We start from the raw sequence: 144,179 nt of genomic DNA, 5'->3' as shown, positions 1-144,179 counted from the left end.
TGCAAATAGGGTTTTGCATATATCTATTTCAACTTTCCACATCTTCATGGACCTGTTCTTGGAGCCAGCCAAATCCTGTTAACTGTACTAAAAACTGAGAATCATTAATAAATCTTCCAATTTTTGTCGCAATTGCAGTCATTCTCGTCTTTCCTCTCTCCCAATGCAGCAACAGCTGGAGCCATAAACCATCGCCCCTGCTTCATTTGCAAGAAGCTTGCTTGGGTTCTCCTTGTGAGTTTGGAAGACTCTCTCATAACCCTGACCATGACCTCTTTTATTCCATTTTTAAGTATTCCAGGCCCCCCCATTTCTGACACTTCAGATAATATTTAGCTTTCGGTTCCTGCTCAAGTTTTCTATGATGTAAAAAGGTCTTCCAAGTTTATATTTTATTCATCTTCTTTCATCATACACAGATTGGATTGTGCTCCATGATTGGGAGGAAATAATAATAACAATTTAAAATAGCAACTTTAAGGGCTTAGTAATTTTTAACTGTGATTCAAGATCAAGAACGAGTGTAAATTAAGTATTCGGTATTCTTTCTGTAATTACTAATGAATATCAGTGCTGCTGATTCTCTGTAACAGCCTCAGCTATTCAGATGAAGAGCCAGACTTAAAAAAAAAAAAAAATTCAGCGCAGCATCCAAAGAGGCTGCGCTACATTGCCTAACAGGGAGGGAGCAGTAGAGAACCATATCTAAAGGGATATGGCTCTCTCCTCCCCTCTACCTAGCACCTGTGCTGATTTTAGCTGTAGTGCGCCAGGCACACACCTTAGTGCCATAGAGCTAGGGTGTGCGCCTGAGTCTAGCATAGGGTTGTATGGGAAGGGCCTTCCTATACAAAATACTATGCCTAGACAAGATTAAACACTTTTCCTACTTTGTATCTGAGCTGCACAGTGCACCACGCATTCAAAGTTGGAAAAGAAATTCGTAATAAAAACAATTCTCCTGTTAAGTGATTTTATCTTTTGGCGCTAAACCCTGTCTACAATTGTTTGTAGATAGGGTTTTGTGTCAAATGGCATGGGTTTTTGCAATGGAACACCCATGTGCCACCCATGTAATGGAACCATTGCGCTAAGTAATGCAAAACAATGCTTCACGCTGCCTTGCATTGCTTTTAGGGTTCTTTCCAATGCAAAACAAATTTTGCTCTGGAAAGTAAATTAGGAAAAAAAACATTTTGTGCTGTTTCGCGTCAATCAATCAATCAATCAATCACGACATTTGTAAAGCGCGCTACTCACCCGGAAGGGTCTCAAGGCGCTGGGGGAGAGGGGTACGTTACTGCTCGAACAGCCAGGTCTTGAGCTGCTTCCTGAAGGAGAGATGGTCTTGGGTCAGCCGAAGGTGGATGGGGAGGGAGTTCCAAGTCTTGGCTGCCAGGTAGGAGAAGGATCTTCCTACGGTGGTGGCTCTGCGGATGCGTGGTATGGTGGCGAGGGCATGGCTGGTCGATCATAGCTGGCGGGTGGGCGTGTTGAAGGTCAGGCGGTCGTTGAGGTACTTGGGTCCCAGGTCGTGGAGAGCCTTGTGTGCGTGGGTGAGGAGTCTGAACGTGATTCTCTTGCTGACGGGGAGCCAGTGCAGGTCTCTCAGGTGTCCGGTGATGTTGCTGTGTCGGGGGATGTCCAGGATGAGTCGTGCAGAGGCGTTCTGGATGCGTTGGAGTCTTTTTCGAAGTTTGGCTGTGGTTCCGGCGTAGAGGGTGTTCCCATAGTCCAGTCGGCTGGTGACGAGTGCCTGGGTAATGGTCTTCCTGGTTTCAGTGCGAATCCATCTGAAGATATTGCGGAGCATGCGCAGGGTGTTGAAGCATGATGAGGAGACGGCGTTGACTTGTCTGGTCATCAAGAGGGAGGAGTCCAGGATGAAGCCCAGGTTGCGTGCGTGGTCCGTTGGTTTGGGAGTGGTGCCCAGGGCAGGGGGCCACTAGGAATCGTCCCAGGCGGAGGGGAATGATCCCAGGATGAGGACTTCCGTCTTGTCTGAGTTCAGTTTCAGGCGGCTGTTCTTCATCCACTCGGCGACGTCTTTCATCCCTTCGTGTAGGCTGGCTCTGGCCGTGGCAGGGTCGTTGGTGAGGGAGAGGATCAGTTGGTGTCGTCGGCGTAGGAGATGATGTTGAGGTTGTGTTGGTGTGCGATGGCAACGAGTGGGCTCATGTAGACGTTGAACAGGGTTGGGCTGAGTGATGATCCTTGTGGTACGCGGCAGATGACTTCGGTGGCCTCGGATCTGAACGGGGGGAGGCGGACTCTCTGGGTTCTTCTGGCGAGGAACAAGATGATCCACTCCAGTGCCTTCTCTTGGATTCCGATGTTGCTGAGGCGCTGCACTAGGGTGCGGTGGCAGACAGTGTTGAACGCAGCAGAGAGGTCCAGGAGGGTGAGGGCCGCTGTTTCCTGGTTGTCGATCAGGGATCTGATGGCGTCGGTGGCTGCGATCAGGGCGGTCTCGGTGCTGTGGTTGGCCTGAAACCCGGACTGCGAGGGGTCGAGGGATCCATTCGTCTCGAGGAAGGCGGCGAGCTGTCTGTTGACGGTCTTCTCGATGACTTTGGCAGGAAAGGTTATACATTTATTGAATTTAATGTCAATTAGAATAGTAATGAAATTTTAATGTAAATTTTGAACTTTAAAAAGAATTTAAAATATGGAAAATATATTTAGTTTTTTTAACAATTATATAATATTACATTTGTTATAGAAAATAGTAAAATGTTTTGTCAACATTTTATTAAAAGTTCAATTAAAAATGTAAAAAGATATATAGATGTAATTTGTAAATTAAAATTTTAAGGTTATTTATTTGTCTGTGCAGTAATTAAAATGGTGGTATTATTTATTTATTGTGTATCGTTTCTATAATTTTGTTGTTATTGAAGTCTTATAATATGGTTTGGAATACAGCACTTTGTCAGAGATTTATTGTATTTGGAGTTAGAATAGTCAATTATTTTGGTTTACTATACAGAATTTTCCCAGATTTTTATTATATTTGGAGTTTGAATAGAAAATTATTGTGGTTTACTATCCAGCATTTTCCCAGAGTTTTATTGGATTTAGAGTTAGAATAGTAAATTATTATGATTTACTGTCCAGCATTTTCCCAGATTTTTATTGGATTTGGAGATAGAATAGTAAATTTGTATGGTTTAATATCCAGCATTTTCGCAGAGTTTTTTTGGATTTGGAGTTAGATTATTAAATTATTATGGTTTACTGTCCAGCATTTTCCCAGATTTTTATTGGATTTGGAGTTAGAATAGTAAATTAGTTTGGTTTACTATCCAGCATTTTCCCAGAGTTTTATTGGATTTGGAGTTAGAATAGTAAATTATTATGGTTTACTATCCAGCATTTTCCCAGATTTTTATTGGATTTGGAATTAGAATAGTAAATTAGTATGGTTTACTATCCAGCATTTTCCAGAGTTTTATTGGATTTGGAGTTAGATTATTAAATTATTATAGTTTACTGTCGAACATTTTCCCGGATTTTTATTGGATTTGGAGTTAGAATAGTAAATTAGTTTGGTTTACTATCCAGCATTTTCCCAGAGATTTATTGGATTTGGAGTTAGAATAGTAAATTATGATGGTTTATTATCCAGCATTTTCCCAGATTTTAATTGGATTTGAAGTTAGAATAGTAAATTATTATGGTTTACTATCCAGAATTTTCAAAGAGTTTTATTGAATTTGGATTTAGAATAGTAAATTATTATGGTTTACTATCCAGCATTTTCCCAGATTTTTATTGGATTTGGAGTTAGATTAGTAAAATATTTTAGTTTATTATCCAGCATTTTACCAGAGATTTATTGGATTTGGAGTTAGAATAGTACATTATTATTGTTTACTATCCAGCATTTTCCCAGACTTCTTCTGGATTTGGAGTTAGAATAGTAAATTATTATGGTTTACTATCCAGCATTTTCCCAGATTTTTATTGGATTTGGAGTTAGAATAGCAAATTATTTTTGGTTTACTATCCAGTATTTTCCCAGAGTTTTATTGGATTTGGAGTTAGAATAGTAAATTATTATGGTTTACTATCCAGCATTTTCCCGGATTTTTATTGAATTTGGAGTTACAATAGTTAATTATTGTGGTTTACTATCCAGCATTTTCCCAGGGTTTTATTGGATTTGAAGTTAGAATACAACATTATTATGGTTTACTATCCAGCATACTCCAGGAGTTTATTTGGATTTGGAGTTAGAATAGTAAATTATTTTGGTTTACTATCCAGCATTTTCCCAGAGTTTGGGGTCGATTATGATGGCGGACGAAAGGACGACCGCCGGCCTGGAGTATGCGGAAAATGCCTTTTACAGTCCGCCAGCCGCGGCTAGTCCGTCCGCCATATTAGGATGGTAAGCACTGTCAAATTTCCGTACGCCGCGGAAGAACATGCACCGCCGCATAAATACACCCGACCCCGCGGCAGACGTAACCAATCCAGAGACACCGCCGTACGGAATGACATCTCCGACCGTCCTCGAAATCACGATGGCGGAAATGACACAGCAAATCGCTGCAGAGAAACCAACCGCCTGAACACGGCGGATTCACCACAGCAGAGAGGCAAAACATTGCAGAGATACCCACCACAGGCAGACCGCCGTTATGGACCCAGCTCTACACGCATTTCCGCTACTCTCCGTGCTCCACCACCAGCAAGTCTTGGACCGTCGCCGCCGACGACGCAGGTACGCAAACACAACAACCGCTGTCGGAAGGGGAGTACCTGCCGTGGCTGTGATGTGGGGAGGGGGAGGGGCATGTTTGGGGTCAATAATGTATGGGAAACGGATGTATGCAGGTAAGTCAACATATAAACAAATCGAACGATTCTGACCCCACTCACAGAGAACACACACGCACCGCCATTAAACAGCCACACCACGGACAACGCAAAGGAGCCGAGCAGATGACCGAAACCATGCCCACAATCAACTAGGTAGGCAGGCAGGCAGGCAGGAATGGCTAGGCCACACAGCTCACAGGCCCACATACACACACCAACACACAAGGCATACCACACATAAGGAGATATGCTGGCCCACCCTCAGACCAATCCCACACCTACCCCACTAACAGACAGGGGCCCATACACCACAAAAAACAACACTGCTGCACACACATAAACAACCAACACACACACGATGAGCCCTGACATGTACACTGACAAAGTCGACACTGAACACCTACTGTGTACCCACAAATCATGAATGTGACACATGCACCAAATGAAAAACATCCATATAACCTGCATTGCATGGGAAGCTACTGTTGTCCCGAAATAAGCCTCAGAGTGCCTCCTCCACCCTTACACAGTCCACAGCCACATTGTAATGACTATCCCCCCAGCCAAACGAAAGGAAACAGTACTAGGCAATCGTAATGTGAAAGTGGCAGACACAGCATTTCCGATAGCACCAATATATCAACAATGCAGGGAGACAACCAGGAATGACAGAGAGAACCCACTACACAGGAGTAACTTGCTTTATTGCACATATTAGAGGTTGACTCCTAAAGTAGCCAGGAGCATGGCCACTGGAGAGAACAGAGCAGGTACAACTGAGGCAGCACATGAGAGGGGCTAAGTGCATCAACAGTCCATGACACAGAGCAGGTACATCTGAGGCAGCACATGAGAGGGGCAAAGTGCATCAACAGTCAATGGCACAGAGCAGGTACATCAGAGGTAGCACATGAGAGGGACTAAGTGCATCAACAGTCCATGGCACAGAACAGGTACATCTGAGCTAGCACATGAGTGGGGCAACGAGCATCAACAGTCCATGGCACATAGCAGGTACATCTGAGGCAGCACATGAGTGGGGCACGACTATCAACAGGCCATGGTACAGAACAGAGCAGATACATCTGAGGCAGCACATGAGAGGGGCAACGAGCATCAACAGTCCATGGCACAGAACAGGTGCATCTGAGGCAGCACATAAGAGGGGTTTAGTGCATCAACGGTCCATGGCACAGAGCAGGTACATCCGAGGCAGCACATGAGAGGGGCTAAGTGCATCATCAGTCCATGGCACAGATCAGGTACATCTGAGGCAGCACATGAGAGGGGCTAAGTGCATCAACAGGCCATGGTACAGAACAGGTACATCTGAAGCAGCACAAGGACGTTTGTGTCATGCGCACCGTCCCATGGATAATGATAATGCAAGGGTGGGTGCAATGGACATTCCTGACATCAATTACAATCACATTTCAGTGATGGGAACTGCACCTCACAGCACAGAATCAGGTGGACTGTGTGAGCTTGTAGCTTCGGACACAATCACAAGATCTGAAACAGGAATGGGAGATACAGGCTCAGTACTAGTGGCTGACACATGAGCCATAGACCCAGACACACGGGCAGCACCAGATACAGGAGTGTGAGACACAGCCACAGATCTAGTGAATGACACATGAGCCATAGACCCAGACACACTGCCAGGGCATGTCCCTGTACAGTGACCAACAAATACCATGCGAGCATCTGAGACATGAGAGTGGCGGACACACACAGTGGCAGTACCTGAAACAGGAGAGGGCACAACTGACACAGTGCCACTATCTCACACATGAAAGTGAACTGCATCTGACCCACTAGGACCACTGAAATGATGAGCCACAGGGCTGTATGGGCCAGGAGGCAGGGTGGCTCTGGGAGCTGGGGACAGCTGTACTGGAGCGACATTGGGGTGGTCAGGTGTCACTGGTGTGTGTTTCCGTTTCTTTGGGATATGTAAGGGCACCCTGGACAAGACTGGACTGGTAAGTGGTGAGGCCTCATCAGAAACATCACCCATCAAAGGTGGATCATGTGCTGGTGGGGGTCTGCTCTCTGGGGACGTGCTGGACCCTGCTTGACTTTTTGCTGTGGCCCTGTCTTCTGCCCTCTGCATCATGTGTTATGGGGGATGCAACAACAGTGTACTCCTTAGTCTGCTTCACCGGGGTGTGGATGGGAGTAGAGGTATGGGGGACTCCACCTCTGACACATGTGGTGTACGTTCCTTCAACAGCACCAACTTCAGGGGACGCAGGGGTGATGTATGCCCGTCCTTGGTGGATGTTGTGTCCATGGGAGAACCCTTGGCCCTGGGAGGTGCCTGCTCCCTGGGAGGTGCCTTGGACGTGGGAGACGCCTTGGCCTTAGGAGGTGTCCTGTCTTTGGAATGTGCCTTATACGTGGGCGATTCTCTATCCCTGGGAGTTGGCTTGTCCTTTGTAGTGTCCCTGTCCTTGGGAGTGTCCCTGTCCTTGGGAGGCACCCTGTCCTTTGTAGTGTCCCTGTCCTTGGGAGGTGCCCTGTCCTTCGTAGTGTCCCTATCCTTGGGAGGTGCCCTGTCCTTTGTAGTGTCCCTGTCCTTGGGAGTACTTTTTGAGGGGGATGCCTGTGTGCCATGTGAATCCCTGTCCCCCAACACCCCTTGAGGATCCTGTGTGTCAACTCCAGGGTAGCTGGTGTCGTGTTCTGTGAAAGATTTCCCTGTCCCAGGGGATGGTGTCTGTGGCCTCCCTGCCCTGCCTTGCTGCCTGTGCCTGCTTCTAGTGCAATACCCCAAAAATGAGGCCTGTTCTGAAATGTCACTCTCCCCTGAGACATTAAGTGGTGTGGATGGTGGAACTGAAGTAGAACCTAGTCTATGCGCCTGTTGAATGGCTGCAGACACTGTGTTGGATATTGACTGTACTGTTCTGTGGAGACCAGCAACATCCCCATGCATCCTGTCCATGAATGCTACCACCTGACCCAACTTCCTATTGTGGTCCAGGAATGCATTAATCATGTTTGTCTGCCCTACACACAGCTGTCACAGCAGATCAACCGCCTCAGCACTAAGGGCAGTTTGTATCACAGGGGCAGGAGCAGCGGTGCCTGCACCGAAGGCCACTCTGCTCCCCCTACTCTGGCGAGCACGAGCAGTACTTGTTGCAGTTGGTGGCAGTATGGGCCCAGTGTGCTGTGTACCAACTGAAGGTGTAGATTGTACACTCCCTGTCTCCACCAAAAGTGCAGACTCACCACCACTGTCTGAAGATGAGGACGATGGGCTCTCCAGATGTGTTTCCTCAGGGACAGTTTTGTCGCTCTTTCTGGGGCTGCTCTCTTCAGTCTCAGTCTGCGTGAGTGTGATCTCTGATCCGGATGCATTGGCACCACTAAGCTCCGTCGTTTGTGGGTCAGTGCCCTCGTCCAAAGCTGAAAAAGAGAGAAAAGAGGGATACCTAAGAGCCACACTCACGTACTGCAAATTACAAAATCCAAACTTCGTTGACTGCTGACCAACATGTAGCACCCATCCTGCACACGAACCACCCCTTTCAGACATCCTCATGTGAAAGAACCGGGGGTGCCTGTGAAACATGTACATCAAACAAACAGGGCAAGTGCATGCAGACCACCACCCATGTGATGCCATGGGGCCACAGACCTCAATGGCATGTCCTGGGAACCTGCACTACAATGCAACTGGGATGTCCACCTGGCTGACATGGATGCCAACGCCCCCTCCGCTAATGGCACCAACATGCAATTGCAGCACAACATATACACCACGGATGTCACTACTGTGTCTGAGCAGCAATACATGCATGCACTCACAAGTCACAAACCCATTCAGTATTATCTCTGCCACATTCTTGCTGAGCCTGGAGATGTCGTCCCACCGCTTGTGGCAGGCAGTGTTTGTGTCGCCTATTGCACACCCCCACTGCCCGTACATCACGTGCTATGGTCCTCCACACAGCCTTGCGAAGGTGCAGCTTGACCTACCATGATGGAAGACAAGAGGGGGCAAGTCAGTGAACAGTTGTCCATTCACACAGATAGGAGGTACAGGTATCGTTCAGCAGCCATGCAGAGTACAACATATGTGAAGGTCCCACAGCACACCGCCAAGATTGCAGAGGCCAGGAGTCAGTGACCACCTCATGCACACCAACATGTCCCCACTGCACTTACCACCTGCCCTGGGGCACCGTAGAGCCTTTCATAGTGGCGGAGTACACCGTCCACAAGGACCTCCAGCTCCGTTGTGGTGAAGGGAATAGACCGGATTTCTCAAACTTTTGGCATGGCAAGGTCCAGGACTTTGGTACAACAGCAGCAGTTGGTGGAGTGCTCAGCAGCAGCAGGTAGAGGTGATGTGTGCCAGCAGTAGCTGGAAGCAGTGGATGTGTGCTGCTCAAATTCCCACATTTATAGGGCCCTGATCTGATATCAGTGGCACACGTGTGCAGCAATTGGTGTTCCCGGGCTGCCTCATTCCAAATGAACCAATGACAGGCCCTGCTGTGGCGGTGCACGGCTTCGGCTATTTTTGAAATCGCTTACGCGTCCCGTGTTACCTGTTTCCATTAGCTACATGTGCAAGGACCATCACGGTCACACACCACCAACCGCATGTGCGTGCTACCGCAATGGTGCATCATTTGAAATTCATCACTCACTGGCATCGCAATGGCGGAGCGCGCATTCCGCAGGGGCGGGGCAGGCTAACACATACATTTGAATGTGCAAGTGGAAATGGCAGTTGGAACCCCCCTTTCAGTCACATTGCAGCACCCACCGCAGACCGGCGGGTGCAGTCGGTCAGCCACCGCCTGGTGCGGCCGGTCACCCACCACTGGGTGCTGGCGGTGGGTGACCGCCCTGTGTATTGATATTACCCTGGCATGGATGGCCATGGCCGGTCACCCAGGAAGGCACTGGCAGGAGTCGTGGTGGTGGTGGTGGTGATAGCTGCACAGGTCACAATGGCAGTAGTTGTTGTTGTTCCACTGTCCAAGGTGATGGAGGCAGGTATGTCCTGGTAGCCTGATGGACCTGGGAGTGTAGTTGGACCGGCACCATCCTCCCCACCCGAGGTGTCCAGTGGATCATCACCGGAGAGTCCAGGCTGTGGGGGGGCAACTGGTGCTGGTGGTTGCTGGTTTCTCCTGTCAAGTCTCGGTCACCTGAGGGATAGAATTTAAGAATCAATGCTGTGGACATGACAGGTTTGTTGTTGTTACATTTAAATTTTCTAGGGAATCAGGACAAGGTTGTTGGTGACATCAAATTGGTGTGGTACACAGTACTGGGCATTATGGTGGTGTGCAGGTGGGGAGACAATACTTGGATATGTGTGGTCCTGTCCTGCTATTGGATGGTGCCCCTGTGAAGATGGCTACCTACATGTAAGTTTGAAGAGGGAGATGCATTGGTCAGCACATGGTAGGCGGACTCCATCTTGCTCTGGGATGGGAAATGGGTGCCTGTTGGGAGCTGTAGTTCTGGACCCACCCCCACCCTCCCTGTAGACATGGGGGCCTGTTGGGAGTTGTAGTGCTGAACCCACCCCCACCCCCACCCTCCTTGTAGCCATGGGGGCCTGTTGAGAGTTGTAGTGCTGGACCCACCCCCACACCCACCCTCCCTGTAGCCATGGGGGCATGTTGGGAGATGTAGTGCTGGACCCACCCCCACCCTCCCTGTAGACATGGGGGCCTGTTGGGAGTTGTAGTGCTGGACCCACACCCACCCTCCCTGTAGCCATGGGGGCCTGTTGGGAGTTGAAGTGCTGGACCCACCCCCACCCCCACCCTCCCTGGAGCCATGGGGGCCTGTTGGGAGTTGTAGTGCTGGACCCACCCCCACACCCACCCTCCCTGTAGCCATGGGGGCCTGTTGGGAGTTGTAGTTCTGGAACCACCCCCACACCCACCCTCCCTGTAACCATGGGGGCCGGTTGGGAGTTGTAGTGATGGACCCACCCCCACCCTCATCCTCCCTGTAGCCATGGGGGCCTGTTGTGAGTTGTAGCGGCGGTGGCTTTGCGAATTCGTGGGATGGTGGCGAGGGCGAGGATGGCGGATTGGAGCTGGCGGGTTGGTGTGTAGAATGTGAGGCGGCTGTTGAGGTATTTGAGTCCCATGTTGTGGAGAGCCTTGTGTGCGTGGATGAGGAGTCTGAACCTGATCCTCTTGCTGACAGGGAGCCAGTGCAGGTCTTTCAGATAGGCGGAGATGTGGCTGTGACAGGGAATGTCCAGGATGAGTCTTGCCGAGGCGTTCTGTATGCGCTGGAGTCTTTTCTGGAGTTTGGCTGTGGTTCCAGCATAGAGGGTGTTCCCGTAATCCAGATGGCTGGTGAAGAGGGCCTGGGTGACTGTCTTCCTGGTTTCGGTGGGGATCCACCGGAAGATCTTTCGGAGCATTCGCAGGGTGTTGAAGCAGGAAGACGAGACGGCATTGACTTGCTTGGTCATCGTGAGGGAGGAGTCCAGGATGAAGCCCAGGTTGCGTGCATGGTCCATTGGCTTGGGTGCAGTGCCCAGGGCAGGGGGCCACCAGGAGTCATCACAGGCAGAAGGGGATGGTCCCAGGATGCGGACTTCCGTCTTGTCTGAGTTCAGTTTCAGACGGCTAAGCTTCATCCATTCCGCGATGTCTTTCATTCCTTCCTGAAGGCTGGCTCTGGCGGTGGCGGGATCGTTGGTGAGGGAGAGGATCAGCTGGGTGTCATCGGCGTAGGTGATGATGTTAAGGTTGTGTTGGCATGCGATGGCTGCAAGGCTGCTCATGTAGATGTTGAAGAGGGTGGGGCTGAGCGAGGGTCCTTGCGGGATGCCGCAAATGATTTCGGTGGCCGCGGACCTTAACGGTGGGAGGCGGACTCTCTGGGTTCTTCCGGCGAGAAACGAGATAATCCACTCCAAGGCCGTTCCTTGGATTTCAGTGTTGCTGAGGCGCTGTATCAGGGTGCGGTGGCATACGGTGTCGAAGGCTGCTGAGAGGTCCAGGAGGATGAGGGCACCTGTTTCCCCGTTGTCGAGCAGGGACCTGATGTCGTCGGTTGCTGCGATGAGGGCGGTCTCGGTGCTGTGGTTTGCTCGGAAACCGGACTGCGAGGGGTCGAGGGAACCGTTAGTCTCGAGGAAGGCGGAGAGTTGTTTGTTGACGGTCTTCTCGATGACTTTGGCAGAAAAAGGGAGGAGCGAGATGGGGCGGAGGTTCTTGAGGTCCGTGGGGGTCTGCAGTGGGTTTCTTCAGTAGGGCGCTCAGCTCGGCATGTTTCCAGCTCTCCGGGAAGGTGGCGGATGCGAAGGAGCTGTTGATGATGTCCCGGAGTTGGGGTGCGATGATGGAGTTGGCTTTGTTAAAGATGTGGAGTGGGCATGGGTCGGTAGGGTAGCCGGAGTGGATGGTGTTCATCGTGCGGGTGGTGTCTTCGGTGCTGACCGAGGTCCAGGCGCAGAGGGTGGTGGTTGGGTGCGCTGGTTCGGCGGTTGGGAGCATGGTCTGTGCGCTGAAGCTGTTGTGTATGTCGGCGATCTTGCGGTAAAAGAACCAGGCGAGTGAGTCGCAGAGGTCTTGTGAGGGTGTGATGTTGTTGTTGCAGGCGCTGGGGTTGGTGAGTTCTTTGACGATGCTGAAGAGTTCCTTGCTGTTATGGGTGTTGTTGTCTAGTTGTTTTTTGAATGTTGTCCTTTTGGTATTGCGGATCAGCTGGTGGTGTTTGTGGGTGGCGTTCTTGAGGGCTATCATGTTTTCTGTAGTTTGGTCGTGGCGCCAGACTTTCTTGAGGGTGCGGCAGGTTTTCTTGGAGTTTTTGAGGTCGTTGGTAAACCATGAGGCTTTCTTGCTGCCGGGTCTGCTGGGTGGGTTCTTCAGTGGTGCGAGGTCGTCGGCACAGATGGTGAGCCACTGTGTGAGGTTGCAGGCTGCTTCGTTGGGGTCGGTCGTGTTGGGAATTATAGTGCTGGACCCACCCCCACCCGCCCTGTAGACATGGAGACCTGTTGGGAGTTGTAGTGCTGGACCCACCCCCACACCCATCCTCCCTGTAGACATGGGGGTCTGTTGGGAGTTGTGGTGTTCGCTGCTTGACCACATGCAAGCCTGGGAACGTAGGAGGCTACATTTGCAGGTGATCATGGTAGTTGCATTTGAGCCCTGGCCTTTTACATTTGAGTGACTGTGTGGTCCATATGCATGGATTTGAGCCTGGGAGATGTGTCTTAGCACTTGTGCAAGGCAGAACATGACAGTGTGATAGTGGTCATTGGTTTGTACTTACCAGCCTCAACTCCCTCTTCTATTCCTTCCAGACTCTCACGGTGCAGTATGCCTAGCACCTTCTCCTCCAATTCGGCGTATGGTATTTGCTCTGCTGGACCGCAACCGCCAGTGTTGTGTGCCCGCAGGTGGTTCTTGGACCTGATGCCTTTCACCCTTGCCTTGAGGTCGTGCCACCGCCTCTGGATGTCGTGTTTGGTGCGTGGCACGGTCCCTGAAGCATTGACTCTGGTCACTATCCTGTCCCACATAGTGGTTTTAGTTGCCAAGGTGGTCTGCTGCACTAGGGTACCGAAGAGATGTGGTTCGACACGGATGATTTCATCCACCATGACCTTCAACTCACTTTCTGTGACCTTGGGGTTTTTCTTGGGGGCCATGGTGTGTGATGTGCAAGGTGTTGGTGGTGTGGGGTGTGCAGGTGTGTGGTATGTAGGGAAGGTGTTGTGGGGGTTTGTGTGGTGGGTTTGCTGGTGTGCAGGTTGCATGTGTGTTTGTGTGTGTCTGTTGTGTGTGATGTGCTGCCTCTTTCTTCCAGCTGTGCTGTGATGCAAAGGATTGTGGTAATGGGAAGGATTCCTTTTATACTCTATGTGGTGGTGGTGTCCCAATGGTTTTTAGCAGTCAGGTGTTCTGTGGTTGTGGAGACTTGGGTGTTCTTGTTTGTGCTGGAGGGGTGTCATTGGGGCGTGTAGTTGTTGGGGGTGGGTGTTCCAGGTGGGTGTGTGTCCTGTTCTTTGGGTTTTCCATTTACTTCCGTCCACCATTTTCGTTTCGGTTTGACGGCAGGGGTGATGTTTGTTCGGTCCTTCTGGAGCCATGCTCCGTTTGTCGATGCTTTTTTTCCGCGGCGGTCGAGGACTGTGGTGAGTTCCGTTGGGATGGAATGCAGAAAGCTGGAAAAACAATGGTGAAAGAATCACTCTCTTGCCAGTAAGGAACTCTATCTGCAGGCAATATCCACTTACTATAAAAACATTAAAAAGGCAAGAAAAACCTGCTTGTTATCTCAGCTTGATGAAGCTGGCAACTCAACTAGAGAATTATACAAAATCCTCAAAACTTTTACCAATCCCTCGGCCTGCGAAAGCCCCGACACTTTCTCTCAAGAGTTGTGTAATAACATTTCTCAATTTTTCGAGGATAAGATCGACACTATCTACAATAAAATCCTGGCCAAACACCCCAATAACTCGGAAGAACATAGTATCTCATGTCAAAAAACCCCCATAGAGGGGGAGGAGCTACGCGGGCATCCAAGATGGTCTCGTGAGCAGAGAGCTCCCGAGACCCGCGCCGTCCTTCTTTATCCATCCTTCACCTATCCTGGTCATTTTGACGGGCTTTTGCAGCGCTATCATCACTGATGCTAATGATCCTTTTCTGGTCGAAATCGGACACTGGGGACCATTTTTCTGACATTTGCAACTTTCTGGCCTGCCCACGGGCGCGACCGGGGACTCGGCTGCCCATTGTGGCCGACCTGTAATTGAACAACAACGGCTGCCTGGCATCGGGCCCGCCGGAGGTGTATTGCTTTCACTTTTGGTTTCCTTCCCTTTGTTCCTGTCTCCTCCTACTCTGCCTTCGCCTGCTGCCCTCCCAGCCTACACTCTCCTCCGTTGGACTGGCAAGGAGGCCGCGACACCTTTGTCTCATTGGCACGTCGGAGTTTCGAGACTTTTCTGCCTTCTCGTCACTTCCCCTGGCTATCCGGCCGACACTGAATGCGAGATGGCAACGAAAACGGAGGCCGAAAAACGCCGTAAGGCTGCGACCCGGGGGGGCTCGATCCAGTCTAATATGATCGAACGCTACACCCAGCCGAGAGGCTCCCCCGGGGCCGTATGCGTGGGTGCTGAAGGACTTCAAACAGACACACCGTCTGCTTCGGAAGTGTCGCTCCAGGATCTTTTGGCTGCCATCACTGGACTCAAGGCCGACATGAGTCAGCAATTCGAAGCCGTAGTGTCCAAAATAGACACGGTGGCGGTGGACGTGACTCTTATACGGGCCGATCTGGCCAAAACAAATGAGCGGGTGAAGGCACTGGATCTTAAAGCGTCGAGTTTGGTGACGGACATGGCTGAGGCGCAATCTGAAATTGGTAATCTGCGTGCATCGCACGACTTGCTGCTCAAGCGGATGGAGGACTATGACAACAGGGCCAGGCGGAACAACATACGCCTGGTCGGAGTGCCGGAATGTGATGGTGCTGTATCGACCGACCTTTTGGTCGAGGAACTTATAGTCGCCCAACTAGCTCCGGCAGGACTCAGTAAGTTCTTTGCCGTGGAGCGCGCCTATCGTTTTCCAGGAGGACAAGTGAAGCCGGGAAACCCGCCGAGGCCTATCATTGCGAGGCTCTTCCACTACCGGGACAGGGATGCTATCCTCCAGGCCGCCCGTAAGCATGGTCCCATGAAATATGACAATAACTCTGTCTCCATATATCCCGATTTCACTCCCCAAGTGCAGCGACAAAGATCAAGTTTCCTTGGAGTGAAGCGTCGCCTGAGAGATCGGGGACTGAAATATGCCATGCTGTTCCCGGCCCGGCTCCGGATCGAATATCGAGAGCGTGCCTATTTCTTTGATCAACCTGAACGTGCAGCCGACTGGTTGGACTCGTTGCCGGCAGATGACTTTGGGAGCGGTGGCCCTGGTGGTGCTGAAGGTGGTGCAGTGGCCCAGGAGTAATTGGGGCCCCGGAGGTTCCGATTGAGACTATGCAACGTACTGTGTAAATTGACTTAGTTCCTTATGACACTGCCCGTGGCGGTGCGGTAACGGGTGATTTCTCCCTTCCTCCTCGGGGGGTTCTTTGTGTAGATAATATGGGGCGACAGGCACACTGCAGTTGGGGGTGGCTTCTTAGTCAGCAGGGGTGCAGGGAGGGGGGTGTTGTAACGGGTTTTGGTTTTGGGGTTGGTTTCCGGGGACTAGGTTGTGTTTCGTTTAATTTGTTCTGTTTTGGTTTTCATGGTATTTCATATCTTGCAATGACTTTGAATCGTGGGTCCTGCTGGGGGGTGGGGGTGGAATGTCTTTGTCGCAATGGGGGGGGGTGAAATGCGGATTCTTTCTTGGAACGTAAATGGTTTGGGTGACAGGATTAAGCGGGGCATTGTACTGCAATTCCTGAGGCGCCACGCCCCTGATGTTGTGTTTCTTCAGGAGACCCACTTGATTGGAAATGCTTGCAGGGCCTTAGACCGCCGGGGGTATCGCCTGGTTGCACATGCTGGTTTCACCTCGGGTTCCCGGGGGGTGGGTATTATGGTAAAGTCTTCCCTTGCTCTTGCTATTGACGATGTTATCCTCGATGATCGTGGGCGGTATGCTGCTGTTTCGGGGAGGTGGGAGGGTAAGCAGGTTGTGTTTGTTGTTGTCTATATCCCCCCGGGACTGCAAGCTACCACTTATGCTGATCTGGGCAGGACTCTCCTTGGGCTTCCGGACGGCTTGCTGGTCCTGGGTGGGGACTTTAATTCTGTCATGGCCGGCGACTGTGACCGACTTCCCCCTAGGGTACTGCCGCAGTCCCAGATGTGGCTCAGTGAAATGGCTGAAACTTTTGGCTTAGTGGATGTCTGGCGCTCACTACACCCCACACTCCAACAATACACTTTTCACTCTGGTGCGCACGGCAGCCTCTCCCGTATAGATTATTTTCTCATGCTAGCCTCCACTCTGTCCACTGTTCGTGAGATTCGGCATCTTCCCCGGGGTATTTCGGACCACTCCCCCTTGTTGATTACGATTTCTGTGGGCGGTCTACCTGGTAACAGAGTTCCCCCGATCCCCCCCTGGCATTTCCGAAACCCCCGGCTCCGCTCAGATTTGATTAAGGCCATAGATTGCTACTTTTCTGAGAATGCGGGCTCGGTCACTTCCCCCACTGTTCTCTGGGAGGCCTTCAAGACGGTTATTAGAGGTTCCGCCCTGTCACTCATTGCCACTGAGCGTAGGGTCAAGAGGGAGGCTGTTGTGGCTCTTGAAACCGAAATCACTGCGCTTGAAAGTGAGTTGGGTGGGAATGACACGCCTGCATTGTTACACGAATTGGAATTGAAGCAAGCAGACTATAAAGCCTGTGTCACGGATGCTGCTAAATTGATGCGGTCTAATCAACTGGGTCGACTGTATGATGTGGGTGACAAGGCCAGCAAGCTCCTTGCATGGCTGGATAAGACTGAACGTGCGAGTCGTGTAGTTCCCTCCATTGTTCGTGAATCTGGTGAGAGTGTTTCTGATCCTGGTGAGATTGTTGATTGTTTTGTTGACCACTTCCGGACGGTATACACGCCTGTTAGCGATCGAGATGAAGCCGACTCCAGGCTACTGTTGCGTGACATTGCCCTGCCCGCTGTGTCCGATGAGGACTGCCTCGCCCTGGAGGCCCCCTTTACTGTCGATGAGATTGCCCTCGCAATCCGATCCCTTCGCTCTGGAAAGGCAATGGGCCCCAGTGGACTCCCCATTGAACTCTACAAACTTTGTCCCGACAAGATGGCCGCCCACCTGCGTCACATGTTTCTCGAGGCGGTTGAGGCTGGATGCCTCCCCCTTGAGCAGCGCCTCGCTACCATAGTGGTCATTTATAAGGACGGCAAACCTCGTGACCGCTGTGCCTCGTACCGCCCCATTTCCCTCCTTAACGCGGGACCCAAAATCCTCGCTAAGGTGCTGGCCAATCGGTTACTTACGGTGATTTGTGACCTCATCCACCCGGATCAATCCGGTTTCATCCCCCACAGAAACACGGCCCTTAATTTGCGTAGGCTCCACAGCGTTCTCGCGAGAGCTCCACTTCTCGCCGAGCCAGCAGTGGTCGCTTCCCTGGACGCCACAATGGCGTTTGACACTATTGAATGGCCTTACTTGTGGGCAGCCCTCGCTAAATTTGGCTTTGGCCCCAAATTCATCGCATGGGTCAAGCTTCTTTACGAACAGCCACTAGCTCAGGTCACGGTGAATGGTAGATGTTCAGACCCCTTCCCCTTGGGCCGTGGCACACGTCAGGGCTGTCCACTTTCCCCGCTCCTATTCGCGTTGGCACTCGAACCCCTTGCTGCGTGGCTCCGGTGGGAACCCTCGATCAAAGGGATCCGGTGGTCCCCTGACCTCGAGGATCGTGTCTCCTTGTATGCGGATGATATCCTTCTTTATCTCACTTCCCCTCAGAAGTCGCTCAACGTTCTCTTTGACGTTCTTACGTCCTTCGGTAAGAACTCGGGACTTGTCATAAACTGGACCAAATCCTGTGTCTACGCCATAGCCGGTACTCTGCCGCCTCTTCCCCGCAGGTTCCCCATCCTGGTTGCGGCCGACGGCTTTAAGTATTTGGGGGTCTATGTATCCACGATCTCCTCGGTCCGCTACGAGCGGAATTTGTATGCTCCGCTCCGCAGACTGAAACAAGACGTTCGGCGTTGGCGCGATCTGCCTCTATCTCCATTGGGCCGGGCGGCGCTCTTTAAAATAATGTCGCTCCCCCGATTCCTCTATGCCCTGCAAAATTTCTTCGATCCCGTTCCAGCTCGCTATTTCCGCGAAGTCGAGAGTTTACAACGACAACTTATCTGGGATGGTCATGCCCGCATTGCCTTATCCAAGCTCACGCTCTCCTGGTACGACGGGGGTATTGCGTTGCAGGATATTAGACGTTACTATTGGGCCTCACATCTGAGCGCCATCAACCATGCGACATACTCTCCGGAGCCCGCTCCCGCCTTTGCCTTGGATAAACTATTGCTGCCTGGTGGCAACTTTAATAGGGCACTGTATTCCAAAGCCCCCTACCGCCTCCTCACGGGCCCGACGAAATGCGCAGTGCGGGCATGGCGGGATGCTACTGTGGCCACGGGCTGGGGTGGTAGACTGACACGTAAGACGCCGCTGTATGATTCGGAACGCCTGGGCAACCTGTGGAAGACGAAAGGGTTTGAGAAATGGGACATGATTGGGATCAGCACCGTGGAGGACCTGTGGGCACGGGGCGCGGTTAAGTCCTTTGAGTTATTGAAGCTTGAATACCGACTCGACGATAGGGAGCACTTCCGGTACATGCAGGTGAGACACGCCTTGGCTTCTGTCTTTCCCCCTGGTACAGACATTCCGCAATCCTCCCCCTTGGAGGATCGAGTTCTGGACGGCCACGTCCCGGATAGTACCATCTCCTTAATCTACAAGAAACTTATTAACAACAGAGCTGACCAGCTTGAGAAGCTCCGGGCCGCCTGGACGGCTGACGGACTTGAATTGGACGACGAGGACTGGCAGTCAGCTGTGTCCTCTCCTAAGGAGGTGGCTATTCCGGCGCGACTTCGCTTTGTCCAATTGAAGATCCTCCACCGTGTTTACCTTACTGGAGTGCGTCTGGTGCAAATGGGTTTGGTTTCGGATGGACGATGCAAGCGTGGGTGTGGGATGGATGGTACCTTTCTTCACGTTCTGTGGGAATGTCCGATGATTGCAGCGTACTGGTCCAGGGTGCATGATGTTATGAGTCGTGTCACGGGGATCCCATTACTTCCTGAGGCACGTCGTTGCCTGTTGAATGTGTGGGAACCGTCTGATTGCAATGCTGCCCAGACACTTTGGGTTACTCTAGGCAACATGGTTGCTAAAAGGGATATCGCGCAGCTCTGGGGCTCCCCTAGATTACCATTGCTAAGTGCATGGAAAGAGAACATGGACTGGTCCATGTTCCGAGAAAAGACGGTATATGAGGCTCGGGGGCGCCCAGGGAAGTGGTCCAGAGTTTGGGCTCCCTGGAATACTTATCGTGGAGACATTTGTTCTCCTCCGCTTGATTATGAGGTCCCTCTCCCCTCCTTTCCGTGATTTACGTTCCTCTCCTAATCCTACCACATGTTTTGTTCTCTCGCGCGCGCCACCCCCCCTCGACATTGTCGTTTCTCCTACATTATTTCCCCCCCCACCTCCAGCAACCCTTGCCACTATGATACCATGTGTTTGTTTGTTTGTGTTCTTTTCGACAAAAACATAAAATTAAACCTTTCTTATCCTACTTGTATGATGCGATGCTCTTGCGGACAATGTGGACGTGATAGATTGCTCCAGCAACGTACTGCCTCGGATTATACTTTTCACTCAGCCTGTTTATGTCATAGCGGCCGGCCCTGCAGGGTTGTAGGCAGACGCTGTGTATTGTGCATTCGTAAATAAAGGTTTTCAAAAAAAAAAAAAAAAAAAAAAAACCCCATAGAAATCTTCAATGACATTCCAGAAGTCACGGAGAGTGATATTTTATCACTACTGAGCAACATGAAATCTGGCTCCCCTCATGATCTTCTCCCTGCCAGACTGACAAACAACCTGAGCAGAACATTATGCCCAATCATTCAAAAAATCCTCAACCTTTCCTTTAAAGAAGGTAAACTTCCACAGCAGTGGAAAGAGGCAGTAGTGAATCCGATACGCAAAAATACCACCTCTCCTTGGACGGAACTCTCCAACCTTCGCCCCATCTCTCTTCTGCCCCTCCTGGGCAAGTTGGCAGAGAAATTTGTTAACATCCAGATTTCCAGTATCATAGAGGCGACAGGGGGCCTGGACCAATCTCAATCTGGGTTCAGGGCCAACTACAGCACCGAATCAGCACTCCTCTCCGTGACCGATAACATCAAAATGTCACAGGATAGAGGAGGCTTAATGATTCTGGTGCTGTTAGACCTGTCGGCCGCTTTTGATACTGTGTCCCATAAAATCCTGCTGAGCCGACTGCAAGGAGTGGGTATTGGAGGTCAAGCCCTTGTATGGTTGGAAAGTTTCCTCTCCGGACACTCACAATCTGTCAGCCTGGGCCCCTACCATTCCATCTCCAGGGCGCTCACGAAGGGGGTGCCACAGGGCTCATGCCTAAGCCCCACATTATTTAATGTGTATGTGGCCCCCCCTTGCTGAGATTGTGAGGAAGTACGGATTCACACCAGTGTCTTACGCCGACGACACTCAACTCCTCTACCCCTTCCATGCCCTTAACTCTAATGTTAGGGAAAACTTTGCGGAAGGTATGAGAGCTGTTTCAAATTGGATGGCTTCCAACTACCTCCAATGTAATGTCGGGAAGACAGAGGTGATGCTCTTTGGAAAAGCTAGCATACTCTGGTCCCCCGACTGGTGGCCTCTGGACTTAGGACCTGTACCCTCCCCAAAATTGATAGTCAAAAATCTGGGTGTGAAACTGGATCAAAACCTAACCCTAAAAGAACATGCAAACGTGATCGCAGGAGCTTGTTTCCGCACTATTGGCCTGCTCAGACGAGTTTTCCCTCTCTTACCGGACACCTATAGAAAGACCCTTGTGCAGACCCTGGTCATAAGTCGATTAGACTATTGTAACGGGCTCCTGATACAAGCTAACGAGGATGCCATCAATCGACTACAGGTGGTTCAGAACACAGCGGCCAGATTGATTCTGAATGCTCCCTCAAGAACATCTTCCAGACCCCTGTTGAGAGAACTTCACTGGCTCCCTATACGCCAACGTGCCAAATTTAAGATCTGCTGTACTGTCCATAAGTGCCTGTTTGGAAACGGCCCCAACTACTTAACCCAAAAACTACAGCTGTACAAACCGGACCGAGATCTGCGGTCAAGCAATCAACTTCTGCTAAAACCCCCTCTTATCAAAAAGACCAGACAAGGCGGCCCAGCCTTCTCCTTAGTGGGACCGACCTTGTAGAACAATTTGCCCCTTAGCCTCAGACAGACTACTAATCATTTATCATTTAGAAAAAGGCTTAAAACCAACTTGTTCGCAGAGGAATAATATACTGTAGTTCAACCATTATAACCTTAGCTCATCTGCAATGTCCCTGTTTTTCACCATCTTAGCGAGCAAAGCACGGAGATACCCCGACCGGGGTCGATTCTTGCGCTATACGAGAAATTAAAATAAATAAATAAATAAAATAAAAAAATGGTGGGGTTATCTTCATCGTGCGCCCGGACCCTCCACAGGTCTGGCGGCGGTTGGGCCTGTTTCCGCGGTCATTGCATCATCGGCGGACGGTGTTTCTATGGTTCCGTCCACTTGTGGCGGTCTTTGATGTGATCCGTCCGCCGCTGTCGGTGTGTGATGACAGAAATATCCTAATTGCACCCCCGGCTTTTCCGCAGTGCGGTCGGGAGTATATTTGCCGTGACCATGGCGGTCGGACCAGTTTCCGTCCGCCATCGTAATCAACGTCTTTATTTGGATTTGGAGTTAGAATAGTAAATTGTTATGGTTTAGTATCCAGAATTTGACCTGAGTTTATTTTTATTTGGAGTTAGGATAGTTAAATATGATATTTATTTTATAGTTATAAATTATTATAATCTTGTAAGAAAGTACACATTGTTTTTTTATTAATATTTTATTACAATATTGTAACATGTTGTTTCATAAAGGTTCTGCAAATGAATAGTTTTATAGAATGATGTATAAATGTATTTGATAATTATACATTTAAATTATTTTGATAAAAATATGGTAAAGTAAAATTATATAATTTTTACAATAATATACAGAATCACTTGATTTGTTGTATATTAATTTTATTTACACATCAACATATTTTTTATTAACTTATTTTCACAAATTTGTATTACAATTTAGAATACTTGAGACAGTGGTATAAAATTAAACATTGTAAATTGTTTTACATAATGCTATTATTATTAGGCATATTATATTTTATTTTTATAAAATAAAATGTAATATGTTCAATAATTTACAAATGTACAATTTATATTGACACAAGTACATATATATATGTTTGGTTCATTTGTACATTATCTGGTAATTACAAGTCAATCTAATAAACATATATTTTAATATACATTAATAATTACATGAAAATTGTTTTTCTGTAATTATTAATATATAATATACAATTTGTAATATGGGTATATTAATTATTACAAAATATAAATATTCATTTTTAATACCTTGCGTTTTTTTATTTAGCATATTAAAATGCAATTTTATAAAATACATTTGAATATGTTAAATAATTTACAAGCTTGCTAAATAATATTTAGAAAAGTAAATATGTTTTTTAGAACATTTGTGTTATATTTTCAAATTATAAGTATATGGAAAAACATGTTTTTAATATACATACATTTTTATATTATAATTTTTTATAATATAAAATGTATTGTATATTTACCATTTTTTATGTTTACATAAAACATAAACATTAAAAAAATATGTACATTTTTACATTTATATAATCAATTTTAGTGTTTTGTTTAGATATTTTCCATTCATTCTTAAAGGGAGTTAGTCCTATTTTAGTTTTAATTAGGCAGCCATTTTCTTTTCTATTACTCACTTTTTTACCTATTTCCTTCATTGTTTGGGTCATTTACGAAGACGGAACCTCACGGTTGGGAGCTGCTTCATTTGCTTTCCTGTAAGTTATCTTTTATTTAATTTTACGTTTGTTTAAAGGTATTTTTAACGTATTAGTCGTGTTAAATCAGTTGTAAAAATAATATTTACAGATTTTTAGGATAGTTACGAGTTATTTACATAAAGGAGCCGATTCCGATTCGGGTTGGAAATCGGCCCGACCGACTCGGTCAACATCAGTCTCTGTCTGTGACAACTGAAGACAATGCAGTGCTCAGTAATGGATCCTGACGTCACGTTGCAAATGTCATGTATATAAAACATTGTTACAAAGCTCGAGGAGGGGTGAATGGTCTACTCCTCTTGTGCAACCTGGTTCATAACTGATTGTGTTGCCTCCATTGAAAGCCACTCATATGTACACATGCGTAGTGTGTGACATCATGTTTTTCTGCATCAGTGTACTGTAGCAGCATCATCATTGGCTCCCTCTTGTTGCCAATATGCTGTGCCTCCAGCTGGAGGTAACTTGGCTGGTTCCACAGTAGTGCCCAGAGGAGAAAACTCAGAGTGTGTGTTTGTGCACAAGTGCAGTTAGTCAAAAACACACACAACACACAAAGGCAAATTCAAATTTTTGAACATTGTGATATATGAAGTTACAAATAAAGGTGTTGTGTGTGGATCTAGCTACTCATCCACCACACCAGGGTTGGTCCCTGTTGGTCAACATGTAGCAGCCCCATGTGATCCTGGACCTAATAACTCATCTGGATACTACTGGGAAAGCAGCCAGTCTACCTCCAGGTGGAGGCACATAATATTTGTAGTAAAAGTGAACCTAAGTAAATGCAGCTACAGTACACTGAGGCGGCAATCTAAGTAGCACGGCCCCATTCCTGTATACGTATAGGAGGGAATTTAATAAGGAATGAAATCATGTACATATCTTGGCTACACTGGATTTGTGATCCACTGCCCCCTCCTTCATTGTTGGTACTGCCCATTGAAAGATGAATATATCAGTACCCCTTCCCCCTTCCCTGTTGAAATATACATAGTTCAACTATTGATGTCTATAGTAACATAACTTACAATGTCTGTCTCTTCCAAACACAGGTGCCACTGGGGATTCAGCACCAAGTGAAGATGAGTCCCTGGCCCAGACTCAGTGGAGGAGGAGGAGATCTCACGTGTCGATCTGGTTCTGTCCTCTTCAGATGACGATAACCAACCTGGAACCTCCGGAGTGAGTCATCAGGCAGCCCCACCATCAGAAACACCTGCACCCCCTGCAGCCATGTCAACACCATCTGCCCACAGACCTAACACCCCTGCCAACACGGACCAACCTAGGAGACCATGTTCAAGCAACACAGGGGCCCCGGCCACCCAGGAAGCTACCAGCAATGACACCAGTGGCAACAGGCAAGGGGGCCAGGTCAACTGTGCCTGCCACCACAGGTACAGCCCGTGTGTCTAGGGGTGGTGGGTGTGGTGTTAGACCGAGGGCACGGTCTGCAGAGGGGACTGGTCTGCCTGATGACCCCCACTGGTACGCATCATAGATGCGTACCAGGATAGCACCGGAGGATTCAGCCAGGTAGTGGGGGTCCTCAAGGACATGCAGCAGGAGCAGGCTGCCCATCATGCCCGCATGGAGGCCAAGTGGGACAAACTCTTGGAGGTGCATATGGACATATTGACCTGTCTCCGCCAGATCAGCACAAATATGTCCACACCTCCCTGTGTGCCTACAACATCTCAAGCAACAACATCTGCTAATGCCACAGGGAGGGAAGATGAATCTGCTGGAGCCTCTGATGCACTGTCGGCACCTGCACCTGAGGATACCCCACAGAAGAATAGGAGGGGTCGTCCAAAAAAGGACAAGTGAGCCACAGTTGTCCCTGCACAACCCCCAGGAACCCAGAACCTGTTTTGGGTGTTGGTCTTTGGGTGCAAAGCGTTCACCTTGTTGCACATGACACAGGTCCCCATCATGACATGGAGGGTCCATGTTGTACCAATGTAGAAGATGAATGTGGACTTCACTCAGGACATTTCATCTACCAATACTTCGGACTCATGTGTGAACTGTGGATTCTAAAGTTCATGTACAGCACTATCTCCACACATGTATGTAAATAAAATCCCCATTACACTATACTTGCCTATCTTGTGATTCCAACTTGGTATGTGTCATGGAGATGATAAAATGCTGAAGCACACAGTGCATGCTGACTACTACACCAATGTCATTTCCGTTATGTGGCTCATGGTGATGTGAGACCCATGAGGGAGACACACCAATAGGGCTCCACAACACATACTCACGTGTGACACATTGCCTACAAAGATGTTTGCCAGATATACGGTGGAATGCACAGATACCACACCTTTCCACAGTCACTGCCAACAAGCCCACAGGTGAGGTTACCAAATGTCAGTCAGATGTGGGAAGACAGACAACACACATTACTAAGTGAAGCACCGGTACATTACAAATCAGAAACAAATTTATTAAACAACAATATCAAGGTGAATCCACATGACAGTGGGCACAGGGTCACCAAGTGTCGTCAAATTGTGCTTTAATGGTGGAATCTGGATGTTGGTGTCAGACATGCCCCTGGAGCTGGCACAGTACCTTGGGAAGGACAGAAATGAGACACAGTCAAAAGCACACCAGAACAGGATGGAAATGTAATACTCAGAGAGCACCAGCAAAGAGATATTCGGGATAGTTAAGGAGTTTACTCCCCCCCCCCTCGGTGCTCCCTCTTATGCGCACATTGAAGTCTGGATTAGCCAGTTAGCGGACTTTTTCGTGAACAAAATCAAAGCTATTCATGACTCCTTTCTTCATTTATGCCCTACGCCAGTGCCTGGCTTTACATCTAGCTTGTCCACATCTACAACTGAGGAAGGCCCACTCCTTTCGGAATTTCCGGTGATGTCTCCCGTGGTCACTCTTGACCTTCTGTCTCGGCTCAAGTCCGGCTCTCCGCTTGACCCTTGCCCTGCGAAATGTTTGGGGAAAGTAGCGGCAGCTTTAAATGCGTTGCTTAATCCTCTGCTTAATGCTTCGCTGAGCACAGGTGTTGTCCCTCAAGCGTGGAAGCATGCATTGATTCTACCACTGATCAAGAAGACTAACCTTGATCCTCTTATCCATGCTAACTACAGGCCCATCTCTCTCCTCCCTGCTCTGGCTAAGGTGACCGAGAAGCACGTGCATGGCTCCATTTCCAACTTCATTGAGGTAATAACATTCTTCATGACTCTCAATCGGGCTTTCGCACGAATCTTAGTACAGAGACCGCTCTTCTCGAGGTCACTGATGCCATCAGGGAGGTTTTGGATACTGGAGGGAAGGCCATTTTGGTTATGCTGGATTTGTCGGCGGCTTTCGACACCGTCCCCCATGAAGGTCTCCTTTTAAGACTCCAGGAGATCGGTTTTCGAGGGACGGTGCTGAATTGGTTCAAGTCATTTCTGACGGCCACCGGCAAGTGGTCTGGGCACCTCCGTTTTCCGCTGAAATGCCGCCACTGGAGGTGGGGGTGCCGCAGGGTTCCATCTTAAGCCCTACACTATTTAACATCTATATGGCCCCTCTGGTGGCGGTTGCGGAATCTTTTGGTGCCCAGATCATAACCTATGTTGATGACACTCAGTTGCTCTTTACATTTGATAAGGGCAAGGACTTCGACGGTCCTCGGATTATAGACTGCCTGGGAGCAGTCTTTGCTTGGTTCCAGCGACACAGCCTAAAATGCAATTCTAATAAATCGGAATTGCTTTTTTTCGGATGCCCTCCTGATCCTGGTTGGAAGGCCTGGTGGCCTTTAGATATGTTTTCACCGGATGCCACCTCTCCCAAAGCTAAAAACCTGGGCTTTGTGATAGATGATGGCCTCGCCTTTGGTCCCCAGATCATTGGGCTGACTGGTAAATGCTTCGGCATCCTGAAGATGCTGCGGAAATTTCTTCCGCTGCTGTCGCTGAATTATAGAAAGATCATCGTGCAGGCCTTGATAGGTTCGCGTCTGGACTATGGGAATGTCCTCTATCTTGGCCTACCGAAATATCTTTTGTCTCGACTGCAGACTGTGCAAAATTCTGCGGCCAGAGCCATCTTTGGTCTCCAGCGCAGAGCTGGAGCCACAGAGTTGCTAAAAAAATTGCACTGGCTCCCAGTCGCCAAAAGGATCACTTTTAAGGCGCTTACTTTTGCCTTCAAGGCCCTTCATCAGATAGGCCCCAAATATCTTCAGAAGCGCCTGGCTTTTTATGTGCCCCGCAGGACTCTACGTTCCGCTTCTTTGTCTAAAGCTTTAATTCCCCCCATTCGCCTCGCTAGAATCGGAGGACGCTCCTTTCGTTTTCTAGCGCCTCAAGGTTGGAATGATTTGCCTGTCCTGCTTATGAAAGCTGATGACCTGCTCTCCTTTAGAAAAGGACTTAAAACTTGGCTTTTTGCTCAGTAACTGCTCTCCTGCTTTCTTCCATTCTGCCGTGTTATGTTTTTCTTCTTCCTAGGGCTCTTTGCCAAAGCACTGGGACACTCCCAGGAGTAGCCGTGCGCTATAAAAGAGCATTTTTAACATAACATAACATAACATATACATGTCACAAGAGACCTACACACTAACAACTTAGCATGTCAACACCATTATGGACTACCGAACATATGACAGGACACATCACTACACGCTTCGAGTCAAGTACCACACTGGCAAACTCAAACAGCAACTGAGCTGCACAAACACATCACAGGCTCACTCAGGACATTGACATGACAATCCTGTGAACTCACATCATCATCATCATCACTGGCCTTGTGGCCCAGGCCAGGACCCTACACAGGTGGTGAATGTTGGTCATCGTCGTCCTGGAGGAGAGGCACCTTCTTCCGCACTGCCATGTTGTGGAGCATGCAGCAGATGATGATGATCTTGCACATCTTTGCAGGCTCATATGGGAGGGCCCCTCCGGTCTTGTCCAGGCAGCGGAAGCGGAAGCGGCTTTTCAGGAGACCAAAGGTACGCTCGATGACTCGCCTGGTTCTGCCATGTGCCTGATTGTAGCGCATCTGGGATGCTGTCACAGGGTTCCTCAGGGGTTGCAGCAACCATGGCATGTTGGGGTATCCAGAGTCACCTACATACAAATAATCACACATAAGTTGAGTATAGCAAGCGGGTGGGAGACAACATTGCAAAACACACACATTGGTAAACAGTACACACCAACAAGCCAGGCGCACTGGTTTGGCATCTGTGACATCATCAATGGTATGCGACTCCTCCTCATGATGTGGGAGGTATGTTCCTGTGCCCGTGGTGGTATCAGGGCCACATGTGTGCCATCTATTGAGCCAATCATGTTTGGCAACCTACCCAGTCCATAGAAGGCATTCTTGACCTCTGGATGTTCACCGGGTATAGGGAACTTGTTGTAGGAGTCCAGGTGAATCAACGTCCCCTCCAAGACATCTCGTAGCACACAGCTGAACATAGTTTGTGACATACCACCAACACTAGCCACAGTGTGTTGGAAGGTACCGGTGGCTAAGAAGTGCAGGGCTGCCATCACCTTCACCTTTGGTGTCAGTGTTGTCGAGTATGTGCGGCCAGGTAGCAGATTTGGTGCAAACTGCTCCCCAAGTCATCAATCATGCTCCTAGTGAAGCAGTAATGTTGGATGCTGTCTCGGTCCATCATGGTCTCAAGGTCAGGGAACGGTCTATGGACTGCTGGGGCCCTGCAGTACAGAGATGGTCAAAGTAACATTATATATTCAGCTACCCATGTAACACAAACCTTGTAAAACAGTCACATTATAGATCATAGCTATTCACAATTAAATAAGGTGTGTGCTGTTGGTTATGGACACATATGTCACCTTCATGGCCATTATCTCACATATCATTGAGACATGTGTACATGAGTTCCTTGTGTTGCAATGGCAAATCGTTGGGATGTGGCACAGTACCCGTGGTTTACAGTCACATTACAAACACAAAACACAGTGACAAGTGAGGACTGATGTTTCACAGGCATCACAACTCCATGTCAGGGAGATAGCCATTGTCCCTGTATTTCCACATCTGCACTGGAAACACATTTTGTATCATGGACATCCCACAACCAATCATGAGTCCCACAGTAAGTGGCCCCTGTGGACCCTGCCGGCCATACATGGACGTCCCTGAGACACACACACAGCATAAATGTGGATGCACAAGGCACATGGTTGACCCTGTCCCACATTGGGCACATGGAACAAAAAACATCAGACACACAACATGCACACAGACTGTGTGTGTAGGTCATGATTGTAGCCATGGGTCTGGCTGTGATGTACATGACATGCAACATGTGCGCATGTTGTATGTGACAGGTCATACACATCTCCAAACTGGTACTGTGTCCATGCCCATAAGCCAAAACTTTGAAATTACTTTTGTGGGGTGCACCACACCAAAACTAATCTGTCCCCATTAAATCCTGCCCAGCCTGGGATTGCATACACCTAAGGGCCATTCAAGTATACACATATTGCCCCCCCTGCACACACAGGTGATACAGCCCTCCATGCCATGGGATACAGTGTGGGACATGCTGTGGTGTTAAGGTGTGGACATTGCACTTAAATCTGCGTGAAAACCGTCTGCAAGCCACACCAATGTGATCGGGCGCGGCTGACTTGTATGCAAACGCGCCGTACATGCATGGACCGAGTTGGGCACACACCTTGTCCATTGACGGTACGATGCGTATGCATTACAGTCACCCGCATCGGATCACATTGATGCCAATGGGCAATGCGTGTGAACGGCTCGGTTCATGCATGTTGGAAGCGTATGCAATCTGACATAACGCGGGTGATTTCTGAGCAGAAGCGTCGTACAGGCATGGGCCGAGATGTGCGCACCCATAGATTCGTATCAAGATGAATGCATCTTGTTTAAAAAATAAGCGTCCGATAGTCATTTTACCGACCATGCACACTCATTGGCAAGGGGCTGTCATGGAGACAGGCGCAAATTCAAAAAACGCTCAAGTCGAGCGCAGGGAATACAGTTGGATGCGTACAAAAATGTTGCAATCCGAGGGCGTCCTGAAGGTGAGCGATTTGAACGATGCAAAAGACATGTAGGAGTCCTTCATTTCCATGGATTGGACAGATTCACAGAATGCAACCGTGGTTTCCCTATCAGTGAGGGGCAATGTCACAGAAAATGACTCTGCAGCACAAATTTAAGGCTCCCTTACTTGCCTCCACTACATGCTACAGGACCACTTTCCACAATCCACTGCTGCTGCTGTCTGTGCTTCCTCTGGATCCTGCAATGGCACACACTTTGGAGAGGCCTCCAGCATTCACTGAGGAGGAGAACCAGGCTCTGCTGGATGGGGTCCTCCCAGAGTACAGCAAGCTGTATGGAACAGCAGGGGAGCATGTGAGTGTGCAGTCCACTGCCTATAATTTCATACAAGTTGTCTGACTAAAAGTAATGGAAGTGTGCACAGCAATGTGAGGCATATGCACTGGGTACTATCAGCTACCTATTCATGTGGGTGCATGTGTTGAACAGGTGTCCTGTTGCAGTAGTGCAGTAGTGCAAGCCTTACAGTCCTAGCCAATGTCACTATGTCAAACCTACAGCAGAAATGCACATTTCTATGGGTGCACTACCTGTGTACCTCTTTTGGCTTTGTGATGACGACATGCATTTTTAACTGTATGCCGCACAATTATGTGGAATGTGTGGTAATGTCATCTTCACTTTGTCATCCTCACAAGTTGATGCCCACCAAAAACAGGAAATCTGGCTGACCATCGCCCGGGCAGTCAGGTCAGTGGGGGTCTACAAGCGTCGGATCCGCAACTGCCAGAAGAGGTGGCAGGACCTAGGTGGCTGGACCCAGAGGATCGCGAGAATCCAGCGGAAGCTGTCGCCTCCTTGCCATAGGGGTGGACACCGGACTCTGACCCCCCACATGCTGTGGATCCTGCCGGTGGTCTTCCTGGACCTGGATGGGCAACTGAAGGCCAGACAACAGCAAGGAGGGGGTAAGCCTATGTCTGATCTGTGAACATGTATGACACGCTATGTGCAGTGTTTTGGCCTGATCATACTCCCACATTAAGTTGGTCTTGGAGTCCAGGACTTGTGTCCCTCTATTGTGTAAGTCACACTCCTCACCTGATCCACAGTTGTGGCCTCTACAGTCTGTGACAATTTTCAACTTGGGCACAGTGTCCCTTAAATGAGCTATGCTGATGGTCCTGCACAGCATATGTTACTGTGATTCTGATATGTGCATCGTGGGTGGGTCCCATCTTTGCACTATGCTTGATACCTGACATGTGTTCTGTGTGTGACTTTCATGTGTGTTCAAATTGCTGGTCTGTGTCTCAACATGTGTGTTGGGTTCTTAATACATACCCATGCAGCAGGTGAGTCCATGTAGTGTCCTCAGGGCTATGTAGAGGAAGTATGTCACACTGGCCCAGACACCTGCCCACTGTCCATGCCACTACACTGTATTTTGTTTACCATGTCATGCCATAGTGAGTCTCTGTACTCACACTCATGTGTATGGAACTACTGGTTGTGGTTCCTGAAATGTGACATCAGGTGTCTGACACAATATCATTGTAGTGTAGCATCCTATTTTGTAAAAATTGGTGTGTTGAGGATTTTAGTGTGAGCAGGACATCTGAGTTGCGACAATGGTGGTGATACCTGTGCAACATATAGGGGCGTGGTCAGCTGAATGAGCACAATGCTGTATGCTAGAGTGACTTTCACGCAGCTATCTCTAATCTCACAGTGGGCTAAAGAACAGTGATGGATTAAAGCCCAGATCTTTTGATTGGGTGTGAGTGTTTGATTGATTCAGATGCTCCGTCCAACACCACCCCCTTTTGTACCGCTTTTGGCTAAGTGTGGCAGGGTATGCTCAGACGAGAGTCCCTTGCTCACTTTGCCACTGGATTCAAGCAAGCCGGGCTGAAGATGGCTGGAATGCCAGAAACCGGTCCTCGGAAGCTTGTTTCCGGTCCAGGGAAGACATGGCTTGGCAGTTCGGGCTGGACTGTTCCTATGAGGCACAGGGTCAGACTGATTTGCATATAGCCATGTCTGAACTGGGGTGGCAGAGTGGGCTAAAGAACGGTGATGGATTAAACCCAGATCTTTTGACTGGGTGTGAGTGTTTGATTGATTCAGATGCTCCGTCCATCACCACCCCCTTTTGTACCGCTTTTGTCCGCCATAAGTGTGGCAGGGTATGCTCAGACTTGAGTTCCTTGCTCACTTTGCCTCTGGATTCAAGCAAGCTGGGCTGAAGACAGCTGGAATGCGAGAAACCGGTTCTCGGAAGCTTGTTTCCGGTCCAGGGAAGACATGGCTTGGAAGTTCGGGCTGGACTGTTTCCATGAGGCACAGGTTCAGACTGTTTTGCATATAGCCATGTCTGAACTGGTGTGGCAGAGTGTGCTAAAGAATGGTGATGGATCAAACCCAGATCTTTTGACTGGGTGTGAGTGTTTGATTGGTTCAGATGCTCTGTCCATCACCACCCCCTTTTGTACCGAATCCCCTGCTATACATGGCCGAAAGACATGCACAGCATGGAGTTGGCTGTTCTTGGCTAACGCTCTATTGCAAATAGCCTTTTGCCATGTGAAGCATGGGGTTGGCTGCCTACAGCTAATACTTTGCATGATAGAAGGCTATGCCCAGCACGGGGATGGCTGCCTGTGAGGGTTGGACATAGGGACCAACCCCTGCTGAGCACGTCTAAAAAAATGCCATGTGCAGCTTGAGGTTGGCTGCTTGCAGGGGCTTGGATAGAGGGCCTTGCCTGAGATGAGGCCCTTTGGCCAGCCCCACACTGAGCATGGCCAAAGACCATGCACAGGGTGCGGCTGGCTTCTGGCAAGGGTTTGACAGAGGGCCTGGCCTGCAGCCAACCCCACGCTGCGCATGACCAAATGCTGTGTGCAGTGTGGGTTTGGCTGCCTGTGAAGGGGTTGCCCAGAGGGCCTGGACGTCGGCTGAAGTCCGTGTGTGTGACAGGTGGCTGGCTTTACATGCAGTAATAAAATACTAATTTATGCTAAAATAAAGAACTAGAAATTCACTAAAGAAACAAAGGTTAAAGTAATGGTAAATTTAGATGAGAATTTCAGTGACAGTGTAACATTTTAAACATACAAATCCATAGAAATTCACCAGTTCTGGTTAATTCCGGTAACTATAACTCACACCCTAACCAAGCACTGATAATTAACCCACATATTACATCACTCATATTATCTATGACATCACTGATATTGCTACATTTGCAATTAAATTATTGATGAGAAAACTGTAGTTAGCGTTGGCGCGAGGTATAGTTACCAGCGTTTCTTACTACTGTTTTGCATAGTGCTTAAGAAGTGCATTTTGTGAACAGAATTCTGTAATACATTTGTAGTACTGTTATAGTACTGGAGTTTATGAATCAGGTTGGGAGATTGTGAATACTGAAAGTTCAAAGCTTTCTCCAAAGTGAAAACATCGGCCTCGGGATTGTGGTTCATATTGGGATTTACCATGCCACGCAAATAATGCTTTGTGTGACCTTGGCAGCGATTTTATCCCAAAAGTAATGCGCTGCAGTGCATAACACTGCCTTGTGGAGAAGTGTGGCTCACCGGTTAGAGGAAGCAGTCCCTGATGCAGAGGTCAGACCCGGGACCAGGGTTCAATCCCAAACGCGGCAGGGCCTGAGTCAAAATGTCCACAAACTCGATAATTCTCGCCTTGGTGCCTACTTGAATCGTAGGTTCACACTCTGCAACTCTGGGCAATATTTTGCCTAATCTCCACTACAGCCCCACCACGATGGGATGTCTGGTCTTCACCTTGGGGATGCCCAGTAGGGGTAATCTCGCTTGGAAATGCCAGGACGGGTTCCCAAAGCAAGCGCCTTGAAACCTTACGGTGAAAGGTGCTATATAAGAACGTATGATTTACGATATATTTATTTTATTTGTGTTACCACGTGTCTGGGAGGCATTACATGAGTGGAGCATCCACCCATGTACCTTGAATCAAACCAATATTTACTAAATTCAGTTAACATGGGTTTGCACCGAAAGGGTGCACTTACCTGATGCTGGCGTGACAAGGGTAAATATTTTTATTTCCTCTTGTTACCATCTTTGTATGCAGCACACATATAAAGAGGAATACTCCACTGAAATAGCTTTTGTGAACGAAGGTATCCTTTCCTCAACAAAAATGATACCGACAATGCAGGCACCCTTTTGTCATGGAACAAGGATGTGCTGGTGTGAGGCAGGCAAAAGTGCACCAGCGCTACGCGAGAGAGGAAATGTATCTTAGATTTGGTGCATTTCTTTTCCCATAATGCAATGCAGCACAAATCCCCTTTCTGCGCTGCATTGTGTCAAAGTTTGGAAAATCTGGGCTTTGGCCCTGAACGCATTTATTTAGCATTTGTATCACGCGACGAATCATCCCCACTGGGAGAAATCTATAATTCAGAGAGTGCACTTATGGGGGAAGGGTGTGTGAGTTGGCACAAGGTTGCCAAAAGTGCAACAGCTCTGGCGGAGAGAACAAATGCACCATATAATGCATTGCATCTCTCTTTCTTAGACGCAAAGCAGCGCAGCAACTTTGCTGCATTGTTGCCTTGTGGCAAATACATTTTTTTCCCGAGCAGTGGACTCTAAAATATTCCGAAAGGGCTAATTTAAAGTGGCTACAATAAGCAAAATGGAAATAAATTTTAAAAATATGTGTGACTCTTATAGTTTCCATTAAAACTCTGGAATAGCCATTATCTGATCCCACCTTCATATATTTATGCCACAGTTTGATATATTGATCTGCTACAGAAAGCAATGTATTGCACTTCACTGCACCCATGGCCGCCTTCAGGTATGATATGTAAAAACCAGCCCAGCCACTTATTTACCTTAGAAGAATCCAAGAACAGGCTGAGCCCAGGAGGATAAACTAAGAAGATGAATTTCATTTATTTATTCCTCTTTGGTTACTGCTGACCTTTACAGTTCTGGCTGAAAAGCAAATCAAGTCATTTTTCTACCTACCTGTTCCTTAGCAATGGACTGACACATAATTTGCAGGCCAGGAGCAGAATTATGACTAATGTCCACGTCAAGTCTTAATGGCGCGATGCTGTAGTCTGGGCAGCAGTGTAAATAGGAACTGCTTCAAGCCGGGTGTTTTGCTTACAATTGATTATATCCATTACAGAGCTATTAATTTCGAAAAGTTAAAGTTATAGCACTTGAGAAATGTTAAAGTTAACCAATGGAGGCCTTAGATGCATGCTGTGTGTTTCTAATGAGAAAGGTAACTCTTCTTTTCTTGGTTGAAAACAAATACGCGTTCGAGAAAGGAAACTTGCAGGCAATTCCTAATTTTCTAAAAGTCCTACTCTGAAGCAGTAACACATGATTTATATCATGGCATATTTGCAAGCAGTTTCATTAAAAATAGTTTTGTCTTCATATAAAGAAATATTTCAAACAAACAAAGTCCGCAGGTTAGCCGGCGGTGGCAGCTTTTTGGGTCAATGCATAATCACCAAAATGCAAAGAAAAGGTGTTTTTTTTGCATTGCGAAGTCAAATTCTCCAGAGTCTCATTATTCTTTCGTTTTTACTCAGCAGAACACACGATTCCTGTGACTAAAGTGGCTATTTATCATTATTTGCGTGGAATGACTGCATGATTCAGAACTCATTTTTGAGATAATGGAAGAGTTTTCGTGACCATCTACTTCTGACCGACAGCATATGTCCCACAGATGATAGAATTGTACAGTCTAGATCCTGATTGACAACCGAAAGTTATTTGTGAAGTGTGGTTGGTATTGCCACAAGTAATCTGAGCCCATAAGGCGATGTAGAGCTTTTCCTCAGAAATCTCTTCCCATCAACCTCTGCTTCGTAGCCTTCTTTGTAGCTGAATCACATTACCCACTGATCTATTTGTAGATCTCCTTTGTAGAGATCAGGCTTTTAAAATACTGCACACATTTGAGTTAATTAACCTAACTCTAGGACCACTCAGAGATACTTTGTTAAATCTTCCTCTGTGGGTGTTGCTCTATATTCCAAAATAAACTTCATCTTTGTGAAGCTTTTTGAATATATTTTATATTCTAGGTCTCATCCGGACACCATCTTTAAAATGGTCTCAGCGTTGTATAAACAATAATACCTTTCATGGTGGTCCCGGGTGGGAAAATCTACTGACGTCTTAAATAGGGCGTTTTGACCATCACTCTGATTTGGCAACCCAGTAGCAGCCGTAGCGGCTCCTCCACTAAGGCCCACTGCTCAAAAGGAAAAATAAAATTATAATAACATAGCTTTATTATCTTGTTATTTTCCCTATTGCTGTCAGTGGTGGGGTGGGGCGGGGCTGGCCAGAGCAGGGCATTAGTGGTGTGCACTCCCTAAGTGTGCACGAACTGTTTGGCCGGCTCTCTTGGGCTGACCAAACAGTTCATGCACCCTTTCCATGTTCCTACAAGGTTGCATTGTATAGCCTGGGCAAGAACATGCACAGGCTCCATGTTCCAGTCTGAGCGCCTATCCACGTTGCTCCAACCAATCACAACACTGCATTTCAGGGGAGCCTGTCTTACCGGGTGCTTCCAGCTGCCGCCGGCCGGGACTGGAAGATGAAGAGGAAGAGGATGGAGGAGAGGCAGCGGCTGGCTCTACCTCCAGGTAAGTCCTTTTTAAAATCACATTCCTCCCTCCTCCCGCCCCCCCCCCGCTCACCACCCCGGCCTGGTAGCAGCCGCTACTGAGTAGCAGTCAGATTGTCAGGCATAAGTCAGCTGAGGTAAAGCCATAGAAATCTCTGAAGTTCTGCTACCTCTATATGCAGTAAAGGATGTCTGAATTTTGGCAGTCTGGTATCTGAAGTTTTTTTGACAGATATCCAACATCCGCTAAACTCAAAATAACCCCATGATCATCAAATACAATTGAAATTTTCCTTGAGTCACTGTGGAATACCTTTTTCTAAAAGAAAGACTTTCCAGTCATTTACCACACACAGTACCACTGTTCATGTCATCAACTGATTAAATCAACCTTAGATTGATATGAAAAACAGTACCTAACTTGCTCTTGTGACCAAAAGATAGTCACCACTTTTAGGACCTTTAACTTACGACCATTCCAGTCCATGTGCCACTCTATCTCAATCCCACTCACTTGCCTTTCCATATACCCCCAATCTGACAGACAATCCTTCCCCTGAACGTCCAAAAAAAAAAGAAATCATTGGCACGCAATTTCAGATCTGCAATATCCCCTCAGTGTACTGAGGCACTTAATCAAGCCTGCACCGCCCATCTAGTTCCCTCAACCACTTGTCCTCCAGTGTGAGGCTGGGCCTTTGAAATGTTTTGCATATGGGGAGCAGAAATGGATCTGCACAAGATTTTTCTTGTCAAGGCCCCAACTATGTAATGAAGCTGAGCAAAACATGTATGTTTCTTTCTTTCATTTAAGGTATGTTGCTGTGGTTGAGGAAACGGGGTACTTCAGAAAAGTTAATGTTTTAACGCTGTACCTAAACTAATTTTATCCTTGAGAAATTAAATTGCTAGACTTGTGAAGATTTTCTTTTGTAGTTACATCTTGTGTTCCAAAATGTATGTGGAAGAGAATCAACATAATTTATGATTTTGTAACCATTCTATCTTAATCACTCACTATTTGAGTTAAAGGTTTTTTCCTCTCTATCATGCCAGTTTGTTTCATTTAACAAAAGCACCTCGATATGCAGATTTGATACTTGTAGCCACATATTCAATAGGCTTTGTAAATATTACACATGCTCATATATTCTTGCATCTTTTGTGTACTATGTATAAGTTATCCCTATGTTCCTTATAGCCCACATCTGTTATGGCTTTTCAATCCACAAATGCACTGAAAACGATGTTTTTGCATGAACTCATGAAACACTGTAGCATGAAATGGGACTCGGCTCATAATGTGTTTTTGCGTGTTCTTTAAAGCACATATACATTACAAAACGATCTAAATTTGCATCAATGGGATTTTGGCCATTTATTATACCTCGATGAATTCAATTTCTTGCATGATACATACAGCAGCTGAATGTGGGGTATTTAATGGAACTGAAGGCCAAGGAGATCTCAGTGGCTCAGAGAACTATGCGTATAATATACATATGTTTGCTAGATTATCCTAAATTTACCACTGAAAAAGATAAAGAACCACACCCAAATTAGAAGATGCTTACTGTACTGCCTCAAGCTGGGGAGCAACGTAGGAAGGGATTGCATTGAGTGCTCAAACATTGCCACCAGAGGCAACAGTATGGCTAATCAAATAATCCAAATTCAAGGCCATATGAGGTTGGGCTTAGCATACTATATTGTTCAATATAGAGCAGAGAAAATAAAACCTCAAGAAAATTGATCTGAAAATCACAAAGATTGAATCAGAAGAGAAAAATTAAAGCACTAATATCATGGGCAGAGCTTGGTTCTCAATAGATAATATGTAATGATGTAGGCTCTAATTTAGAATTATGTGGGCAGCATGCCAAGTCTGTGGAACCTATGGACTCTGCTTTTTGGGAAAATATTGCCATCAGATGTAGAGATTTTTGCTTGCTTTGTTTGCTTGAATCCCTTTTACTTTCCTTGAGCCGGAACAATTGAGAGCTAATACTGAACATAGGCCTGTAGAACTCATGTTCATCAATTGCACTTGATAATTGACTCTTTTATTGACAAACTCTTGTTGGCCTCTGGTCTGTCATCCAGAGCTGAGTAATATCACTTCTTAACAACTGTGTACAGAACCCTTCCTGACAAGTAGCTACCTGACGAATTATGGGCCTCATTATGATGTCGGTCAGAAAGACTCAGGATGGCATTTGGGTTTTCCGAATCCGAGTCGGGACCTATGTCTCCAACTGACTCTGAAACATTTCCGACCGACCAATGATGATGATAGATACTGTTCAGTCTGTCCAACTCAGTTCCGACTGGCATTTGAAGACTTTGAGTCGGTCGGGGCCAAATAGTACAGGTCTACGAACCGCGTTTCCGATGATGTATTACGATGTTGGATTCGGACAGCCTTTCCGAATCAGTCTGTCCGACAGGAACGGCTGTCGGAAACTGAACTTGGGGCTCCGTAGTAGGCCACCTTTCACCCAGAGGCCTCCGGTTGGGGCCAGTGGGGGTACCCATAGGACCCCTCTTAACCATGCACAGTTTGGCAGGCACCATGGGGTGCCCCCCACAGGGTGCAAGGTTTTCCACAAGCACCCCCTGTGCTGTCAGTCGGAACACAGGCTTCCTTTGAAGTCAATGAGAGTCCAACTGAACAGTGTTTGGAAACATAGTAATCAGTTGGTCAGACTCCCTGAACCGTAGTCAGTTCAAAAGGATTCAGGCTAGGAGTCAGTCCGAATGCTTTCTGACCAACATCGTAATGAGGTCCTATGTCATGGATGGCTGTTGATGGTGAGGTTATATGGGAAACTAATAATACTGCATGTTTAAGATCTTCTCTGACACTTGATAGAACTAGTTTATCAAAAAAGTGAAAAAGGACACTTGTTACACTTTCAACCTTAGGTTCAAGGAAGAAGAATACCCTCAAAAACTCAATGCTAATCGGAGTGCGGTATATGTGTTTCATCCGTCCCGCATTGTAGTTGTGGCAGTTATCATAGGGTTTTTCTTCAGTGTGTTAACTGCCAGCCTCATCCAGAGGCACCTCTGGTTTCAAATGCAGTGTCCAGAGATTGAGGGTTTTCCCACTTAAAACGTGCAAAACAAAGAGTGCAAAAATGACAGAAAAAAATGTTAAAAAATGGAAAGGAATCCCAGTGATTTATTAGGGGATAAATTCCCAATAAGTTAAAATATTGTTATACACAAGACAGACCGGGTTACTGGGTCTGTAGGTATGAGGATTATTGTGGATTTGTCGACATGTTTCAGCTCCTTTGGCCCTAAGGGTCTATGGAGCTTTCGTCAGGACTCACAAACAAGTATCACAAACAAGTATGGGTACTCACACAATTTGTGCAGTATTATTCTCTATACAGTGTTTATTCAAAGTAGAGTCTGGTCTCCATGTTCTGCTTTTGTAGAATTCATGGCTACATCAGGGGAAACGCTTTGTTTAGCGCAGGGCCGCGTGTGGTTTGTTTGCCGACTGGTGCTGGCTCTGCCCCCGGATGGCAGAGCCAGCACCAGTCGGCAAACACTTTGAATAAGTGCGAAATCTCCATCCGAATCGTTTCCGGGTCCGAACCGCTCCGTACGACTCGGTCACAAGCAAACCGTGGCTCGCAATGGAGACGTTTCACGACCAAGCTAGTACGATGCTCGATTCGGACAGCCAGATCGAGTTGGAGCGTCCGACTCGCAAAAGCTCCTGGAGTTGGACTTCAGGGGTCCGCGTCGGACCCCCTGTTACCCGCAGCCTTACGACTCGGACACAGGACCCATGGGTCTCCCCAATACAGGCAGGTATGGTGCGGATTGCACCGACATGTACCCTCTGTAGGGGGTGCACTTGTCTGCGACGTAATCATTCAGTCAATGGGAGCCCATGTAGGCGTCGTACGACCGGCTCCCATTGACTTCTATGGGAGTCCGACCGAACCAAATCAGACAGCATACGGCTGCATCGTACTCGCTTGGTCGGACTGCAGGAGTCCGGATCGGTCGGAAAACACCCCGGATCCGGCTCGGTCGAAGTGCTTTCCGATCCAGATCGGGATCGGCCCCTAAGTCTTTTGGCTCATATACGGTATCAAATAGAAATAATGCTCTCTCAGAGTAAGAAAGTGTGTTTGATCCTCTTTGGAGATGTGTCTTCTGTCAGCTATTACCCAAAATTGGGAATAAAAGGTTTCATGGTTAGTTAACCAGGGTCTCTGATTCAGAATCATTGGGTTTGCCAAGCACGTCTTTTAATGTAAATGTGCCTATGAAAAAAACATTTGTTTAATTGTCAGCACAACAATGTGGTGTTGCCATAAAAAGTAAGTTACCTTGTACCAAAAGGGCGTTTGCAGTATCTAATAGCTACAAAAAATTCTCATGAAGAAGAAGCACAGTTGACACTTGATTTAACTTGCATGGGGATGAAGTTAGACTCGTATTTTCATTGGGTCCCTGCACAGGGCTAGACACAACTTAACTACCATCCTTTCTTGTACTTGAGGAAGGGCTAGTTGCTGGAGCTGCTGGCTGTATTTGCATATGTGTGTAGTTATCCAATGTGAAAGCCTGTTAATGGGGAGCAGTCTCTAATTCCTCCTGGATTTTAGCTATGATGCTGATAAGTTAAAGATGACAAGACAGTGAGCTGTAATGTGTGAAATTAGCAATTGAGAATACCACTGATCCAGAAATTGCCCCTTAGGATTTCACACCCTCCTCCATGTAATTAAGCACCATTGACATGCCACCTGTGTTGCCAACTGCACATTCAATGTTTTTACAAACATTGTGTCTGCTCATGCATTTCTTGCATCTGTTATGTTATGATGTATCAGTTGTCTCTATGTTTTTCATTAAGTACTACATTGTTATGCTTTTCTTAATGTAATAACAAGGCTGAGTTTCCCACGCCCATAAAATATTTGTTCTTTACACAAATGAGTGAAAGCCCTAACCATCAAGCTCACTGTAAGGGGACCAACTGGTATAATTATCTAGTTCAGAAAAGACAGTGGGTGTTATTGCCCCAAAAAATACCAAAAAACCCCAACAAAAACTAGGTGCATGCTTTCTCAGTTATACGATATACAATAAATAGGAGCCGCCTCACATATGTTAACACTGGAACTATTGCATAATAATCCTGCTTGCTCCTGCTTCTCATCATTGGCAGAGCTCCAATTTGCAGGAGGGCTTTCAGAAAATCACCGCACCGCAGGTAAGATACATGGGAGGGGGAGATACTCTGCTTAGTGCTCTTGTGATCTGTTAAAACAGTATCCATGAGGGTACATAATTAGGTTCTTGGGACCTTTTGTGGACCGGTGCCCTATATGTCTTCCTCAGAAGCTAGAAATGAATTTCTGCTGTCAAGTGCCTCCATGAATTAGTGTGATAAAAAAATGGGTTGGGATCAAAACATAATAATTTTGCAGACTTCTGAAAGGTGGGGCTAACTCATTCGTAAACAGGGAAGGGTCTCAATGGGACTACTTTCCCTTTGTGAATGACCAAATTGGCAATTTTGTGGGGGAGGCAGTGGCCCATGTGTCAGCTGACTACTCTTAAAAATGAGTTTTAAAGGCTTTTCTTTCTAATTTAAAATGCACCACAATTTTCTTTAAGTGAAATGGGCTGCATTAAAATATTTTTAATCAAATGCAATCCCAGACATGGTATTCTGCCGACCCCAGCAGGCCACCATTACTATTATGACAGTGATTCATATATGAACGCAATTTGTGACCTACCTCATTATTATTCATGCAGTGGGTCCAACTGTGACTCACAGTGATTTTGCATTTTGTGACCTGAACTATTTGTACATAGGTCTTTTCGCAAAATTGCTAGGAATCACAAAATGTTAGTGCGCAAACTGTGACCACTTTTTCCAAACTCTATCTTAGTAGATCTGGCACCAGGAGCTTCTATGAAACCCAGAAACACTAGATTGTGTAAGTGGCTTGGGCCGTAATATTTTTCTTCCTGTTTAAAGCACTGATAAATTACAAAAATGTCTGAATTTCAACCAAAAATGTGTAACCGTTATTGATGACTAAATGAATAACTATTCTTTTATGGGACATAGAACTGCGTAATCTGGGTGTTTTAGGGTATCAAGGCACAGGGAGAGCTCAGTAAATCAGACAAATATACATTTAAAGTTATAAGATTAGTCTATGGTCCTACATTTATCTCTGGAATAAAAAAGAGCCAGAAATACCCACACATCAAATTTGCTTGCTCTAACTTTAGAGAAAAGAAGGATTACCACACCATAGTAACCACAGGTGCATGAGTGTTTAAACTTCATAAATGTATTTATTTTTTTATTAAAATGCAAGATGAGCTGGTCACCAAACACACCAGTTATGTCTCATTTCCTAGGGACTTTCACTTCAAAGCTCAACATTCTAAATTTGCATAGAAATGTGAGTATTATATGCTTTACTGTGAAATATTATGTGAATGTTCCCTTTTTCTAAAGAAAAAAATCTAATACTCAAACATATGTATACATATATATTAACTGAAAAAATAGAGGTTAAAGTGGCATTATAGTTAGGTGTGGTGGTAATATTTCATTTATATTTTTAAAAAACAGGGAAATTCACTGAAAAAATATAGTCCAATGATCCATTTATAACAATTATAATTATCAAGCTAACTATAACTTGCCACCAAAATGTATTGCTTATAACCTCAAATCTTATATCACTCATTTCGTGTTCTATTACATCATTGATGAAATCACTGTTGACATTTCAAATGACATAATTGATGAAATCTATCATATATTCACTAAAAACGTTACAGTTATTGCTAGGTAAAAATATCAGGTAAAACATGCAGCTTAAACCACTGTAATTCACTAGTTTTAGTTAGCTCAATTAAGTAAAATTCATGCCCTAAGAAAATTAACCAGTTATGTCACTATATGTATTACAACTCATGCCCTAAGGTAAACCCAAAAATCCTGTGGAAATATGCAGTTTTGTTTGATAAAACCAAACATGACTTTAACAGCATTAATTACAAGTTATTATTAGTAATAGCCCACTTAAGGCAATCACCTAAAACCGGTTCATGTTTTCAACTCATCCATTAGTTTGGGGATGATACAAAGAAGGTGAAATATGCCACTTGTCTTAAGAGAATGATTCATTTCCTTAAGTACAAATTGTACACCATTATCTGAAACAAACTCCCCTGGAAAACCTTCCTTCAATCACATATCTTTCAAGAAAACAATAACTATTTTCGCTGTAACTTCACTAAAAAATGTGATATATTTGGCCATTTACTGTAGTCATCAATCAGTTTCAATGTAAAATGAGAATTGCCTGGAAGAAGATTAAAAGGACCCACAACATCCATGACAATACTTTCCCATGGGGATGATTTTAACTGTATAGGCTGAAGAGGAGGTGAACTTTCTTCCGGCAACTTATATGAACTATTAAACAACACACAACTTTTTATCAATCAGGGAGTTTTAAGCACGCTACTCACCCGTGAGGGTCTCAAGACTGGGGTGGGGGCAGCTCTGGTCAATCGAAGAGCCAGGTCTTGAGGATCTTCCTGAGTATGTGCAAGGTGGGGCCCCATCATATATCGATCAGGAGCTCATTCCAGGTCTCGACTGTGATGTAGGAGAAGGTTCTTCCACCTGTTCTTGCCCTGCAGATGCACGGGGGTTTTGCGAAGGAGAGGTCGGCAGATCGGATGTTCCTCTTGGGTACGTGGAAGGAGATTGATTTCTCTATCCATAGATGGCCACCAAAAAACATTCTTAAATGTCATTTAGTCAGTGTGCATCCTAAATGGCCATCATGTGTCTGTAAAGGGATGGTCAGAAATAATATTTAGGAGACTTGTCTGACTTGCGAATGATGGATTTAATAGCAGCACCCAAACAGATATGAAAAACAAAATATAGGAGGAGGAATAGAAAGAAATACTGAGTATTGTCTCTCGTGGTTATAGGTTAGGGTATGGTTCATTTACAGCCTCTTGTATGCCTCTTGTATGTCTTCTTTGTGTCCTCCTTTATCAGGTCTGATGGGATGGTGCTGAGGGATAAAACTCCGATTTCCCCTATGTTAGTGGTATGGGTCGTATATGTATATTGTGTTAGCATGATGCATCTATGGGAAACATCCTTAACAACGCGGGCATTACCCCGTGCTGCTATTGCGACGCTGCCTTTACAACGCAAGTCGTTACGACGACTTGCGCTGGAGGGCGCTATTGGATAGGGAATAGTTAATTTTCTATTCCAACACCTTCCCTACTGTAACGTGGGCTGGAGTTGGAATAGAAAATTAAACTATTAACGGCATGCGGTGTAAAAGCCCGCGTTGTAATTAAGCAAGAGCGAATTTTGCAAATCTCGCGTTGGCAAATTTTGCGGATTTGCGAACTCGCAATCCGCAAAATCCGCGAATTCTAGCGAATTTGCGGATTTCTTTTTTTTTTTGTGTTCGCAAGGATTTCTGCCAGTTCGCGAGGGTTTCGTACCAGTTCGCAATTGCGAATTTACATTTCGGCACGCAACGGTCGTGATTATGTTGTTTCTACGTCTGGTTCATCATCACAGGTTCCCAGCACCCTCTGTTTCACCACTGCAGCCCTCTGTTACATCAATGCCACCCTCTGGTTCATCATCACTGTAGATTATGGGGGGGAAAAGCAAGCACACCAGCCCTGCTTCAAATGACATGAATTAATTTGGGGTTAGTTTATTAATGTGTCACTGTTTTAAAATTCCAGTCTGGCACCTGCTTCCTTATCTGTAATTTTGCTTTCTGTTGCAGTGCATTTTTTTTTCCCAGGACCTTTGTGGCCTACTTGTAGCTATTCTATGAGCCTGCTGTGAGGGTCAGAGCAGGGTCATACAATTGTTGCAACTAGCAACTGAATTCTGGAGGGGCCCCAGTCAGGAAGCACTACAGGGAATTGTTACTAATGATGAGTTTGAACTCTTGCCCCTGCCGAGTGCTTTCAGTTTTGAAAAACTCGTTTTTCTGCAATTTAGCGGGATTCGCGGGGCGCGAACACGCGCGAGATCGGATTCGGAAGCCGCAAATTCGTGCGAATATGCAATTTGTTTTTTGCGGCGTGTTAGTTGGCAAGGTTTTCTGCGTTTTTGCGAGCCGCTCGTAGCACAAGGCGCGAAGTTACCCTTGCGGTCGTTCAAGGGCGCGGCCATCTTGTTTGCCTGACGTATTTCCGTTTCCGGGCGCGAGGTGTAATCTCGCAAAGTCTGCGGCTTGCCAGTACAGTTTCGCGCGTGTTCGCAAGGAAAATCTCGCGCGAACTTACCCGCGCGGTCGTGAACGGGCGCGGCCATCTTGTTTCTCATTCATTGCTATGGTTCTGGGCATGGTCTTTGTATCCTCTCTAAATCTCTGCCATCCTTTGCTTGTTTGTAGTTTTTTTATCTATTTTACTTATTATCTATCCCTCTATTTTTCTAGCCCTATATTTTTGTGTTTACTGCTACTTTTGGTTAATTTTAAACGACTTTTTTAAACTCTTTTCTTTTCTTCTCTTCCCTATTCTATTTTCTTTATTCCTTTCCGCCCAGACCATGGTGAAGGGAGCCGGGAAGCATTCCGAGAAGGGGAAGGGTCCCGCACCCCGTGTCCGGCTCCCGTGCGGGCATTTGAGGGGGGAGGAGGTCGTACCCAGGGAGATCTTTACCCCGGAGGAGGTGGGCCAACTCATTTTTTATGTTCAGCGCCGCCTCCCCAGGACCATCATGGGAGGCGGCAAGATCAGTGCCGGGTACGGGGTCCGGGAGCGCCGGAAGCGGTGGGAGAAGGTGTGCCAGGCCATTTACCACCACTCTCGGGTCTGGCGCACCTACAACCAGGCCACCCACCGCTGGACGGATGTCCTGACCCGTGAGCGAGATCTGCTCGACCTCCTTGGCCTTGAGATCCCCGGGCTTGGTGAGTAGTAGTAGCTATTTCTTTACTACTATGTTTTGTTGTGTTATTATATTGCAATTTTTTGTTTTTTACCAAGAGCAATAATGCTGCTCATTACATTGTAGGTAAATTATATTTCAAAATCTTCTGTGCATTTCAGGTACACTGCTCTCCTTCTTCTCAGTAGTGTTGCTACTATGCTTATTTGTTTTCGATTTTGTGTTCATTTCATTGGCCTGTGAAATGATGTGTGAGTGTAGTTTAAAGAACTGCGTAATGCTACACACTAAGGTTCAGATTTTTAATTACTGGCGCATCCCTGCAAAGTAGCAGGGATGCGCCAGTAATTGTGCGTCACGCCACCATCACCCATGGTGCGCCGTATTTACAATGCGGCGCACCATGGGCCCAAAACGTCACCAAAGCGTTACGCATCTGTGCCGTAAAGGCGGCGCATTGCTGGAGTTGCGTCGCAACGATGGTGCAGCTCCATCAATGCTCTGGGGTGCCCTATCTCCTCAATGCTGCGTCAAGCCATACGTCTGCTTCAAGCAGGCGCAGTGTTTGAGTCACGCATCATTGTCCTCAAAGTGACTGATTGAAATCTTGTAGATTTCCCTCAGCCACTTTTAGGATGCGTTCCTGTGCAGGAACGCCCTCCCTTGCGCCGGAACGCCCCCTATTGGCGCAGGGCTTTACAACGTGATGCATCTCCCATATGCGTCATGTTGTGAATATACGCCGCACCATTGCGCCTCTTTTGTGCTGTTGCTGCGTCACAAAAGTCACGCAACAATGGAGCAAAAGAGCCGCAAGAGGCTTCTAAATCAGACCCTACAGACTCAAGTCCAGTCCTTCCTTTGTACACATTGCGATAAGAAGAAATAGTGGTGGTGGATTAATAGTTTGAGTATTTTAATGACTGGTTAATGTAGTAGGAAACTTTAGTGTTGTCGCTGATCTTCAATCACGATGGACTTTGGCTGTCACTTCGCATGCTGCGGACTGCTGCCTGCCAATCCTAGGCAAACCTTTTTAGTACTTGGTTTAGTGAGTTACATAAGGCAATTTCCAATTCGACGGTCCGCAAATCAAGCAATACTAAAGTAATAACGTAGTCGACCACATGAGATTGGTCAATAATATATCCCGTGGAGTAGTTGTCTATTTGCTATTTCGCAAAAATATTTTGTTAGTTCTTTTGAAATGTTTGATTTGGTTGACAAATATCATCCATGTTTTCTGTTTTTCTTTCTTTCATGTTGTACATCAGCTTCCCCCAGGGGCAAGAGGAGGACACAGGAGGAGGAGGAGGGTGCTGTTGACGATGCAGGCCAGGACCGGGCAGGCGAGGGCTCCTTTGCTGGCCCCAGTAAGTTTTAATTTTAATATAGAGTACTTATTTTTTCCTAGCGTTCCTCATTCGATTTTTTCTAAATCGTCTTTGATCTTCTTGTAGACAGGATCTACATTCTTATCCTGCCTCGACTATGACTCCGTGTAGTATTACTAGATTATTCTTATTAGTCTGTCTGTGTAGCTAACTAAGATTGCACATTTGGCATTTCCATTGGACTCCCATTCTGGTCAGCAATAGCTCTATGCACTGAGTGCAGTCCTCTGGGATTGTCCATAATGTCTTTTCAAGTATTCTAAATGTTTATGCTTTGACAATTGCCAACAATAAAAAGGTGAATGACCACCAAGAAAGAATAAGATACTACTTTACTTTTGGTTTGGATAGGAGGACAATCCATTCTACTACTGTTGCCTGGACAAATCTGCACAAACAGAACTATGGGCACTAAAAAATGCATTGCTTAGCTTATCAATTATAATAGGTGCTGTTAGACTTTCCACATACCTCAGTGATAACAGACTTTGTAGTTGAACCCCCAATCTCCTTACTGACTAGATAGTGTGGCAGAGTCATTTAGCTCCCAAAGTCACCGATGGCAGAGGCACGGACTCATGCTTGCAAAAATTCCAAAACCTTTAGCTCATCCACTCTAGTCTGGAGGACCAAAAACCACAGAGTCTATTTGAGTTTAAAAGCTTTATTAAAAGTAAACACATTTATTGAAATCAAGTTTGTCATAAAAGTAAACGTTTAACTGGAAATGGAAAAGTGCTTAGTGCTGACGATTAATTGGACACATTTCTTGTGGTCGAGCCGAGCTCTCACATGGTTTGAACTTGATCCTGCTCGTGTTCTTAGAAGACAAGCTTCTGTCTGTTAGGAGAAAAAGTGGTGCGTGTTAAAAATAAAAAGCAAGCATTCATCAGTTGTGCCAAAAAGTGCAGCAAGACAACAGCCTTCCATGGAAAAAGGGACATTTTTACTTTACAGTAGACAGTCACAAATTATTAAATTGTATACAGTTTTTTTTCACATTTCTTTCTTCCTCCTAGACCAAATATTATATAGTAGTGAGTGGTGTATTCTAACATTATTAAATGTACTTTGTAGGTGGAACATCTGGAGGCGGGACAGCGTCGAGGTGGTGGTGGCATTGGACGAGGAGGACAACTCTGGGGAGGAGGCGGTGCAAGTGCCGGACAAATCTGTGGGGGATGACACGGTGGTGGCGGGCAGAGGTAAGCTATACATTCCTTACTCATTTGAGATTGAAGACTGCAGAGTGTGCTTTCTGCACGGGTGTATTATATAAATAAACCAGGTAGTAGGCTCCTCTAAATGTACTTCGACTTAGCCGTGAAGTTTTTGGCGAGAAGAATCCCAATCAGATCTAAGGTGAACTTGATGGAAGGGCTGAACGAAAAGCGAAAGAAGGGTGTAAGTAAGTGTGGAAGGACGAGAAATGTAATGATGACTGGCAAAGAAGAATGATATGTGTTTGCTTGGTCCCCGAGGTGGCTGGGAAGGAAAGAATATGGTATGGTGCATGGCTGGGTGAATGATGAAGCAAGGATGGGTGTAAGGAGAACAGCCTGGGTGGGTGAAACAGAAACTGTATGTGTGCATATACTTTGAATGGATGGATGCCTGGATCATTCATGGTACTATCTGACTCTTAGATAGCATATGTGTATCTAGAGAGAGTAGACGGTCACTGGATGAACTAAGTGTTACTTTGAAGAGCATGTAACACCGCACCCGCACGTCCGTTCCAGTGTAGGAAAGGCAAGGAAAAGAAGTTGTAATTTTGTCCAAATACTACCATGAATAGTAGCAGTAGTTTGTATTGCAACTGCAAGCACAGCATATATCCGGTTATTACGGTGGACACTCCCTACCTCTCTTAATAAGTTTAGTTTAGTAGTAGTACGTCATTCATGTGTGGGGGTATCACTGTTCACTCCATAATAAGCAAAGCACCTAAAGTCATCCCATATGTCATCAAATACATCCCATGTGAAGTGACAGATAATCAGATTATTTAGCTTCTTTTATTTTCCTTTTCTAATACTCATTTGCACTGTAGGGTGAAAGCTAAATTAATTAAGCAGTAGCCCTTTTAACAGAGTATTCTCAGTGCCACCCGTAATAGAAAAGTAAGAGCTTCACCACCTGCATGTACTGGACCGGTACAGTAACGCAAGTCTGTCTCACTCACCATGGTGTGCGTCTGTTTTTCTCGGGTGCAAGTTCACTGCGCTGGCATTATGCCGGCTTGCATAAGATAACGTACCAATTTTCCTAAACAAGAGAGAAGAAGAGGAATAAGACTGGTGTACTGTCATAGTCGACTGAAATGGAAGTCCATAGTGTTTGTAGAATTTGTCCCTTAAACTCCCACTAATATTAGAGCAAGGATGAAGAAGTCGGAGGTTACATAGATACTGTCCTCAATAGTTATGTACTGTGCTTTCAATTTGCTACTTGTACTGTGACAACTTTCTGCTCAATCATTTTGTGTTAATCTTAAGGAGCATTGGTTACAGACTATGTCTTTCTTTCTTCATGTAGTTGCTCCTTCCAAATCCAAGACACCATCAAGGAGGAAGGAGCTGGCTCGAATGGCCCGGCAACGGAGGCTGGATGCCACTGTCGCTCAATATCGGCGGCTGGTGGCCCTGGAGGAGGAGGAGACGCAGTCTGGTACAACAACAACGTCCACGGGGACAGCTGCATCCTCCTCCGTGCGGGCTGCCAGGCAGCGCAGTGCTCCAGCGGTACGGAGCCGGGCTACCAAAGCCCAACGCCAACGCCGAGCAGCAAAGACAGCAGCTGCCCCCCACAGGATTTGCAAGGCACACCGGCGCCGCTTATCCCTCAGACTGTCCTACCTGGAGCAGGAGGTCCTGAACTATAAGAACTTGGTGGAGGGCCTCCGCTTCGAACTTGCCACCCTCCGCAAGGAGCATGATGCCCTGGCTGCTAAAGGCAACAGCACCCTGCCATAGTGCCCCTTGCCCCTTTTTTAGAGACTTTTGGGGGGTGGGAATTGGGAGTTGGGTTTTTTTGGGACTTTTGAAGGACAATCGTTGGGTTAGGGAGGGTCTTGCGTGAGATTATTTTGTTAGGGCTATAAAAATAGAATTTTTTAAACTTTATCTGACCATACCTGTTTTTTACAGCTTTTGAGTCTGATGGGTGGGGGTTTAACAGTAAGTTTGTTTTCCTGAATAGTCCTGTGACTTTAGTAATACTACCGTCAATCTCTCGTCTCTCCTAATACTCCATTATACTACCTCCAACCAAACGCCTATCTTACCTGTAATTTCTGTTTGCAAGTAGGGCTAGGCCCAGGGCTGGCTCCACGGGAAACAGCGAATAAGGTTGGCAATCCTGGGCGGATAAAATTTCCTCATAGCGGTGGTACTAGTGGTGTGACACAGTGGCAATTGCATGCCTATGAAAAAAAAGAAAATGAAATCTGGTTTGTCCTCCTGAGCAATACAACGGTACAATAGAGAATATAGCAGGTGACAGTACACTAGAACAGTGCCACATTGTAGCCTAACAAATGGTAAAGTATAACTACTAATTCGGTTGAAGTTCTTTGACATTAGCCATGGGTCTTTGTCAAGCAGAGTAAGAATATATCCTCGGATTTCTTCACCAGCCTGTTGGTATCACCTTATCCTCCCCAGCAAGTGTGTGGATTTATTGCTGTAATTTAGTCACACATCAATCAAAACCACACAGCCCGGAGGAAGAGGGTTAGGGTTTGAAAAATGGATGGGTACGGGGGTTTTTGGGAAAGGTTTTGTGAGACAAGAAAAAAAGCACAGCATGGACAAACAATTGTGAACATAAACAAATCTTTTTTTACAAACCTATCCATCAATCTTTGAAAGTGCATGCACTACTGCATGCATGTCAGTGAAAAGTCAGTAGTACTTTCGACAACTGTGGAAGAAAGAATGCTACAGTACAGGGCGTGTGTGGAAATATTGATAACTATATTCAACATAAGGTCTCTGTTGCCAGATACCTGAGAGCCTTGCTGGTCACTATAAATCCATTCACAACACTCAATGGGGTTGTTCTGGAAGGTGTAGTAGATAGAAAAGGAGAAATTGCTCTTTTTCTAGGTGTCCCCTCACTCACCAGGGTTGCCCCTTGGTGACATGCTTCATCATTGGGGCCATCCCAGTCCTCTATGGGCTGGGGCATGCTGCGACTTGCAAATTACGTAGGAGCACTTACAAATGACTATGTGTGGTGCAGATGTGATAGTGGAGTGGACTAATTGATGTGTTAAAGAATCAATTTAGAAGCAGAGAGAGATCCAAGAAATGCAGTCACAGTCCTAGAAAAACACAATGGATACTGTATCTGTATATTGTTGTAGTTTTCCTGTTGAATTTGGTAAGTAAGTTGCATGCAGAAAAAAAATCCACTTAATAGCGGCACTCCTCCATTGCAGCTGACGCTTCGTCCATCGATGTTGGTCACCACCAGAAGACACCCTGTAAAAAAAGCACAGCATGGACAGAGAATTGAACATAAACAAATCTTTGGGTACAAACCTATCCATCAATCTTTGAAAGTGCATGCACTACTGCATGCATGTCAGTGAAAAGTCAGTAGTACTTTCGACAACTGTGGAAGAAAGAATGCGACAGTACAGGGCGTGTGTGGAATTATTGATAACTATATTCAACATAAGGTCTCTGTTGCCAGATACCTGAGAGCCTTGCTGGTCACTATAAATCCATTCACAACACTCAATGGGGTTGGTCTGGAATGTGTAGTAGATAGAAAAGGAGAAATTGCTCTTTTTCTAGGTGTCCCCTCACTCACCAGGGTTGCCCCTTGGTGACATGCTTCATCATTGGGGCCATCCCAGTCCTCTACGGGCTGGGGCGTGCTGCGACTTGCGAATTACGTAGGAGCACTTACAAATGACTATGTGTGGTGCAGATGTGATAGTGGAGTGGACTAAGTGATGTGTTAAGGGATCAATTTAGAAGCAGAGAGAGATCCAAGAAATGCAGTCACAGTCATAGAAAAACACAATGGATACTGTATCTGTATGTTGTTGTAGTTGTCCTGTTGAATTTGGTAAGTAAGTTGCATGCAGAAAAAAAATCCTCTTATTAGCGGCACTCCTCCATTCCATCTGACGCTTCGTCCATCAATGTTGGTGACCAGAAGACGCCCTGTCCACTGCCTGCCTGGCGGATGCTGAATTGCGGCTCGCTAATGTGAAGCCTGACTCCATCCTTTTTTCCCCATTGCACAGACTGAAATCCGGCCTGTAAATATTCAACGAAAAACAGGAAGTGATATAATATTACAACACCACTGATAAAATAAATATAAGGTATGTAGGCTGTGGAGTGCAAAAAGTCACACTTTGCTTTTCCTAGTAGACAGTACAATATTTTTGACAGTGCGTACTCTGTCTGAGTCACCTTTTGAAGGATAAATAAGTATGGGCAAATTAATGTAGCGGATCTTTCCCCTCAAGCTAGGTGTACTGTAAACTGTGTTTTAGAACAAAATTAGATCTTCCCAGCAGTGCTCCCACCAAGACCCTTACTAAAGCCAGTCGCAAAAATGTAGAAGACCCCCAATCAAATCGGAAAAAACGAGGCCTAGCAGAAAACTGGTGACAAAACGTACTTTGAAAGTAAAAGTAGGCCCAAATACCCCCTTACCCACCGTGGATTGCATTCAAACCACTTGCAAGCAACCAAGCAAAAGTATCCATAGCCAGCATCGCTCCAAGACTCAAAAACCCCCCCACCCAAACACATGCAATAGAAATACTGCTAACCCTAACGAACCCTAAGTTAAGAATAGTGGCAAAGGCTTTCTTTAACTATGCCAAATCCCCCCTTTCCCTCCCAGGATTTTCTTCAAATGACTTGCAACCAAAATTACACATTCTCACAAGTGCTCTAAGACCCCAGAACTCAGTTGCAAAAATGTAGAACACCCCGAAACACATGCAATCCTGCTGCTAGGGCTAACGAACCCTAAGTTACAAAAAGTGCCAAAAGGCTTTTCGGCGTGGATTTTGTCCCAACCACTTCCACCCGGTATTAGACCTTCCCAGGAATGGCCCAAGACCCGCCAACCCACCCGCCAAAAAGCATAACCCCCCAAACAGGCCAAAAGCAACATCTCCTACTTACAATATTTCTCGGCCTTCGGTCCAAACGCGCTGCGTAGCTAGGCCATAAGTCGGGGTTGCCACCACGGATTTCCTGAAAAGCAAATGCAATCAAGATTAGAGTGTCCCAGCAGTGCTGACAGACCCCGAAACTCACCCACAAACAGACGGAACCCCCCTAAGAGCACCTCAAAGGCAAGCAAGTCAGCAAAAACACTAAAAAATGTGCGCCTCGGATTTGGTCCAAACCACTTTTATCCGGTATTAGAGCTTCCTAACAATGGCCCCAGAGCCGTCAACCCAAGAGAAAACGAGTAGAAGACCCCCAAACAGCCAAAGAGCAAAAGTACAACAATGGGGACTTAGTCATTTTTTCCCAAATTTCCCAAATCACTCCGCGTGCTCTCTGCAGCTAGGCCCTAACTCCCCTCTGCCACCATGGATTTGCTTCAAAGCTCTTGCAATGTAAAGTATCCATAGCCAGCAGTGCTCCCAGACCCCGAAACCCACCCACAAACACCAGGAAGCCCCCCAAACCGGCCCCCGAAAACGCTACATTGAGCAAAATGTCAGAAATAGCACAAAAAAAATCGGCCTGGATTTTGTCCCAACCACTTCTACCCGGTATTAGACCTTCCCAGGAATGGCCCAAGACCCACCAACCCACCCGCAAAAAAGCATACCACCCCCAAACAGGCCAAAGGCAACATCTCCTACTCACAATATTTCTCGGCCTTCGGTCCAAACGCGCTGCGTAGCTAGGCCATAAGTCGGGGTTGCCACCACGGATTTCCTGAAAAGCAAATGCAATCAAGATTAGAGTGTCCCAGCAGTGCTGACAGACCCCGAAACTCACCCACAAACAGACGGAACCCCCCTAAGAGCACCTCAAAGGCAAGCAATTCAGCAAAAACACTAAAAAATGTGCACCTCGGATTTGGTCCAAACCACTTTTATCCGGTAGTAGAGCTTCCCAACAATGGCCCCAGAGCTGTCAACCCAAGAGAAAACGAGTAGAAGACCCCCAAACAGCCAAAGAGCAAAAGTACAAAAATGGGGACTTAGACATTTTTTCCCAAATTTCCCAAATCATTCCGCGCGCGCTCTGCAGCTAGGCCCTAACTCCCCTCTGCCACCATGGATTTGCTTCAAACCTCTTGCAATGTAAAGTATCCATAGCCAGCATTGCTCCCAGACCCCAAAACCCACCCACAAACATCAGGAAGCCCCCCAAACCGGCCCCCGAAAACGCTACATTGAGCAAAATGTCAGAAATAGCACAAAAAAAATCGGCCTGGATTTTGTCCCAACCACTTCTACCCGGTATTAGACCTTCCCAGGAATGGCCCAAGACCCTCCAACCCACCCGCCAAAAAGCATAACACCCCCAAACAGGCCAAAAGCGACATCTCCTACTTACAATATTTCTCGGCCTTCGGTCCAAACGCGCTGCGTAGCTAGGCCATAAGTCGGGGTTGCCACCACGGATTTCCTGAAAACCAAATGCAATCAAGATTAGAGTGTCCCAGCAGTGCTGACAGACCCCGAAAATCACCCATAAACAGACGGAACCCCCCCTAAGAGTACCTCAAAGGCAAGCAAGTCAGCAAAAACACTAAAAAATGTGCGCCTCAGATTTGGTCCAAACCACTTTTAGAGCTTCCCAGCAATGGCCCCAGAGCCGTCAACTCACCTGCAAAGAGGTAGAACAGCACCCCCACAAGTGCTGAGTCTTTCTTCATTGGGCGTAAACCAGCCCTCTGCTTTGATGGAAATAGGAGTCTGGAGGAGGAGGATAGAGGAGCATGTTCTTCTGAACTTGTGAACCTGAGGAATGCAGACTGCGGCACCTTCAAATCAATTAGCAAACAAGTGAAGACAGTTCTGCTGATGGGCTTGTTTTTGTGATTATCTGATTAAAGTTTGAATTATATTAACTGTGCACAACAAAGAAAGACAGACACACAGGAATAAAAGTGAATAAGGACGAAAAAGAAAGTTATTGATTTGTTGTCTCATTTTCAGGGCTCGGTATCACGGTCCAGGAATGAGAATAAGGCTTCGTCATCATACTCTGCGAATTCAGGCAGGGTGAGCTCAGTGTCACCTGACAGAGTAGAAATTCCCTCATCTATGTTACTGGCCACCTCGTCTTCATCCGGCGCACTTTCTCGTACTCTGGTGGTATGAGGTGCTGATTCATCTTGATCATTGTTAACCCCTCCACATTTTTGGGCGAGAGGCGGCTCCGTTTGGAAGTTACAATGCCACCAGCAGCACTGAAAACACGTTCAGAAGACACGCTTGCGAGTGGGCAAGACAAGTAGTTTAAAGCCAGGTTGGTGAGCTGTGGCCACAATTCTTTTTTCCCATGCCAATACGCCAATGGGTCAGCATTAACATAGACCTCTGTTGAGTCATTCAGATAGTCCTTGACCATCGAATCAAGGTTCTCCTCCAAGGTTCCTCCTCTTTGCTTAGCTGTTGCTGTGACCTTTTGAGAACCAAACCCAAGCCGAGCTAGCCAATCCTCTTCAGCCTCCAATGTTACTGTTGCGTCTGGTGGTGCAGATGATCCGGTTGCCGGTCTCTTTAACGGCTGAGAGGTCACTTGTGCCGCAGCCACAGGTGCAGAAGAGGATTGTTGTGACTGGGAATGGCCTGCTGATGCTGATGTACTGCCTTCTCCTTCAATTTGCTGCCGTTCTCTTTCAAACCTCTTGGCTGAGGAGGCTATCCACCGTTTGTAACGTGTAACATCTTCATCAGCAAAAGGAAAGAATGCTTGGCCTGCCAGCGCCTTTTTGTAGCGTGGATCCAGAATAGTAGCACAAATGTAATGCTGTTCTGAGTGGATCATTTTAAGACGTTCATCACCTTGTAGGAGCTCTAATAATTTCTCAGCCAGAACAAAAGAGTCTGGGTTTTTTACATCTTTTTCAAACACAGAACACACCTCCTTCAGTTGGTGCTCCAGCATGTACAACAATGGGATAGCTTTTCCCAAATTACAGTCCTCCTTGCTGACTGCACGCGTGAAGAACTCAAAAGGACGAAGCATGCGTGTCAGGCTTTTAACTATGTTCCATTGCGCCGCACCCATCCTCAGGTCCTCCTTCTGAGCTGTACCCTCTGTTAAGAAATAGTGATCGAGTACCGTATACTGCTCATACAGATGCTCAAGCATGTAGAAGGTTGAGTTCCAACGTGTTACCACCTCCTGGATGAATGCTTTCACTGGCATTTGACGTTGATATAGCAGGCTCCTCAGCTGCTTCCGGGCCTTAAAAGAATGGCTGAAATGGTTGCACATTTTTCGGCAGGTGTCCAATACTCTGTACGCTGCACTGTCTTTATTACCCAAGAATTTTGGGACAACCAGGTTTATACAGTGCGCCAAACACGGCACTCTGAAATACTCACCCAGCTTCATGGCCTTAACTATATTGGCGCCATTGTCCGTGGAAACATAACCAACCTGGCGTTTTTTTGGGGACAGCCAGTTAAGGACCTTTGTGTTAAAGACATCCAAAATGTTTTCTGCTGTGTGACGTTTCTCCAAACCAAACATGGCTAGTGTTGCGTGTTTCCGAGCAGCTTTAAAAACAATGTCCGGGTCAACACCTGCGTTTAGCTTTGCTTTAGCCCCTGAAAAAGAGACCCAGTTTGGAGTGATGCACATGTAATCAGCGATTGCGCCACTGGTCCACATGTCTGTTGTCAGATGTATAGTGTGAACAGCACTCTTCTGCAAAGCTGCCACAATCACCTCCAGAACATCTTCATGTAGTGCTGGAACCGCAACTCGGGCAAAATAGAACCGGCTAGGAACCTTCCATTTAGGGCAGAGCGCTGCCACTAATTCTAGAAAACCAACCCCTTCTACAAAAGAAAAAGGGAGAAGGTCCAGAGCTAGCATTTTAGCCAGCTTAGTGTTATACAGACGCGTCAGTGGGTGGTTGCGTTCATATTGCGCTTCTGTAAACAACATCTTTTTAATGTTGCCCTGGACCAAAGATTTACGGGATGATGATGATATCTTCGACCCAGTTACGCTCGCTGATGAACTTTTTCGCATTGATGTCTCACTCTCTCCCACACTCTTAGTGTGTCTCACATGGGGTGTGCTGCTGACAGGGGTACTGGGTGTAAGTGAAGTGTTTGAATCGTCTTCTTCCTCCTCGTCATCATCAGATGAAAAATCAACGTTTTCATTACGTGCAATTCGGGCTTCCTTGACCGCCTCTAGTTGCGCAAACCATTGGACAGGGTGCGCTCTCCTAAGATTACCTCTCTGGCCTCCGGTACCATAGTTGGTACCAAACTTACCACGACTAACTCGAAGCTTACAAATGCTACAAATGGCTACGTTTTCCTTTTTTGGGCAAACACTAAAGAAGTCCCAAACTGGAGACTTGAAATGTCTTTGGGGGCCGAGGAGGCGGCAATACTGGTGGTGGCGGTCCTGCTGCTAATGCCAGATGAAGTGGAGGATGTGGATTGCCGAACTTCAGTACGTTTTGCACTTTCACCACCACTAATTGAGGTCGAGGTGGATGGAGGTCCCTTCTTGCGAGAAAGAAATATGGAAGCGGTAGGTGTTGGTGTACTAGTTAACTCCAAATCTAATGATTGTTGTGTTTCCATTACCATTGCCTCCTCGTCGACATCATCATCACGCTCAGCAGCTTCTCGGGAGAGGGTCAAAATGTCTCTTTGCTGCATGCCCGCTGGGGCTGCAGTGACCTTTATGATGACTGCCTCATCGTCGTCATCGTGAGAGGCTTCACCAGCAGCAGTATCCGTCACTTCTTGTTGAGCCTCATCACACTCCATAGCTATGAGTTTTTTGACGACCTTCCTTTTACGCTTAGGTACCTTTGTCAGATCATGGTGTGCCTCACTCTCAGACGGCAGTGGTGCTGGTTCCCAATTGGGATCCGTATCATCAGAAGGAGGTGGGCTTGAAGAAGATGTAGACACCAACCTTGATCTTTTCCTTGCTAGGGATGTGGAAGACAATGAATGATCATCAGGAGGAGTGGCTTCCAATGATACCTCGGCTTGATTGTCGATTTCCTGATGTGCCCCTACTTCGGGAGGAACAACTATTGTGGGCACTTGTGACCCTCCATGCACCTCTGCTTGCGCATCTCCTTGCGCTGCCTCTCCTTCCACATGTAATTGGGCTTGTACTTGCACATGGTGTTGTTGTTGCGGCTGTGGTTGTCAGATGAGTTACAACAACCTGTGTTGATTCAGGGACATTGCTGCTACTTTCTTGCGATGAGCCAACATCACTGGTCGATGGTGATTAGAGAAGTACACTGACTGCCTCTGAAGCACTCAAGGGCTTTGACTTAAGTTGGCATGGTGGTGGAGGCACTGAACCCAATGGAGCGGGGGTGCTGCTCCCAGCTTGGTCCCCAGCAGATCCTGCTGCTGCTGCAGGCGTACTTTTTTTTTTGCTCCCAAAAAACGTGGCGGCCGGCACACCAGCCTCCTTGGTAACTTGCTTCTTCTGCTCCTTACTAGCAACTTTCTTGCTAGAGGAGCTACGGAGACCTTTTTTTGGGGCCATCTTCTTCAGAGCAGGTCAGACAGCAGGCCGCAGTTGCACGAATTGTAGAGTTGTCTGAGGCCAGACGTGACGTCGCGTGACGTTATGCTGCACACACACACCGCTGCAGGACTTCTTCCTGGCACTGGTGGTTCTCTTGAGTCTTGTGCACCTAAAAACAATGGAAAACAGAGGAACATCAGTTCAGTTGTACACCCCCAAAAAATCGGAAAAAAACAGAAAAATCAGCACAATCCCATTCCATCCATGCCCTCCATGATGTTTAAGTTCAAGACACCCCACAGAAAGACTAGGCCCATGCAAGACTCAGTACCCCTGGTGAAAAGGCCACAAGTACAGCCCCAAAAAACGAAAATCACTGAAAAATCAGCACAATCCCATTCCATCCATGCCCTCCATGATGTTTAAGTTCAAGACACCCCACAGAAAGACTAGGCCCATGCTAGACTCAAATACCCCTGGTGAAAAGGCCACAAGTACAGCCCCCAAAAACGAAAATCACTGAAAAATCAGCACAATCCCATTCCATCCATGCCCTCCATGATGTTTAAATTCAAGACACCCCACAGAAAGACTAGGCCCATGCAAGACTCACTACCCCTGGGCATAAAGGTTGAAAAGTAGGCAAAATGGTTGCAGGCCTAACAACAATGCCTGCATTCAAAATGGCCACTTGCCTCCCAGCACATGGCCAGGGCCTGTAGCAGCACTCAAAATGGCCCCCAGCCACATGGCCTGTCCCTCCCCATGAACACCCCCAAAAATCGAAAAACACTGAAAAATCAGCCTAATCCCATTCCATCCATGCCCTCCATGATGTTTAAGTTCAAGACACCCCACAAAAAGACTAGGCCCATGCTAGACTCAATACCCCTGGTGAAAAGGCCACAAGTACAGCCCCAAAAAACGAAAATCACTGAAAAATCAGCACAATCCCATTCCATCCATGCCCTCCATGATGTTTAAGTTCAAGACACCCCACAGAAAGACTAGGCCCATGCAAGACTCACTACCCCTGGGCATAAAGGTTGAAAAGTAGGCATAATGGTTGCAGGCCTAACAACAATGCCTACATTCAAAATGGCCACTTGCCTCCCAGCACATGGCCAGGGCCTGTAGCAGCACACAAAATGGCCCCCAGCCACATGGCCTGTCCCTCCCCATGAACACCCCCAAAAATCGAAAAACACTGCAAAATCAGCACAATCCCATTCCATCCATGCCCTCCATGATGTTTAAGTTCAAGACACCCCACAGAAAGACTAGGCCCATGCAAGACTCAATACCCCTGGTGAAAAGGCCACAAGTACAGCCCCAAAAAACGAAAATCACTGAAAAATCAGCACAATCCCATTCCATCCATGCCCTCCATGATGTTTAAGTTCAAGACACCCCACAGAAAGACTAGGCCCATGCTAGACTCAAATACCCCTGGTGAAAAGGCCACAAGTACAGCCCCCAAAAACGAAAATCACTGAAAAATCAGCACAATCCCATTCCATCCATGCCCTCCATGATGTTTAAATTCAAGACACCCCACAGAAAGACTAGGCCCATGCAAGACTCACTACCCCTGGGCATAAAGGTTGAAAAGTAGGCAAAATGGTTGCAGGCCTAACAACAATGCCTGCATTCAAAATGGCCACTTGCCTCCCAGCACATGGCCAGGGCCTGTAGCAGCACTCAAAACGGCCCCCAGCCACATGGCCTGTCCCTCCCCATGAACACCCCCAAAAATCGAAAAACACTGAAAAATCAGCACAATCCCATTCCATCCATGCCATCCATGATGTTTAAGTTCAAGACACCCCACAAAAAGACTAGGCCCATGCTAGACTCAATACCCCTGGTGAAAAGGCCACAAGTACAGCCCCCAAAAACGAAAATCACTGAAAAATCAGCACAATCCCATTCCATCCATGCCCTCCATGATGTTTAAATTCAAGACAACCCACAGAAAGACTAGGCCCAAGCAAGACTCACTACCCCTGGGCATAAAGGTTGAAAAGTAGGCAAAATGGTTGCAGGCCTAACAACAATGCCTACATTCAAAATGGCCACTTGCCTCCCTGCACATGGCCAGGGCCTGTAGCAGCACTCAAAATGGCCCCCAGCCACATGGCCTCTCCCTCCCCATGAACACCCCCAAAAATCGAAAAACACTGCAAAATCAGCACAATCCCATTCCATCCATGCCCTCCATGATGTTTAAGTTCAAGACACCCCACAGAAAGACTAGGCCCATGCAAGACTCAATACCCCTGGTGAAAAGGCCACAAGTACAGCCCCAAAAAATGAAAATCACTGAAAAATCAGCACAATCCCAATCCATCCATGCCCTCCATGATGTTTAAGTTCAAGACACCCCACAGAAAGACGCAGTCCACCCACCACTGAGTACCCCTGGGCAAAAGGCCCCAAAACAGCCCAAAAATCGAAAATTCCAAAATTGTAGTTGCAGCAACTGTAATGCCCCAAACAAACTTACTTGTAAAATTTCTAATCCAAAAGTGATCCAAAGAAAGTCAAAAAGGCCTCAAATCCAAATATCCAGCAGCATCCACAAAAAGTAATCCTTCCAGCTCCAGATCCAAATGAAAAGTGACCAGGAGATGGACAGAGCACTGGGAGGAGCCTGCTGGACAGGAACAGGAAGTTGAAGACTGTGGGGCACTTCCTTTCTCCCACCCCCTTCCCCCCCTCCCCAAAATGGACTCCTCGCAAAAAAAGTGCAGGCAAATGTCAACCTAAGGAGTTATTCAGATAAAAATCATCATTTCAAGAAGGTTTATGCTGCTTGCTGGTGGATTTCTTGTGCAGAATTGCAAATTTTATATTTTCGCGTGTGCGAGATTGTTGCTGCTCGCCGCATCTCAAAGCTTGCAATTGCGAAGTACCGCAAGACGTGATCTCGGCGTACTTGCGTTGACAAACGCTCGCTGCAAAAGTTGGCAAGCTGCGATTACGTAATCGCGCTTGCCAAATTCCCGCAGGATCCCGCAGCAAGATCCAAAATGGTGCAGCACTCGCAAAATATCGAGAAAAACGACTCGGCAAACGATGATAAACGCCGCGCGCCGCAAAATTGTATCACCAAGAAAAAAAAAAAATCCGCTGCGTGCGAATTTGCGGATTTTGCGGGAAATTCGCAAATCTCACGGATTGCGAATTTACCGAAAATCCGCGAGCGTAACGGATTTTCCGCCCATACGTAGTTGTAATACCGTACATCCGTATCTATATATTCCTAGTCTACAGGTATGCATAGAATGCATGGACGCCATCTTTTATTGTCTGCGATAGGCACGAACAGTGATCACGTGCAACCTTCCAATGGCTGCCAGGCCCTAGCTTAGTTAATTTGCTGAAGACAGCTGAATACACGCTATCCTTCTCTTCTCCAGGGACTCAAGGTCACATCTGGCTTTGGGTGCGATAAGCGCATTCCTGAAGGCACTGTGCTGTACTCCCGGTGAGACGAATGGGAGTCACCCCTCCTGACCTTCCCAATAATAACTAAAGCAGAGCTTTGTATTAATCATGTGTGCCATTCTCAGTCGGAAGAGGCGGAAAGAGGCGGAGCAGCGCAAGTTGAGCTGAGTTGAGGAGAAACTGTGCAGAGCGGCTGCAGTGGGTTCGCCGCCTGCAATAATCGGATCAGATTGCCGGTCGATTACCTCTGCCTCTGCATCTGGAGTCCGGAGTCCGAGCCCCCGCTGCGTCATCCAGGCGGGAGCAGAGCCGAGCTTCGAGGTCCAAGCTGAGCCCCGCAGTCCTCCGGAGCTCGTCGGAAGTTACCCGTGCACAGGTGAGAGCTGCCCAAGCTCCGCGCTCCACATGCTCCACGCCCCACGCACCAGCCCCACGCCCCAAACGAAAACAAAAGTGAGGACAGTGACTTCGGGGGGTGAGGGGGGGTGGGGGACAGCATTGGAGCCAGACTCTCTCCCTCACCCCACATTTCCAACCTTCTCCAGGCCAGAAGAGCCAGTCCGGGTTTTGCAGTCCGCCAGTACCAGCAGCAGCTGAAGAATCCCACAGAGTTGAGCGGATCAGAGCGGAGCCAGCGGTACCAGCAGAACGGGGAAGGTGGCTGATCCTCAGCTCCTTAGCTTTCGTTACCGCTATCACTGCCACTGCTGTGGGACGCCGCGTAAGGCGAAAAAGCAGGAAAACAGAAAACCGAAAACAGAAGGTAAAGGTGACAGGCGGGAGGCGCCGAGGCACCAAGGCGCAGTTGGGGGAAATAGTGGAAATAGCGGAAGGCTGCGACAAGTGGCGGAGCCCGGGGGAATCAGCAGTTCCTGGACCCCCGCCTCATAGCGCCACACAACGCCACACAACGCCTCAGAAAGCCACACAGAGCTGATACAGACATACATAGTGGCAGCTGCACAGAGGAGATACACGCTACTCCAGGGAGACGCTGGGAGCTGAAACTGCTTGACACTGCCCCTGGTCCCTGGCCCCCGGCTCCCGGCCTCAAGGACAGTCAGAGAGTAAGAGAGGCAGTGGGGGTACAGAGGGGTTGACTGAGGCACGGGCACGAGCGCGGCTGCCGTTAGTGGCTGCTTCAGAGTAAGAGCCCGGGGATTGTCAAGGCTGAACCGACCAGGTCTGTTCTTGCTCGTGGCAACCCCTGAGTGCTCCGCTTGTGTTCTGCCCCTGGTCCCCCCCCCCCCCCCCCCCCCCACCCCTTGTGTACCTCGGGAGCCCTGGGTGCATAATATTAGTTAATTTGGCCACCAACAAGTCTTGGTGTGTTGGAGTTTTGTGAGGAGTGGAGCCGCAGAGCTGTTGAGGCACAGTTACACCTGCATCCGCTACAGCAGTCATAGTGGTGAAAGAGCAGTGACAGAGAGAGCTGCAGCAGTGGCAGGACACGCCTGAATGAAAATTGTGGGGATGACAGGTGGCAGATGAATAGGTGAAACGCAACCCAGTCTCCAAAAGGCCCTCAATAGGGTCTAGGATAAACGGCTAAACAAGACAGAGACAAAGTTACTGATAACTGATAAAGATACTGATAAGCCAGGCAGTACAAGGCTTAGTAACGTTGGGTTTCACCATGAGGTCTGGCAAAGTGAGGAAGACACCGGGGGACAAGATTCCAGCCTCCAGAAGTGCTCTTAAACAGAAAAGATTGGAAAAGTTGAACTCCACCAAAGTAAATAGTTTTAAACAGAATCCACTTATCTCACCAATTGCCTCCCTCTTTGAAAAGTCAATTCAAAATAAAATCTCGCCTAGTACGCGATTCCAGTTTTTGAAAGATCCGGGGGGAGTTTTGTTCTCATCAACGGAAGGAGTCCTGGGCTTATCAACACCTATAGTGCCAACAATGGAGATTAGCCCAGGGGGGCAAGCGGCAGCTATGTCAATCAAAGCCGTTTCGACACAAGATACAATAACCATCCTTGGTGATATGGATGAACCCTTGAAAAACATTAGTCTAACGGAGAGCCCAGGACACTGGAGTTCTGGACTTTTTGGTTCCGTCCAGAGGTGTCAGGGTACAACACCCAAAGACCCCGGAGTTCCACCTGCCTTGGTGCACAAATGAACAGAAACACGGGCTTCTCGATGGTGGCGTCAAAGACCAAAGGTTTATTACTGCAGGGACACAGAAGTCACAGAATCTACACACGGGCAGAGACTAGGAGCCTGTTCGATTTGTACAAAGTGGGTTGCTCCTTATATACGGTTTTTTATGCTAGGGGCAAATTCTTTACATGTAATACATTCCCAAAACCTTCGTGTCTAAAACAATAAATATTTGGTGTTACACAGGAACCGTCGATAATATCTGGGGCCAAACATTGCGAAGAGAGGGGTTCCCACTAGTTTGTCACAATTCCCTGTCAATATTGCATTCAGGACCCGGACCGCCTCATCGTAAAGTTCGTTACCTCCCCCTAATAAAGATTCAGAAAGAAAGAAACAGAGCCAGGTGTGGGAGATAGAAAAGTGGGATAAGGGATGTTTGTGGGTTGTAAATGGGCAAGGCTACCGGCTTCGGCCGCCTAATCATGATCAGGTACAATGGACACGAAGACCAGTTTGGCAGGGCTGGCCTCGGGCAGAGGAGGCAGCCTTTGTCGAGTCATGCAGCTACAGCGTGATCTGGTTTAAGGTGCACGTGTCATGTAAGAGGTGAATCTCCGGCTAAGGCTACGTGTCCTTAATCAAAGTGGAGTGAATGAAGTGATCAGAGGCTATTGCATATGTGAGGGCAAGGAAACACAAAATGGCGGCCATGGTCTAAGATGGATGCCGTGGGTATATCAGAAATATGTCAATGGAAGGAGTGCTCTTGCTCGTAGCGTAGCGAAAACACTAGGATATACTAAATGGATCATTTGCGGTTCACTGATACCAATATTAGGTATTTCCGACAAACTTAAAAACACGGGTTCAAGTCGTCACAGAACCGTCACGGAACCTCAGACCCTCCTTTTGCCCTTACATAGGCAATTACTCAGTCTATGTCAGAATCTAGTTCTATGCTCATCAGGTCAGTGACATGTTGTTGTATCATCATCCTTTCTCGTGTCTTTTCTCCAAACGCAGGTGGTTTTCTGAGACAAGTCGCAGCACAAAGACTACACAGAGCAGGACCACACTGGATAATCAGACAACATGAGAATAGGAATACTAGGATGACACCAATGACCATTAGAACCTTCCATCCCCACGCTGAGATCAGAGTCCAAAACCACTCCATGAAGGACCAGTTTCCCTTGTCTACATGTATGGAGTCTGAAATCTTGTGCAACTTAGAGATCGCCTCATAGACTGTTGGAGCATTATTAGGAATAAAGACACAGCAGCTCGATTGGATCATTCTGCATACCCCACCTCGATCTGCAAGTATAACGTCTAGAACCATACGGTTCTGCAACGTCATGAGCCTATCCGCCTGAAGCTCAGCTGTCAGATTGCTAAGGGCACCAGCAGTTTCAGTAATAGTAGATTCAACTACCCGTGTTAGCTGACGTATGTTTCTACTATTGGCCATAGGTCCCCAGAACGGAAGGAAGCCTTTGAAGAAGTCTCCGGCTTCCTGACCAGCGGTATCTTCCTTGCTGAAGACACCTCTCGCTACTCTTGTTCTGTGGTAATCGGGTGAAGCAGTGTATGTCGGAGGCAATAATCGAGCAATATAACATGATCCTGAGAAGTCGGCAGGCAACCATGTATAAGCTCTGTCTCGACAAATGAAATAGGTACCCCTAGCAGTAAGAAAGGCAGGGGAAGAGTTAGCCGGAAACACATAAGTCTCTACGCACTCACTCCTCCCTAGCTGAGCTCTCGGATTTCTCCCATTACCTTGCAAACAGACCTGACCTCGGTGAGGTACGACCCAGATTGGAGTTGAGCTTTTACGCTTGCTTTCTCCTAAACTAAGGCGATACTCTGAAGTATTCCAACTTAAATATACTCGCAATTCGTCTCTAGGGTATGATGGAGTATTATTGACGTCCTTGACCATGTCAATAATTCCCTGGACTAAAGCTTTGTTAGCAGAGTTATATTTAGTGGAACGTGGTGGACGTGGAGGATAGGTTTCAAGGGCATAAGCAAAGATGGTTTGGAAGGCCTGAAATGATCCATTATAGCTGTAAGGCAAAACCAGATATGGAATACCTTTATCCATAGTGTGAGGTATCAAGCCACACACCCAGCAGTCTGTAGTGTTAACTACCAGTTGGTGTTGGTGCAAGAGCTGTACAAAAGTGTTGTTGGTGAATTCTGAGCGTCTGGCTTGCTCATGTTCCGGAAACGGGTGAAAAGAGTGTATAGAGGAAGCAGTAGAAATAGCAGGGTCAAGGGGAGGTACTGTAGAAACTGGAACAAAAATCAAATTTATGCTAAAGACGATTCCACCCACCAATGTTGCTAAAACAATCAAAAATGTAACAGCACATTGCATCAAGAAACATTTGCTGTGAAGAATTCTATTAACCCCTTCCATGCTGGGCCGATTTTTCTCGTGTGCTAGGCTTATTGAAGAATCAATGGCTTTATGACGGCCCCAGCCGTCATGAGCACACGAGCACTGTAATGCATGACGGATGGGGGCCGTCATCAGCATGGAAGGGGTTAAGTCTGTTTCTGCGAACATAAATCACATTCTTTCGTTGCAGCGCAGGAAGCTCCATCTTCTACAATCCGCTCGCGACCACTGATGATGTGTACGTAGATGAAAATGCCTCTATCAGCCCTGGGAGTTCCCAGAACTAACAGAAAGATCGACCTTGTGTCAGACCCCTGCAAATTCAAACTAGGCACACAGCCACGACCCTACGGCTACCCAGACGGCAAGGCAATTTTAAAAACAATAAACAATAGCAAACTTCCTGGCTGAAGGCAAAAGTTCAATATATCAAAAATCACAATATGCAGTTGCCTGCTTTATTTGTCCTTTTTATGGCTTCTAAGGTTGTATCTCTTCTTCGCTGGTACTGTCTGATCGGAAAATAGTGTATTACTAGCAGTTGTTGCAGTGTTTAAGTTCGCAGATAGCAAAGTTTCTTCTGATGCCGGAGTCAAATGTTCAGTGTTCAAAGGAGTCTTTTCAGGAGGAGAGTCAGGTTTCAAAGTGTCAGTAATCAAATCGGCATCGGGCTGTCCTCGTTGCCAGTAGGACCTGGAAGGGGCCGATGTAGCGAGGTTGAAGATTCTTTGTCCTCGCAAAATTTCTTACCACCACGTGGTCGCCGGGTTTCAGCTGATGCCCTGGACTCTCCGGAGGTTTTGGCAAAGCATCGAAGACCTGTTGATGAATAAGACTCAATTTAGCAGTCAAGTCGTGAAGGTAGTCTATCAACATAGGATATTCAATGGAGCACAATTGTTTAGGCCTTGGCACACCCCAGATATTTGCCGGGCGGCCAAACACAATCTCATATGGAGAAAGCCCTATTCTAGAATGCACTGTTGCTCTCGTTGATAACAAGGCCAAAGGAAGTGCATCTGGCCAGGCTAAACCTGTGGATGCTTGTATTTTGGCTATCTTAAGCTTCAGAGTGCCATTATAACCCTCGACTAAACCAGCAGACTGGGGATGGTTTGCACTGTGGAATTTTTGTTTCACTCCTAGACCAGCACACACACTCTGCATAACTTTCCCTATAAACTCACTTCCGTTATCTGACCATACAATCCGTGGCATTCCAAACCTAGGGAAAAATTCCTTGAGAAGAATTTTGGCAGTTGATAGGGCAGTGTTGTCTTTTAGTGGGTATGCTTCTATCCACCTGGAAAAAGCACAAACTACCACCAGGACGTACTTTAAATTGTTGCAGCGTTCCATGTGAATGAAGTCTAACTGAATCACTTCGAAGGGGCAGGAAGGAGGAGCGAAATGGCCAGCTGGAGTTGGAGTTCCCTTGCCAGGATTATGCATCAAGCACACCATGCAGTTTTTCACCACTCTCTCTGCACACTTACTGATTCCCTCATTCTTCCAGACCGGAGCTAACATCTTACATATCCCTTTAGAACTTATGTGCGCAACTCCATGTGCCATCGTCACTACTGCAAGCACATATGCATCAGGCAACATCCAACGCTGCTGTTCTGTCAAATCAATCCAACATCCATTTGAGTCCAATTTGCCCGTACTTTCTCTCCATACACGTTTCTCTTCCTCAGTCGCTTCTTTCTGAATCTCTTTCACACTTTCCATAGTGTCCTCACACATTCCAGACTCAGCAATCCATCTTGCAGACGTAGCAACGTACATTCTACTCATCGTGTCTCTAGCTGTCTGCTTAGCAATTTCATCAGCAAAGGCATTCCCACGACCAACATCATCCGTGATTGCTTTATGAGCACTGCACTTCACAATCGCAACTTCAGTCGGCAAGGTTAGAGATTCCAACAAGTCGTTAACTAGCTGACCATGTTGGATCTTAGTCCCATGGGACGTAATGAAACCTCTTTCTCTCCACAACCGGCCAAAACTATGGGCCACGCCAAATGCGTACTGACTATCTGTAAACACATTCACTCTCTTTCCCTTAGCTAAAACACACGCTCTCGTTAGAGCTATTAATTCTGCAGCTTGGGCAGAATTCTGACTCACTCTCGCAGTCTCCACAATCGTCTTCAAAGTCGTTACCGCATAAGCAGCAGTCACATCACCATTCTCCAATTTAAAACATGACCCGTCCACATACAGCGTACCATCTGGGTTGGATAGAGGAGTATCTTTTAAATCGATACGTCCTTTTGTCTCTTCCTCCGTTTTGAAATAACAGTCATGTGGCTCAGAATCACTCGACTCTTGATCAGTCGGCAACAACGTTGCTGGATTCAATACATTGCATCTTTTGATCTGAATATGACTCGCTAATAATGTCAGCTCGTAACCAGATAATCTCGCACTAGTAAGGTGTTGTGTCTTCGTTCGGTTCATGAGTGTATCCACTGCATGAGGAACCATGACCACTAACATATTGTTCATCACCAAACCAGCAGATTGTCGAATGGAAGCTGCAGCTGCCGCTGTAGCCCTCAAACAACTAGGTAACGCTCTGGCTACCGGATCTAATGTTGATGAAAAATACGCACAAGGGCGTTGTTTATCACCAAATTTCTGTGTCAGAACACTCAACGCGCAACCTTCTCTTTCGTGAACGTAGAGCGTGAATGGCTTGCTGTAATCAGGTGTACCCAATACAGGAGCTGAACACAATGCTTTTCGCAATTCAGTAAAACTCTCTTGACATTCATCAGACCATGGCACCGGACTCGGAACATTTTTCCCAGTCAAAGCTACCAACGGTTTTGCTAACAGAGAAAAATTTGGGATCCACTGCCTACAGTAAGAGGTAATACCTAGGAAGGCACGTACTTCTCTCTGTGTGCGTGGAACACTCATCTGCGTAATTGCTTTTATTCTTTCTGGGGTCAACTTTCTTCCCTCCTTTGACAAGAGATGACCTAGGTAGGTCACTTCTTGGCAGCAGTATTGCATTTTTGAAGGTGACACCTTATGATTCAAATTAGACAAATGATGCAATAGGGAAATTGTAGCTGCTTTGCAAGTTTCCTTGTCATCTGCAGCCACTAAAAGATCGTCTACATACTGCACTAGAGCCGAACCTGGAGGAAGGACAAAAGAATCTAACTGACTTTTTAAAGCTTGACTGTAAATGGATGGACTTTCACAATAGCCTTGTGGAGCGCGTTTGAATCTGAAACTGCGACCTCCTAGACAGAAGCCGAAAATATCCCTACTTTCTTCGGCTATCGGAATGCTAAAGAAAGCATTCTTTAGGTCTATAACTGAGAACCATGTAGCTGTAGCAGGTATCAATGTTAACAAGGCAGTAATGTCTGGCACTACAGGAAACTGCGGAATTACAATCTTATTAACTTCTCTAAGGTCTATGACAAATCTATAAACTGGAGGTTTTGTAGGGTCAGTTCGCTTCAGAATCGGTAATACAGGACTGTTACAGACATTTCCTCTAGTTTCCTCAACCACACCCTTCTTGATCAAATCTTGCACAATCAATAAAAGTGCACGCTCACCTTCACTCGATATTTTATACTGGGGAATTCTTGGAAATTTCACATTTGCTTTCAAAGTTACTACATACGGTGGAATTTCTAGGAGACCTACATCATTAGGACCAGTCGCCCAAAGAGAATCAGGGAGTGAACGTAGCTCCGGCGGGAGTGCGTCCATTGACAAGTACATCGGAGAGGTGATATTTTTACCCAGTGTAAGCTGTACCCCTTCCGGAGAACAGTACAATGTCGCATATAGTCGTTTTAACAAATCTAAACCAAGCAGATTTTCATTACAACCTGTCGTCAAAATCAGGGGTGCTTTCAATTGGCACGGTCCAACAGAAATAGACAAAGGACCAGATATCGGGTTGTAAACGGGGGCGCCTGAAAAACCTACGGAAACATTTGTTGAGCCAGACAAAGGTGCGCCAGGGAGTTTCGCATGCATGATAGAACTTTTTGCGGCACCAGTATCCAACAGAAACGGTTCGACCACACCTGATGTTGCTACTGCGACATAAGGCCCACTCTGATCCACTGGAACTGATACTACTCCCTCTCTCTGTCCATGGCTGTCCTAGTACCCATTTTGTTGAAAACCCTCTTCTACTTCACAATAATCTTCAACAAGATATTGCTGAGATCTATTTTGCTGAACAGATTGTCCATTTCGCTGATCAAAGTGATTGGAGGGACGATCATTTGTTTGTGGAGGCATAGCACCTCGTCCTCGTCCTCTAGAATTCTGCACAAAACCACCACGACCTCTTTGAGCTGCTGCTGCATTATTCTGCGCTAAGATCGGACATTCATTTTTATAGTGACCCTCTTTCTTGCAGTACGCGCATTGATTCCACTGATATTGAGGTCTTGATGTATTATAATCTGTCCTTTGGTATGAGTTTTGCTGCGTATTAGTCTGGTTCGTGCGAGGCGGATACGCCTGCTGCAAAAGAACTTTAGTTTTTAAATCTTTCGTTTTCTTTTCTGATTTTTCCTTTTCCTCTTTATCCCTATTTTCGTAGTACTGCGCAGTCGCAAGAATTTGCGCTGTCGTAGATACAGCCCACGCACTTTCTGAGTCTTTTAATTTATTGCATAATTCAGGTAACAAATTATGCACAAATTTATCGACAAACAATCTTTGTCCTCCTTCTGTACTCATGTCCTGACCACTATGATCCACAAAAGTTTCTTCGAACCTCGTGAAGAAGTCCGAGACACTTTCGTCTTTCTTTTGCTTACATGCTGACAACTTGTCCCAATTAACACGCAATGCTGGCATCAGAGTCTTCATTAGATCAATTATTCTACCTGGCAGATTAGCGATCAAAGGTTCAGGTTTCGCACCACCTATTTGTTGACCATCTGCTGCAGTGATAGCTGCCCAATCACCACCTAAAGCAGCCTGATGATCTTCTCTACGAATTTTAGCCCACACTGGTTGCGGAACTACATTACCAAACAACATATCAATGTCGGCTAAGTTCATTATACAAGCCTCAACTGTCTGTGTTAATTCTTTGTAATATCCGGCTGGATTCTTACGCGGATCTGGCAAGGCCTGTTTCACTGCTAATACTTCTGCTCGCTTCCATGGAATGTGTATCCACACTCGTTGGAACTGCGCTGGAGCACCTGCAATACCAGCATTATCATCACGTGCCACTGCTTCGCGCCAGATCGGAGGAACTTCCCTCATAGGATATTGGCGACTTAGCTTCATTTTACCTTTCTCTAAATCTCTTGGTGAACGAAGAGATGGTTCATTCCTAAAACTTAAAATGAGTTCCATCGCTTGTTTTATTTTCTCACCCACTATCATTCCAGCAGCAAACTCCTTTTGAACCCTAATTAAATCTTCCAAATCTGATTCGACATCGTCTTCTTCTATCTCTTCACGTAACAACGAGCACATCTCGTCAAAGACGTATCGCTGCGTTGGTTCTCCCCACTGCATAAACGTGTCTAGCACATCTCTCGTACTATATCTTCTACCCTTCGAAATCCATCTGAGAGCCGTGGAGTCTAAAACTCCCCGTTCTTCAGTACTCGGAAGCTGACTCCGTCTCTGTACAGAGTCAGGAGTAGGAGTCTTAATCAAAGTTTTATATATAGGAGACAGCATATTAGTAACCGAATCAGTGATTCTTCGACGAACAGAAAGTGGAGTTAGTACACTCGCAGACATAGAGAATGCAGTGGAGGTAGGAATAGATGAGGAAGCAGTAGGAGTATCGAGGAAAATAGTTTCTGGAGCAGTAGGTACAAAGGTAGGTATAGTGGCTGGCAGTGTAGGAAGAGGAGGAGCTGTAGGAACATTCACATTCATCACAGGAAGTACAGGAACTTGATTCTGAGGAATAGGAGCAGGAGCACCAGGTTGTCCAGCAACCGGCAATTGAACATTCGGGACGAGTGGAGTCGTAGCACCTTGTGCATACGGTGGAGGTGACCGCAACAGATAAGATAGCAGAGGATCGTTTTCGGAGTCCTCCAGTATCTTAGCCATTTTCGATGGCAAGGCAGGATAGCACTTGTCAATCGCTAAGTTATGTTCTCTAATGGCTACATCTATGACCTTCTCACACTCGTTAGCTTGCAACTGTTTAGTCGCTTGCTCTAGAGTTAACTCTTCTTGTTCTTTCTGCTCTTTCTTCAACCTTTTCATTTCTCTCTGTTTGGATTCTTTCCGCCAATAACGGAAGGAATCAAACATTGCCGGCCGGGCTTTCTTTTTAAACAATTTCGCTTCCAAATTGTCGAGAATCTCTTGCTCAAAACTACCATGCAGTGGCCAACTAAGGACACCATCCTTCTTACAATAGCGAACCCATATCTCATTATAAGTTATAGGACCCACGCCATACTTACAATATAGATCATATAGGGGAGTCCCAATCGGAGGAACCAGACAAGAGTCCTCCAATCGTGAGTCACTGTTGCAACTAAAACAAGACAACATTTTCCGACTTACCATTTTCAGTCCGGAACACAAAACAAACAAAACACGAAACAAATATGTGCACTCGAACCAAGAACTTAGGCCTACCAAAACGAACTGATGTATCGATACCCAAAACTAAACCAAATAGATTATCGTAACTAGAACAACCAGTGATAATCTAACAAAACCAAACCAAACCAAGAACCGATCAAGGATTTTTAACAATCCTCACAAAGTAACCAGCTAGCTATCACTAAATACTTAACTGAGTCACTGAAGACGTCACCAAGGAGAAACCCGTCACGTTTCGCCGTACTAAGGACTGCACCACTTCGGGTCCAAGACAGGGCGACGGTCAAGGCAACGGCCCACTGCAGCCGTCCTGAACGGGAAACCCTCGTGGAAGAGAACTTCGGGCCACTTTTGCGATATGCCGGGATCGATGAAGTGGGGCGCCTCCCTCAGGAATCTTCACACGAAGCTTCTCGAACTCTTCAGGCTTTTGGACCGGTACCGAATGACGTCGCCCCACGTTGGGCGCCAATTGGAGTTCTGGACTTTTTGGTTCCGTCCAGAGGTGTCAGGGTACAACACCCAAAGACCCCGGAGTTCCACCTGCCTTGGTGCACAAATGAACAGAAACACGGGCTTCTCGATGGTGGCGTCAAAGACCAAAGGTTTATTACTGCAGGGACACAGAAGTCACAGAATCTACACACGGGCAGAGACTAGGAGCCTGTTCGATTTGTACAAAGTGGGTTGCTCCTTATATACGGTTTTTTATGCTAGGGGCAAATTCTTTACATGTAATACATTCCCAAAACCTTCGTGTCTAAAACAATAAATATTTGGTGTTACACAGGAACCGTCGATAATATCTGGGGCCAAACATTGCGAAGAGAGGGGTTCCCACTAGTTTGTCACAATTCCCTGTCAATATTGCATTCAGGACCCGGACCGCCTCATCGTAAAGTTCGTTACCTCCCCCTAATAAAGATTCAGAAAGAAAGAAACAGAGCCAGGTGTGGGAGATAGAAAAGTGGGATAAGGGATGTTTGTGGGTTGTAAATGGGCAAGGCTACCGGCTTCGGCCGCCTAATCATGATCAGGTACAATGGACACGAAGACCAGTTTGGCAGGGCTGGCCTCGGGCAGAGGAGGCAGCCTTTGTCGAGTCATGCAGCTACAGCGTGATCTGGTTTAAGGTGCACGTGTCATGTAAGAGGTGAATCTCCGGCTAAGGCTACGTGTCCTTAATCAAAGTGGAGTGAATGAAGTGATCAGAGGCTATTGCATATGTGAGGGCAAGGAAACACAAAATGGCGGCCATGGTCTAAGATGGATGCCGTGGGTATATCAGAAATATGTCAATGGAAGGAGTGCTCTTGCTCGTAGCGTAGCGAAAACACTAGGATATACTAAATGGATCATTTGCGGTTCACTGATACCAATATTAGGTATTTCCGACAAACTTAAAAACACGGGTTCAAGTCGTCACAGAACCGTCACGGAACCTCAACACACTGAAAAAACTAAAAGCCTCTGTGGGAGAAATCGTGAAGTCTTAACAGTAGCATTAGTACATACTACCTCAATGCCATCACTAAACCTGCAGTCTCCAAAAATGTTAATAACAACTAATCCAAGTCAAGTATTACCAAGCACAAAAGAGTCTGCAAACATGGTGGAATTAAAAAACACTGATTTGATGGAGTTGGCATGCGACAAAAGCAAATGCGAGAATGAGCCGGCCAAATGCCTCTCGGAGAAAGGGGAGTTAGAGGAGGATGGAGTCACTGAGAGAGACAATGAGAATAAGTACCTGTCTAGTGAGTATCCTACTGAACACTTACAGAAATTAATAAGCCATGGGGGGGCCCCATTGACAATAATCAATACCAATAATAAGGACCCAATAAAAGAGGAACTCATGACTAAAACACAAATGGATATGGCCTTTGTGAATCTGGTTGCCCCTCTTCTAAAAGCCTTGCAAACATCGGCAAAAACAATGATAATGCAATCTGATAAGTTGGATATCCAAATCGACTTAATGAATATTATAGCGTCAAATATAGCAGGGATAAATACAAAGTTGGACAACCTGAATAACCTGATTACAAGAGCACAAGCTCATACATATCAGTCACACTCCACCTGCCCTTGTGGCCCTGTTTTGGACAAATTGAGCTCTCTCCATATCATCCTCGAACTGATTTTAACCCTAAACCAAGGTTTGAATAATGCTGATCAGACGCTGGACAGTGCAAGCAGCTCTAAACTTGATGAAAACTCACTGATCGATGAAAAATCCTCAAACATGATGAGCCCCAATGTGGACAAAAAGGCCATGGTCAGGATTAAAATTAATGAAGTAGCAAATAAAACGATTTTGTTAGACTCTAGTAATAACGAGATCATAAAGCCAAGGTTATCCAAGAGACAAAGGAAAAAAGAGAGGAAAGCTCGAAACAAGAAAAGTGAGGTGTTGTCAAACAAGGGATATGGAGTGTATCCTATTTTCGCGAATTTGAATCAAGGTCAATCAAAAATTGTGGACAAAGGTGGAAGTAACATGGATACTTCAGTAAGTGAAGATACGAATACTAAAGGTAACTCATCGTCCGAAAAAGCGTGTAAATACCGAGAGCAACCAGTCACTGTTACCAAATCTCTGCAAGTTAAAAAAATACTGCATAATAAGATGGATGGTATAAATCAATCGCGCACCGCTGATCCAGACATTCAGTTCAATATTATGGGTACTAATTGTATGCAGCCGGAAGTAAATGATAAGATCAAGCCCATTGAAGCCATTGCCCATGGCACAGATAAGGGAGAAGAAGAAGGATGCCAACAACTTTATGGCAACTCTGTGAAATTTATACCAGCTAAGTTACAGGTTGATGGTCACCCGATAGACAAAATAACTCCTCTAGAAGGTTCAAATAAACTCGCACAAATGTCAGTGAATAGTGATGAATGTCAAATGGCAATTCCAGCGTCCTTCATACAATCAATAGAGCTTGCAACTGTACCTAGAGAAGATCGATTGATCCATGAGCGCCAAAGACTAAATGCGGAGCATAGTGCCCTGACTGAGAAAACAGGGAAATTCTGTGTAAAGAATCCAGAGAGTACTCAGGTAAATATGGAATTAGGCATCCCTAAGCAGTTAGTCAATCACAAAGCTGGATTGGAGCTGCACAAAATAATCTGGACACCAGAGTATAAGTCTCAGGGGGCACATGACATATTAAATAGGAGCAACATTTTGAAGATATTGACGGAATTTGAAGACCTAAAGGTTACTTGTACAGATGATCTTGAGCGGGTTGAATTTCTTAAAGGCACGACTGATGCTTCAGCAGAACAAACCTTGACAACCTGGAAAACAACACAAATAGCAGAAGCAATTATGGGGAAAGTCGATATTTTTCAATCATGGGGCATTCAGATATCGCATCAAATTTCCCCACGCTACCCTGCTCCATTGAAGAGGCAGGGTGGAGTTCAATACTCCCTGAAAATGGACAAAGTATCTTTAAATAAAATTAAAAAAACAGTATATTCCATATTATTTAATGCTAAGGGTAGGAGTGAACCTATGCCAGAACATGAAGAAATAAAACGGGGAAATGGGGAATCAGACAATTCCATAGATAATTGGAAATGGCTCCCTGGTATGTTGAATGAAAAAAGGAAGGTCTGACCAATTGAATGGAAACTGAAACATGACACCAAAAAGGATATACATGTGGTATCCTGGAATATTGCTGGTGCAAAACGTTTACTGGAGGGAGGTTTTCCATTGGATGAATGGCAAGGGTGTGATATAATTGCTCTACAAGAAACCTGGCTACAAGAAGAAATTGCCCTTGCCGGGTTCATACACCATAGTGTAGCAGCTGAGAAATGTAAGATCTATGGCCGGGCCATTGGTGGACTTTCAGTATACGTGTCTTCATCCTTAAAGATTAATTCAGAACAATTACAGTCACCAGATTCTAATATTCAGCTAATTAAACTAACAGATCACAGGAAAACCAATCCAATAGTTCTTGTAAATTATTACACACAACCGAAAATTAAGAAAAAGAAGTTAAAGAACGAGATATTGTGCAAAGTCATTATGAACTTACGCTCGACTGAACCATTAGCAGATATAATAATCACTGGTGACTTTAATTCCAACCTGATCCTAACACCGGTAGAGGATGATAAACTAACAATTGATAATGCATACTGGGGTGTTCCCGAACAGATACAAAGTAGCGTAGGAACACGAAAGGACAAACAGGCAATCCAATTAGTGACCGAGTTAGAGTTCCTTGGGCTGCGTGTACTGAACGGGAGGTTCCCAGAAGATCAACCCCCCAGTAAAACATACGTTGGTCCTTTTTCCCAATCAACCTTAGACTTTACAATGGTTAGCCTTTCAATCTTTCCTTTGGTAATTAGCTTTCAAATCGAGTTCACAGTGCTGAGTGACCATGCAATGCAACACATCATATTTTACCTCAACAAGGAAAGATTGCAATCGTCATATATATTGAAAGGTCAGCTAAATTCTGTTAACTTGAAACGTATAAATTGGTCCAACACAAATGAACAAGAGTGGGATTCAATAGTGAAGGAAACATTGATAAAGATTGGGAATGTCCCAAATGCGATCCAAGGATGGTCTCTTTTTCTGTTAAAATTAAAACAAAAAATGAAGCTGCCTGTCATGAAATCCAGCACTGAAGGTCCACTGAGTAAGCTCCCGAAAGAGCTACAAGATCTGAGAAGACAACTTCGAAAAACCCGAAAGAAGTTAAAGTCGGCAGACCATGGTACAAATCAATGGGCCAGCTTCCGTGCTCAGCGAAAGGAATATTAAAATATGATCTGGAAACTTAAAAGGTCAACAAATGATAGTTTTTGGTCAAAAATAATATATAGCTCAAAATTACAGAACACACATACATTTTGGCAAACAATAAATCAATTAACAAGACCCTGTAATGTCTTAACTTCAAATGTGCAGGAATCAGAGTGGGCATCATTCCTTGCTTCAAAATTTACGGACACCACGTTAAAAAGCTGTTGTAGTGACCTTTGCCCAAAAAGTCTAAAAATAATACGCCCCGCGGAATATCAAGTGAGCCAATCAAGGATCAATAAAAACAGTAATGATCTGAGTACAGACTTTCAGAACAATCTATACACAGAGGAAGAGATAATTAAAAGTATTAAAAGAGCAAAATCAAATGGGGCTCCAGGCCCGAATGGTATTCCACAAGCTGTGTACAAATATACACCGGACTTTTGGGGGCCTTGCCTGGCAGAACTGTACTCAGATGTCCAAAATTTAAACCAAATCCCAGAAAGCTGGCAAGGATCAATATTCATGCCAATTTGTAAAGGTGGTGAAAGATCCAAACCGAACAACTATCGTCTAATAGCTTTGCAGGATGTTGAGGCAAAATATTTTGCAACACTACTTCTAAACGATCTGGTTACCTGGTCGAATGAAAAAGAGCTGATCCCCATTAATCAAACGGGGTTTAGGAAGGGGATTGGAACTATTGCCAACATCCTATCCATCACCATGATTGCGGAGAAGTGTATGAATAAAAAGCAGGATCTACACATGTGTTACGTCGATCTTCAGGCGGCGTTTGACAGTGTCGATCGTAATTTATTGTGGACGAAACTGAGAGCATGGGCCATTCCGGAAAGTATTTTAAGGGGTTTGCTCCTATTCTATTCGGATACATGGTCGCAAGTAAAAATAGGTGATGGCGCTCGGTTATCGAGAAAAGTCCCTACAACGATTGGTCTCAAACAGGGATGTGTTCTCGCGCCTCATTTATTCAATCTCTTCATCTCGGATCTAACAGGGCAATTGAATAGTTGCAATGCTTATCCGCCGAAACTAGGTGATTTACAGCTCAACCATCTGGCCTATGCCGATGACATAGTGCTCATGAGTTTAACGAAGGTGGGTCTAACCAGATTAGTAAACGAACTTTCGGTTTACCTGCTGGCAAATAAACTGGCCTTAAACATCGCAAAAACAAAAACTATGCTGATAACCAATCGCCGCGGATCACATCACGCCATTTGGTTAAAAGGAAAACCATTAGAGAAAGTTTCAGCATATAAATACTTGGGCTTCTACCTTGACGATAAGCTTAATTTAAAAGAACAGAAGAAATATCTGACTCAAAGAGCGGGAGCCTTGATATTTGGTTTAAGTACGTTGACAAAAAAACTGGAAGGTCCATCACTCAAACCCTTATTAACTGTGATGGCCAACAAAGTTCTCCCAACCCTGACCTATGCAAGTGTGGCAATGCACGGAACGGACGCAGATCTATTGAATAGTTTAACAACCAAAATTTATAAAAAGGTTTTACGATTACCCAGTATGACATCACCAGCGCAAATGCGACTCGAATTTGGATTAAAAAATGAAGCCCTGGGCAGACTATACTCATACATTAAGATGTGGTATCAGATAAAGCAAAAAGCAGTTAATAGCAATCTCAATACCTATTTATGGCAAGAACTTCAATCCCCCAAAAAATCCAAAGCCAATCAATTCCTTACGTATGCTTTGGAGGCCACAAGTTCAAAAACTCTATGGGATACAAATTTGTCATTTGCTTTTTTAAAAAAGATATTAAATAAAGCAGCTAAACTTCATTCTTCTCATCGTTCGCACTCTTGGATGGTAATAAATGGCTATAAGACACTGACACCGGCACCGTACTTGGAAACAACTTACTCCATTTTTATCAAAAGGAAGCTGATGTTATTGAGATTTGGTAACTTCCCAACATTAGCTGAAGAACCAGCCTGGAAACAGCTGGCAGCTGTCTCATGTCGTTTGTGTGGCAGCTCCAAAGAAGATCTTGTACACATAATTTCCCTTTGTAAGTCGCTGTCCAAGGAACAGACATATTATTTAAAGAATAGTTTTCGGATCAAGAGGTTGCGAACAAGTTGATCTGCCATTATTGGATGCCTAGATACAACTGCTCCTCGGTTACATTGTAAGCTGGTGAAGTTCTTGCAGGCATTTGAGAAACGCATTAAACAACATGAAGATATCTTATCCTAATGATTTGAACTATTGCACAATGATGTAAATATTGATCGGAAATCTTTGAGTTATACCTTTTGCCTTATAATAGACGTTTTATTACTAATTTTAACGTATTTTACAAAACAAAACAAAGCATTTTTTATATAATGTATGTGTTTTATCTTCTTAATTGTTATGGTTTTAATTAATTGAACAATAAAGTTTAAATCAAACTAAAAAAAAAAAAAAAAAAAAAAAGTGTGCCATATATGGTCCTTCCGGGAGGGCCAAGAGCCAAGTAGTGTTTTTCCATTTACGGTGTTTCATGCACAATGTCGAAAGTATATATGTGTCGTTTTGAATGTAAGCCAGCAGTCTTCTCCACGCACCTGGAAGGGTGAGGATGGGAGAGGCTCTTCTATAGAGTATTCTGTATAATAAACAATTGAACTTTCTTCACTGCCAACTGACTGGTTATTGGGTAATTGGCATTGGAGCTATTGGTAAGTATAGCTCCTCATGTTATTTTCTATGGTACGTCAGTTGGCGACTCTGATGGGATTCCGCTTTGGGGTCGTTCTCCCGTAAACGGGTAGAAAAGGACAAAGAAAAGGGGAGCTCTGGTCGAGTTGCTGGACTGACCAGAGATTGTGACTTACTCCGCTCTCGCGATCAGGGAGCCCCAGCTGCTAGTGACCCTTCGCCAGAGTCCTATGGGCATAACCCAGGAGCTGACCGTGTTAGTCTCCAGGAGTTGGCAGTGGAGAATACGCAATTGTACCTGCGTGCACCAGGTGAGTAAATTGTGATTGGTGTGTTTTGGAAACCCGCTATTGAGCAACGTTTTGTAGCAGTTAACTGTATTTGATTTGCTGGTCGGTGTACCACGGAGAACTTTGGGGGTCTGACCGGGCAGTGTTGTGGCTGCACGGGTAGACGCTCCACGGACTTGTTTGGTGAATGATAGAGATACTGATCGGACGCCTTGGTGTGACACGTGTGGTGTGCACCCGGCCGGACTGCTCTCGGAAAAGCCTGTGGTTGTACCTGGATAGCCATCGGGACATATCTGAAGCGTTGCTAAGGCAGCGGGCTGAGCCAGAATAGTCCTGAGGGTGAAAAAGGAAAATTGCAGGATGGTCTGTAGGTCGGTCTGTTGTTAATCCCTGTCGGACGGTCTCATGGTAGTCTCCGGACTACCTGATTTTGGTATCTGTTGGTCTGAAATCTACATTGATTGGTTCTCCATGAGCGGGAGTCAACAGGTTCCGTTCTTTTGCATTGAAGACAACATGTCGCTTTAAATTTATTTCCTTTGAACATGTTTCTGTTTGGAATGTCTTATTTGAAGTCTGATTGGTGAACAAGGTGTAAGAATGTATGAACATGACCATGTTTGAAAGATCGTTTTTTGAATAAAATCAGATTGTCAGTGAATAAGGATGTTGTGTCTTAGTAAATTGTGTTTTGGATGCTGTTGTCGCCAAAACGGCGCACGATTGGATCAAAGTCAACCTGCTCCGCCAGAAGGTAGTCCGAGTTATGATATGTATGTTAAACATGGCCTTTCGCCTATTTTATTTAATACATTATGGCATAAATATACCAAAGGGACTATCTTTTGTCCCCCTTGCTGGGATAAATAAATTTGAACTTTTTACGGATCTCATGACATTCTTGCGCAAAGTGAGACTAAAGTTTTTCTTTCAGGATAATCACACCAGTAATGATGAGAACAATAAATCAGGATTAGCTCCCAGATCTCTGTTCACTCCAACACTAGATCAGGTACCACCTGAGGTGGGCATATTTGAGAAAGTGGTATATAACAACTTCTTATAAGATACCAAATATATACCCAAAACACCATTTAACATCACTTATGATGAATATCTAGCTATGGACTCCTTGAAAAATAACACCAAAGTCACTGTTAAATGTTGTGACAAAGGTGGAGGGATAGCTATCTTGGACACTGATAACTACATTGACAAAATTGAGAGTATGCTTAGTGACACGAGATTTTACACCAAAATCACTAGAAATACAACTGGTGTGATTAAATCCAAAATTGGACGGTTAACTACCCAAGCATATAATGATGACATTATCTGTCGTAAAGAATTTGAATACCTGAATGTGGAATCGCCTAAGCTAGCATGCATCTATGGAACTCCGAAAGTTCACAAAGATGCATATAATCCACCTTTAAGACCCATTGTCAACACCATTGGCTCTGTCACCGAGCCAATATCGAAATACTTGGATGCCATCTTACGTCCATATATATATTTGATAACAGGCTATATAAAGGACACAAGTCAAGTGATCAACCTTTTAGAAGGCATTCCTTATAATGCAGAGACACAATGGCTAGTCACCCTTGGCGGGGAAAGTCTATATTCCAACATACCGTACGAAGGAGCCTTTCGTGCAGTTGATTGGTTCATAGAAACCTACCAAGTTGATTTTGATAGTAAATTTATCCTTGATTGTTTATCTATTGTCCTTAAAGAAAACATTTTCGAATTTCCGGGGTCCCTGTACAAGCAAACAAAAGGAGTTAGCATGGGAGCCTCTTGTGCTCCCACCATTGCTAACATTTATGTAGCATTTTTTGAACATCAGCACATTTTCAAAGAGGAGGCCCCCTTCTTTGAAACAGTCCATTTTTGGTCAAGATATATCGATGACATCATTTTTATATGGAACAATGACCTACCAGTACTGTTAGAATTCACACAATGGCTCAATCTTTGCGATGAGAATCTTCAATTCACATCTCACTATAGCAATGTAGAGATTGAGTTTATGGACATCATGATCAAACATGAGAACAGACAGTTGTATGTAGATCTATACACAAAACACACTGCTCGCAATACTACCCTCCATCATACCAGTTTTCACCCTCTAACCTAAAAAAATGCAATCCTCTTCGGGCAATTTCTTCGACTGCGTCGTAATTGTACAAAACTCTCTGATTATGATCGCAGAGCAGAAGAAATGAAGTCCAAATTTAAAAACCATGGATATCCTCACCGAATAATTCGACATGCATATAAGCGGCAACATTTACTCTCTGGGAATTCGAATACTACTGATCAAAATCTGGTGTTTGTAACAAGACACTCTCTCCTCAACGAAAGGATTACACAGATTATTTGCTTTCATTGGCATTTACTAAACATCAACAAACAATCCACAGAGATCTTACAAAAACCTATGTTTGCCTACCGAAAGAACAGAAATCTCAAGGACCTAGTAGTAAGGTCTCGTATGCCGAAAGCCAAACAACTTATCCAACAAAGTATTAGTGATTCACACCCAATCCATGGAAATTTTAAATGTGGAACGTGTAAATCTTGTCCACTTGCCATAGAGAGTAGATCGTTCTGCCACAATGGAATAACTGTTGAAAACAAGGGCATGACAAACTGTAAAACCCAAAAATTTGTATATGTGCTTCTATGTCCGTGTGAAAAGGCATATATGGGGAAACCTCTCGGTCTATGAATACGAGACTGACTGAGCATAGATCGGCAATCCGCACACAAAAAATGGCTGCACCATTGGTATGCCATTATTTAGAGAAACAACATTCACCAGATGACATACGTTGGTACATACTGGAGAAAATCGTACCAACAGCAGGGCTCTGCTGTGACAAAATGAGACAAAAACTAGAGGTTTACCATATATACATGTTTAATACTGTTAATAATGGATTAAGTTCTGAGATCCATTGGGATCAAGCGATCATTTAACATAGCAGGAATATATTTATGGAACATTGTTGAACATCTGTATACTTATATTAAAAAACTTTGAACATCTATAGAATTACATTAGTATGTATACTCATCTAGAAATTCTCTATGGCTTATACCACACAAAAATCTTGTATAGATGCAATAAACCAAGCATTAGTTATATAAGGTTGATGAATAATACTAAACTTAAAATGTATGGAGGATTTGGTTGACTTCGGGGACATCACATGATGTATACAGTATCTAAATAATAATTTTTTGATCGAAGAGGGTATATTTTAGTCATATTTGACGACTAGCTTATTAGTTTGTTTTTAAGGAACAGTTTATTATGAGGATTCATATTTCGTAAGTCCTTCATCATAATCATATGGGGTTCATCGTTATTTACCTTATCTGGAAGCGTAGTATTTGGTATATATTTTTTTCTAAATTGTCACTATATGATTATTTATATTTATCTTTTTTAGTCTAGTGGTTCACTATCTATTTGTTCTATTTACAAAATAAGGACACTGTAAGTCGCTTTATTATTATTTTTTATCATTAACGTTATTGGAAAAAAAAATAATTCTGCGTTTCCTTTTCCATTTTCGCCTTTTGTAATGTCAGCACTTTACCCGATACGTTTGTAACACATCTGGTAGTTCTCCTTCTATTTTTATCTCTTTTTCCTTAATCCTATCAATAACATGATATGTCATCATTCTACCCGATATGTCCAAAACACATCCACTAGTCCTCCGTCTATTTTCATTTCCTTTGTTCATTACTTTATTTACAACTTTTGAAATACATTTATCAGTCCTCTTTTTATTTTTTTAATTTTATTTCCCTCTTCTTTTATTTCAATAACAATCTGATATGTCCAAAACACATCCATTAGTCCTCCGTCTATTTTTATTTCCCATTTTCGTCACTTCATCTATAACATTCAAAACACATTACTAGTCCTCTTTTCATTTCCATTTCCTTCTCCTTCTTTTTCATTGACGACACCTGCAGCATATAAGGCGGGATACTCCCATGAGGCTGCTGTTTGTATCCAGCGTCCTCACTCACAGGCAGTCGTTTCATTGAGATACCGGGAGCTAGAAAGATTCTGCCATTCTCAGCAGGTAAGATAGAATGCTACGACTTTACCGCTTTTCCTTCTCCCTTTTTCCTTCTATTTGCCCATTTATCTATTTCTGCCTGCCACATGATTTAGCTACTCTATATTCATCCACATTGCATTTTTTGCATTTTAGTGGTATGAGTTAACATTAACATGTTTAAATATACATGGGGGCATTTCTATACTTATTCAGCCATCACGAAGTTTTCAATTACATATAAAATTACCAAATATCAAAAGAATTTGTGCTTAAATTGGTACAGGCACATCTTCATTTACGTGGCACATACGATGCTGTACAAATATCTGTTTTATGGATCTTTTGAAATGCGTTTTTTTCATTTTTTTCATTTTATCCCACATATACACTCTATCTACAGATATGGCAATGTGAACATAAGTTATCATACAGATCCCGACTCCCGGGAAGCTATTCACAGGCTATCCCCAGGTAACTTGTACCCACTTTCTGTAATATATATATATAGCTTTCTGTAATATATAAACAGTCTTCACAACTTTATGTATCGATTAAATACATATTTTTATAGATGTTTCATTTTCAGATAATGAACAATTCCTTCGATGTTACTATCGTCTATCTTCTTCACCTACCTGCTATATAACTTAACTGTGGAGGTACTTACACTTTGAGACTGTATCTAAAACAATTCATATATATCTAAGATTAAAAGACTAATTTGTTGTCTTTTCTTTTCTGTTCCTGCTGAATCTTTATAGACATCTTTCAATTTTCAAGCTAAGCTAGCTCTCTTCGTACTACCCTCAGTGCTAATATACTATAAGTATCCGACAGGATCATATCTACTGACACCTAGGTAACTAAATTATATTTTCCTTTTTCATTACTTTTCCATATATCTTTTATGGGAATATGTATCAGTAATACGTGTTTACTGTCCAATAGATATCAACTACATCCGCCAACATATACAACATATATGTTTTCGGTTTCATCAACCTGCGTTTGAAGGTATAGCAACATACTATTAACTATTCTACTTAGGTACAAGAATATTGGCCTGTTAGAAATGTATTCGTCTTTATTTCTAATTTGCAACTTTATCTATACCATGGCCTTTTAGAGGCAATACAATAACTACTGCTTTGTTATCTTATATCCATAGATATCAAGAAGCCCTAAATATCGACTGCCATATCACATCCTCGCCAATTATCAGGTCTGGGTTCATACTAATTGTTGTAAGTATGGGTCCAAATCAATTGTTGTTAGTATAGTAGAGTAATCTTACGTGATCACTATAGAGTTGATGTATTATGGATTTCGTTATCTATAATTGTTACTGCTAGGCGCCTAGCCACACCATTACTTTCTAATCACGCTATGTGCTGCTCCTAGAGTCTTATGGGCTTTTATTATCTAGGTTTGGTATTGTTAGGTGCTTAGTCACATTATCACTCTCTGATCATGTCATGTGATGTCCGTGGAGTCAGCCAACATGTCTGTCTCAAGTTCTGTTAAAGCAGTTTCTTTTGCTTTATAGTCCTGCCACAATCAAAGAATGTTATTCTCTAATGTCATTATATAGAATGTGTTCGGGGAAATGATCAAATCAAGTGATGTTCTCATAATTTACTAACATGTTTCTCTCATGGTTTGAAGAAGTATTTTTCTGGTATAGTTCTGTCACAATTAAAGAATGTCATTCTCAATATGCCTTTTGAAAATATGAGTTTGGGTTCTAGTAAAACTGTCATGTCTATCAAAGAATATTATTCTCTAATGTCATTATATAGAATGTGTTCGGGGAAATGATCAAGTCAAGTGATGTTCTCATAATTTACTATAATGTTTCTCTCATGGTTTGAAGAAGTGATTTTCTGGTATAGTTCTGTCACAACTAAAGAATGTCATTCTCAATTTGCCTTTTGAAAAAATTAGTTCGGGTTCTATTAAAACTGTCATGTCTAACAAATGTTCATTTTTGACACACACTATATGAACTAATAGATTATGTAATTATGTAAATATGTAATTAGAAGGGTAATATCTAAAAATGTGCAAAACTTCATTCTTGATGTAATACATCTATATTTGATAAGACATACTTGTTAAATAATGCTCTAACCTTGCTGTTTATATGAAGACACATAGCTAAATAAGTGCATATATTTTGTGTATTTACTTAAGTCCACTGTATATATTATGTCTGTTGTGTAAATTTATTGATATATGTTTTTTTACCAATTTATAGAGCAATAGACGGTAACCTGAAGAAGGCTAGAGAGCCGAAACGTGCGTAGTGACATCTACCTCTTTGCCTTCAACATTTTGTTCAGTCTTATGTCTGTTGGTATGTACATTTTCTATTATGATTTTAACTGACTGTTGTTATATTGAAAAACAACTATAAGAAAAGAAAAGAAAACAGAAAAGAAAAACAAAAAAAGAATATAAATATGTATACCCTTAAAGAAATGATAAATATATATAATATATACCAATAAAATCAAATGTGAAATTTTCAATGTTTGAGGTTTTCTATATATAGTTGGACTTTTTGTTCTCATTTTCATACTTAGTGAAGTACCAGGTTTTTATGGACCCAGCGGTGCCAGGGAGAACACCCAAAGACTTCGAGTCCTTCCTGTTTCAGACTACAGAAACACAGAGTCTTCTTGGTGACGTCAAAGATCGTATTTATTGGCTGCAGCCAGTAACAGGTATCCTAAAAGTACAACAGCATAAAGCGCATGTATGTTCTCAGGAGACTGCTCAAAATTACAAAGCCAGACTTCTCCTTATATACAAAATAATATGCTTCAGGCAAACATTCCTTATTTTACGGTAAACCATTTGCATATTTTCGCCACAAAGGAAAAGCAGGGTCATGATGACAAGCCCACATTTCAGTTTGTCCAGTCCATAATCAATTACCCGGCAAGGCCCAGAACTTTCATCAGATACTGACGGACCCCTAATAAAAACAGGCACCTCCTCCTTGTAAAACAGGTCATAAAGAAGAAACAGGGACAGGTGTGTGTGAGATTAGGCATGGTTTGTGTGCGGTGATCGGTTTATGACATGTTGTGCCTTGATTCTGATCTCGCTCGGCCACTGGGAAAGGAACTGCCCGAACAGGTTTGGCTTCAGGCAGTGGAGTTGGCCTGCCCAGGTCACAGCGGAGTCAGCAAAGATGTACGTGTCCTTCAGGTTGGTTTCGGCCCTTAGTCATTGCCTCATGTGAGGGCAATCACAAAATGGCTGCCGATCACAAAATGGAACCCGTGGGTTCCGGGCGAAAAATCCGATTTCAGGGTGATTCCGTCACTCGAACATGACGGAAATGCTTGTGCATAGAATTCGATCCATTACCGGTCTGCTGATACCAAAATCGTCATGGTACGACGATATTTATGACACAGGTCCAGAATTTTCAGTACCACAGACCCTCCTTTTGCCCTTACATAGGCAATAACCTATACTCGCGCTAATCTGAGTCCAGGTCTATATTCATAAAGTCATTGAGATGTTTCTGTAGCATCATCCTATTACTTAGCTTGTTTCTTGATACAGGTTTACTTACACACGATGTAGCACAGAAGCCACATATTGCAGGAGCACATTGTATACATAGGCAAAACAGGAAAAGAATGGCTAAGATCACCCCAATGACTATCAGAATCTTCCATCCCCAGGCAGATATCAGTTCCCAGAACCACCCCATCAAAGACCATTCTCCTTTATCCACGTGAATGGATTCGGAGATTTTATGCAGTTTAGAAATGGCCTGGTGTACTGTTGGAGCGTTGTCTGGGATGAAAATGCAGCAACTTGATTGCATCACTTTACATACCCCACCTCGGTCTGCAAGTATGACGTCTAATGCGACCCTGTTCTGAAGGGTCATAAGGCGATCCGACTGGAGCTCAGCAGTTAAATTACTAAGGGCACCGGCTGTTTCGATGACAGTGGATTCAACCACTCTTGTCAATTGCCTTATGCTCCTGCTGTTCACCATAGGCCCCCAAAACGGCAGAAAACCTTTTACAAAATCACCAAATTCTTGTCCGGCAGTGTCATCTTTACTGATGACACCTCTAACTATCCTTGTCCTATGGTAGGGGGCAACAAGAATGAAACAAAGCATTTGCCCAAGAAGTCGGGGGGCAACCATGTATAGGCTCTATCATGGCAGATGAAATAGGTACCCTTAGCTGCTAGGAACGAAGGGGAATTTTGAGATGCAAAAACATATGTTTCAGTGCAGACACTCTTCCCCAACTGAGCTCGTGGATTTTTGCCATTACCTTGCAGACATAGGTGACCCTGATGGGGTACAATCCAAATCGAGGAGGATCTCTTTGCTCGCTGGTTCTCACTCAAAGCAACTCCATATTTTGTTATGTTCCATCTAACGTAAGCTTGCAACTCATCCCTAGGAATCGTTCTGCACGAGTCAATTGTTCTGCTCATATTTGCAATTCCTACTACCAAAGCTTTGTTGCTTGAGTTACTTTTTGTGGAACGTGAGGGGTATGGTTCGATGGCGAATATGAACATTGTCTGAAATGCCCATAAATAACCATTGTAGCTAAATGGTAAGACCAAGTATGGGATACCCTTATCTGTTGTATGCGGCATAAGACCACACACCCAGCAGTTAGTTGTGTTTACCACTAATTGGTGTTGGTGTAACAGTTGAACGAAAGAGTTATTGAAAAACTCTAATCTTCTAGAGGACTCATGTTCAGGCAGAGGGTGAAAAGAGTGCGAGGAAACAGTAGGAGGAGGTGCGGGCTGTGTAGTGGGTGCAAATGCCACATGAAAAGTGAATAGGGCATATCCTATTAAAAACATCATTACACCAAGCAACATGAAAGTACAAAATATCAAAGATCTTTTCTTCGTCATATATATACACAATTCGTCTTTAAAGTTCGTTTGTTTGGCAAGTCTCTCCATCTTGAAAAACTCCATCCTCTCTAAGTTGCTGCCCGCGGTGGTAGGGTGTTCTATGCTAAAGAGTGCTTCTGTCAGTCCAGGGCAACTCCCTTAGACCGACCAGAACTGTTGACCTAACGTCTTCAGCTGCACTCCAGAGACTTGGGCAACCGCGACCCTAGCTGCAGAACCGGATGGCGGTTCGAAAAACAAAAATAAGCAAGTTTCTCAGACGAGAGAGCTGCACAATCAAAAAGTGAAAAGAAATATTTTATTTGTCCATAGTCATAGTTCTCGGCCTCAAATTGTAACGGTTTCTTCCAGGTGCTGTCTGGTTTTGGAATAAGAGTTCAGGCTCTGTAGTGTTCAATCAAATCGACGGAGGCACGGCCTCTTGCAAAATATCCTCGCTTTCCTGTTCAGAAATTGTTCCTTTTGCACGTGCATCGCTAAAAGGTAGAAAGCGAGGCACAGTCTCAGTTTCAGAGTCAGCGATCCCCTCCTGGACCCTACGGTCGTACGGAAGAGGTAGTGGGACCCTCTTACAATGAATGCCGTGGATCCAGTGTTTTTTCCCTTCCACTCGAACAGCTGATCTTGTTGAGAGAAGGACTAGATGAGGGCCGGTCCACCGGGGCTGGTCATTCTTTGTTCGCTGAAAATTTTTCACCAGCACCCAGGATCCAGGATCAATCGGATGCCCTGGAGCTTCAGAGGCCTGAGGTAGAGTGTTGTGGACCTGTTGGTGTAAAACATGCAAATTAGCCGTCAATTCATACAGGTAATCAAGCAACACAGGGTGCTCAAGTTCGCTAAACTTTGTTGGTCTTGGCACGCCCCAAATATTCGCCGGGCGGCCAAACACAACCTCATACGGACTCAAACCCATTCGGGAATGTACAGTCATTCTTGTGGACAGGAGAGCTAGGGGCAAGGCATCTGGCCATTGTAAACCAGAGCTAGCTTGAATTTTGGCCAATTTCAATTTAAGGGTGCTGTTATAGCATTCTACTAAACCAGCTGATTGGGGGTGATTTGCAGCGTGGAACTTTTGTTGAATGCCTAGCCCTTCACACACTTTCTTCATCACTCGACCCACAAATTCACTTCCATTATCACTCCAGACCATTCTCGGCATTCCAAATCTGGGGAAGAATTCCTTGACAAGGGCTTTAGCTGTGGATAATGCGGTATTATCCTTCAGGGGGTATGCTTCCACCCATCTTGAAAAGGCACAAACAACAACGAGTACGTATTTCAAATTGTTGCACCTCTCTATGTGGATGAAATCTAGCTGCAAAACCTCGAACGGATACGTTGGAGGCGCAAAACGACCAGCTGGAGTTGGGGTTCCCCTACCAGGATTGTATTTCAGACAAACCATACAATTCTTGACCACATTCTCTGCACACTTGGGTATTCCAGCATTTTGCCATACTGGGGCCAACAACTTACAGATCCCTTTCACACTGATATGGGCCATTCCATGGGCCATTGTCACCACTGCAAGCACATACGCATCAGGTAGCAACCATCGCTGATGCTCTGACAATTCAACCCAGCATCCATTTGCATCCAAATGTACCCGTACTTTCTCTCCACACACTCAATTCTTTCTCTGTAGCTTCAGCTTGAATGGATTTCACACTCTCAATCGTATCTTCACACATACCAACGTCACCAACCCATCGTGCAGGGCCTGCAACATACATTCGACTCATTACATTCCTTGCCGTTTCTTTCGCGACTTCATCTGCAAACGCATTTCTGCGACCAACATCATCAGTAACCTTTTTGTGAGCACTGCATTTCACAATCACAACTTGTAACGGCAAGGTCAGTGACTCGAGAAGCTCATTTACCAATTGACCATGCTGGATCTTAGCACCATGCGAAGTCAGGAACCCACGTTCTTTCCACAATCGTCCAAAACTGTGAGCCACACCAAATGCATACTGGCTGTCTATGTACACATTCACTCGTTTCCTTTCGCCAAAACACACGCTCTTGTAAGTGCAATCAACTCTGCTGCTTGTGCTGAATTGTGTGGGATGCGTGCAGCTTCAACAATCATATGCAAAGTCGTCACAGCGTATGCTGCAGTCGTATCACCATTCGGCAACTTGAAACACGAACCATCAACCCACAAAGTAGCATCACATTCTAAAAGAGGAGTATCTTTAAGATCTATCCTCCCTTTTGTTTCTTCTTCTGTCCTGAGACAGCAATCATGCTTCTCAACCTCATCTGTCACTACTGGAATCGGCAATAGCGTGGCTGGATTCAGAATATTGCACCTCTTAATGTGCACATGACTCGCTAACAGTGTCAGCTCATAGCCCGACAATCGAGCACTAGTTAAGTGCTGTGTCTTTGTTCTGTTTAACAGAGTGTCCACTGCATGCGGGACCATCACAATTAACATGTTATTCATCACTAACCCAGCAGACTGTCGAATAGAAACAGCTGCTGCCGCAGTGGCTCTCAAGCAACTCGGCAACGCCTTAGCTACCGGATCTAAAGTCGACGAAAAATACGCGCATGGACGTTGCTTGTCCCCAAAAGACTGTGTCAACACTGACAATGCACAACCTTCCTTCTCATGGACATACAATGTAAAGGGCTTACTGTAGTCGGGGGTACCCAACACAGGAGCCGAACACAATGCATCACGCAATTTAGAAAAACTTTTCTGACACTCTTCAGACCATGGAATGGGATTCGGTGTATCTTTACAAGTTAATGCCACCAAAGGCTTGGCCAATAAGGAAAAATTTGGTATCCATTGTCTGCAATATGATGTAATGCCCAAGAAAGCACGCACTTCTCTCTGTGTCCTGGGTACACTCAATTTCGTAATTGCCTGAATTCTTTCTGGGGTCAGTTTCCTTCCCTCCTTCGATAAGAGGTGACCTAAGTAGGTCACTTCTTGTCGACAATATTGTAACTTTGATAGAGACACTTTATGATGTAGATCACACAAATGACGCAACAACAACAATGTAGCTTCCTTTCAAATCTCCTCAGTATCTGCAGCGATTAGTAAATCGTCAACGTACTGAATAAGAGTAGCGCCGTCAGGTAAAACAATCGTGTCAAGCTGTGTTTTTAATGCCTGACTGTATATCGATGGACTTTCACAGTAGCCTTGAGGAGCGCGTTTGAAGCGGAAGCTTCGCGTTCCTAGACTGAAGCCAAAAATATTCCTGCTCTCCTCGCCAATCGGGATGCTGAAGAAAGTGTTCTTCAAGTCAATCACCGAGAACCAAGTTGCGGAAGCTGGAATCATAGTCAATAGGGCAGTGATATCAGGGACAACTGGAAATTGTGGCACGACTATTTTATTGACCTCCCTAAGATCAATCACAAACCTGTAAACAGGTGGCTGGTAAGGATCAGTACGCTTCAAAACAGGCAGAACAGGACTGTTACAACATTTGCCCCTTGTCTCTTCAATTACATCCTTTTCAATCAGATTGTAAATTATCGCCAACAACGCCTTTTCACCTTCGCTAGAGATCTTGTATTGGGGAATGTGCGGCATTCTAACATTTGCTTTCAATGTCACAACATATGGTGGTATTTCCAAGAGACCTACAGCGTTAGGACCAGTAGCCCAAAGAATATCCGGGAGAGAGGACAATTCTGTTGGAAGTTTATCCTTCGACAAATACGTCGGAGAAACCTCTTTCTTACCCAGTGTAAGTTGTACTCCTGAAGGAGAACAGTACAAAGTCGCATACAATCTTTTCAACAGATCCAATCCCAACAAGTTTTCACCACAACCTGTTGTAAGAATAAGGGGTGCTTCAAATTCACAAGGTCCAACGAAAAGAGACATAGGACACGAAATCGGGTTCCTAACCGGGGAGCCAGAAAAACCTACTGAAACATTCATTTCGCCAGACAAAGGTGCGCCAGGGAGTTTTGAGTGCATTATAGAACTCTTTGTAGCACCAGTATCCTACAGAAAAGGTTCTGACACACCTGATGTAATCACCTCAACATAGGGTCCACTCTGATCTACTGGAACTGAAACAACTCCCTCTCTTTGTCCAAGGCTGTCCTAGCAATCATTAGCTCCCATATTCTCATCTTCTGCATAGTAGTCATCAGCATAGTACTGAGCTGTTCTACCAGACGCGTTATTCTGCTGGTTGAAACTATTCATTGAATTCTGAGGCGGGAAGGAACGTGTGTTCTGGGGGAAATTTCCACGCCCCCTACCTCTAGGGGCTTGTAGAACACCTCGACCTCTCGCACCAGCAGTACAATTCGTGCGCTATAACAAAACCGGACAACTACTCTTGAAATGACCCTCTTCTTTACAATACGCACACTGATTGGGTCCATGCGGTAAACGTTGTTGAGGAAACTCGTTTCTTTGTGAGTTCCTTGAATACTGCTGGGGTTGCTGATAATTGCGCTGATTATTAGTACGGGGTGGATAAGCTTGCTGCAGGAGGACTTTAGTCTTCAATTCCTTATTTTTCTTATCCGCTTTCTCCAACTCATCTTTGTGCCTATTCTCATAGTACTGGGCCGTAGCTAAAATCTGCGCTGACGTGGAAACAGCCCAAGCACTCTCGGAATCCTTCAACTTATTACACAATTCAGGAAGCAAATTATGCACAAATTTGTCGACAAACAATCTCTGGCCATCCTCGGTAGCCATATCCTGACCACTATGATCTACAAAAGTCTCTTCAAACCGTGTAAAGAAATCGGACACAGTCTCATCTTTCTTCTGCTTACATGCAGACAACTTGTCCCAATTAACACGCAATTCGGGCATTAAAGTCTTCATATTCATAATAATCCTACCAGGAAGTTATGCAATCAAATCATCAGGCTTAGCACTGCCTACTTGCCCGTTGTCGGCATTTCTAAGATTAACCCATGTTTCACCCAATTCCTGCGCATGATCTCTGTGACGAATCTTACTCCAAATAGGTTGTGGAACAACATTTCCAAACAACATGTCGATGTCCGCCAAATTTATAATACATGAACCCACAGTCTGAGTCAACTCTTTATAGTACCCTGCTGGATTTTTGCGCAGGTCTGGCAACGACTGCTTAATAGCTAAGACTTCAGCGCGTTTCCAGGGGACATGCACCTATACACGCTGGAAATGAGCCGCTACAGCTGGCGGATTATTACCTGCACCAGCGACAACCGCTTCTTTCCACACTGGAGGGACCTCTCTCATTGGATATTGTCATGCTTTTCTCCTAGCTGAAGCGTCAGGCTCAAACAACTGCTGAGAAGGAGTGTCGCTGCGAAACGACAAAATAGTCGCACCTGCTCTCCCAACATCCTGAGGACCCACAACGGGTCCTTTCGCCGATTCAGAACGCACACGATACAACTCATCGAGAGCTTTACCTACTTCTGCATCCCACTGTTCATGGAGAAATCCACACATTGTCTCAAAAACGTACTGTTTCTTCGGTTCTTCCCATTGAAGGAAGACATCCATAACACCCTCCAGATCATACTGAGAAGCACACGTAATCCACTTACGCGCCAAATGATCCAAAACCGTATGTTCATCTGTGTCAGGCAACTGACTACGTGACTGTCTATGCTCACTAACTGGAGACATACTCAAATGTCCCCATAACGGAGAAAGAAGACCAGACAAGGCAGCAGTCATTTTCTGTCTTGTAGAAGGAGAGGATGAAAGAATAAGAGAAGACGGAACAATAGTAGTAGGATCCAAGGTCAAAACAGAAGGAGTAGTGTGAATAGGCGTAGGAGTAGCAGACGAAGTAGGAGGCGTAGGAGGCAAAGTTGGCGGCTCTTGAGAAAGCTGCGCCAAAGGAACAGTAGCCAACGGAAGAGGAGCTGGCTGTGGAGGAATCGCAGGTGGCACAACAACTGGATGTTGCGCAGCTAAAGGTGGCGGTGGCGCCGTACCACTCTGTGCATAAGGGGGTGGCAAACTCAATAGATGTGACATTAAAGGATCTTTTTCAAGATCTTTCTTCGTTTCCTGTTCTTTGGTTGGCCAAACTGGGTAGAATTTATCTATCGCTAATTTCCTAATCCTGTGCATTTGTTCGCTCTCTTGCTCTTCCTCATTATCCCTAAACGCTATAGCAGCTTGCACCATTGACATGCCTCGTTTATTTTTCTTCGCTAATTTTATTTCTTTCTGTTTGGCTTCCTTGCACCATATGCGAAAAGAGTCAAACATTGCCGGCCGGGCTTTCTTCTTAAAAAGTTTAACCTCAAGATTATTCAAAATCTCTGTGTCAAAACTACCGTATTGGGGCCATTTTAAAACACCACCTTTTCTGGTGTAACAGGTCCATATTTCATTATATGCAATGAGGTCTACGCCGTGTTTCACATATAGTTCGTAGGTTGGAGTTCCAATCGGAGGAACCGGACACGAGTCCTCCAATCGGGAATCCCTATTACAACCAAGACAAAACAAATTTCCAAGTCTGCTAAGACCAGGCATCTTCGCTCTCTAGTCTAGCTTCAAACTTCAAAGGATTATCGAATACGATAGTCTCGTGAATACACGAGTTCTTTGTTTTTGGCACTTGCAAGTTCCAAACAAAGCGATCCTCGAAGGGATACCAAACAAAACTAAGGACTGGGAGACGCTCCACTTATACTTAACTGAGGTATCAATGACGTCACCAGAAGACTCGTCTATCGTTTTGCTCTACCAATCATCAAGGGTCCAAAACAGGATGATAGTCAGGGCAGCAGTCCTTCGTAGCCGTCGGGACGCGGGGAACCTCGCAGCAAAGACTTTCGGACCACGTCGACATGCAGGGGTCGATGAAGTGGCGGTCTTCCTCCAGAATTTTCACACAAAGCTCCTCACGAACTTCTGGCTTGGACCGGTACCGCTGATACCACGTTGGGCGCCAACTGAAGTACCGGGTTTTTATGGACCCAGCGGTGCCAGGGAGAACACCCAAAGACTTCGAGTCCTTTCTGTTTCAGCCTACAGAAACACAGAGTCTTCTTTGTGAAGTCAAAGATCGTATTTATTGGCTGCAGCCAGTAACAGGTATCCTAGAAGTACAACAGCATGAAGCGCATGCATGTTCTCAGGAGACTGCTCAAAATTACAAAGCCAGACTTTTCCTTATATACAAAATAATATGCTTCAGGCAAACATTCCTTATTTTACGGTAAACCATTCGCATATTTTCGCCACAAAGGAAAAACAGAGTCATGATGACAAGCCCACATTTAAGTTTGTCCAGTCCATAATCAATTACCCGGCAAGGCCCAGAACTTTCATCAGATACTGACGGACTACTAATAAAAACGGGCACCTCCTCCTTGTAAAACAGGTCATAAAGAAGAAACAGGGACAGGTGTGTGTGAGATTAGGCATGGTTTGCGTGCGGTGATCGGTTTATGACATGTTGTGCCTTGATTCTGATCTCACTCGGCCACTGGGAAAGGAACTGCCCGAACAGGTTTGGCTTCAGGCAGTGGAGTTGGCCTGCTCAGGTCACAGCGGAGTCAGCAAAGATGTACGTGTCCTTCAGGTTGGTTTCGGCCCTTAGTCATTGCCTTATGTGAGGGCAATCACAAAATGGCTGCCGATCACAAAATGGAACCCGTGGTTTCCGGACGAAAAATCCGATTTCAGGGTGATTCCGTCACTCGAACATGACAGAAATGCTTGTGCATAAAATTCGAACCATTACCGGTCTGCTGATACCAAAATCGGCATGGTACGACGATATTTATGACACGGGTCCAGAATTTTCAGTACCACAGATTAGCTTATATCAATTATGAACTTTATATAAACAGATATTGATTGTGTCACTTGGCTATAGACCTTCCTTAACCGAGTTTGTTCCCTATGTATAGCAAGTGTAATAGTAGTATATAGGGGTCCCCTTTTTCCAAAATATTTGTGGAGGTTCTCCGCCATCAGAGAATTCTGAGAGGCACTATAATTTGCGTGATCGCACACAAATTAAGGCACCGGAAAGGTATCAGATTTCTGATACTAATCTTTCTCGTTCCTTTCGGGACTCACCAGACAAGCAATAACACAGGGTTTGGACTGCAGGCAGGATGAGTACGTGAAACTGAAGTTGGACTCACAATGCTTGTCTGGCGTGAAGGTAAAAAAGGAGGTAACATCTCCTCAATTTAAGCCATATTTCAGAAAAAGAAAGTTGCGGCTATAACCCCAAAATATGCCACAAAGTCTGAGAAGTCTCCTCCTGGACAGGAGTTAGACAATGGCTCTACATGACAGTGCAGCAGACGTCACTATAATGCATCAGAACTCCAGGAGTTTCCGACAAAGGCCCACATGCATCAAGCTAATTTGCAACCGGAACCATTGCGAAACGGTAAAAAATGCCATTTCTGATCGCAAAATAGCTAGTTCTGATGCATGAAGCAAGTTCGCACAAAATAGTAGTTTTCGCAATTTTAGCACTTCATCAAATACAGAATCAGTAATACCGATTCTGTATTTTAGGAAGCACAATTAATAATATGCAAAATGGGATGCATCAAGTTTTCGCAAATACTGAACTAGCCAAAAAGTGCTATTTGTATTCCTTAAACTAGAAGAAATCAAATCAGGTGGTAAATATTACACATAAGCAAAAACAGGTGAAATCATCAGCAAACTACTTAAAGAGTCCTAGAATTCATTACAATGTCCCACTATGGCAGCACTCTACGTCGTGGCGAGGAGGATGAGGCTGAGAGCAGAAGCACGGAGGAGGCTGAGAGCAGAAGCACAGAGGAGGAGGAGGATCCAGGAGAGAATCTTTAGAGTGCAAGTCACATTGCTAGGGCAGACAGAGGAGGAGATCTATGATAAATATTGGCTGAATGCTGCAGCTATCTTAGATCAAAATGCTGAGTTAGACTGTATACTGCAGCGGCAGACCCACAGGACACATGCCATACCCACCCATGTGCAGGTCCTGTGTTCCCTGCATCTCCTAGCCTTAGGGACCTTCCAGGGAGTAATTGCTGCAGCTGGAGGAGTCTCCGAAAAGTACCCTATCACACTTTTTTAACAGTTTCCTAAATGCCATGTTGCAGAGGATACACCACCACATCAGGTTCCCCATGACACCTCAGGAATTGATGCAAATCAAATTAGATTTTTAAAAGGTTGCAGAGTTCCCACATGTGATTGGTCTTATCGATGGGATGCATGTACCCATATGTCCCCCTGCAGTGAATGAGTATATCCACCGCAACCGGAAATGGTACCTTTTACTCAACATACAGGTATCATGCAACTACAAAACACTAATCACTACCATATTGGCAAGTTACCCTGGCAGTGCACATGACGCCTACATCTTCCGGCACAGCCGTATACACAGACGTCTACTTACGTGGGTTTTTGGATATGGATATCTTCCGGATAAATCAATATAATACTGTATTACAATTTACAAAACTGTTTGCCATGGTGACACATAGCAGTGACTAATGTATGTTTATCTCTCACATCCTTTAGGTGATAGCGCATGCCCTGTGAGGTCCTACATACTCACCCCATACCTGAATCCTGCCTCACAAAGGGAGTGACATTACAATTGTGCACACATTGCGACAAGTAACGTGATAGAAAGGACATTTGGGGTACTAAAATCATGATTCTGCATACTACACAAGATCGGTGTAGCATTACAGTATACACCGGAGACATGCTGTAAGATTGGGGCAATTTGTGCTATGTTGCACAACATAGCCACTATTAGAGGCATACCCTTGTTGGACTCTGACAGTGACCCAAAACAGGACATACAGTCGAAACAACCACCCCATGCAGCAGGCGAACCACATGCAGCAGGGGACAGACCAAGAAGAGCAGAAATCATGCAACATTACTTCATAGGTGAGTAAGCACATGGCAACACTGTATTTGGTTAGAAGGTTTAATGTGACAGTTGTGTGGTTGTGTTAATGCACACATACCATGTACAGACAATTACTTCCCATTGCTTTGGGACTTCAACTACAGTTTGAAAAGTAACGCATATCTGGTTACCTCACCAGATTGTTTAAATGTCAAAATGTCTAACTCTTCCTGTGACGCCCTCCTGTGCCCCTTGTAGTAGGCCCAGCTACGTCTGACATGATTCCTTCTGTACCTGCCTGACTCCTGCTGCTGCGCCTCCTGCTATGTGCCACTGGCTCCAGTAGGCTGCTAAGGCTAGAGGACTCCTCACTAACTCCCCTCCATGCATGAGATTTCCACTGGCTGCTGCTGTCTTTAGACCTTCCACAGCAGTGGTGACCTGGATTAAGCCCCTGGCCACATCCTCACAGCAGAGGGGCATCTCAACCTGCATGCCGACTGCACGCCTGTAAAGCTGAGCTGTTACTCAGCCAGTTGATGGCTTTGGTGTATCAGCGAATGCGACCCATAGAATGGTGTTGCCTCCTGGCAAAAGAGACATGCTCAGCCAGGATTACCCTGCACATCTGTTCAATGACTGTTGCTACACGGTCAAGTTTCTCACTGTTTGCCCTGAGCCCCTCAACGACTGCAGTTGTCTGCTCCTTCATGCAGTCACTTACACCACCCATGTGTGTGACCATTGTTCCCAGTTGCTCCTGCATAATATGCAAGTTCTTTTGTTGAAGGCGCTGGACCCTCAGCATCTTGGACTCCAGCACACTGCAGGCAGCTTCACCATCGTACTCAGCAGACCTCAGAAATGCACTTGGCCTTTGCCTGCGGAACGGACTGTGATTTTTGCGGATTGTTACCTCTGGTGTTGGGGGTAGTCGTGTATGGGCAGTGCCCTATGGGTGCTCTCCAGTTTGGGTGTCCTCCACACTATCCAAATCGGGCAGTGGTTGGACTCTTCTCCTGCGATGATTGGGAACAAGTAGAGGCGAGGATGCTGGTATCTCTTGTTCTTCATCTGGCTGTTCTGTATGTCCCTCAGAATCGTGGACATCTTCCACGTCACCCTCCTGTGATGTATCTGCGAGGAAAAGAGTGCAAGATCATATTTTTAGAAAAATTCAATATTTTTTTTACGCATGCATGTGACATTTCCCTTACAAAGGTCTCATTCATTGACTTCGGTGATGTAGAAAGTCTACTGTTGTCACTTCCTTGCTGTACTCTGCTGTAGTTGAGCAATGCTACTCCCTCCATGCTTTGGCATATCATCTGTATGCGTACAACTCCTACAATGCATTTGGGGGTTGCAAGTAAGAGGTGGACTGGACTCATGTCTGCTACATTACGCAGGGTATGCATTTGTGTCAGTTTGGGTTACATTTCTATAGGAATATGTTTATGTGCTCTTACCTTGGGAGGTCCCCGCATGTCCTGAGGTGTCAATCTGCGTGATCCTGTCAACTGCCTCTGGCTGCAGAGTGGATTCCATCAAGTCATCCAGTGGGATGTTTGCAAGCTCAGTGAATGTTCCCCCTTCTGTTTTACTTGCAGAGTCCAGCCTTTGATCCACTCTACCTTTTGCCAGGCTGCGAAGGTCATACCATCTCGTCTGTAGGTTGGTGATGTCACAGTGTGTTACCACCACAGAATTGACCATGGCTTCTATCCCAAGCCAGGTCTTCCTCTTCATTAACTCTGCAACATGCAGGGATAGTTACCCAAACAGCTGGTCATCATTAGAGAACAACTTCCTCAGTGAGTATTTCAAGTTCCCTCCCACTGAATGTAATCTTCCTCTTACTGCCTTCTCCTGTTAGCTGTTTTTTCCTTTGCCATGGTGTTTGTTTGTCTCAACTTCTGCAGGAAAAAGTATTTTCCAGGCTGAGCACCAACAGTCTTCCTCCTCCTCAGTCTCTCCCAGTGTACAGGTTGGGGGAATCTGAGAATCCCGTCCTACTTGTGATGTCAGCTCCATGATTGATGCTTACACAATTAATGATTATGTAATTGCGAATTCGCAATAAAGATTCGGTAAATAAGTAATCAGTAAAAATGTTTGCGATATTTAAGGAATCACAAATATTTACCGATTTATTTGATGCATTCTGTTTAGTGAATCAGTAATAGCAATTTCTAATTTCTCGCTATTTTAGTATCACTAAATCTTTATTTGATGCATGTGGGCCATTGACAGCAACTGATAATTTTGGTACAGTTAAAACGCCAGATAGCCATGTTGTGCCTCCAGACAGATTAAATAATCTGGATAGACAAATCGACGGTTACATATTGTACACAAGTAGAGTAATATTGTTTGAAAACTTGACTTTTTCATACGAAGTTCTCTTGGTGGAAATCGATTTTCCTCCACAGTTTGCCGAAACCTCCCCACAAGGTGAAAATGTATTATTTTCTTCACTTTTCTTACTTATTCCTGATTAAGTTAAACAAGCATATACTGCGGATGGGCTCTTTCTCTAGCCCCAGCTTTATATCGCAATCATGCCGGCTCGGATAAGGACTCACCATATCATGTAAAACCTATACGGTCCATCCCAGAAGTGCAACCACAATACCACTTAAACTGGATGTTAAAGCACCTGTTATAGAAATTCTCCACCAGTTGGAGTACCAGGGTGTTATTGAACCCTGTGTCTCTCAAAGAAATTATTCCAGTTTATCTGTTTTAAAACCGTATTGCAGATATTTGGACAGTCATACCCACACATTTGAATGCAAAATATATACAGTATGGTACTTATTAATAATATAGTCTGTAAAAAATGCAAAATAACATTGGATATTTCCAATGTTTTTTTCTGCCATAACCTAGTGCTTGAAAACAGGGACTGGACTGCTCTCGTTTTTCAGAGTCTCTCTTTCTGATTGCTTATGTGCTATAAGAACAATCCTGGACTGTTGGCTGCCCACATAGTGTTAATTCTACATGCTATTGACCCTGACGCTTTGTCCTATGTAGATGATATCTACATGACTGATGATGAACTTAACACACATTTGACCAGAGTGGATCACATATTGGAATTTACTCAAGTTAGCTACATGTTCAACTTTAAGAAATCTAATATAGCATTTCTAAGTGTCCTTTTCTTGAGAGATGATCTTGCTCGTGAAGGGAAAAGCCTTGCACCACACTTCTTAAAGGAGTGTGCTCAGTTGCAACCATCAAACGCTTTAAAGAAACTTCAATTGTTATTAAGAATCAAATATTTTGACAGAACTCACATACCTGATTATGCACAATACATCAAATCTCTATATGAATTGATTCATCTGATTTTTCCAGTTCACATTGGACATCAAACCACACAGACACACTAAGATCATTACAACCTGATTTACAGGCAACAAGTTACTTACATACAAGTGTAAATAACACAAACATAGCCCTCCATATAATTGCGGGTTCTATTGGCTTCGCCTATATAATCTTTAACAAAGGTGAGACAGTGCCGATTGCATATAAATTGCAGTTATATTCCATTGCAGAAATGTGTTTTGCATCCACTGAAGAAAATCTGACTGCGGTGCAGATGACTATTCTTAAAGAGCATCCACTTGCACAAGGGAAATGCATGATTGTTGTTACTCACATTTCAGCCTTGGAGGCACCAGGAATATCTTCTGCAGAGTCTCAGGAGTGCAAAGCTATTTTTCACAAGACTCACCATATTGAGTTTGCCACCTAAGATGAATCCAAAATTCTGAACTGACTTAACAGGAATGACAGACCTATTAAAAGGCACCGGCCAGAGATTAGCTGGAAGTAAGCCAGGACTTTATTGGCTGAACAACACAAGAGCTCAGTCTTATCCCAATTGCACTTCAGGGAATTTAAACAGAGCCACTAGATAATATCCCTCATGCAATCATGAAAGATGGAAGGTTGCTAATTGCATTCCAGCAAAAGAACAAGCTGAGAGTCATCGGCATAGTTGACAAAGGGATACTATGGCTTCCCTGGGTGTAGAGGTGTATTACTCCTCTCTATACTAGCCTGAGGGCAATTCTGTCATGGAGAGGATGAACCATGACTCAAATCAGTCATTAGCAGCTAAAATATTAGGTACAGGGCGTAGTTGAATCTACCACCTATATGGGGTACAATGAGCACTAAACAATCTTCCTAGAAGATCTCTGGGTGGCCAGATTCCATACGAGGTCCTCTTTAGCATCAAAATGTAAGTTGCAGACCATGATGGTTCATACATTGTAGCGGTGGCCATTCCCTTTCATGGAGATGGTTGTTGTGCTGTCTTATGGGATCTACAAAACTTCTGTGACAACCAATCTAACGAGCAGTTGAAGATGTCTGCCTTTGCAGGAACGAAGGAGAACACGACTGAAGTGAGTACTGTACTTACTACTGCTTCTTCTACAGCTGAGGTTATTTTTATTTATCTATTTCTGGTAGACTTTACCACTTATCTTACTGCACCTGTAGCTCTTGTTTTGTGACAGAATGCTTCTGCTTATTGTGTGGTTTTGGGGGATTTTTTCCCAACTCTTTTGACAGTTCCTCCTTTATAAACGCTCCACCCACACAGGCCTGTGTTTTCTATTAATGGCTGAAACCCACTTATTTGTCCCTCCTTGGATATACGCTTGGATAATGCTTTCCTTGTTTGTTCTATTTCAATGGATTGGATTTGTGACTGTTTTCTTCTTGTTGATAACTGGCAATTACCTTCAAGAACACTCTGCCACAGAACTGGTTGATGAGGTGTCGATGACTCATTGAGCTGTGCATAAGCTAAAAAGAGACTTGTCCCTCATGAACATTTTAGCTGTTCCAGTAACTGATGGAGTTGTTTGAGATAAAGTACCTTATGATATATTTGGTCCTACAGAAATACTGCAAGTACCTTGTGTTGTTAGGGTTTCCATGGGTGATGTAATTGTACCTGGGTTACATTCTGATGATTATAATGTTGAAACTATAAACTCCATGTTCTTTGGAGCTAGAATACACTATTTTTTAATCAGATGATCTGTCCTTGAATGCTGCTAAATATGGTAAATTGTTCTGTTGGTATCATTATGGATATCACTACTTACATCATGCTAGTTTTCAATGCACACTTTTTAATTATAAAGAATGAACAATTTCCCTGCAAGGAAGATAAAAATCAAGTGGAGATAAATTCACATCTTTTTCAGGATATATACAAGACCTGAAATCTTTCTATTTCAAACTTCTGCTTACACCTCCAAAGAAATGTATGCTTTCACAAACCAAACTAATGTACACAGATTTGTTTATCACACAATACGTTGTAAAAGGCTATGACTATTGGAAGGATACCATTGATATCAAAATAATTTGGGGTACTAAAGCCTGGCAGGGGCAGGATATGGACACCTTATTTTGAGCATGCTTAATTCTAACACAAATGACTACATGTCTGGGACTAGCAAAAACTAAAGATATCAGTGCACATAAAATACCTTCCTTTGCCTGATTTGACAATTGGCAACATTTACCAAATTACAATGAAGAACAACTCAATAGTATATGGCAGAATGGTACATTTAACACCTTAAGTGCTACGCCCGTCCAACGGCCGACGGCACCACTACCTCAGGAGTGCTGCCGTCGGCCGTTGGACGTTCCAACTGCACCTGCGCAATAGAACGTCCAGCACTGGAGCTGGACGTTCCATAGCTGCTAAGGTGTTAACTTCACCCTTTTAGGTCCTGGTGGATGGTTAGGGCGGCCAGTGGATACAAATGGTTGTTTTGCTTCTTTTTTAAATTCCACACCTGGGTTTAAAGTCCCCAGACGGAATCATGTTATTAGCATTCTTAACGCTCAGGAATAGAACACTCCACACTGTCGGCAGTAAAACAACATCTTTCTCTCCTGTCGGAAGACATGAGCCTGTCTGATTTTTTGTTGGGTCCTCAGTCTCTGAATTCAAAGAAATGTATTCTTGCTACATACTATGAAATTTGGAAATTATCACAAATGGAAGCTGCCCCATGTTTAAGTCAAATTAATCAAGAAAATTTGAATAAAGTGCTTGCTATTGTTGCATCTACTATTTAAATACTTTTGTCGTCTATTATTGATATCATGCACAGTGACATGTCTATATTGTACTGTGGTCAAATTCAGCTTAAATCTATCTTGCAGTTTAGCTGGGCACTTTAGGTCCTTAAGATTGGCTGCATGCCATGGTGTTATTTTAATCCGTCACAGCGGTTCTTGCCTTTTAACCTGCCATGTAAATGACTCATGACCAATTCCAATGCCACATACATATTGTTACATTTCAAGAAGTAGAACAGCTCCCATTCACAATAGCAGAGATGCCCTCCACTGTCTTTTTAATACATGGCTTAATATCTTTGTCAAATTCAACATTTCAATTCCCAGATTGAATGAAACATTTCCCTGTTGGTAGAACCCCTAGGAGGCTGCTTCATTCATGAATTATTGCGACTCCCATTTTCTTATAGTTGTGAATGAGCCAACAAAAGGTCATCCTTACTGGAAAGGAATGCAACCCTTCTTGCTGACATTCACTTGTTTGTAAATACATTACCATTCATGGAGCATGTAATGCTTTGGTAACACATTTGGCCTATTTTCTAAAATGAATACTAGTCCCTGCAATTCTCCCCCTTATTGCTGTCCTTTCAAATAGAAGTTATTTAATGTGGAGCAACCAGGACTGGTGCGTATTGAAGGCCGGAATCCTATATATTGTGTTGGTCTCCCAGATAGTGACCTGCTGTAATAAAGAGCTCTTCCCTGCCACTCAAGGGGCTTTTTATTTCTTGCCATGGCCTTCAATTCAAACTTTGAAGGCAGATTTTAACATGCTAAGCTGATTCTAAGCCATATTGTTAAAAAAATAAGTAGCATTAATATCTGCTCAACAAACTTTTGATGTGCAAGTTGAAAAGACGTCAGTGAAATACAGCCCTTGTTAAACACCAATCTCCAACTACAATTCGGCAAGCTAATGCACCACATCCTTAATGTGTCCAATACTGTTGGCATAGCACACTTTTTTGAAGGTATTGAGACTGGCATGGTCAGTTCCTTCCCAAAAATCCTTGGAGTATTACCTGCTTTTATTCATTCACCTTTTACCTGTGTGTTCTGAGGCATACCCTTAGTGTTATTCCTCATTTGTGGCATTTTGATTCTATTTTTTGCTTCTCCACAATATATGGTCCATTTCAAAGCCCACTGAACTACCATTTGTCCAGCTCTACTTTGAGTCCATGGTACGATTCTTTGGCATCTCCTTGCTCCAGGGACTCAACACTAAATGGGCATTGTCATTCCAACCCCCCCTGGTTTACCTGCATTCGCCCGAGTTTCATTGGCGGTGATGCCCTTTTGAAGGTGCAGTACATGTCTGCCTAACTCTGTGAGTGCTGGTTCCTGTGGACATGGATCTGTTGATGAGTCATATGATGACCCATTTCTGGAGTTGTCCCATGAACTTGCAGCTTCATCAAGAAGCACGGTGTGAGCCACTCTCCTTGGGGGACATGGATGTCTCAACAACAGGATTATTGACCACTGACTCTAATTACACAGATGAAGTAGAGCAGGCTACTTGCTCAGCATTGGCTGATAATAGTGAGCATGTCTGCGCTTTGGAGATTTTATTTTGGAAAATGTTAGCATTATCTGTAGAGACAGAATTCATTTTGGTTTACTATCCATTGATCTTGTGGAAGAAATCTTGGGTGCCTCTGGCTACCCTAATTTGACCACATTTTCAAAATGATCATGTTATGTTTTTTATTATGATTGTTATTTTATTATGCCCTGATTATTAGTATAAATTTGAAATTGCTTAGCTTGTGTTTGTGCCTTTTTATTATTGTGTTATTCGCTAAGTTACTTTCACAACCAAGGAGGAGAAGTAGTAAGTTCCCTTTTGGATCCATTTTGATTCTCCATTAGTTTTGCCAATTACCCATTTTAGGCTGCCTTTGCTTTGCACCATTACACATAACACATTTGTTTTTGTGTAATGATATTATTTTCAGAATGTGCTGCACATGGTAATTTTATTAAGTTCTTCTAGGGATTCAGTCTAAACATTTTGTACAAGATTAAACAACATGGTGTTCTATTTTTCTGTGCCTGGTCAGCAATATCTTCTAACATTTTAGACATAACATGGTAGCACATCTGCTGTTTTCCAACACAGCACTTCTTATCATATATACTCAAACTTGCCCTTTGAAACAAAGAGATGAGAATTCCAGCAGAGGGGACAGGTCTTGATTAGATGCACCAGCCTTGCGTAAACTAAGTTTACACATACAATGTGTACCACCTAACTATAAATACCAGGTTTGGGGTCTGAGGCTAATCCCATAGAAAAATGGTTTATTTTAGTGCTCGCATGGTGAAGGTAGGCCTAGGCAGATATATAATTTCTCAAGGTAGTCCTGTTCATTGTATACATATTGCTTGTAATGTTGATTACTTTGCTCAGTACTATATGTTTTCTAATCACAACGCAACTGCTGTATAATAGAACACAATAGCTTTAATAAATATTGTATTTCCTCCTGTCTTTATTTTGATTATTATGGACATGCATGGGTGAGAAACAAAAGGTGATGATCTATTTCCACAGTTCCCTTGGGGACTAGAGGATTATACTTTAGACTGCTAAATCATCTGGCACACCAGGAAGATTAGGGTTTCAGTTGAGCCACTGTGAGCTAGGTGGATTTGGGTCTGCAGATTCTGATGAGGTAGCAATACTTAATCACTACATCCTTACGCCCTGTTATACCAAGGCACAGGTCTGTTTTCACAGAGACGCCACTGGTTCGGCAATCTTAAATCCATGATGTGTGTGTTAATGTAGTAGTCTGGATTATGTTATGTTGTTATGTTAGATACTCTTTTATAGCGCGCAACTCACCCTGGGAAATTTCGGCGCTGCCTAGAGAAACGCAGCTGATAGCGGGGTCCTGGGCTGTAGTAATCTAATACAAGAAGTAATAAATGCAGTCTTACAGTATATGACAGTGGTATGGGGATGGCCGACCTTTAACTGTACTACTGGGTGGCAGAACTACTAGTCGTTAATGACTGGATCACCAGGGAATGGAATGATCCCAGATACAGGGCCAAACTTGCTCTCCTGGGCCTTGACAAAGTGGTGATGCTGCTGTATGGAGAGCCAATCCTGCAATGACTCCCTCAAGTCACTTATTTGATCTTCGTGGATTGGTTCAGGGGGCTATGCACCATGGAGTGGCAAAATACAGTAAAACAAGAGACACTATTGTGGCAAGGACGATGTGTCCATCTCACTACACAGCTAAGAGGGATGTCAGGCATGGGACAGAATTGGCATTATGTCCCTGGGAGGAGACATTTGGTGAGGGGATCACAACTGGTAATTCCAAGATCTCCAAACCCACTATGACCTTTCCAAGACCCAATTTCATATGTACCTACAATTCAGGCATGCTCTGGCCGAGTACAATACCAGACTTGAGGGACTCTATGAGCATAACCTGCTGGAAGCCACACAACTGATGTACAAACTAGAGAAAGGCAGCCTTTCTTGCATTTACCACATGGTTGTTACTAACACCTCTGAAGTCTTTTACCCCTCCAGGCAGAAATGGGAGGGATTTACAGTCTTTACTGATGACCTTGACTGGCAACATGCTCATATGGCCCCTGTGACATTGCCATATCCTGGAGAATTGGACTGGTTTAACTGACAACCTCCACAGAATTTATCTCAGTCCCCAAGAGACTGTGGAAGGCAGGGAAAATCTTCAAGCCTTCTTGCTCCTGCTGTACAAGCATGGATACAGACTACTTTAATCTGACCTGGCAGTTCCACCCAATTGCAGAGTACTGCGGTTGGATAGCGAAATCCCCGACCCGGTCTTGGGATACCTACTCAATTTTTCACCTAAACAGACCCTACTGGAGGTACTTGACAAATTGGGGGATACCAGGGGAGAATAATATTTCATAGGCAAGGCTACAGTGATCGACAAAAGAGACGTTGCATGGAAATGGAGAACAGCTGATCCACCTATGCTCTCTGACTTGCGGACGAAAATGGACTGGTGTGCAAAGTTGAAGAACCTATATATGTGGCCATAGGGTGCCACCATTAACAATTTCCTGGTTGGGGAAAAGGGTGGGAATATTACCCTCTTGGAGTTCAATGATTGTTTTATACCTGTAAGAATCATAAGGTTTATAGGAAGGCAAACATGTGTGATCCTGTGATATATGTTCCTGATATATGCATAAAACCAATAAAAATTGTTTATCAAAAAATAATTTCCAGTTCATTCTGAATTGTCTTCTGAATTACTCATTGCCTATATCAACCCCTCGGGGTAGCTGCGCGCATTATAAGTCTGTCAAATAAATAAAGCCCCTTTTCTTATCTAATTTCCATTGAGATTTGCTTCTGATGAAGTTCTTGCAATATCTGCCTCTTTGTCTTTAGTTCAGTTTATACATTTTTTAACACCATATAAAAAGGTTACTGCCCGTGCTCAATGTAATCTTGGATCTTGATTGCCTATAGACCCTTTCAATTGTTGTAAGTTAATTATGTCACAGGCATTTTGTTGTAATAATGTTTTAAACATATTTTAAGACACCGAAATATAGAACATGAACTATGAAGATCAAAAGAAATCTCGAATTACATATCCAGACACTCTCTGACAAAGAACCCATCCAGACATTCCTCAACGCAAACACTTCAAAGACAGGAACTTTTGTCGTTGCCTACGCTGATTAAATTCAAAGAATGCTGCCCATATTAAGGCTTTGAAATATTTCCAGGAAAACTTAAATAGAAAATCCAGTCACGTTTGGTTGACACAGTTCAAACAGTGACTACATTTGAAAAATCCTGTTTTCTAATTGCAGTTCTCCTGATAAATCATTTTCCTGGTGAAAAATTAAATTGAAGAAGTTATATTTTTCATTATCCCAACAGATGTGCATTGTAGTGTGTTTCACTGATTAAAAACTATTCATTCCTACTCATGGTAACGCAGGGAAGGGCATCACACAAACTTCCTTTGAAAGCTTGGTTCTCTAGAGACACGCCTGTCTCTACATCCATTGGTATAAAAGAGTATCTGAGAAACGTATTTGTAGATGAGGATATGATATTTCATGTCTAAAAGTAGATCTCTCTATAAGTGGGTTTGGTTCAATCGCATCGCTGTGCTAGTTTATGTTAAACACTGAGAAAGGCGGGACACAGCAACACTATAGACAAAGATAGAAGGTGTGTAAAATGAGATAGGTTTAACACCGAGCACAATCCGTAACACTGTATGCAAGCCCAATTAACTGCAACAAGTTTGTCACTGTTTTCACTTCATGTAAAAGAGAGCCTTAAATGCAAATCCTCTTCATTGAGAAATAGTGTCGTGATTATGTACAAAGTATGTGGATCCGTTTTCCTACAATTTTACGGATTATGGTAACACTTAGATTGGTTTCTATGCACAATTTAACCAAGTGATCATGTGGACTGTATCCCTAAAATAAAAAGAGCTATTTTAGGTCTTACTTTGGATTCAAATTTAGCTGTCCCACTAGACTATTGATTTAAAAAAAAAACATAATTTATGTGCATCTGTTTTTAAAGGTAGCAGGCTTCATCCATTGGTCTGTTTAGTTTAATTGTGATTAACATTTTACTTCCATCTGCCACATCATACAGCATGGGGCAGTGGGTCACCCCACTTTGCCTTTTGGTCTCTGCTCTTTGGGAGAGTGCAGAATTCCTGTGTACGTTGTACTTCTTCCAAAAATTGGTTCCCTTCTCTTCAGCGACAAAGCTGGTTCAAAGTATGTTTTTTATTGTAGTTATTGTTATAATAACTGTAAAACCTTATTAGCTTGCCTGCACAGTGAGTGCCCAGTTAAAATGTGACATATTTTTTCCATCGTTTTCAAAGTTTTAGATATAAAGTGACATTCTAAGAATTAGGCTGTCTGTGCATTGAGTACTTGCTTTGGTGGTGAATAATTCCTATCTCCTTCACAAATAATAAAATGTGTAGAACAAGTAAACATTTTTTTAAAATCACTGGAAAAACAGCCACATAAAGTAATGTTTTTCAAATTTAAAATGTGTTTTGCAAGCATATGGCAGCCTTATATAAGCACAACATATTTTCTCTTGCTTTTCTTTCTTTTAATGTATGTGGCATACCTTTGGGACAAAATACGAAGTTAACTATCACTCCAGCCTGCAGAGGAGAGACCTATTGCCTTTGCCATTGCTTCGTTATATTACATTGCAGAGACTGTGTGAAAAAGGGGAGTTTCCTATTTCAAACTGGAGTTGGACATCAACAAATGCATATCAGCAACAGCTGACACCGCACCCTCTGTATTTGATTCCTCGCACCTCAGAGTGAGGAGGTTATTTAAATGATGTACATACTTTTGAGGCCCTGCAGACACCGTGTGGCCTGAGGGACACAACCATCCACTCAGACAGCTCAGAAAGAGAAGACCATTACTGGTAACGTTTGCACCGGGAGCTAAGGACTCCAGTTTAAGCCTGCACTCCACACCCATGACAACCGCAATAGGAGATGCTAGAATCAGACTAATTTTTCAAATACACAACAGGGGATTTCTTGTGTGCTGTTTCCTACGAAAAAGATGCAACATCTGATATGGCTGCATTTGATCTTGAGTGAGACAAAGTTTGGTAATCTCTAGAGATATATGAAAGTGACTTCTGATTTTGCCTCACAGCGAGAAGCTGCCCCTTTCAATGAATGGCACTGTACATGGGGGTTATGCAGGGCCCAAGTCCTTAAAAAGGAATTAGGGGGACTAACCAAGTTCGGCAGTATGCAAGTAACATCATGGCTTGTGACATCGCACATATCATTACAGGAAGTGACATCACAGGAATGTGCATCACAACACATGACATCACAGGAAGTGAAATCACAGAAAGTGACATCAGATTTTAACACCTCACACATATGTTTAGAAGGTCTATCATGAGTATATTTAAGTACATATATGCGGACGACACATAACTGTAAGAAAATCTCCTCACCAGATGACTTCATCTCCCTCAATGCTATTCTATATAATACTCAAAGTTGGCTCAGCGGCAACCACCTCATGCTTAACACCTAGAAAACAGAATTCCTCTTTATCTCCCCCCCACAATCACACACATTCAAGATAGACTTATGGCTGAAGCATCTAACTTCCTTTGATTGCGCTCCTCATGTCATCGACTCCGCTAAATCCCTGGGAGTCACCCTAGACAAACACTTAAATATGCAGGCGCATTTCAATAATGCCACCAAGGGAGCTAATCATCAGATGAGTATCCTGAGGAAACTTAAACCCTTTCTCACACAGACCGACTTAAAAATGGCGGTACAAGCCTTAGTGTTACCAAGATTGGACTATGGAAGTACTACTCTATGCGGTCTTCCCAAATCCAAGCTAGCCCCGCTGAGGGCATCGCTTAATGCTGCGGCCAGACTGCTCTCTGGAACAAAAAGAAATAGCCACATCACTCCGGCCTTGAAGGCTCTTAACTGGCTAACCTACGAGGCGAGAATACAACTAAAGATTGCCTGCATGACACATAAAGCCCTGCATAGCAACACCCCCAGCTACAAAAGATAGAATGGTCAGGAGGATGCAGACATTCGTGAAGCTCAAGTTCACTTCTACTAAAACCACAATCCTTCCACAAAAAGAGAACTGGATGCAGACCATTCTTAGGTATCGCACCAAAGATTTGGAACTCCTTACCTCCAGATGCACACAGACTCTCTTCCTTTACCTCCTTCAAAAAGAAGTAAAATTGCTTCTAATGAACAAATTATCATCCTAAGACTTTAACTCTTTGATGGCCATTTGCTACCTATGATATCCATATACCACTGTCTACCTCTTTTGTATTGAATGTTGAATTTCTAATTTATGTAAATTAACACAATCATCGAATATTTGATAACAGTGTATTGTAAAGCGCTCTGATACCCACCTGGGTCATGTTCTTGCTATATAAAACTTTATAACTACAAATATTTCATAAATACATTACAAGATTTAACAAGTGACATTTTGCATTCGGGTGTTGCCAAGCAAGCGACGCAGCCTCAATAAAACCTAAGGGTCGAAACGTCGACAATTTTCACAGGCCTTACAATTTTAGAATTCTAACAAACTGAAAGAAACAAATAGAATTCTGGAAAATTACACTAACAGATGGCCTTCATTGAATAACATTTTATTGTATATATTTGTATAGATTGTTTACATTTGAATTTAACATTACTGTATATATTGCTTCTGTCACGTGATCACTATTCACTATTGTCTATTTTTTGCACTTTAATGTATATATTGACAGCTACTGTATTGATTGGAAAAACTATTTTGAATGAATTCAATTTGATTTATATAAAAAATACAATAAGTCATATACAGGTCTTCTTCTCAGTCATTCTAAGAACCTGGTTTCTCTTTTGTTTTTGTCAGAGAGAGGTTGTTTTTCTTGAAAATTGCATGGAATAGCATTTGCAAATCATTTGTGTTGTCACCCGACAGAACAACTTTATATTTAACCACAAAGAAATTGGCAGCAAGGAGAAATGTGGTAATACATCTATTGTGCTTAATTGGTTGCAAAGTCAGCATTTTAAAATATTTCGTAGGGGGTTAAGGCACATGCTGTAGAGATCTTTGTGTGCCCAGTAATTCTAAGAAAATAATAATATTGGTAAGATGACACGTCAGTATTTGCTGGAAAGATCTATATTTCATCAAGTCCCTGTTTTAAATCAAATAGCATAGAGGGTGAATAAGTCTTCTGCAATGCACATCATGTAACATATAGATAACAGATTTTATTTTAGGTTTATGCTAGGTAAGTGAGTTACTGCTTTTAATGCAAATATTATTTTGTTACTTGCAGTTCATAAATTGTAATCCTTCCAATATAGCACAGTGAGCGATGAAGGACATGTGACTAGGCATGGGCGGAAAATCCGTTCCGCTCGCGGATTTTGCGGATTTTCGGGAAATCCGCAATCCGCGAGATTTGCGAATTTCCTGAAAAATCCGCAAATCCGCGAGCAGCGGATTTTGCTCGCACTGCTCGCACTGTTCGCGTGAGTTCGCGCCCCGCGAATAAGTGCGAAATTGCAGAAATACGATTTTAGCAAAACTGAAAGTAACTACTTACCAGGTTCAAAAGTTCAGGCTCATCATTAGTAGCCATTTCCTGTAGTGCTTCCTGAGGGGCCCCTCCAGAGTTCAGTTGCCAGTTGCAACTATTATGTGACCCTGCTCTGAACCTCAGAATAGTTACACATATGCCACAAAGGTCCTGAATTACAGCTAAGGGAGACAAGCAGGAGCCAGGCTGGAAGTTAAAATCCATTAATCAGCCCCTAATTCATTATTGTCAGTTGGGGCAGGGCAGGTGTTGTAACTAATTTTGCAACAATGAAAGCACTTAGCAAGTGCAAAAGATCACTAATCAGGGCGCACTAAGGAAGCAGGTGCCAGCTAAAAAAATATTCTGTGACACATTAATCAGCCCCAAATTAATTCAGGTCACTTGAGGCAGGGAAGGTGTGCTTTGCTTTGCCAAAAATAATGTACACTGGACAACCAGAGGGTGTGGTGATGAAACAGAGGGTGGCATGGGTGGGCCAGAGGGTGGCATGAGTAGTCAGAGAGTGGCAGTGGTGACAGAGAGTGGCAGTGATGAAGAAGAGTGTCCCAAACAGGTTGGACACGTAGAAACAACAAGTTCGCAAAACTTGCGACCCGACAGGTAAGTTCGCAAATTGCGAAATTGTAAAAACCCTCGCGAACTGGCAGAAACACGGGCGAACACAAAAAAAAAAATCCGCAAATTCGCGGGAATTCGCGGATTTTGCGGATTGCGAGTTTGCAAATCCGCAAATTCGCGGATTGCCAATCCGCAAAATCCGCTCATGCTTACATGTGACTACTACACCTAACAACCATCACTGTCTTATGTAACACATCCTGTGAATTGATTAACGCACATATGATTTATCATCAATGTATCATGTTTACATGTGTTGTAAGGTGCTCTGACACTCTGTATTGGGATGAGTAGCGCTATAAAAGAAATAAAATACAATAGTGGTATTTAAATTGTTATTTGTATAAATACTCTGGAAGAGATCAACACATCTGACTTTCTTGGAGTGCATGCATATCCCTCACATTCAGGGACTGAACAAAGTCCAAAACATTCCGTTCTTAAGTACCTGTGAAGTGATAAACGGTGTGGTTTTGTTTTCCCTCCATTGCATTTAGGTGTGCAGCTCCAGACAGCCCCCAGCCAGGATACTGAAGTAAAGCAATCCTGATGGCCCCTTAACTTAGGCCTCGGAAGGAAAGCAGACAGCGTGCAGGCGCTGCTGAAAGTGTCCCGCTGTCTGACACCCACACCGAGACAATTCAGCATATTTTAGTGGGGCCAAACTCTTTGGCGGGGTGGACGGATTCCACCCTGTGAAAGTAGTGAGTGGACGTCTTCTAAACATGTGCAAACTTGACTTGTGCCCCAGGTTTATACAAAGAAGACAGAATTTTCTTGACAAGAAATTGGGAATAGCAGCCCTTAGAATGGGTTCATGATTAAACTGCATAGATTACCCAAAAGTGAAATGAGTGTTCAGCGAGTTTTCTTAAATTTTAACATTTTTCAAAGATCTTCTTAGAGTCTTAAAATTGTTTTCAATTTTGACATTAGCACCTAATCCTCCTTATCACGCTTGAAACAGAAGGATGCCGACAGGGCACAAGTCATTGAAAAAGAAGTGGGGGGGCGCTGTCACCGGAAGTGACGTCACAACAGGAAGTGGCGTCATGAAAGGTGTCGAGCTCCTCGTCCGAGAGAGGCCAAAGAGTGAAGTATAGCTGTTTGGCAGGGGGGACTGCGTCCCCCTGGTAAAATAAGTGGGGGGACGCCGTCCACCCGAGTGGTACCACGACTCGAGCTCTGATGCCGAGTTAATGCTCATTCTCATCAATCACTCCATGCAAACACATAACCACATGCTGAACAATAAACCTACAAGACCCAAAGCAATGTAATCTTCGCTGCATGAGTAAATGGGATAAGGTTTGTCAACTCAAGCCTAATCAGTGACTGGGAAAAGAACGAGGGGGTTGGGATGAGGGAAAATACCCAAACTCCTGCATGTACTGGATGTCTAAACACGAAGCAATTGTATAATTCTACGTTTGTGTAGTTTATCGTAATTTTATTAAGTACGGTTTGGTAAGCTCTAAACAACAAGAATGCTCTTTACAGTCTTAAAAGCGAAACAAAAGAAAAGAGATGTAAATTGCATATACAGCAAAATTAATTAAGTGATTTTTATGGTGAAAGACCACTGTGATGCAGTACTATTATTGCTTATTTACAGTATCACCTTATGTGGGATTTGCACATCATAACAGGGCATATTACCAAGGGGGGAGATAGGCAATTATCCCCGATTTAGCATCCGTTTTCGGCTGCAAAGCTGCGATAATTCTATCGCCCTATTAGCAAGCTGTCGCTAACTGATGTTAGCGACAGCTTTTAGACGATAGCAAGCGGTTTGGGGCCCGCTTTGCATGTCAGCGATGTTTATCGCTAATGACATGCAAAGTGCGTGTACCCAACCATTTAGCGACTGAAAGCAGTCTCTAACGTCGCTATTGCCTATTAGCAAGGCAGGCGTAGCGTTGGAATTGTTCACGCTAAGCGCGAATATCTACAAATACTAACACCTGTCCAGACCAGTTCTTAGCCATGTTATCCAATGGGAGGTGGATAACATGGCTAAGAGCATTTTGTCACTAATGCGTGAATATCTATGGGCAGAATGTTCTAATAGCCTTGGAGCCTGCCATAGCCAGCTCCCTTGTTAAAGGCTTTAATGCTCGAGCAGGCCATTAATAGATGGTAGGGCCTGCTACGGTGGGCTCTAAGGCTACATTAGTGACGAAAGGCTAATCAAATATCATTTAAGACAACTTTGCATTCAAACAGTTGGTAATCATCCATCTAATCTTTCTTAAATTTAAGGAATGTATAGGAGCGGTTATGTCCGCCCACATCACTGTCTCATAGTGGGACTTCTGAGCTGCATCAGATACATTTGTAATCATTCGTGAACAGTTGAGCCTGGAATTTTGCAAAATGCTCCTACCAGCTTTTCTTCACTTCTAACTTTTTTGCATGCATTGCTGCTATTGTGTAGCAATTGAGGGCTGCCGCATGTCAAGTGTGATTGTTTTAAACAGCCCTGACCCTATAACCTGCATCATGTCGCATTTTCAGACTTCGCGTTTTGTTTAAACATTGTAAGCATGGGATTAAAATCACATACTTCCACGCTCATTGACTAAAAGGCCTGGGCATGTGAAGGTCTCACACACAGCATTGTGCCATCCTGAAAATATGGATATTGAAACTATATTGATGGGAAATTTTCAGTCATGCTTCCACAATTTTCAATGTATGTGATAGCAGTGTACATCCCAAAGAAAGCTGTCTCTTTACCAAGTAATGAATCATAATTAGATGGTCGGTCCATCTTCTGCTCTTGTGAGCAAGAGTTATCTGAACCAGTGACATAATAGAAGCACTTCTAATATATCCAATATTAATTTAAGTCAGTCTAATGTTCTACCTGGTAAAGAAAATAAATTAATCAAATGTGAAAAAATACATATTACCTCTTTATCGTTGCACCAAAAAAACAAGAATGAGAGAAACAAAATAAAAAATAACTTAATATTATTGACACTCAAGTCAAAACACAAGCTGACTGGTATTCTACAATTCTTCCTTGCTGGCTGCATTCTATAACAGATACACATGATGTTAGTTTCTTGAAAGAGGAAGAAATGCAGTGCGATAGCTCCAATTCAATTTTCTTTGAGTGCTTTTTAATTTGTAGAAATGCAAAACATCTCTATTTTTCAGTTTTCATCTATTTTCACTCATTTGGGGTATTTCCATGATCCACGTTTAGTCCCTTCTACGCTGCACAAATCTTTTTGCAGTGCAGGTGTTTAAATGAGTGGGCGGGGTTCAGGCGGCCCCCTGCCATCCTCCGCACACGCCCACTGTGACGTCGGACAGCAACCAAACAAAATATAACCCTCCGGTGGAGTTTCTCAAAAAGTTTGCTCTCTTTAAGTTAGCATCTGAAAAGCACAAAATGTTTTTTACTGATTCACTGTCAAGTGCAAAACTTTGCACTGGAAAGTACCTAAAAGTAATGCAAAGCAGTGTGAAGCACTGCTTTTTGCTACTTAGCACCAAGGGGGAGTTACATGGGTTGTACATGGGTGTTCCGAAAGTTAATGCCATTTGAAAGCAGATGTCAAAAGGAGAAATGTTTTATTTCTGATTTTTTTCCAACTCTGCATGTGTGCTGCATTGTGCAGCACACATACAAAGTAGGAAAAGTGTGAAAGTGTGTCTAAGCATAGTTTTAAAACCCTTCCACCACAAAACCCATGGTACACTCAGACACGCACCCTAGCACTATGGCGCTAAGGTGTGTGCCTGGTGCACAGCAGCTAAAATCAGCACCGGTTCTAGGGAGAGGGGAGAAGAAAGCCATATCTCTGTAGATATGGCTCTCTGCTGCTCCCTCCCTGTAACGCAAGAGGGATCACTGACAGACTATTGGAACCAAAAAAATCGTGTGGACAGAATATAGTGTAAAAAATATCGAGGACCAAAATATTGAGAAGGTAAAAGTAAATCCGTAAGTACAGATTTACTATTCTTAACTCCTCATTTACATACCTTGAAGATATATATTGTCAAGGTGCATATATGAGCAATTATTTCTAACTTTGCTTACCTACGGAAGCTGTTCTTCACAATATTTGTGTTCTTGATATTCGCGCTGGGGATGCTCAGACGTGGGTCCCAGGCACTCCACACCACTGGAGTCAAGCTAGCCGGGCTGATGAGAGGTGTTACCTCGAAACCGGTCCGGTCCTCGGATGCTTGATTCCGTTCTGGGAAGGACATGGCTTTTGTAGTTCGGACTGGACTGTTCCCATGGGGCACAGGGTCAGAGCTGATTTGCATATCACCATTGTCTAATCCAGGATGGGGAGGAGGGCAAAAAAACGATGGATTTGGGCCCAGATCTTCGGACTGGGGTGAATGTGTGACATTGATCCACATTCTGTCCATCACCTGTTTTGTTTGCAATTACCGCCATAAGTGCGCTGGGGATGCTCAGACGTGGGTCCCAGGCACTCCACACCACTGGAGTCAAGCTAGCCGGGCTGATGAGAGGTGTTACCTCGAAACCGGTCCGGTCCTCGGATGCTTGATTCCGTTCTGGGAAGGACATGCCTTTTGTAGTTCGGACTGGACTGTTCCCATGGGGCACAGGGTCAGAGCTGATTTGCATATCGCCATTGTCTAACCCAGGGTGGTGAGGAGTGCAAAAAAACGATGGATTTGGGCCCAGATCTTTGGACTGGGGTGAATGTGTGACATTGATCCACATTCTGTCCATCACCTGTTTTGTTTGCAATTACCGCCATAAGTGCGCTGGGGATGCTCAGACGTGGGTCCCAGGCACTCCACACCACTGGAGTCAAGCTAGCCGGGCTGATGAGAGGTGTTACCACGAAACCGGTCCGGTCCTCGGATGCTTGATTCCGTTCTGGGAAGGACATGGCTTTTGTAGTTCGGACTGGACTGTTCCCATGGGGCACAGGGTCAGAGCTGATTTGCATATCGCCATTGTCTAACCCAGGGTGGTGAGGAGTGCAAAAAAACGATGGATTTGGGCCCAGATCTTTGGACTGGGGCGAATGTGTGAAATTGATCCACATTCTGTCCATCACCTGTTTTGTTTGCAATTACCTTGATATTCTTGGCACAATATTTTATCCCACAATATTTTTGGTTCTGATATTGTGTCTAAGCACCTTATCTTATCTAACCCTGATTGGCTACAATAAATGAGTTCCCTAATTAGCCAGAAACTATCCTTAAAAGCATTGATGTACTTTAGTTTTAAAATCCTTCATTGTCAGAAGCACTATTTGACATAAACAATATACAGTCTTTGAAATGCCAACACAGCATCCAAGTTATGAGTAGAAGGCTAATCGCCAACTTCTGCATGAATTAGAATTTGAACTGGGACAGGAATGATCAGCCAAATGACAAATATTGCACAACCAGCAATTTTACGCTGGTAAGTTTTGGCAGGTCTAACTTCCAAAAATGTAAATTGTAAATTGAATGCTTGTATAGCGCACTACTCACCCGCAAGGGTCTCAAGGCGCTTGAACGAATACCGCTGTGGATCCCATCCTGGCTTTCTCTGGAAGGCGTCCACTCCTGGGCACCCCAAGAGTGAAGGCCAGGCATCCTTTGCGTTGTGGGGGCTGTTGTGGAGCTTAAGCAAGCTATTGCCCAGAGTTGCAGAGTGGGACTCTATGATTAGATTAGGCACCAGGTCCATGGAATTTTTGAGGCCAAGACCCGCCGAGGCAGGGAATTGAACCCTAGTCCCGGGCTAGACCTCTGCATCAGGGTCTGCCGCTCTAACCATTGAGCCACACTTCTCCACTTCTCCCATGTACCAAAACATGAGGTAAACAAAGATATATGTGAAATAGGTAGTTGAGGCTCCAGTTTCTGCAAGTAATGTCCAAATCCTAAGTATCAAGGATATGATGCATTTACCAGAATTGGTAAATACTGTTCTTTGGGGTGTAACTATTTACTGTATGTGGTAAATACCTTTCAAAATCATGACCAAAGACATTCGTTTAACCTATTGCTTAATGATTATTGATTATACAGCAGGCGAGGTTGGCTTAGGATTGAGCAGCGGGTGGGCAGGGATGGTGGGTGTTGAAAAACAAATAAATAAAATCAGTTACCTTGCACTAGCCACATCACCGTGCCGGAGATGTGGCGAGCACAAGATAAGTTGTTTTATTGATTTTATTCTCACCGTTCCGTCACATGTCGACTCCCTCTCCTGCCCGCCCCACTTCTCCACCGTGCTTACCTGAACAGACTGCACCTGTTAAACAGTAATCCATTGCATAAGACATATGTTCTTGAGCTCTCTAGAGTAGTTGAAAAGAGACATGCCACTCTAATAAAATTGTCTGAAACAAAGGAACCTAAACTACACTGGTTTTCCACACACAATACAGAAATTAGTGAATATATGCAATTTCTTTATGTGGCAGAATTTTATGATTTTACTCAGTTTTCATGTTCTTCACACTTAACTAATCAAATATGTTCTCGTTTATGTGATTTCCGGTTCTCCCATGGCTTATCATTGGTAATGCCATGAATTTGAAAAATACTGCAAGGTGGATGCCCAATGTCAACTGAATAATGGATTTATTTTGGCCTACTGTTGTCAAGAACGCCTTCATGTGAGCAGGGCCGTTTCTACCATTAGGCAACACTAGGCGGCCGCCTACGGCGGCAAAATGGCTAGGGCGGCAAAAGGGGGAACATTTACTTAATAAGTATTTACTTTCTTTGCCCTGAAGCTGCCCCTGTGCGTGCGCCCGTGCTTAGCGCAGGTCTCCTGCTCAAAGGCCCATGCGCTTGTGTCTCCGACTTTAGTCGTGCCCGAGGTGCCAGCACAGGTCCAGCCAGAGGAGCAGGCCCAACAAGGAGCTCTCTGCCATCGCGCAGGCCATTCAGCAGATCAGGATGGAGGCCTCGACAAGGCCGCAGATTAGTTTTTGTGAAGGCCACTGTCAAATAAAGAAGACAAGTGTGTGTCCAGTGGGCTGGGAACCCCAAAATCATAAACGTGACACTGGGGAATCTTAAGTGGAAGGAGACAAAGAGTACAAGGTACAGTAAAGTATGTCATCACTTAGTCAACACGTGTTATAGTAGTCAATGCAAGCAAGATAATAGTACAAGTACACGGTCTTGTGTTCTGGAATTCTTCCCTATGTGCCTAGGTAATGAGGATCCCTCTGCCACCAGGCCCCCGTAGAGCCCTCCGCATAGGCCATCCATGTGCCTCAACCCACTAACTGTGCCCTGAGGCTCCCCCTGTGTGCGCTCGTGCCCTCTGCCGCCAGGCCCCTGGAGAGCCCTCGTCGTGCCATGCACCATACTACCTCCCAGATGGAGAGTTTTGTAAAGCACAAATTATTAAACGCCAATCCCGGGGAGAAAAATTGTAATGAGAGCAACGGATAATTCTGCTTTCTGTGACCTCGACCCTTTGCTGTTGGTGGTGGGAAGTGGTCGGGGGAAGGGACTGCGCTGCACAGAATTTTAAGGGCAGTGAAAAGGCTTGTTTCCTTTTACGCACAACGAAAATCAGCGCCTCTCTTTGAAGTGCTTCAAAAATTGCACCATCAGTAATACGTGTTCGCCCACACGCGCATCATGTGCAGTGAAGCATAGCAATGATGATAACTTTATAAAGCGCCTACAGCCAAGGACCTGCATCTTAGAAGCGCATTGACTCATGGGTTTTTAATGTGATTCCCACAGCTACGTGTTATATAAGTTAGCTGTCCAGAACGGCTTATAGTCTGAATAGGCCCTAAATGATCCATTGCTAGTACATTCTAGTTATGCAAGTGCCCTAGCAGCAGGCGTTGAACCCACTGGACTATCCTTAGCTGGTGGGTTGATAGAAGGCTAGAACTATCAAGGTTCTCTTATTTTGTAATTTTTTACGCATAGCAAACGATTTATATTTTGGCAAGCATTACTTTGCGCTAGAGGCCACACTGATGGAAAAATATGCATTATGCAGATGACTTCTAGCATAAATGAATTGGAGGCAGGGAATCGTTTTAGATTTGCCCTGTCAACTAAACAAGCATTTTCAAAGCCAATAGGTTTCACCTGCACAAGAGCTATGGAACTTGCCATTGTCTTTTAGCTATGTTGTGCAGCAGCGTGGAATGGAAAGGAGGGGCATAGAGTGGTGTGGCGTGGAGTTGCGTAGAGTGGAATGACGTGGAGTAGAGTGATGTAGAATGGCGTGGCATAAGTAGAGTCGAGTGGTGTGGCATCGTATAGAGTTGAGATGAGTGAAATGCGGTAGACTAGAGTGGCGTGGAGTGGAGCAGGATATAGTGAGTGAAGTGGTGTGGCGTAGACTATAGTGGAGTGTCATAGAGAACAGTAGCGTAGAGTAGGGCCGTGTAGTGTGGTTCAGAGTAAACTAGAGTGGCACTGACGTAGAGTGCAGTGTTGTGGCATAGAGTGCAATGGCCTTAGAAAACACCATTGAAGTTAGAAGAGAGAAATTTAAAAACAAAATAAAATATCATGAACAGTGCTTATATAGTTATTTAATGTTTGATGTGTTTTATTGTTTAATATTGAATACAAGTTCTTTTATATCTAGTGCATTAATTATTCTGCCCTGGATGACAGGGGGAGAGAGTGATAGTAGTAAAAGGGAGGGGGCGGCACTTTTCAATTCTCGCCCAGGGCAGCAAAACACCTAGAAACGGCCCTGCATGTGAGGGTATTCACACCCTATCAATATTTGTCTCACTCGTTTAACCGGTGTTTGTCTAATCTTCTAATAGACAGTTTTGATCTACACTGTTGTTCTTATGTTATAATCTTGCGGAACAAATAAAAGGCTTATTGAGTGTTTTTTCATGCTATTATCGTTCAGTTGGAAATCCGCGTTATTTGTAGCCCAGCAGGGGAGCTGTGAATAATGTAAATTGGAAAAGTGTACAGCATGATGTCGGAGTCGAAGGTGTAATTATGCCCGAGTGTTTTACTTTCCATTGATTTTGTCCATTAGAGAGCTGTTACCTTGGAAGTGTTACATTAGTGCACTTCGCAAAACGTAAAATTGATCACCGGAGACTCACAAAGTAAACCGCGTGGCTCAGGAGGGAACACAACATTTCCTTTTTGGTCCTTAAATAAGAATACATTTTATAAAGTTGAAATAATAATCCATGCATCATGACGAACATCTTTATTTAGAACATTTTTCACGGTGGCTACAGTCACAGACCGGCATTTTAATATTGAATCCCTGCAATTTCCTTATCAAATATTTTATCTGATGTAATGTAAACACATCAGCTAAAAATGTTTAGTGACAAATGAATAGCTCTACCATAGCTAAAAGTACTCCTAAAGAAACTGCATTTGCCAAAATGTGGGACACTTGTCCATATTTTGTTAAACACTGATGTCAATGCGCAGGCGCTGAGCTGATACAGATCTGAAAAGAACAGAAAAATGTATTTATGTGCAGTTGTCAATCCCACTTGTCTCATTCACCAAAAAAGGTCGGCAAAGACGCCGCCTAGAAAGAAAACGTTCTAAAGTAATTGCACTACCAGTGGTTTGCTCACTTGTTACGTTAAACTGTTATCTTGCTCTCTCCCTAATAATATAGATCTCCTTCCTGCTAATTGGTGGAACAGCTCTGGATGATCCGCCAATCTGAATCTGACAGGCTTACCGAACCCATGAAGACACACCTCCAGTGCTGACATCAAAGTGGCAGCTTCCATAAGGCACTAAACACGATTTAAGCTGGAAGGTTCTTGAAAAACACAAGGTAAACAATATCATTAATCTGTCTATATGAGTTTTGAAGTAGTTCTTTATTTTCTTCTGTTGAGAAGAACAAAAACGTGTGCAGCACCCACCTGTTGCATATTGTTTTATGAAGAGCGGGGCTGCTGTTTGCTTCATAATGCAGTCAAATGAACTAGCACTGACTACTCCAGCGAAAAAAAACATTAGAAACGCCAATGCATCTTACTATTTTTAAGAGCACCTTTGTACGTCCTTGAAAATCTGTAATTTCCACCTACTAGAGGAAGGCTGTAGTATTTTAAACCATTGTCACAGGTTACTAGAGATGTCTTGTGTAGACATAAATACGAAGGGGCAGATTTACAAGAAAGTGTCTCAGTGCGGAAGGCGAGCAATTTGACTGCCCCGTACTGAGTCACTTTAAAAGCACAGGGATGCAACATATTTTCAACAATATGTCTCATCTCTGTGCTTCCGACTACGCTGGCGCACAAACTGCCTCCAAGACGTGTTAGTAGCCTTACTTTACGGCTGAACCGTACCAGTAGCGGGACCGTCCGGGCGAGGAAGTACGATGCGGCGAAGTGCCTAATTCCCGACGGACACGCACGCTCCGGCTCCATCCACAATTTCCGTCCGAGTCTGACCCGGAAACACACAATTCGCGCCGCACGGCACCATGAACACTGCTACTTCCGGCCGGTCAAGTATGATGCGTACTTCCTACGTTCCGGACGGGGCGCCACGTACAGCACGTCACAGCACCCAAAAGAAATGCATATCAACTTTGATTCGTGCCAGTAGCCAAATCCACGGATTCGAAACGAAGCACCTAGCAACGAATCGAGACAGAGCATGAATCCAATTGCGCAGGTTATACCAGTCCTGTACATATATGACTGGATCAGGAACAGACACAGACGGTGCAGACAATAAGCCGGACACCCACCATACATACAAACAACACGTACCCGCCACATGTCACACACACCCAGGGGGTCCAGACCCTGTCCACCAGTACCACACCTCCTTAGGAAACTCATGGGCATCACTGCTGCAACACCACCCATAGGGGTATGTTGCCTATCACTGATGCCACCCCACCCATAGGGGCATGTTTTCTATCACTGATGCCACCCCACCCATAGGGGCATGTTGACTATCACTGATGCCACCCCACCCATATGTGTCATGTTTCCTATCACTGATGCCACCCCACCCATATGTGGCATGTTTCCTATCACTGATGCCACCCCACCCATAGGGGCATGTTGCCCAACCATACTGCAACCCCACCCATAGGGGCATGTTGCCTATCACTGATGCCACCCCACCCATATATTTCATGTTTCCTATCACTAATGCCACCCCACCCATATGTGTCATGTTTCCTATCACAGATGCCACCCCACCCATAGGGGCATGTTGCCAATCACTGATGCCACCTCACCCATATGTTTCATGTTTCCTATCACTGATGCCACCCCACCCAAAGGGGCATGTTGCCTATCACTGATGCCACCCACCCATATGTGTCATGTTTCCTATCACGGATGCCACACCACCCATAGGGGCATGTTGCCTACTCATTCTGCCACCCCACCCATAGGGGCTTGTTGCCTATCACTGATGCCACCCCACCCATAGGGGTATGTTTCCTATCACTGATGCCACCCCACACATATGTGTCAAGTTTGCTATCACTGATGCCACCCCACCCATAGGGGTATGTTGCCTATCACTGATGCCACTCCACCCATATGTGTCATGTATCCTATCACTGATGCCACCCGACCGATAGGGGCATGTTGCCTATAACTGATGCCACCCCACCCATATGTGTCATGTTTCCTATCACTGATGCCACCCCACTCATAGGGGCATGTTGCCTATAACTGATGCCACCCCACCCATATGTGTCATGTTTCCTATCACTGATGCCACCCCACTCATAGGGGCATGTTGCCTATAACTGATGCCACCCCACCCATATGTGTCATGTTTCCTATCACTGATGCCACCCCACCCATATGTGTCAAGTTTGCTATCACTGATGCCACCCCACCCATAGGGGCATGGTACCTACCCATACTGCCACCCCACCCATAGGGGCATGTTGCCTGTCACTGATGCCACCCCACCCATATGTGTCATGTTTCCTATCACTGATGCCACCCCACCCATAGGGACATGTTGCCTACCCATAATGTCACCCCACCCATAGGGCATGTTGCCTGTCACTGATGCCACCCCACCCATATGTGTCATGTATGCTTTCACCGATGCCACCCCACACACATGTGCCAGGTTTCCTATCACTGATGCCACCTCACCCATAGAGGCATGTTGCCTACCCATACTGCCACCCCACCCATAGGGGCATGTTGCCTATCACTGATGCCACCCCACCAATAGGGGTATGTTGCCTATCACTGATGCCACTCCACCCATATGTGTCATGTTTCCTATCACTGATGCCACCCCACCCATATGTGTCAAGTTTCCTATCACTGATGCCACCTGACCGATAGGTGCATGTTGCCTATAACTGATGCCACCCCACCCATATGTGTCATGTTTCCTATCACTGATGCCACCCCACTCATAGGGGCATGTTGCCTAAAACTGATGCCACCCCACCCATATGTGTCATGTTTCCTATCACTGATGCCACCCCACCCATATGTGTCAAGTTTGCTATCACTGATGCCACCCCACCCATAGGGGCATGGTACCTACCCATACTTCCACCCCACCCATAGGGGCATGTTGCCTGTCACTGATGCCACCCCACCCATATGTGTCATGTTTCCTATCACTGATGCCACCCCACCCATAGGGACATGTTGCCTACCCATAATGTCACCCCACCCATAGGGCATGTTGCCTGTCACTGATGCCACCCCACCCATATGTGTCATGTATGCTTTCACCGATGCCACCCCACCCACATGTGCCAGGTTTCCTATCACTGATGCCACCTCACCCATAGATATTTACAACAAGGGGTGGTGAGGGACAGAGTCTCTGAATTAAGCAGAAAGTTCTCACCCAGTCAAGAGATCAGGGCTAGATCCAACACCGTTTTTTAGCTCACTGCACCATCCCAGTTTCAGAACCTGGCTGTATGCAAATTAGTCTGTTCCTGTCCCAGTGCATGATGGGAACAGGGCAAACCAAACTACAAAAGCCAATTCTTACACTGGGAAGGAAACAAGCTCCCGGGGACCGGTTTCTGGCATTACAGCCGTCTTCGGCCCGGTTTGCTTGAATCCTGATGGTGCAATGAGCAAGGGTCTCACATCTGAGAATACCCTTCCACGCTTAGGGTGGACAAAAATATTTACAACAAGGGGTGGTGAGGGACAGAGTCTCTGAATTAAGCAGAAAGCTCTCACCCAGTCAAGAGATCAGGGCTAGATCCAACACCGTTTTTTAGCTCACTGCACCATCCCAGTTTCAGAACCTGGCTGTATGCAAATTAGTCTGTTCCTGTCCCAGTGCATGATGGGAACAGGGCAAACCAAACTACAAAAGCCAATTCTTACACTGGGAAGGAAACAAGCTCCCGGGGACCGGTTTCTGGCATTACAGCCGTCTTCGGCCCGGTTTGCTTGAATCCTGATGGTGCAATGAGCAAGGGTCTCACATCTGAGAATACCCTCCCACGCTTAGGGTGGACAAAAATATTTACAACAAGGGGTGGTGAGGGACAGAGTCTCTGAATTAAGCAGAAAGCTCTCACCCAGTCAAGAGATCAGGGCTAGATCCAACACCGTTTTTTAGCTCACTGCACCATCCCAGTTTCAGAACCTGGCTGTATGCAAATTAGTCTGTTCCTGTCCCAGTGCATGATGGGAACAGGGCAAACCAAACTACAAAAGCCAATTCTTACACTGGGAAGGAAACAAGCTCCCGGAGACCGGTTTCTGGCATTACAGCCGTCTTCGGCCCGGTTTGCTTGAATCCTGATGGTGCAATGAGCAAGGGTCTCACATCTGAGAATACCCTTCCACGCTTAGGGTGGACAAAAATATTTACAACAAGGGGTGGTGAGGGACAGAGTCTCTGAATTAAGCAGAAAGCTCTCACCCAGTCAAGAGATCAGGGCTAGATTCAACACCGTTTTTTAGCTCACTGCACCATCCCAGTTTCAGAACCTGGCTGTATGCAAATTAGTCTGTTCCTGTCCCAGTGCATGATGGGAACAGGGCAAACCAAACTACAAAAGCCAATTCTTACACTGGGAAGGAAACAAGCTCCCGGGGACCGGTTTCTGGCATTACAGCCGTCTTCGGCCCGGTTTGCTTGAATCCTGATGGTGCAATGAGCAAGGGTCTCACATCTGAGAATACCCTTCCACGCTTAGGGTGGACAAAAATATTTACAACAAGGGGTGGTGAGGGACAGAGTCTCTGAATTAAGCAGAAAGCTCTCACCCAGTCAAGAGATCAGGGCTAGATCCAACACCGTTTTTTAGCTCACTGCACCATCCCAGTTTCAGAACCTGGCTGTATGCAAATTAGTCTGTTCCTGTCCCAGTGCATGATGGGAACAGGGCAAACCAAACTACAAAAGCCAATTCTTACACTGGGAAGGAAACAAGCTCCCGGGGACCGGTTTCTGGCATTACAGCCGTCTTCGGCCCGGTTTGCTTGAATCCTGATGGTGCAATGAGCAAGGGTCTCACATCTGAGAATACCCTTCCACGCTTAGGGTGGACAAAAATATTTACAACAAGGGGTGGTGAGGGACAGAGTCTCTGAATTAAGCAGAAAGCTCTCACCCAGTCAAGAGATCAGGGCTAGATCCAACACCGTTTTTTAGCTCACTGCACCATCCCAGTTTCAGAACCTGGCTGTATGCAAATTAGTCTGTTCCTGTCCCAGTGCATGATGGGAACAGGGCAAACCAAACTACAAAAGCCAATTCTTACACTGGGAAGGAAACAAGCTCCCGGGGACCGGTTTCTGGCATTACAGCCGTCTTCGGCCCGGTTTGCTTGAATCCTGATGGTGCAATGAGCAAGGGTCTCACATCTGAGAATACCCTTCCACGCTTAGGGTGGACAAAAATATTTACAACAAGGGGTGGTGAGGGACAGAGTCTCTGAATTAAGCAGAAAGCTCTCACCCAGTCAAGAGATCAGGGCTAGATCCAACACCGTTTTTTAGCTCACTGCACCATCCCAGTTTCAGAACCTGGCTGTATGCAAATTAGTCTGTTCCTGTCCCAGTGCATGATGGGAACAGGGCAAACCAAACTACAAAAGCCAATTCTTACACTGGGAAGGAAACAAGCTCCCGGGGACCGGCTTCTGGCATTACAGCCGTCTTCGGCCCGGTTTGCTTGAATCCTGATGGTGCAATGAGCAAGGGTCTCACATCTGAGAATACCCTTCCACGCTTAGGGTGGACAAAAATATTTACAATAAGGGGTGGTGAGGGACAGAGTCTCTGAATTAAGCAGAAAGCTCTCACCCAGTCAAGAGATCAGGGCTAGATCCAACACCGTTTTTTAGCTCACTGCACCATCCCAGTTTCAGAACCTGGCTGTATGCAAATTAGTCTGTTCCTGTCCCAGTGCATGATGGGAACAGGGCAAACCAAACTACAAAAGCCAATTCTTACACTGGGAAGGAAACAAGCTCCCGGGGACCGGTTTCTGGCATTACAGCCGTCTTCGGCCCGGTTTGCTTGAATCCTGATGGTGCAATGAGCAAGAGTCTCACATCTGAGAATACCCTTCCACGCTTAGGGTGGACAAAAATATTTACAACAAGGGGTGGTGAGGGACAGAGTCTCTGAATTAAGCAGAAAGCTCTCACCCAGTCAAGAGATCAGGGCTAGATCCAACACCGTTTTTTAGCTCACTGCACCATCCCAGTTTCAGAACCTGGCTGTATGCAAATTAGTCTGTTCCTGTCCCAGTGCATGATGGGAACAGGGCAAACCAAACTACAAAAGCCAATTCTTACACTGGGAAGGAAACAAGCTCCCGGGGACCGGTTTCTGGCATTACAGCCATCTTCGGCCCGGTTTGCTTGAATCCTGATGGTGCAATGAGCAAGGGTCTCACATCTGAGAATACCCTTCCACGCTTAGGGTGGACAAAAATATTTACAACAAGGGGTGGTGAGGGACAGAGTCTCTGAATTAAGCAGAAAGCTCTCACCCAGTCAAGAGATCAGGGCTAGATCCAACACCGTTTTTTAGCTCACTGCACCATCCCAGTTTCAGAACCTGGCTGTATGCAAATTAGTCTGTTCCTGTCCCAGTGCATGATGGGAACAGGGCAAACCAAACTACAAAAGCCAATTCTTACACTGGGAAGGAAACAAGCTCCCGGGGACCGGTTTCTGGCATTACAGCCGTCTTCGGCCCGGTTTGCTTGAATCCTGATGGTGCAATGAGCAAGGGTCTCACATCTGAGAATACCCTTCCACGCTTAGGGTGGACAAAAATATTTACAACAAGGGGTGGTGAGGGACAGAGTCTCTGAATTAAGCAGAAAGCTCTCACCCAGTCAAGAGATCAGGGCTAGATCAAACACCGTTTTTTAGCTCACTGCACCATCCCAGTTTCAGAACCTGGCTGTATGCAAATTAGTCTGTTCCTGTCCCAGTGCATGATGGGAACAGGGCAAACCAAACTACAAAAGCCAATTCTTACACTGGGAAGGAAACAAGCTCCCGGGGACCGGTTTCTGGCATTACAGCCGTCTTCGGCCCGGTTTGCTTGAATCCTGATGGTGCAATGAGCAAGGGTCATATGTGTCATGTTTCCTATCACTGATGCCACCCGACCGATAGGGGCATGTTGCCTGTAACTGATGCCACCCTACCCATATGTGTCATGTTTCCTATCACTGATGCCACCCCACTCATAGGGGCATGTTGCCTAAAACTGATGCCACCCCACCCATATGTGTCATGTTTCCTATCACTGATGCCACCCCACCCATATGTGTCAAGTTTGCTATCACTGATGCCACCCCACCCATAGGGGCATGGTACCTACCCATACTGCCACCCCACCCATAGGGGCATGTTGCCTGTCACTGATGCCACCCCACCCATATGTGTCATGTTTCCTATCACTGATGCCACCCCACCCATAGGGACATGTTGCCTACCCATAATGTCACCCCACCCATAGGGCATGTTGCCTGTCACTGATGCCACCCCACCCATATGTGTCATGTATGCTTTCACCGATGCCACCCCACCCACATGTGCCAGGTTTCCTATCACTGATGCCACCTCACCCATAGATATTTACAACAAGGGGTGGTGAGGGACAGAGTCTCTGAATTAAGCAGAAAGCTCTCACCCAGTCAAGAGATCAGGGCTAGATCCAACACCGTTTTTTAGCTCACTGCACCATCCCAGTTTCAGAACCTGGCTGTATGCAAATTAGTCTGTTCCTGTCCCAGTGCATGATGGGAACAGGGCAAACCAAACTACAAAAGCCAATTCTTACACTGGGAAGGAAACAAGCTCCCGGGGACCGGTTTCTGGCATTACAGCCGTCTTCGGCCCGGTTTGCTTGAATCCTGATGGTGCAATGAGCAAGGGTCTCACATCTGAGAATACCCTTCCACGCTTAGGGTGGACAAAAATATTTACAACAAGGGGTGGTGAGGGACAGAGTCTCTGAATTAAGCAGAAAGCTCTCACCCAGTCAAGAGATCAGGGCTAGATCCAACACCGTTTTTTAGCTCACTGCACCATCCCAGTTTCAGAACCTGGCTGTATGCAAATTAGTCTGTTCCTGTCCCAGTGCATGATGGGAACAGGGCAAACCAAACTACAAAAGCCAATTCTTACACTGGGAAGGAAACAAGCTCCCGGAGACCGGTTTCTGGCATTACAGCCGTCTTCGGCCCGGTTTGCTTGAATCCTGATGGTGCAATGAGCAAGGGTCTCACATCTGAGAATACCCTTCCACGCTTAGGGTGGACAAAAATATTTACAACAAGGGGTGGTGAGGGACAGAGTCTCTGAATTAAGCAGAAAGCTCTCACCCAGTCAAGAGATCAGGGCTAGATTCAACACCGTTTTTTAGCTCACTGCACCATCCCAGTTTCAGAACCTGGCTGTATGCAAATTAGTCTGTTCCTGTCCCAGTGCATGATGGGAACAGGGCAAACCAAACTACAAAAGCCAATTCTTACACTGGGAAGGAAACAAGCTCCCGGGGACCGGTTTCTGGCATTACAGCCGTCTTCGGCCCGGTTTGCTTGAATCCTGATGGTGCAATGAGCAAGGGTCTCACATCTGAGAATACCCTTCCACGCTTAGGGTGGACAAAAATATTTACAACAAGGGGTGGTGAGGGACAGAGTCTCTGAATTAAGCAGAAAGCTCTCACCCAGTCAAGAGATCAGGGCTAGATCCAACACCGTTTTTTAGCTCACTGCACCATCCCAGTTTCAGAACCTGGCTGTATGCAAATTAGTCTGTTCCTGTCCCAGTGCATGATGGGAACAGGGCAAACCAAACTACAAAAGCCAATTCTTACACTGGGAAGGAAACAAGCTCCCGGGGACCGGTTTCTGGCATTACAGCCGTCTTCGGCCCGGTTTGCTTGAATCCTGATGGTGCAATGAGCAAGGGTCTCACATCTGAGAATACCCTTCCACGCTTAGGGTGGACAAAAATATTTACAACAAGGGGTGGTGAGGGACAGAGTCTCTGAATTAAGCAGAAAGCTCTCACCCAGTCAAGAGATCAGGGCTAGATCCAACACCGTTTTTTAGCTCACTGCACCATCCCAGTTTCAGAACCTGGCTGTATGCAAATTAGTCTGTTCCTGTCCCAGTGCATGATGGGAACAGGGCAAACCAAACTACAAAAGCCAATTCTTACACTGGGAAGGAAACAAGCTCCCGGGGACCGGTTTCTGGCATTACAGCCGTCTTCGGCCCGGTTTGCTTGAATCCTGATGGTGCAATGAGCAAGGGTCTCACATCTGAGAATACCCTTCCACGCTTAGGGTGGACAAAAATATTTACAACAAGGGGTGGTGAGGGACAGAGTCTCTGAATTAAGCAGAAAGCTCTCACCCAGTCAAGAGATCAGGGCTAGATCCAACACCGTTTTTTAGCTCACTGCACCATCCCAGTTTCAGAACCTGGCTGTATGCAAATTAGTCTGTTCCTGTCCCAGTGCATGATGGGAACAGGGCAAACCAAACTACAAACGCCAATTCTTACACTGGGAAGGAAACAAGCTCCGGGGGACCGGTTCTGGCATTACAGCCGTCTTCGGCCCGGTTTGCTTGAATCCTGATGGTGCAATGAGCAAGGGTCATATGTGTCATGTTTCCTATCACTGATGCCACCCGACCGATAGGGGCATGTTGCCTGTAACTGATGCCACCCTACCCATATGTGTCATGTTTCCTATCACTGATGCCACCCCACTCATAGGGGCATGTTGCCTATAACTGATGCCACCCCACCCATATGTGTCATGTTTCCTATCACTGATGCCACCCCACCCATATGTGTCAAGTTTGATATCACTGATGCCACCCCACCCATAGGGGCATGTTGCCTACCCATACTGCCACCCCACCCATAGGGGCATGTTGCCTGTCACTGATGCCACCCCACCCATATGTGTCATGTTTCCTATCACTGATGCCATCTCACCCCTAGGGACATGTTGCCTACCCATAATGTCACCCCACCCATAGAGCATGTTGCCTGTCACTGATGCCACCCCACCCATATGTGTCATGTATCCTTTCACCGATGCCACCCCACCCACATGTGCCAGGTTTCCTATCACTGATGCCACCTCACCCATAGAGGCATGTTGCCTACCCATACTGCCACCCCACCCATAGGGGCATGTTGCCTATCACTGATGCCACCCCACCAATAGGGGCATGTTTCCTATCACTGATGCCACCCAACCCATAGGGCATGTTGCCCACCCATACTGCCACCCCACCCATAGGGACATGTTGCCCACCCATACTGCCACCCTACCCATAGGGGCATGTTGGCCACTCATACTGCCACCCCCACCCATAGGGGCATGTTGCCCAATACTACTTCCTCACACACCCATAGGTGTCAGTGGGTATGTAACTCTTACCACAGATTTTTTACAACGCATACCATTACCACGGATTTTTTACAACACAGGTCATTTTACAACGGAAACCTTTACAACGCAATACACTACAACGCAGATACTATTACAACGCATACCATTACAACGTAAGTATAATTATAGGTAAGTTTATCTTTTATAAAAAACATTTATTAGTGGTATTTTGTTATGGGGTACAGGGGTATTTTTAGGTTTTAGGGCTGGGTTTGGGTTTTTAGGTACAGGGGTATTTTTAGGTTTTAGGGCTGGGTTTGGGTTTTGGGGTACAGGGGTATTTTTAGGTTTTAGGCCTGGGTTTGGGTTTTGGGGTACAGGGGTATTTTTAGGTTTTAGGGCTGGGTTTGGGTTTTGGGGTACAGGGGTATTTTTAGGTTTTAGGGCTAGGTTTGGGTTTTGGGGTACAGGGGTATTTTTAGGTTTTAGGGCTGGGTTTGGGTTTTGGGGTACAGGGGTATTTTTAGGTTTTAGGGCTGGGTTTGGGTTTTGGGGTACAGGGGTATTTTTAGGTTTTAGGGCTGGGTTTGTGTTTTGAAGTACAAGGGTAATTTTAGGTTTTAGGGCTGGGTTTCTGTTTTGGGGTACAGGGGTATTTTTAGGTTTTAGGGCTGGGTTTGGGTTTTGGGATACAGGGGTATTTTTAATATATATTTACAAATAATAAAATTAAAATTAATTTTATTAATAAAATTATTTAATAATTAAATAATAAATAATTAAATTAAATAATACAAAAATAATTATTTACATTATATATTAATATTATATACTTACCTATACTTACGTTGTAATGGTATGCGTTGTAATAGTATATGCGTTGTAGTGTATTGCGTTGTAAAGGTTTCCGTTGTAAAATGACCTGCGTTGTAAAAAATCTGTGGTAATGGTATGCGTGCTAAAAGTACGCGTGGTAACATCATATATCCGTGTCAGTGTGTCTGACAAAATTGACACCCCCACACAAAGGGTGTATGATGCGCCACACATCCATCAAACATCAACCAAGGGTATGCCAGCCATATACATTTCCCCACAACATCATGCCAACAGTGTGTAGTGCCTGAAAAATACCCCCAACCGTGAATTTGATTTACGACACACCAATGCAACTACCTTCACATGTGTAAACAACACCTGAGTGTGGGCTACACAAGTCAAGCTTTGAAATAGCACTGGACCAATGTTGTCATAACCCCCATCAGTGTGTACATCCAATGTAAAATGTGTGGACACAAACTGCAGCTAAAGTTGAGCAGTGTGGTAAAGGGTGAAAATCCCCCATCATCACAGTGACTTCAAGGTAAGTGTCATCGTGGAAATAGCAGCACATGCCAAACAGCATGTATGATTCCTGGACATGTCAGCACAACACTTGTTCAGTCAACCATCATTTACCACCCAATGTACGCACTGGTGATGTACACCTGGGTAGGGTACAGCCCATTAAGTCACATGCACATTAACAATACATATGTCTAGCAAGTTGCACAGAGGACAGAGTTGACTTTACACCAATGGTGCCCACACCTGCATGTACAATGGAGATGGAACAACAGTCAGGGAAAGTGCCAAATTGTACAATATGAAGCATATCATATGTGCATGGGTGCAAGCCACAGATGTGGCCATGCGAATGAAATGTTAACATCCCCGTGCTAATTTAGTTAATCCTGACACACCCAGCAGCTGCAAAGAACGACATGAATACCAACTTGAACAGGAAATATATCTCATGGTCCACATGGAGTACACCACATCAACACCTCAGTAACAGACGTTTGTAAATCCTGCATCATCACAGCTAGGTCGTGGTAAACAGCATCAACAATATGTACTTCTAAATCAAATGTAAAAGGGTAACAAAAAGGCTTTATTCCGCAAATTGCAAGCTGAAAGGGAAAATCCGAAATGAAATGTAGTCCAATGTTCGCTCAAAAAGCAAAGTCCAATGAGGGTGTGAGTGACACCTGTCACCCGTTGCTTGCCTGCACTGCTAAGGACTGGGGAAATCCATTCTGGGGGCATAAATGGGGCAGACCAGGCACCGCAAGGACAGGATCAGGGCTCACCAGAAGGAGGCTCGGAAGGGGTGGTGGGTGCAGGAGAGTCTGTGGCAACTGCAGTGAAGGTGTCTGACATGGTGGGGTGGGTGCTGGAACCACTGCAGTGGGCAGGTCAGGTGTAGTGGACATGGTCCCCACTGCAGTGTCCATGTCAGACTGGGTGGTCGAGGACTCCACTGCAGTGCCTAACCCCATGGGAGTGGAGAGGGGTGCATGTGAGGTTGGCAGGACAGCTGGGGGGCCACGATCACCCCAGTAGTTGCAGTAACAGACAGACTGGTGGTGGTGTCACTTGAAGAGCAAGTGGGGTTTGGGGAGGGCCTGAGCATTTTGGGGATGATGTATCTGTGGGTGGGGGAACATGGGACAGGGAGTGGCGGGGGAACCTGTGGTGTGGTGACCTGGGGGATGGAGGAAGGAGACTGTGCAGTGGAGCTAGGGGGTGGGAGTGGGGTCCTGCTCTTCTGGGTATGGGGTGACTTGCGGGTGGGGGCCTTAGTCTGCCTGCACCTGGGGGAGGGTATCCGGGTGTGAGGGGCACTCTTCTCTGTGTGCGGGGACTTCCTCTTCCCCCTGTAGTCTGGATCTGCTGGATCTGAGGGGAAGAGTCCTAGGTCACACAGGGAGAGGTTCTTAGGAGATGGGGTTGCAGGTGAGGCAAGGGAAGGGCTCTTGGAGGGAGAGGGATCTGAGGACTGCGGAGTGGTTGTGGGTGCCTGTGTGTGTGTTTGCGACCCATCCCCTGTGTGTGTGGTATCAGTCCCCTGACTTTGCTTGCGTGCACATTTTTATACTTCTGTTTAGGTGATTGTTAAGCGTTGGCGCAAAATCTGTTCCGTTCGCGGAATTTGCGGATTTTTGGCAATTTCGCGGTCCGAGAATCCCGCAAATTTGCCCAAAAATCCGCAAATTCGCAAGGTGGCGAATTTTTTTGCTTGGTCGCGCTTAGAAATACAATATCCCACGCGCTGCGTTGACTTAACGTGATTCTGTGTTCGCCAAGTGGTTTTTCTCCCAGTTTGCGTGTGCTGCGCCATTTTGGATCTTGCTGCGTGATCGCGCAAGAGTTTTTCGAACGCGATTACGTCATCGCGGCCCACCATCTTGCACAGCGAGAGTTTGCCAACGCGAGTACCTATTAAGGGCCCGCAATCAGGCATCGCCGTAGATGCGGCGAGCAGCTGACTGGCGGCGGGAGATTTTAACAGCTTGCGTTCCCGAGCTTGCAAAAATTGCAATTCTGCACAAGAAATCCACCGCAGGCAGCATAAACCTTCTGAAAAAGATGATCAGAATCACTCCTCAGATTGACATTTGGCTGCACTTTTTGTGCAAGGAGTCCATTTTTGGGAAGGAGTGTGGGAGGAAGGAAGTGCCCCAGAGTCTCCAACTTCCTGTTCCTATCCAGCAGGCTCCACCCAGTGCTTTGTCCATGTCCTGGTCACTTTTGATTTGGATCTGGAGCTGGAAGGATTACTTTTTGTGGCTGCTGCTGGATATTTGTATTTGAGGACTTTTTGGACTATGGAGTTTGGATCACTTTTGGATTTGAGATTTTGCAAGTAAGTTGGTGTTGTTTGTTTGGGGCATTGCAGTTGCTGCAACTAAAATTTTTAAACTTTTTCACAACTTTAAAAAAATATATATTGTGGGAAGCCACAGTATCCAGTAGGCCCAGGGTTAGTCATGGGTGCATGATACAACTGTTTCTGTGAGTTTTTTTTTTACTTAAATCTCAATTATGTTATGGGTTTTAGCTCACTGTTATATGTGGATTTTTTTTTTAATTTTGGGGTGACTGTAAAGCATTACTAGCCAATAGGCCCAGGGGTAGTGAGTGGTGCATGGACCAATTATTTCTGTGGGGTGTCATGAATTTAAACATCATTGAGGGCATGGATGGCATTGAATTGTGGTGATTTTTGTGTTTTGTGACTTTGTGGCGTGTTCTTGGGGTCTGGCAATGTGGGTGGGGGCCATTTTGAGGCCTGGTCCAGGCAGGGCCTGGCCATGTGGCTGGGGGACAAGGGTCCATTTTGAAGCCAGGCAGTGTGCTCAGGCCTGAACCCAGTTTGCCTTGCTTTCATCCATTATGCCCAGGGGTACTCAGTGGTCCATGGACCAAGTCTGTCTGTGGGGTGTCTTGAATTTAAACATCATTGAGGGCATGGATGGCATTGGATTGTCGTATTTTTTGTGTGTCTTTCCACTTTGTGGGTGCTGTTGGGGCCTGACCTTGTGGGTGGGGGCCATTTTGAGGCCTGGTCCATTCAGGACCTGGCCATGTGGCTGGGGTACAAGGGGCCATTTTGAAGCCAGGCAGTGTGCTTTGAGCCATAGGCCTGCACCCAGTCTGCTCTGCTTTCACCCATTATGCCCAGGGGTAGTGAGTGGTGCATGGACCAATGCTTTGTGTGGGGCCTCTTGAATTTAAACATCAGTGAGGGAATGGATGGCATAGGATTGTGGTGTTTTTTGTGTGTTTTTCGACTTTGTGGGTGCTGTTGGGACCTGACCATGTGGGTGGGGGCCATTTTGAGGCTGGGTACAGGCAGGGCCTGGCTATATGGCTGGGGGACAAGGGGCCATTTTGAAGTAAGGCAGTGTGCTTTGAGCCATAGTCCTGCACCCAGCCTGCCCTGCTTTCAGCCACTATGCCCAGGGGTAGTGAGTGGTGCATGGACCAATGCTTTGTGTGGAGCCTCTTGAATTTAAACATCATTGAGGGAATGGATGGCATTGGATTGTGGTGATTTGTGTGTAGTTTTATATTTTTTGGGGTAGTGTTGGGGCCTGGCTATGTGGGTGGGGGCCATTTTGAGGCTTGGTCCAGGCAGGGCCTGGCCATGTTGCTGGGGGTCAAGGGGCCATTTTGAAGCCAGGCAGTGTGTTTTGTGCCATAGGCCTTCTGTACCTAGGCCAGTATGCCTTGCTTTCATCCATTATGGCCAGGGGTACTCAGTGGTGTATGAATCAACTCTCTCGGTGTGGTCTCTCTTCTATTAATGTAAACATCCACTTTTTCATTAGAAATATATTTGCAATTTTTATTTTTGGTCTTTCCGTTTTGGCATGTGTTGTAATAATATAAATGCCTAGTTGCAAAGTAATAAATGAAGCACGACATATGCAACATTTATTTAACTGATGTTCGTTTGCTTTTAGGTGCACAAAGACGAATCAACCTCATCGTTTATCATCAGTGCCAGGAAGAAGTCCTGCTGCGGTGTTTGCAGCACAATGTCACGTGTGGCCACAGACAATTCTGCAACTCGTGCAACTGCAGCCTGGTTTTCTGACATCTGAATAAGATGGGCCCAAACAAAGGTGGAGGTAGCTCCTCTACCAAGAAAGTTGCCAGTAAGAAGGAGTAGAAGAAGCAAGTGGCACGACTTACGAAGGAGACTGGTGTGCCAACCAGCAAATTTTTTGGGGAAAAAAAATACTACGTCTGCAGCAGCAGGGTCTGCCGGGGACCAAGCTGGGAGCAGCATCTCCGCTTCATTGGGCTCAGTGCCACCACGCCAAGTTAGGTCCAAGTCCTTGAGTGCTGCCGATGCTGCCACTGTAATAATTGCTCAATCACCATCGACCAGTGATGTTGGCTCATCGCAAGAAAGTAGCATCCAATCAATGCAGGGTGCAACTCATCTGACGAGTGTTCAACAACCACAGCCGCAACAACAACCACAGGTGCAACTATTACAAGCGCAAGTACAAGCCCAAGTACATGCGCAAGAGGCGCAAGGACAGGCGCAAGTAGAGGCGCAAGTAGAGGCGCAAGGAGAAGATCAAGGAGAGGTGCAACTAGAGGCGCATGGAGCGGCACAACTGCCTACAATGCTTGTTCCTCCAGAAGTAGGGGCACATCAGGAAATCGAAATTCAAGCAGAGGTATCATTCGAGGAAGCCACTCCTCCTGATGATTCATTGTCTTCCAGATCCCCAGCAAGAAAAAGATCAAGGAGGGCTACTACACGTTCTTCTTCAAGCCCCCTTCCTTCTGATGATCTTGATGTGGATTGGAACCCACCACCAACAACAATGCATTCTGAGTCTGAGAGTGAGGCACGCCATGAGCTGACAAAGGTAGCTAAGCCTAAAAGGAAGGTTCCCGCAAGGCTTTCAATTATGGGTAATGACGATGAACAAGAAGTGGTGTATTCTGTTGCTTATGAACAGTCTGACGATGTCCCAGACATCACATTTGTCACTCCAGCCCCAGCGGGCATGCAGCAGACAGACATTTTTACCCTATCCCGAATTGCTGCTGACCGGGATGTGGGCATTGTGACACTGGTACCACCACCAACACAGTTAACTAGTACACCAACACCACCTACAGCTTCCATATTTTCTCGTCAGAAGGGCCGGCAGGGACCTCCATCCAGCTCGACCTCCATTACCTCAAGTAGTGGTGCTGTGATAAGTGCACAACAGAGTAAATTTCAGCAACGCCCATCCTCCACCTCTTCTGGCATTGAAACTAAAAAGTAGCACCTCCACCACCAGCAGACATCTCCAGTTTGGGACTTCTTTAGTGTTAGCACAAAGGCGGAAAACATGGTCATTTGTTCGATTTGTAACCAAGTAGTTAGTCGGGGTAAGCTTGGAACCAACTATGGCACCGGAGGCCAGAGAGGTTATCTCAAAAAACACCACACTATTGTTTGGGATGCGCACCTAAGGATGATCCAGGGAGCCAAAAGTACAACAAATCCAAATATATCCATTGATATTGCATCTGATGATGATGACGAGGGGCTTATCGTACGGGGGGGGGAGTGAAGAAG

The sequence above is a fragment of the Lissotriton vulgaris genome, chromosome 4_1 (assembly GCF_964263255.1).
Source record: "Lissotriton vulgaris chromosome 4_1, aLisVul1.2, whole genome shotgun sequence".
Taxonomy (NCBI): domain Eukaryota; kingdom Metazoa; phylum Chordata; class Amphibia; order Caudata; family Salamandridae; genus Lissotriton; species Lissotriton vulgaris.
The sequence above is the reverse complement of the archived record's forward strand: the minus strand, read 5'-3'. Positions refer to the sequence as shown.